The 122210-nt window shown below is 44.9% G+C and overlaps 4 protein-coding genes across 5 annotated transcripts in view; 2 read left to right on the forward strand and 2 right to left on the reverse strand.

Moving 5' to 3' along the window:
- Positions 1–16947: 16947 nt before the first annotated feature.
- Positions 16948–24832, forward strand: PPP1R1A (protein phosphatase 1 regulatory inhibitor subunit 1A). 2 transcript variants are annotated; one of them, XM_019724387.2, is made up of 7 exons: positions 16948–17202; positions 20844–20904; positions 21945–21982; positions 22313–22376; positions 22979–23134; positions 24065–24171; positions 24699–24832. In XM_019724387.2, the coding sequence occupies exons 1-6, from the start codon at positions 17119–17121 to the stop codon at positions 24169–24171; spliced, it is 510 nt and encodes a 169-aa protein (XP_019579946.1). In that variant the 5' UTR covers positions 16948–17118; the 3' UTR covers positions 24699–24832. The 2 variants fall into 2 exon arrangements, with proteins under 2 accessions (XP_019579946.1, XP_074181701.1); XM_074325600.1 differs by lacking the exon at positions 22979–23134 and having other exon boundaries at positions 16981–17202.
- Positions 24833–25796: 964 nt separating this feature from the next.
- Positions 25797–52635, reverse strand: PDE1B (phosphodiesterase 1B). The gene is made up of 16 exons (XM_019724386.2): positions 52460–52635; positions 52251–52373; positions 36097–36210; positions 35003–35185; positions 34786–34852; positions 34325–34441; positions 31927–32067; positions 31436–31536; positions 31205–31330; positions 30980–31081; positions 29836–29956; positions 29432–29513; positions 28972–29080; positions 28349–28479; positions 27721–27840; positions 25797–27206 (listed from the first exon to the last, which is right to left on the reverse strand). Exons 2-15 carry the CDS (start codon positions 52358–52360, stop codon positions 27737–27739), a joined length of 1608 nt encoding a protein of 535 aa, XP_019579945.1. The 5' UTR covers positions 52361–52373; positions 52460–52635; the 3' UTR covers positions 25797–27206; positions 27721–27736.
- Positions 52636–58060: 5425 nt separating this feature from the next.
- Positions 58061–98545, reverse strand: NCKAP1L (NCK associated protein 1 like). Its single transcript, XM_019724390.2, has 31 exons — positions 98361–98545; positions 96817–96927; positions 96020–96112; positions 91501–91557; positions 90893–91035; positions 89880–89970; positions 89655–89792; positions 88785–88833; positions 88531–88687; positions 84667–84723; positions 84284–84380; positions 82751–82860; positions 82447–82579; positions 82028–82109; positions 81787–81845; positions 81401–81546; positions 80000–80132; positions 79596–79715; positions 77378–77523; positions 76940–77071; positions 73968–74186; positions 72010–72140; positions 69144–69241; positions 68920–69013; positions 68693–68775; positions 68320–68400; positions 65799–65892; positions 64796–64912; positions 64346–64455; positions 62462–62551; positions 58061–58584 (listed from the first exon to the last, which is right to left on the reverse strand). Exons 1-31 carry the CDS (start codon positions 98460–98462, stop codon positions 58453–58455), a joined length of 3405 nt encoding a protein of 1134 aa, XP_019579949.2. The 5' UTR covers positions 98463–98545; the 3' UTR covers positions 58061–58452.
- A 15945-nt stretch (positions 98546–114490) lies between these two features.
- GTSF1 (gametocyte specific factor 1) overlaps positions 114491–122210 on the forward strand; it is an 11105-nt gene continuing 3385 nt past the window's right edge. The window contains exons 1-6 of the mRNA XM_019724364.2: positions 114491–114560; positions 116444–116488; positions 117923–118023; positions 119894–120020; positions 120454–120537; positions 120989–121052. Coding sequence (XP_019579923.1) covers positions 116473–116488; positions 117923–118023; positions 119894–120020; positions 120454–120537; positions 120989–121052 — 392 coding nt within the window. The 5' untranslated portion in view covers positions 114491–114560; positions 116444–116472. The remainder of the gene's footprint in view (positions 114561–116443; positions 116489–117922; positions 118024–119893; positions 120021–120453; positions 120538–120988; positions 121053–122210) is intronic.

Consider the following 122210-nt stretch of genomic DNA (forward strand, 5'->3'; position numbering starts at 1 on the left):
GCAATTTCTGTCAAATAAAAACATTACAGTGTATCCTCATCCACTTTATTCACCAGATCTGGCATCGTGCAACTTCTGGCTCTTCCCTAAAGTCAAAATGACCATGAAAGGAAAACATTTTGAATCAATTCAGGTCATCAAGGCAATCACGACAGCACAACTAAAGACACTCACAAAAGAGGACTTCCAGAACTGCTTCAGAAAGTGGCAAGGACAATGGGATAAGTGTGTTCGAAGCATGGGGGAGCATTTTGAGGGGGATTAATGGCAATGTGTCTTTTACTGTAATAATTTTATTTTATTTAAACATTCATTGTATGTTTTGATTACACCTCGTAGAAATGAGTAAATATTCTGCTCTTTTCTAGTTCTATCCTTAAAAATATTTAGGTGTTGAAACATTTCCTTTGTCTTTTAATATATCTCAAGCATGACCTCTAAAAACTCAACATTTCTCCCAAGAAAATCTCTTTTCCCCCAGTTCAATCAACAGAACTTCCTTTTTTTTTGCTGATTTTTCTCGCTATAAAACTAAGACTTGTATCTCACATAGAGCCCATGTCTCCTTGATTCCCTCAACAAGTCTGGTTTCTAGAGACAGCATGTTCCAGGTACAAGACATATTCATTTCACTCTTATCCTTCAAGTTTGTAATAATTCCATTGAATGTTTCTCTGCTTTCACCACATTGGCATTTCCTCCATATAAGGCTCCTGGTCCTTTTGATCTTTATGAAGCCCACCACACCTCTGTGGTTAATTCTACAGTGGGTGTCCAAAATCCGCAGCTCTGGTAAGGGCTTAATAAATGTACAACCCAAAGCCAACTTGAGACTGTGTGGTAGGAAATAATTCTAGGAGCCTGTGGACATGCCATAAATAACACGCCTCCATCATTCCTTCTGTGGTTTTAAATGTAGTTCAAAACAAAGTAGACAGTCAGGATCTGGGACAGCCAACCTAGCATCACTTACTAGAAGTTAGCACAAATAATCTAAAGTCAAAATTTAGTATTCTTATGTTCTGTACACACATGGAATTGGGGTAATTTCATTCCAGCTTCAACTGCACCCATAAAGTTGCAGGTTAGAATTACCTTCTGAACCTCTGCCTGTTAAAATCCATGGTGCTGGAGTTCTCCCCAGACCAGTCCTTGAGTTTACCATCAAGACTCCAGGGAGGCCCACAAGCATGTCATCCCTCCACCCCTCTGAATCCAGCCAATAGAGAAGGTACCCCAAGAACAGAGGGCAAAAGGAGACCAAATGGCCATTTTATTAATGGTCAGACAAGTGTCAGCCAACCCACAGCACTCTGACCTCTCTGGCAAACTGAGCTGGAGAATGCAATTGAAATGTGAGTCTAAAAGGAGCCTCCTCTGCTTCCTCCCTGCCTGAGACACTAAAAGGAGGGAAACAGCCGACATCCCCCAGGGGAGGGGTGGGGTGGGAAACCCTGTCCAAGTTTGTGTGTGTTTGCATCAGGAGGGGGCAGCAGAGAAAGAGACAATGCTAGTTCCCGTTAATGCATTAATTCCAGTCCCTGATGAAACATGTCCAACGAATGTTTTGTCTCTCCAGCTGCCATAGCATCTCACCCTGCAGAGGGAACAGTCACCTGGAAAAGGAGATCCTTTCATCTTGTATTGTAGTTTTCTAATTATAAATTACCACAAATATACTAGCTTAAAACAACACAAATTTATTACCTTATAATCCTGGATGTCAGAAGTCCAAGATGGGTCTCCTTAAACTAAAAATCAAGGTGTCAGCAAAACCACAATCCTTTCCTGAGGTTCTAGGGGAGAATCCATTCCTAGATCCTTTCCAGCTTCTAGAGGCTGCCCACATTCATTGTCTTATAGACCCATTCTCTCGTTTTCAAAGCCAGCAAAATCTAGTCAAGTTCTTCTCCTTTTGCCATCAATCTGGTTCTCTCTTCTGAATTTGTCCTCCACATTTAAGGACCTCTGAGATTACATTGGACCCACCCAGATAATCTAGGATAGTCTCCCTATTTTAAAACCAGCTGATTAGCAATCTTAATCCCATCTGTAACCTTATTTCCCCTTTGCCAGATAACCTAACATATTCACAGGTTCTGAGGATTGGGACACGGACATCTTTGGGAGTCATTATGTATGCTACCACATTTCTCCTATTCCCATGGGATCAGCTACAACCAACATCGCCTTAGTCCTTAGTACCACAGGAATCAGTTGCCAGAGGCCCCAAACCGTCCAGCTAAGTACTGAGGTCTATACCCCATTTTGATTGCTTTTAGAGGAAGGTGGACAACCAAATGCCTCCTGTTACGCCTGTTCTGCTTTCCTCAATCATTGCCAAGGCCAAGCCAAAGACTCCAGGACTCTGTTAACCAGACACGTATCTCCATGCAGCTCTGTCCACCCCTAACCCAACGCAGTCCTCTGCCTGGCTTCTTTCTCCCAAGCCCTTTTTTTGGACCCTCTAGAATTCCTGATCTCTGATCAGCAAACTCCTTGATACTGCCAATGTCTTGTTTTGAATGTTCTCTCTATTGCCTATTCTTAAATGACATTTTCAAATTTCCTAAGAATCCCACAGCCACTACAAGGTTCTCTGTGGAAGTTGCTTTCTCCCTTGGCACCAATTACCTCAGAGCTGGAAAGTGGGAAGAGGAGTCCTCCTTGCTCCCCATTGCTGCTCCAACACCATGGCTCCTCCTTCCAACTTCAAAAACTCCACTACTTTGAAGCTCAGGACACAGGCTGCCCCTCTTTCCAGCCCCCTCCCTTATGCACTCATGACCTCAGTTCCTGCTCTTCTTTTCCCCACTTGCTCCTGTCATCATGCTTGATGATGTTCAACATTCACACAGGTGACCTTCTCAACACCCTCACTTCTCAGTTTTTGACATTTGTGCTTCAGCCTGTACTTTGCTATAATAACCTTCAAAATCTCCAATTCAGGAATCTCATCCTCTGTCTATAATGTCCTGTCCTTCCATCTCCTTTACTCTAGAAGTCCAGTTGTAACAACTCTGACCTTATCCAGACCTCCAATCTACTGACTCCTCCATTTTTCCCATCTAGCTAATGATTCTATTTCCCAGGCTTTCTTGCAGGTAGATGTGGCCATGTGACTAGATTCGCCAGTAGGATGTGAGCAAATTTGATAAGGGCAAATTATGGGTGGTGTCCTTGACAAAAAAAAAAAGAAGTATGTCTTCCCCTTGTCTTTTCTCCCCTTCCCACTGACTGGAATGAGATGAAGAGGTGGGAGCTGGAACAACCATCACAGGCCACTAAATGGAAGCCACATACTGAAAAAGAAAGAGTTACAAAATAAAAAGAGCCTGAGGGAGAATGTTTGGAAAGATTCAAGATGGCAAAGTAGATAAATGCTATACTTGCCTCATCCCATGAACATATCAAAATTACAGCTAAATTATAGAACAATCAACCTGGAGAATCGTCTGAAGTCTAGCTGAAAGAAGTTTTATAACTAAGGATATAAAGAAGAAGCCACATCAAGACTGGTAGGAGGGGCAGAGACACAAACCAGGCTAGTCCCAAAACTCCATGTGGTGGATGAAAATTGGGAGGGAACTCTCTGCCACAGAGGTTCCCCACAGAGGAGCAAGGGACCTCAGCCCCACACCATGCTCCCAGCCCAGAGTACTCGTGTCAGGAAGAGGAGCCCCAACCACATCTGGTTGTGAAAAATAGTGGGGATTCTGACCGTTTAGGTAGGATGGAAGGCTGCAGGAAACCCAGATGTCCTCTTAAAGAACCCACACTGGCTCACTCGCAGGCACTCACCCTGGGTTCCGGCAGAGAGAGTGACTCAGGAGGCATTGGAGACATATGGGGGGCAGAGATTGTGGCTTCAGGGTGTGAGCTGGAAGATAGTCGCCATTTTCCCTGTGTGGGGTCCTTCTCCCATGCATCCGGCAGGTGGGCACCATCTTTTCTGTGCTGAGCCCTCCCCCACAGGCCAAATCTGAATGTGAATTGGTCTAATGAGTTTGCTTGCTCCACCTGGTGACTCACTGAGACTCCACCACACCCAGTTCCTTACTGCAAGAGGCTTTATCAGCAGCTGAAACTTAGACAAGGTAGCAGAAAACACCCAATAGGAACAGCAAAAGGAAAAAAACATTTTTTTAATGAGGATAGTTTAAGAGATCTCTGGGACAACATCACGTGTAACAACATTCACACCATAGGGGTATCAGAAGGAGAAGAAAGAAAGCAAGGGATTAAGAACTTATTTGAAGAAATAATGACTGAAAACTTTCCTAAAGGAAATAGACATACAAGTCCAGGAAGCACAGAGAGTCTCAAACAAGATGAAGCTACACAGGTCCACGCCAAGACACATTATAATTAAAGTGGCAAAGGTTAAAGACAAAGAGAGAATCCTAAAAGCAGTGTTGTGCGGAGTATCAGGCGGGGTCTCAGCTCCCACTCCCCACACAAGAACACAGGACATGGTGAGGCCAAAAAGGAACACCCACGGAGTCACAGGTAGGGGAGTCATACCACTATAGTCTCACTGGAGGCTGAATTCACATGACATGCGACCTGCTGTCCACTTTTCTGCCAACCGACCAACGATTCTCCTCGACTCTCCTCAACTCGATTGACCAACGTACCTGCGGCAGTTATATTAGTGGCCAAGGGCTCAATGGTTACAGCTGTCGGCCAACTAGTCACAGCTGACGGTCATCTGCTACCCGAGCCAGCACCTTTCTACCTGAGGCCAAGAGCCTGGAAACTGTTCTCTGGGGCTCTGTCCCCACAGCAGCAAAAGAAAGGCAAGTATTATAGTAACTTATAAGGGAGTTCCCATAAGATTGTCAGCTGATTTCTCAACAAAAACTTTGCAGGCCAAAAGGGATTGGCAGGAAATATTCAAAGTAATGAAAAGAGAGGATCTGCAAACAAGACCACTTACCCAGCAAGGCTATAGTTTAAAATCAAAGGACAGATAAAGAGCTTTCCAGATAAGAAAAAACTAAAAGAGTTCATCGCCATCAAACCAGTATTACAAAGAATCTTAAAGGGACTTAAGACCCAAAACAAACAAACAAACAAACAAACAAACCAAAAAAAACCTAAAAGATCAAAAATAGGAATAATAAAATGGCAATAACTACAGAAATTACTTTCAATGTAAATGGATTAAATGCTCCAATCAGAAGATAGGGTAGTTGAATGGATAAGAAAACAAAACCTTACATATTCTGTCTACAAGAGACTCACTTCAGATTGAAAGACACATACAGAGTGAAAGTAAAGGGATGGAAAAAGTTATTTCACGAAAATGGAAATGGAAAAGGAAAAAAAAGCTGGGGTAGCAATACTTATACCAGACAAAATAGACTTTAAAACAAAGGCTATAACAAGAGACAAAGAAGAACTCAGTAATCCCACCTCTAGGAATTTATCCAAAGAAACCCTAAATGCAACTTCAAGGGGAAGTGTGTATCCATATGTTCATTGCAGTATTATTTACAATGGCCAAGATGTGGAGGCAGCCTGGGTGTCCATCGATGGATGAATGGATAAAGAGGGGGTAGTACATCTATACAGCGTAATATTGCTCAGCCATGGAAGAGGATGGGTTCTTGTCATCTGCAGTGGCATGGATGGACCTGAAGGGTATTGTGCTGAGTGGAGTATGTCAGACAGCGAAAGACAGATGCAGTGTGATTTCACTTATATGTGGAATCTAATGAACAAAATAAACAACCAAACAAAACAGAAACAGACTCACAGATACAGAGAACATTTTGATGGTTGCCAGATGGGAGAGGGGGTTGGAGGTGGGTGAAAAAGGGGAAGGGATTAAGAAGTACAAATTGGTAGTTACAAAATAGTCATGGGGATGTAAAGTAAAAAGTAGGGAATATAGTCAATAATATGGTAATAACTATGTATAGTGCCAGGTGAGTACTAGATTAGTCGGGGGATCACTTCTTAAATTATATAAATGTCTAAACACTATTCTGTACACAGGAAATTAATATAAAATAATATTGAATGTCAACTGTAATTGAAAAATTAAAAAGGGGGGAAGGTGAAGGGGAATAAGAGGTTCAAATTTCCAGATATAAAACAAATAAGTTATGCGGATGTAATGTACAGCATGGAGAATACAGTCAATAATATTGTGATAGCGTGGTACGGTGTCAGAGGGGTGCTGGACTTATGGTGGTCACTTCTTTAGGTATATATATGTTGCATAATTATGGTGTATACCTGAAACTAACATAATGTCATATGTTAGCTATATTTTTAAATAAAAACCTGAAATAAATAACATGTCTGAGTCTTGAATAATGCGGAGTCAGCGTATTACCCTTGTTTAACTTCTGTTTATGCCATGGTATTATGACCTTGTTACTGCACCTGAACTAGTATGTTAATATACTTGTCCATCTCATCTTCCTACCTCATTAAATATAACCTCCATATACTCGATTATTCAAGTAAAACACCTGGAAGTCAATCTTGATTTCTGCCTTTAGCTCAACCCTCACATCTACAGGGCTTTAAACTCTATCCAGATTATGTCCTGACTTCACCCCTGTCCCCATCTCCACTGCCACCACTCTAGTTCCACCACCATGATCTATCACTTAGACTTCTGCAATGGCTTTCTGATTAAACTCTCTGTTTCTACTCTTACCCCTTCTAAACCATCCTCCATTCAGCTTTTAGACAAGCATTCTTTTAAAAGTACGTATTAAATCATGGTGGTCAACCTACTACTTAAAACAATTAGGTGTTTTCCAACTGCACTTCAAATAAAATCCAAACTCTTTACCAGAGGCTACAGGCCCTGCATGGTCTGACTCCCACCTATCTACCCCCAACCTCATCTCATTCCACTCTCCTGTTCAATACATCATGGTCATGGTCATGCTGGCATTCTTCATGGGCCTGGGACTCACAGCATCTTTCCCAGTTCAAGACTTTCATACTTGCTGTTTTCTCTATTTAGAACCCTGTTCTTCTTGCTCTTGGCATAGCTGGCTCCTTGTCAACCTTCAAACGTCTCTTCTCAGAGAGAGCTTCCCTGGCCACCCCATCTACCCTCCCACCAGTTACTTCTGTCACCTCACCTGTTTATTCTTTCATTGCACTTACCATGCTTTGAAATTACTTTTTCATACACGTGTTTACTTGTTTATATACTTCCTGCCTCACAAAAATGTAAGCTTCATGGAACCTGGAAACTTAACCTATTATTATTATTCACTATTTTTTCTCTATTACTTTGAACAGTAATTACTGGGCAAACAGTTGGAGTTCAATGAATAAATCTGAATTGAATTCATGAGGAAATTGAATGAATGAATGAATGAATGAATGAATGAATGAATGAAGCGATTGGTGAAATTATCTACTTCTTTCCTAGGAAGGAGCAAGTAAGGAAAAAGAGAATAAAGGGGTTCACTCTGACACAGCCCCTGATGAAGAAGGGAGCAGAGTCCTCTCCTCTAATGGAAAGGGGCACAAGGTGGCAGATAAGGGTCTCCCTCCCACAAAGTGGTTGGAAAGAAAAGATTCTGGGAAGGACTGAGAAGTCTTTGCTCAAAGGCCCAGTGTTCCCTCCCCCAGCCTGTATAGGATTAATGCAGAGGTGAGGTGAAGACCACATTCCCAGAGAACGAGGTACAGTATCAGAGGCCCAGACACTACAGTAAGGAAGGCTGACGTTATGTCTCAGGAAGGGCTTCTCAAAGCATGTCCATGTAGGGGGACCCCAAAATGGGGACTTCCTTTTATTGGGTGTGAGGGAAGGGTCTTAAAGAAGACTATCTCCCCCCACTCCCAAAGTTCCTACACAAAAGATGGAGTTCTATCACGTGGAGGCAGGAGAAGGGACGGGACAACCTCCACAAAGCCTCCCACATGCCCTCCCCTCACCCAAGGAGAACAGATAGCTAAGGTGTCTGGTGATCTGGCCCTAGACCAGGAGAGGCACTGATTCTGTCCAGTGCTGCCTCCATCTTCCCTGTACCAGGGGCCCTTCTTCTCCAAGGGTAATCACAGTATCTTCCATTCATAGACGCTAATGCACAGTTTCAGAACACCTCAAAGGATCCCAAAGAATTGAGTTAGAAAGGGCCCTCATGGGTCCTATGTAAGGATCCCCTAGACAGCCTCTTGGGTACTTCCAGTGGCAGAGATCTCCTTACACACAATGCAGCCTCTTGCAGGCTTGGGTGGCTCTGATTATAAGAGCATTCCTCTTCCCAGCCAGGCAGAATCTGCCTCCCTCACACTTGCATTGCTATTGCAGCCTGGTGGAGCAGAGCAGATGAGCTGGTGGTTTCCATGTGACAACCTTTGAGACATCTGAAGGCAATTATCATTCTAATAATAAATGCTACCATTTAACAAATGCTTACCAGGCACTGGAATAAGCACTTTATGTATATTGTCTCATTCAATACTTGCAACATCCCTAGCATGTAGAAATTATTATTCCCATTCTGTAGATTAGGAAATAAACTCAAGAAGTAAAGCAATCAGACCATGGTCACTCAGGTACTGGAAGAATCAGGATTTGTTCCAAGGCCCATCTGACTGCATCCAAAGCCCATGCCCTCACCTGTCCTGCTAAACCAAGATCACCCCACCTTTAACTGAGTCTTCTTTAATTCCAGTTAAACAATGTCATATTCTTCAAGCATTTCTTCCCTAAGAAGCTCAAGGCTCCCATCTCCCCATTTGTTCTGATAACCTCTAAATTCAATAAAATGCTTACAGTAATCTAGCCTCAGATCCTCTTCCTGGAGACTAGGGAGTCAAAACAGAAGCTCTGCTTCTGCTAAGAGCAGAAAATGGAGTCTTCCCAAAGTTCCTCCACTGGGCCTCAGTCTCTCCATAGTCCTCAAACAAGTCCTGACTACCCACCACTTGCTGCTACCCCCCACCTTCCTTGTCACCTGTCAACTCTCTTGTCTCCCAGGAATTGTCAATCTACCTCCCCCTTACTCTCATTCTTCTTTTTCTCCAAAATCCTACTCATCCTTAAAACAAAAAACCCCTCTAATTCTCTCTCCTCCCTGAAGCCTTCTGCTCCTTCCTCAGTGCTTCCTAAGCCCTTATTTCTTTTTTTTTCCAGCTTTATTGAGATATAATTGTCACATAACACTGGATAAGTTTAAAGTGTACAACATAATGATTTCATGTATGTATATATTGTGAAATGACTACCACAATAAGTTTAGTCAGCATATCCATCACCTCACATAGTTCTAAATTTGTGTATGTGCTGAGAAATTTGAAGATCAACTCTCTTAGCAACTTTCAAATATACAATACAATACTAATTATACTCACCATGCCGTACATTACATCCCCAGGACTTACTTATCTTATAACTGCAGGTTTGTACCTTTTGACCACCTTCACCCATTTCTCCCAGTCTCCACCCCTGGCAACTGCCAGCCTGCTCTCTGTTTCTGTAGGTTCCATACAAATCCCTTATTTCTGCTCGACAAGAGCAGTTGCTATTTTGCATTCATTGTGTCTGTTCACAGGCCTCCCTTCTTTGCTGGGCTTGTCCAGGGAAGAGAGTGTAGCTTTAATCTCCAAGTCCTGCAATGTAGGTGTTTAGTAAATGGCCGGTACTGTCAAAAGCAGATTGACATTTTTGATACTTCAACTGGAAGAACGTTGGTTAGACTGCAGAAAGTCAGAAATCAGGGCCAACACTTGGGGGAGCCAGTTAAGATTCCAGGAGAGCTGAGGCCCTCCTCATGACCCAGCACCTGGGCTCCACCTGGTCTCTGGGAATTGAACCAAATATAATATAGTTCCAAAGAGTCCAAGGAGGGAAATAGAGTTTGAAGCAGGATCTGCTGCCCTCTGGTGGCCATTCTGCCACAGAGCCATTTGTTTGGTGTCCTCTCCCTTGAGAAGTCCAACTTACGGATTTAGAACCTGATACCCCTCTCTCCTGGCGCAATCTTAACTATCCCAGATACTTATGTAGCAGAATATTAGAATTAGAATTTCAACTAGGCACCAAGACACAATAGATGAGATTTCAAAGCAAAGTGCCCAATCATCCTATGAAGAATTTCAAAAGGAATTTGTTAAGAACTAGTTTCTGACCCCCACAGCCAGATTGAGGATATAAAAAGGCGTCATAGTGTGGAAAGAAAGGAGGATTTTGTGAGGAGGAAGTGTACGGAGAAAGTGCTGTGAGCCCTAGCCCCTCGCTCTCAAGGAAGGGGAGAAGGGCCCTACCCTTTACAGCAAACCTAATGGATGCTTGCATGGGTTACCTGTTAGAGTTGAGGGCAGAGTGTCCTGGAGCCTGGGTCCAACCCAGAAGTTCAGAAGGAGAGAGAAGGACCAAGGAACAGCCAAGCTGTGCAGGCTGGCAGAGATGGTGTTCTAGTATGCCCTGAGCTGCCAAAGTTTGCCTAGTAATGGAAAAACTGGTTATGGGTCCTGGGAGAGAAACAAGTGTATCCCCAAGCATCCATCTGGGGTGCTGTCCAATAGGGCAACCTCAGAAGACAAAGAGACCCCAGCAGCGGCAGGAGGATGCTCAGTTTCTGGGATAAGGGAACCCAGGTGAATGGGGCTGACAGCAAAGCTCTGAGAAGCCAAGAAAGCGCCCATGAGAGAATAATCACCAGAAAACATCAGCCGATGGAGGAGGAGGCTGAGTGCCAACTGCTTTAAAAACTCACCTACCCCTCCCTGTCCACTCCACCCCACCCCACCTCCTCACCAATACACCTCGCTCAGAAACAGCATCTAATAAGAAGAGGTGAAGGACAGGGCTGGGGGGAGGCGGGAGAAGGGAAGGAGAACATGACATAAGTAGAACAGAAGCCAGCCCCTCGCCTTTTTCCACAGCAGGACCGCACAGCCTGCAGAAGGGTGACATTAAATAGTTTCAGGTTTTGATTCTCCTTGGAGAGGGGGAGAAACACATGCCTCTGGCCTGCTATGCCAACTTCAGCACAGTCTCCTGGAGTACTCACCACCGCCCAGACCTCTCAGGCACTTTCATTATCAGTAGTTGGTGAAATAGTGTCTCCAAAACATTTGCATCTACCCAGAACCTCAAAATGTGACCCTGTTTGGAAACAGGGTCTTTGCCAATGTAATTAATTAAGGATCTTGAGATTAAATTATCCTTATTTAAGGTGGGCCCTAAATCTAATGACTGATGTCTTTATAAGAAGAGGAAATGACACAAGAGACACACAGGGAAGAAGGCCATGTGAACACAGAAGCAGAGATTGCAGTAATGCTGCCACAAACCAAAGAGCACCTGGGGCCACCAGGAGCTGGGAGAGGCAAGGAAGGATTCTTCCCTAGAGCCTTCAGAGGGACCATGGCCCTGCTGACAACTTAATTTCAGACTCCTGGCCTCTAGAACTGAGAGAGAATAAATTCCTGTTGTTCTAAGCCACCCAGTTCGTGGTACTTTGTTACAGCAGCCCTGGAAAACTAATACACCGTCTCACCCCAGTCCTTCCAGCCGCAGCAGCAATTGATGGCCAACCCTCGACAAGAGGAATGCCAAGGCTTGGGCTTGGGCCCAGTGTCCTCTGCCAAGCCTGGGGGAAGTAGGGGAGGAGGGTGGGCTGTAACTTTCAAATGACCCCCCTATATTCCCCTGCTGAGCAGCCGAGGGAGAAAACCTGGCATCTGCTCCCCCTGCCACCTACCATCAACAACACGTCCAGAGCCCAGGGGCCCTTCCTTCCTGCTCCTGGTAACCTACCCTCATCCTGTCCTGTGGCTGGGGAATTTTCCATCCCACCCCCAAGTCAAAGTCATTAGATTTAATCATTAACAGGGCGGGTGTTAATTAGCAGAGTGGGGTGATCATCCATGCTGATGAGGACACAGCTGGACATCAAGAACAGCTGCTCAGAATAGGATGGGGAGGAGCAGGATCTGGCTGGAAAGGGGCACGGGTGTCTGTCTTACAGATACCCACCCCTCAATTCTGATAGCTTTGAAATCTCCATTTCTTTATCCCTGATTTTACCAGTCAAAAGAAACCTTGGCTGATGGAAGGAGAACTGACTCTGGGTGGTGAACACACAATGGGATTTATAGATGATGTAATACAGAATTGTACACCTGAAATCTATGTAATTTTCCTAACAATTGTCACCCCAATAAATTAAAAAAAAAGAAGAAGAAGAAGAAACCTTGGCTAGGATGAATTCTTCACTATTCATGTCTATTTCTCAAGTGTTTAATGGGTTCTAGGCACAGACCTAGGTTCTTTATGGACATTACCTCATCCACCCCTCACTATAATAATAGAGATGACTATTATTTACAGGGGAGGAAACCAGGGCTCACAGAGGTTAAGCAACTTGCTCAAGGTCACAGAGCTACTAAGTGGCAGAGCTGGGATTTGAACCCAGGCAGACTGTTTCAGAGGCTGGGTGTTTAAACCATCATATTGGAAGGAGCTAGTAAGGGTGGGAAGAGCATCTGAGCAGTCAGAGGTCTTGTTGACCTTCCTCCTTCCTCTATGCACCTCATTCTTCTACTTCTGCTTGTGTGATACTCATCATTTATAATTACTTAGTCATCCTACTCCACACTGACCCCTGTTAGGCTATAAGATGCCAGTGGACAGAGACTGTACCTATTCTGTGCTCCACTGTATCCCCAGTGCTTAACACGATGGCTGGCATGTATGAATATCCAATAAGTACTAACTAGAAGACTATTTTCAACCTGATCGAGAGTTCGGGGTGGAAGAGGCTAGCTAGGGGTTGGGCCTTCTGGACTCGGGATGGTCATGGGGTAAAATGCATCTCAAGAAGCCATCTGGTCCATGCCCCTGCGTCAGGTTCAGCCTTCACCCTGCCAGAGCCACCAAATCTGGTCTATTGGGGAAAGCGTTGGCATGGGCTCCAGTCCTTGGGAGAGCTGCTTCCTCTCTCTAGGCCTCAGTTTCCCTTCTCTAGCTCGAGGGGGTTGGACTGACTGATTTTTAAGTCTCTTCCACCTGTACCAGTTCGTGGTTCAAGAAGAGGTAAAGCATTTCGGAAATGAGCATCCTCTCGGTTTGAATCACCAGCTCTGGCCGCATTCCCAAGAATGCCAGCTGCAGGGGGTACACACCCAAGCCTGGCAGGATTGCCACGATGGCCTTTCTCACAGGCAAACCAGGCCTTACACAGTCAGAGGAGGCTGGCCCTTCCAAGTCAGCCCCTGACAGGCCACACAAATACTTCACTGTGTTGCTGGGGCTCACAAAAAGTTCTGGAAACTTCTCTTACAGAGAGGCCTCCTCAGTGGGCTTTGGAGCCCCCGAACACAGATTTTCACTGCAGGGTACCCACACCTCCATTCCAGATCAAGTTGTGCTCCCCACTGTCCTCCCTTCTTCTTCACAAGACACCTAAAGACTCTCACTCAATTCCAAAAGAGCCAAGCCACCCCAAAGGACAAACAGTCACTTCCCATAAGGACTTTTAGAGCATATGCCACAAGCTCTGAGATGATTTCAAAAATTTCCAGAAATGTTGGAGAAACTGCAGGAAATTGATATGAGCACATGGCTTCCGAGGGGGACCACTTGGATGGCCACCGCTCCTTTGGGTGTATAAAGCCAGTCTCTAGCCTCATCTCCTCAGAGCTGTGTGTGTGGAAAGCTGTGTCTTGTATTCGACAAGCTGCAGTTTACCCCTGCCACACAGGCCAAGCAGGGAGAAATACTACGGTAGAGGTAAGGGCCCGGCCTCATGGGGTTCTCACCCTGCTTCTGAGACTTCCTGCCTGTGTGACTGGAGTAACCCAACTCTAATGACAGAATATTAAAACTGGAAGAAACCTGTGCAGTCACCCTTTTTTCACAGATGAGGAAACAGACCAGTGTGTGTGTTGAGAGTGGGGCTGGGGGTGGATGGGGGGTGGTGATTGCCCCAGAGTGACCCAGAGAGTTGGTAGCAGAGGGAGAAATCGAACTCTGACCTCCCAAATCCCAACCCAAGCAGCCCATCCCAGCATCACCTCCCTCCACGACCCTGACCTTGAAAAGTGAAATAAAGATCATACTCCCTGCCCTCCTTCCTGGTTGGTTGTGAGGATTAGTGATAATACATGAAAGTGTTAGTGGGGGTGAGGAGGATAGATAAATAAAAGCAGAAAGTGCTGAGAGCAATGAAGAGAAGCCCATTAACCCAGAGCCCATCGGGGCAGGTGGGAGCTGTTATGTGACGGCACCACTAAGTCACATCCCTGTAACCTTAAATATTTCATGGACCACGTGGAACAGCTGCTGCTCTTCCAGCAGGGGCTGTGACTGCAGCAGGGATGGGAATGCTTGCATACGGGAGCATACCTTGCACAGACATGTGCAAGCTGGGGGGAGGGGCTAGGACAGGCGACCTCCGACTCTTATTCTAGGATGGGCTCCAAGAGCAGGCATGGGGTGCTGTGCAACTCCTCAGCCCAGTGCATGAGCAACCCACACCTTTTTCCACCCACTCAGTCACTCACCCCTCTCTGGGCATTAAAAAGGTCACAATGACATACTCACACCTTCACAGACAGACCCATGCCAGCTCATGTAGAGACCTCAGCACCAAAGGCTGCAGCTAGTCTGTCTGCCCCCTACCCATAATGCTTAGCCACCCACCCCCAGCCTCCTCCCAAAGCCAGTACCAGGAGCTGTCTCTCTTCCCTCTCCTTCTCTCTCCTCCTCTGCTTCCATTCTAGCACCCTCTTCCCACACAGCCCCCCATCAGGCATCTCTCCAAAGCCTGAGCTCTCTGGGCTCCTCTTCTGACACACACAGCCTTTGGAGCAGAGTCTGAGACTCTGGAGCTTGAGAAAGCCACATGAAGTGTGGTGTGAGACTTGAGGAGGAATTTCCTTGACCAAACCAAATTTGAGGAGAAAGGGGGACTATGAAAGAGATCGAGGCAAACTGGGTAACTGGGGCAGAGGTTTGGGGGGCAGAGATTCCTCTTATGAGCCTGGAGAGGTCACTTCCCTGACTCTGCTATCCTGCTGGGAAATAACAGACAAGAAAAACAGCAGCTATCAATTCATTGAGGGCTCTATGAGTCAGGTACCTTACCTCATATGATACTAAAGCTATCAGGTAGGGACTCTTCTGCCCATGGCACAAATGAGGAAATCGAACCTCAGTGAGGGGAGTCTGAAGCCCCAGAGATAAGGGTGTGGGAATCCCAGCTTCAAGTTCCAGGGTCCTGATGGAAGGGGGTTGGGGATAGACAAGTCACCTATTTAAGGGATACTTTGGACCCTGCTCGGTGTATGTATGGTTAGGAAGTAGATGAGTGGAGAAGAAGCCAGAGCAAGCGCCTGGGCTCCACTGGGCCCCTGTGCCCTCCACCCCATCCTTATCCTCTTGGCTTCAGTGCCCTCACACACACTCCTCCCTCCATTGTCACTTCTGGGTGGTGGGAGCAATTGACATGGAGGGGCGCTAAGGATTCCAAACAGCTGTTTCCCAGGCTGGCCCTGCGACATCAAAGAGAGAGCAAGGGGATCCTGCAAGTGCAGGCTAGGTATAGGGAGTCCTGGAGTCCAAGTAACAGCAAAACAGGGGCCAGTTAACAGCAAATGGAGGTCTGTCTGGCCCACTGGATCCCAGCATTGCCTTGAGAAAACTGAGCTGGGCCTGGCATGTGTAAAGGGATATGGCTGGGGGGAGGGCACGGGAGGTTATTTTGGGAGGTAACAGGGGTAGGGACTGTGTGAAATCCAGGCCAAGGAAGGGCTGCCCGGGAGAGGAGGCAACTGAGGGTTGAAGCCGACCCCTTAGAGGAGAGGATAACCGTAGGGTTCCCAGAGAAGCAGGCATTGATCTGTATGGAACTTGACAGTTGCTTGGTTTAAGGCAAAAGAAACAGATCTCTGGTCCTGGCCCCTGTCGGCCCTTCCCCCACAGGTCCCTGTCCCTTCTCCACCCCACCCCCAGTCCTTCCCCTCCAGGTAGAATGTATCCAGCCCTGCCGTTCCTCAGTGCCCCAGTACCTCTCTTCCCTTTATCCAGAGGCCCCGCCCCTGGCCTAGGGCCCACAGCTCCCAGGAATAGCTTATCTCCCTCACTCTCTAGTATTGATTGACATCTTGGTCCTACACCAAACCAGTAAGTTCTTCACGTCTAACCTCCATCCCTTCAGTTACAGCAGATCATGTCATTATTCCACCAGTAGTGAAACTGGAAACCAACACCTTCTGGAAACAAGGAGTTTCCCTCTCCAGCCCCCAGCATCCTCCCCTTGCAGGCCTTTCTCCTGCTTTCCCATCCCCATCATTGAGCAAGCAGAAAGAGAAATCTATTTCACAAGCATTAGTGGCTCACCACCCCCATTACCCCTTCTGCTGAGTCCCAGATGGTCCTCTCTCCCTGGGCCCTCCACCTACCGCCATCAGCACTCCAAGAAGAGGCTCTGGCCTCTGGAGACCCTCTAAGGTCTTCAGTTCTCCTCTCTGCCCTGGAATGAGCACTGGACCAGTGTCCAGACCCCACACTTCCGCTCCAAGTTTCCACCTCCGCTCTAGTGGCTTCCCAAGGGAAAGTCCCTCTCTATGTCTAGCCTTAATCCCTCCTGCTGCAGATCTAAATCCCCTTTCCATCTTTTCTGTATGAGACAACTCCATTTCAGATCATAAATTAAATCTTCTTCTCTGCTGCCTCCTCTCTCGCATAGCCCCTCCACCTTCCCAGCCCCTAAAAGCTGCCCGGGCTTGGAGAAGTTCTTGGTAGCCGCTCCCTTACCCGCCTCCCTGCCCAAAACTCTGAGGACACCGGCATACCCTCCAGGGCTGTCCTCTACGACCGGGACCCCGCTCACCCGCCCACGGGGCGGGAACCCCGCAGCAGGCGGCGCAGCCATGACGGGGTTAAGGCTCCAGGCTGGGGGAGAAAGGGGGGCCTGGAAGGGGCGGGTGCGGAGCCAATAGGCGGCCGCAGAGTCCCCAGAGACGCGAGCTGAGAGAGCGGAGCCGAGAGCCCGAGCTCAGCGCGCTGGGCTGGGGCCGGGGCTGGAGCCGAGAGGAGCGGGAGTGAGCGCGCCCGCCCCAGCCCCGAGTCCCGCCGCCTTCCGGTCCACCGCAGCGCCGGCCAGCGGTCTCCGCCCAGCCATGGAGCCCGACAACAGCCCCCGGAAGATCCAGTTCACGGTCCCGCTGCTGGAGCCGCACCTTGACCCAGAGGCGGCGGAGCAGGTGCGGAGCAGGGCGGGGCGGCACGGGACTCGCCCAGCCAAGGACGAGGGACCCCTGGACTGTGGGATCCGAGATCCCTGCTTGGTCCTCCCTTAGCAGTGCACCTCTGAGGGCGGACGCGCTCAGTTTGGGGGTCTTCTGTCCCCTCCCCCACCGTCGGAGCCACATGTCCCTATCTGGGCTTCTTGGAGACGGACAGACGGACGAGGGCCTCCTCGCGAAGCTTGTCCCCGCGAGAGTCGCTGTCTGCCTCCCCAGCCCTGGGGGAGAAGGCTGCCTGAGGACACGACCCCTCCTGCCTTCGCCAATCTTGCATCCCCCACCCAGTCAATCCCCGCCAGAGTTTCTGAGCCCTGTGGGGCGCTGAAGGGTACGGCCAGCAGCGTGGGAGGGGTTAGGGGAGAGGGTAGGTAATGGAGGGAGCCTGATGCTGTAGGAGTGGGAAGAAGAGAAATGGCCCTCCCAGTCCTCTCCTAACTGGGGGCGACCTTACTGGACTCCAGAGAGCGAGAATAAGAAGGGGTTGGGGAACAGTGGGAGGGCTGAGGCTTTGGGGAGAGGGGTGGTGGTGGCTGCAAGCTGAGGCTTCCCTCTTCTGCAAGTCTAAACACGTGGGTCCTTTTTCCCAACTACTGCCCTTTCGAGTGGGGAGAGGGGTTAGGATAGAGAGAATGGCCACAGGCAGGGGCTTTCTAGGAGCTGGAGTCCAAGTTGAATGGTAGGCACGGTATAGGCAGGGGAGAAGCACTATGCTGGCCTCCGCTCAAGGAACGGTGGGAGTCCAGGGCCCGGCCCAGCCTCCTGGCCTAGCCTATTTTTAGCTCAGAGCAGCCTGGCAGAGGAGGCAGCAGCATATGAGAGTGTGTGAGCAAGTGTGTGTCTCAGGGAAAGTGAGCGTGTGTGGACAGGGTGACCACCCCTGGTCGCTACTACCGCCCTTTTGATAAATATTTGCTCATTTGCTCATTGCTCCATCTCCTTTGTGTTATCTGTCATTTGCCTGGACATCCCCCTTCCTAAGGAATATCCATTTCCACAAGGTCAGTTCTCTACTTCCCCCAACTGGCTGCCAGGGCTCTGCTGGGCCTCCCCACCTGAAAAAACACTGTGACCTCTCATGATTGGGCTGAGAGAGTATTCTTTCTGTTGATCGAGCTGTTGGATAGAATAAGGTCTGGATGGGAAGGGAAAAAAAGGTACACACTCTCTCCCTTAACTTCAGCTCCCCAAGAGTGGGTAGGGGTTAGGTACCTGAGTCTCCATCCTCTCCCTGGCCTGGGGGACCTGTATCTCCATATCTCTGAGGTGGGACAGGAGAGAGATTGTGGTGAGATCTCAAACCTCCTAAGGATGAGGAGGGTGGAGAGCCACTAGCGTGGGGAGTGTTCTTTGGGGTCACGGGGAAAGGCTGTTAAGCCTGCAGGCAGGGGACTGGCAAAAATAACCTCCGACCCAAGAGAAAGTGCCCAAGAGTGAGGTTAGGGGTGAGGTTTCAAGCAGAACTACCTTCCACTGGCACATGTAAGTGTCACTGCCTGACACCCGCATGTTTGGTGTTAGAGGAGGCAGGTGTAGGTGTATGTTGGTGGGGGAACAGTGGGCCAGCTGGTTCAGGAGTCTGGGGGGCGGGGGAGGAGGATGAAGCAGTACCAAGGATCCAGAGGGGGAGAGAGAGCTGGGACTTGAAACTCCTTTTCTCTAATCTTTAGAAATCTGTCTGCTAGGTCTGAAATTCTACCTGCAGTCTAACCCCAGCCCCCTCCTGCTGTGTTATCCAAGTATGTAGGCAAAATACTCCAGTCTTGGCAGGAGCTCCTTACCCAGATTGACAGGGGAGGACAAAAATGGTTAGAAGCTCTGAGTTATGGAGCGCAGAGTGGCAGGGAATGGGGGTGGGGGGGTGCCCACAACTACCAGGTCTTTGGTATGATTGGTTTGGAAGTAAATCAGAGGTGAAGGCACCAGGTGTCCTTGAGACCTAGGATTTGGGGTAAAAGCAAGAAAAAGAAAAGAGAGCATCTATTCATTTCCTAGTAGTTCAGGTGCCTGGGAGGTACTTTGGGAAGTCTAACTTTACTCTGTCACAATTCTCAAGGATGCCGAGTGCTTGGAAATCTCCAAGGCGAGGAGACTGGCTAAGGAAGGGTCCTGTGCAAGATCACAGAGCCCTGCTGCCCTTTCTGTCACACTTGCAGTCTCCTTCTCAGGCTCTCAGCAGCCACTAATCCCCACCCTGCTCTCTTTCTCCCTGTCTCTCCCACAGCCAGCCCCTCCCCCAGAGCAGGAAAGAAATAGAAAGGAGGATCCGCTTCTAGGAGGGTGGCCCCCACCCACATACATGAAGCACACATGCCCGCCTGCTGGCACCCAGCACATTTGCACCAAGAATAGCCAGAGACAGACTCATAGCTAACGTTTGTGCAGTGCATGCATATATGCGCACACACACAGGACTGCCAGGGACCTTGAAATGTCACCAAAAACGGATGTCACTGAATTCTCTAGAGAAAACAAAGCCCCACTTCAACATACCCCCATTCTGTGCATCCCATTTCTTCTTTGGGAAGAGCCCCTCTTGCTATGACTGGTACCCATTTTCCTGGCATAGAGAAGGGCAGGTGTCTTATCACCCTCACCCTCAATGGTAATGATATTAAGTAATGGACACACAAAGATAGCAATTTGATCATTCAGTGTCCTCATTCTGTTCTTCTCAGCCCTGGATTATTTTAGCTTTTTTCCCAGTCCTATTAGTCTTCCCTCCCCACTGCTGCCCTGGAGGGAGCTGCAGAGACTTCAACCCCACCTGTCCCCTCACTTCCAATCCTCTAAACCCACCAGAGAAAGGGAAAAAACTACATGTCCCAAGAGTCCTTGGACCAACTTCGACAACAATCAATTTTATTGGCAGCATGACAACATAACAGCAAGGGGAAAGGGGGCTCAGAAGCCCAGCAATCAGCTCTTATACATTTATTTCGTAGAATGGGACCAGGAGCCAAAGATACAATTTTCAGCTAAGCTTTAGGCCCTGACAGGGTTCCTGCCTAGGGATCCTCCTCATTTACATTTACCATGACAAGGATTTCCTAAGACCATATTTCCTGACAAATCAGAAAGGCAGTGTGTCCAAGAATAGGAGGACATTCAGGAGTGAGGGGCATGGGCTAGGGAATGCACACACATTCAGACCTACCTTCTCTGTGCTGTCCTCCTAGGCTGGGGGTGGGGGGCGGGGGATGGAGGGGGTGCTCTCTGCAGGTGCTGGCCCACAAAGGGTTAATATCTGTTTAGGAGGTGGGCTGGGAGACTGAGGGAAAAGCCTTGTGCCCTCTCAGTTTATTTCTGACCATTGATCCAGGATGGACGGAAGGACAGTGGGCCAGAGATCAATGCATTAGAGCAGATATAGCCGCTGAGATGGAGAGCTGGGGCCAGGACTGGGAAGATGCAGGAAATAGGAGAGGTCTTTTGGGTGCCCAGAGCAGAGTGATGGAACCAAGGAAGTCCAGCCTGGGACTGCAGGTTCAGTGTAACATGACATTTTTTGAGGTGTGTTAACTGGCTGACCTGGATTATGTTGCTGAGTGGTGTTGGGTAGGGCTTTGATGCTTCCACGTGTACTTGACCTCTTCCCTCAGATTCGGAGGCGCCGCCCCACCCCTGCCACCCTTGTGCTGACCAGTGACCAGTCATCCCCAGGTAACCCCAGGGATGGGTTGCTGAAGGGAGTGGGGGCTGCTGAAGACAGCTGGGTCTGGTGAGAGAAGGTGGTGCTAGATAGAAGGGCAGATCTGAGAAATCAGAGATCTCCTCAATCCTGGAGGCAGGAAAGTGGTGGCTGGATTACCAAGAGGGTTTCCGTTGCTTTGGGAAGATGGAGCCATGCTAGGAAGGGGAGGGTTCCTAAGCCCCCCAGGAATTGTGGTGGTCAACCAAGTGCTAGTTGCTACACAACAGCCTTCCAGGTTTCTCCAGCAACTGAGATGCTGCTGCCCCCACCCCCAGAGGCAGTGACAGCTGTGAGGGGGAGGGACCGCCTCCAGCAGCTATCTTCACCCCCTCCATCAGCTATCTTCACAGCCTCCAGAGGGGAAGGGAAAGGTTAGAAACAGCTCAGGGAGCAGCTGGCATTCTGGTCACCAGTGTCCCCATCAAGGTTTGGGGAGAGAACTAGGTCTCAGAGAAAGTCAGGGAAGCTTGACAGGAGCGTGGACTAGAGGTGATCATGCAAATAAGCTAGACGGGAATTCAGGATGCCTGAGTCTCTAGCTTTCCTCCAACAGCCAAAAGTGATTGTACCTTCCTGGCCCCTGCACAGGATAAATTTGCTGTTCTTTTTCTAATGTTCCCTCCTATACAGCGTTCAGTTCTGGACCTTGGGGCAGTGGGGGGAGAATGAATGGAAGGAGAAAGAAATATGGATACTTCACAGGGAGGAACAGAGCAAAGCAACCACAAATCCTGCCTTCAGGAACCTCCAGGTCTGAGGCAAGGACGTAGACACACATGGACCTGTACAGAGTCAAGGACAGGACTGGCTACAGGGGTAAAGCCATCCAGCAGAGCAAGGAGTTGGAGGGAGTAGGCCTGGGCAGCCACCGGGGCCACCCAGGGCCAGATGTGAGGGGCAGATCGGGAAGAAGGTGATTGCACAGGCTCCTCCCCTTGGGAAGTCAGCTTTTTGGGGACTCCCTGAGTTTCCCATCCTAATCACTTTCTCCTTTTCCTGTTCCTCTCAGAGGTAGATGAAGACCGGATCCCCAACCCACTTCTCAAGGTGAGCTGGCCCTTCCTGCTCAGCCCAGCCCAGGGTACCCACAGACTTGTTAGGGGATTATTCCTCAGAACCCTCCATCCATAGGACTTTTGACTCCCTCTGCCCTGCACCCCCCAAATGTGCATGAGTGGAAATACACACACATCCTCCCACATCCCCCACACACAGTCTCCTTGCTCACCATTATGGGGTGGGGGGTAGAGAAGCAGGAATTTTCTTGCCCCACTTTCTGAAGTCCACAGCTACCCCCGGTCTGCAATCCCAAAGCATGGCAAGGCAGAGGGGGCGGGAGAGAGGGCTGGCACCCACCTGCACTCTGTGTCCCTCCAGTCTACTTTGGCCATGTCTCCACGGCAACGGAAGAAGGTGACTCGGACCACACCCACAATGAAAGGTTTGAAAGATCCTTCCCACTCCTTTCTCCCCCTCTGGGCCCGCGGCTGCGCAGTAGACCTAATGACCCTTTTGGAAGGAATCCTTGGGAAATCATTAAGTCTGTCTTTATTATAGTAGAGTTGTTGCTGGACCAAGTGGCGCTAGATGCCAGCTCTGCCCCTGACTGGCTGGCTTTGAAAACCTGCTTTACCTACTGAGCCCCACCTACTCCCTCACTATGGCAGTTAAGTTACAGAAAATATGCGAACTCAGCGTAGTCATGGCACGTAGAAGGAACTCAAATATTGCTTGGCTCTAATATGAGTCTTTTCTCCTGCCCCCAAGGGAGACTAAGTAGCCCAGGAAGTTAGGAGGATCTTTTGTTCTTAAAGGCTCTTCTCTATACCTTTCTGACCTTTAAGGAAGTACATTTTATTGTCTAGTTTTCGGCCTTCCTTATTGCCTAGCAAATGTCCTTTGTTCGGATCTCAGGGGATGAGAAAGTCAAACCACACCAGCAGTGTGTGATGACCCTTTAATGGGGCTGTTGAAGTTGAGGGGCCACAGAGGAGGATCCGCGCAGTCCTGTCCAATGTTCCCGCCCTTTCTCTGTGCCCCCAGAGCTCCAGATGATGGTCGAACATCACCTGGGGCAACAGCAGCAGGGAGAAGAGCCTGAGGGAGCCGCTGAGAGCACAGGGGCCCAGGAGACCTGCCCACCTGGGATCACAGACACAGAAGCGGAGTCAAGGCCGGGCACCTCTGGGAAAGCACAAAGTACGGTTTAGGACGGAGGGCGGGGGACCAGCCCAGGAGGAGGCACACGCATCCATGGCGGGGGGCGGGGCCTAGGAGAGGCCAGAAACTGTCTTCAGAATATGGATATGTCTGCATGTATCTCATGTATTGGCATCTCTTCCCCTTTCCTCACTGAATGACCCCAGCCCCTTCTAACTAGACTTCAGAGCGCCCTGCTGTGGCTGCATGCGGGGAGCCCACAGTAACGGGAACGGCACTCACAGGCTAGAATCCTCTCTTGGCCCCTTTACCAGACCAGATGCCTTGAGCAACTGACTTAAACTGAGTCTGTGAAATGATAATGATGGTACCTATTTCACTGGGTTGTTTGTGAAAATTAAATGACACTGGTTCTTTGCCCAGTAGCTGACAAATACAAAGCATGCAACAGATGGAAGCTGCTGGGGGTGCTGTTAAGACATGCCCATAGTCCCTTATCCCAGTGTATTCCAGAAGTCAGGATTTCTGCCATTTTAGGGAAGTGATACAGTATATATGCTGTATATTACATAATACCCCTGTAATCAGAGCACCCTGTAACCAAACACATGGATACTTCTCCAGTGAAATGAATGGTCCCACTAAGTAGAATAAATAGACTATAAATAGCTTCAGTTCAGGTCAGGTTTAGCCACACATTGAAATTGTACTCAACTTTTTAAACTTTTTTTGAGAGGGTTTTTTTTTTTCAATTTCTGATTGCAGATATAGTTTTTAAAAGCATAGTGAACCTATAGTAGGAATTTTGATCAGAGAAAACTCTGTTGGTCTTGCCCAGTTGCCCCAGCTCGGTCTTGGCTCCTCTCAGGGGTCCCTGGGTTATAGGATGAGGTGAGGAAAAGCACCGTCCTCTCAACAAACCCTCATGAATACCACCTCTCCCTCCCACCTTCTATTTTCCCTCCTTAGAGCCTGCAGAATCCACTCCAAAAACTCAGGAAAGGGACAGTGAGAAACCCAGCACAAAGGAATCCTCCACCCATATACCACCATTGGATTCCCAGGGAGCCAACTAGGTAAGCCGCCAGGACTGGGCTGCTGGTCTGCAGGAGAGCAGGCTACGTGGGTGAGGGCGACAGCTAGGATCTGGGGTCAGGGAAAGGGGCATACAGCTCCAGCTGCAGTCACTGCAGAGCTATTCTCTATGAAAAGTGGACCTGCATGTCCTCTGATGGACAAACAAGAAGCTGTAGCAGGAAGGATTGAGGTTAGACTCTGTTAGGACTTCTGGCTCCTGGAATAGGTGATGGAAATAGACCATGGGTTTTCTGATAAAGGGCATCTGGAACCCAAAGGGAGACCCTCACCTGTCCAGGCTAGGTGAGCCGTGGTCCTGCCTGGAGTGGAGGCATTGATGAAATAACCTCATGAGCTTTGATTTTAGTCTTCCCTCTCCTGTGTAGACTGGACAGGGGACAGGGACTGGTTCAGACATCAGAAATTAGATGTGTGACAAATGGGATGGTTGGGCAGACCAGCAGGGGAGCAAAAGGCCCCCTGGCCTATCACTCACCCTCTCTTTCTGCCCCTTTCCCCACAACAGATCTGAGAGTGAAGGAGGTATCCTGGAATCAACACTGCAGTTGGGAGTGCGTGGACACTGGATTTGTTTCTTATTTCTTCACTTTTGGGGGGAAATCTCTTGTTTTTAAAAACTGATAAATTTGGTGTTAGGTCCTTGGCATTTTCCTTCTTTCCCAACTTTGAGAGTCTTTTCTCCATCCCCTCCTAACCTGCCCTCTCTAAAGCCCCCTACCCTTCTGCCCAGCTGCCTCTGGAAGAGAAGAACTACGGAACCTGGGCAAGAGCCTTGAGAAGGGGGTCTTCCCTAACCCTGCCCTTACTTGCTGTGGGAGGAGGAATAGGGTCAGATAGGTGGAAGGACTAACTTCCAGGGTACCAAGAATGAAGGATGGTCCAAGTTCTCTTTTGTTATTAAAGAAAAGACCACCACCTGGCAGGCCTGCCCTGCCCCTTTGAAGCTTGGAGCGTTCTAAGGACTGTCCAGCTGTGATGTGCTGTGGGTGCCATCTGCTGGAAGAATGGGAACTGCACCCTGGCTCTGGGCCCGTGGGAAAGACCGGGTGTGACGTGTGGATGCCTCTTTGCCTGCTCTCCAAGCCTCAGTGATTCCCCAGCTTCAGGACATGTTCATTCCTCCAGCTGTGAGGAGACCATCTCCCCTATTCCAACCCGTTAGTAAAGATTGATTGAGAACACAGTGGCTATTAACAGAGGCCCTTGCTGGGAACCTCTCCCCCTTGTCCTAGATATGGAGGGACCGGGGGGTAAAAGACAAAAGCTGAGCATAAGTGAAGAAATTTTCCTCAGACACCATAGCCAGGCCTCTCCTGCCCACTGCTTTTGATATTTCCAGGTGGTGGAGGGGAGCAGGGAGGAAGGAAGGCAAGATTCACCACTCCTTACTTTAGAAGCAGTGTGATGGAGAGAAAACAGAACCTCAGAAGTATAAGGTCCCACTTCTACCCTCCCTGCTGTGTGCCCTCTGGCAAGACCTCAGCTCTCTGGGCCTCAGCTTGCCCACTATATCTGTATAACAGGGAAAACACCAACCACACCAGGGTTTTATCGAACGTAACATGACACGTGGTGGACTTCCACTCAGTGAACCACACACAGCCAGGCGTGGTCTCCCGTCTTTATTGATGTCTGATTACAGCACGGTTCTGGGAGACCAAGGGCAGGGGTGAGTCACATGCGTCTCTGCCCCACTCAGGGTGGGGCAGGAGGAACAGGTGGCAGGTCTAGGAGACCATGGATACGGACTTCACATGAACAGGGCCCACTGTACAAATGCAAGGTTGGTATTTACAAGAAAGGAGGAGAGAAGTCACCTGAACTTGGGCCTTTCCTGGGACAAGGTGGGGTGAGAGGAGCCCGAGGAGAGGAAGGGGCAGGGAACCTGTCTGGGCTCTCTTCTTATGACATGACAGCAGCAGCCCTGAGCCCCTCCCCATCTGCCTTCCACCCACCACTCCCCGCTTGTCACAGCGGAGAGGCCTCTTGCGCCTGCAGCTGGGCCAGTGCTGGGAGGGGAAGTGAGGGGAAGGACTCTGCTAGCAACGCAGTCCTACTGGATTCTACTTCACCCCCACCCACTGTGCGCCCTTGACCCCAACCCAGCTGATCCCTCCTGCCTGTGCTCAAATGATGCATCCTGGAGGTGCTTTGCTGGCGACACCTCAAAGCACTTTACAGACATTGGTCGGATGGGGCCCCCCAGCCTCAGGGAGAGGAAGGAGGCAAAGGGCTCAGACCTCAGCCAGAGCAGGTAACAAGCCCCAGGGGCCGAGACCAGTCCCAAGCTCTCCAGGACTCCAGGAAAGGCCTCCTCTCAGCCCCCAGTCCCAATGGCTCCTCTGTACCCCAGTCGCCATTTCAGAATGGGAGAGAGGGAAGACTGCAGGGGCTGGGGCTGGGGACAGGGCTGAAGCAATGCAGGTCTGGGGTAAAGAGGCCGACCCCACCATTCCCAGACCCTAGAAAGATACCATGCCCTGAAGGAGCCGACTTCCCTCCCCACACATAGGGCTCTGAAACCCCCCAGCTTTCTATCCTATTCCAGCCCCTCCCAGGGGAGGAAAAGGGGGACCCAGACCTTCCAGCTAAGATCTGGGGTGGGGGGCTGAGGGAACCCCCAAAATGTATTGCTTAGAAACTTGGAGGCAAAAAGGATGGGGGAGGGTCCAGGGGGCTGGCATCTCTGACCCTCTCCCCAGGCCCTGGGAAGCCTCCGGGAAGCACCCCCTTCCCAGCCAGCCATCTGGCCATTGGGGGAGTCCAGGGGCAGGGGCATGGACACAGTGAGCACTGGGAGCCTGAAGTTCCCCAGTTTTGCTGCCGGGAGATTAAAGTGCACCCCAATGGGTGTTGGGTGGGGAGGACCCTTCCCCCAACCCCACAATCTCTGGCATTTGGCCTTTGGGTGGGTTGTCTGTTCCTCAACCTCCACGCTCCCTTGGAGCAAATGGGGGAGCCAGTCCCGATGGATGGTGTTGATGACATCAAACACTCTGAACTCAATGAGGACCTAGGGAAAGAGGGAGAAGCCTCAGTGCTCTGATCTTTGCCTTTATCTCCAACCTGACACCCTCTCCAAGCCCCACCCGGATCCCCACTCAGTCCCACACATAGTTGTGTAAAACATGCCGTGCAAAAGAGTGCGCCGCCACGGTGTGAGCAGGGGCTGCCAGCGAAGTCACACCAACTGACCACACAGAGACTTGTGCCCTGGCTGGTTCCTCTTCCCAAACCCTCACAAAGGTGCTATGCAGGCTGGCTGCAGCGGGGCTCAGGCCCCACCCTGCTCTGAGGAGCTACCTGCTTTCTTCCTACAAGGAGTAGGAAAGAAATGCTGAAAGAATTTCCCTGCTTCCCACTCACACCCTGGCTCAGTTCTGTGTGTTCACTTCCTCCACTTTCCTGCCTGGAAGGAGGGAGGGAGAGCCTCACATCCTTTGAATTTCAGAGCTGCGACGTTGGACACCCGCTGTCCCTACTCCCTGTACAACCTCAAGACCCGCCCCGCTCCACCACACACTCACCCAGGCCAGCCCCTGGCTAGTCCAGATTCCCATTCTGATTGTGTTCATCTTCGGCGGGGGACGGTGGGGCCTCCTCCTCACAGGGGGACAGCTCGTCAATGGACATCTGGTTGGTGATGCCTGCAGAGGGGCATGAAGGAAGTTGGGACCAGACCAAGAAGTAGTTTCCCCCAGAACCCTAGAAGCATATGGAGAAAAGTAAGGGATTCTCATGCATCTTCCTGCCTCCAAGCTGAGCTATATTGAAGCCCTGCTCACCTGGAGAGCGCGCTCCAGCCTTGCTAAAATTCACAACCCTCGGCTCCCACATAAAGGAAGAGCTTTCCCCGCCAGGGCCACCACGTTATGCTAACCTGCAGGAGCACCATTCATAGAACACAGTATGTATAGGGCCACTTGGGTTGTGGAATATGGCCGTCCCTATCCTCTCTCCAGTCCTCATTCTAGAACAGTCCAAGCCAATCAGCTAGCCAGTCCTTTCTCTGATATAACTTTAGTCTGATCAGCTCCATTCCCAACTCTAGGAGTCAAACAAAGGGTTTATCCAGAGGCTTAAGGAAAATGGATCTGCTCCTGCTCCACTAGCTGCCTTCCCCCCCAAGGCCTCATCCCCCACAATGGTACACACCACTTGCTGCCCGTTCCTTCCATTTCTGCTTGTTCTCCTGAATGTATTTGGTCCAAGTGGAACGGAAGCTGACCACGTCAGGGTTGGGGTCTCCCACTGCCACATCCAAAGAAGGCTGGCGCCACTGGAAGCTAGAAGCAGTCCCACCCCACGACTCCAGAGGTGAGACCCAGCCCACTGCAGAACTGCCTTCACAGCTCTCCGAGCGGAGGGGATGCAAGAGCAGGAGGAGGCTTGGGGAGGCTCATCCTCTCTTCCCTCTGCTGGTTACCTCCAAGTCCCTGTCCCTCTCCCCACAATTTCACCCCTCCCGCTCCACCCCTTCCCTCTTACGAGAAGGAAAAGAAAAACAAGATTAGCAGAAAGGCAATGAAGACAGAGCTAATGGAAGAGACCAAAATATGGTGGAGGGGAACACAGGTGCAGGTCACACCCTCCTGGTCCCATGGTCCCATCCTTCCACCCCTGTGTGTGACACGCAGCAAAGGGGCTCCCACCCTTGGAGTAGCCAGCTTTTCCACTGCTCCCACCATGGCTGTACCTCCTCCCTGCCAGTGAGTCCTCTGTGAGTCTAACTTCCCTCCCCCAGAACAAGGAGACCTGGCTACCCCAGCCCTCCTCACCTGGGCTGGTTTTTAGACTTGGAGTCCTCATCCCCCAGGGGCTGGACACTCTTCTCAGCCACATCAGTGAGCACAGAGAATGTGGGCTCCACAATGAAGTCGATGAAACCTGCAGTGAAGAGGGTAACACCGTGGCGATTTCTTCCTTGGAAGGCTGGGTAGTGCATATGGCTGGCATGGCTGTGACTCGGCTGCGTGTAAAACAGAGTCACCTGGGGTTGTAAAGTTCCCAGTGGGGGCAGCCTTTGGGTGATGTCTTGTGACCCCTGCAAACTCTCCACCATCACACTCCCCACGCCCCCGGCCTTCCACCTCAGGACCCCACACTCTAGCGTATCAGGCTTGCTTTTACAGGAAGAATGGTTTTGAGGCATGGAGACTTGGGGTAGTCCTGGCCCAGGCCCAGACAGCATCCTTTCCCCTTCCCAATCCTTTCCTCCCTGCAGGAAAGGACACTCACCAATCTGGGACTGTGCCACAAGAGTGGAAGTGCGATCACACAGTGGAGAAAAGGGCAGGCCCAGCTCTGCCTCCTTGTCACCCTGTGGGAGAAGACAGGGTGGGAAAGCTGGAGAGGATATCTTAGTCTCCAAGATCTGGGGTGCAGTTGGGGGTGGTAGGTGGTAGTGGGAGAAGAGGAATGTCTGTGCCTGTGACCTGGCAATGAGTGATAACGCAAATGGGATGCACCTGTCGTTAGCTATTGCTCAGCTTTTAGGACGATGACATTTTAACCCACAGGTGTTGGGTCAGGATAGAAGCTACAGGTAGCCGAATGAAGGTCAGGAGTAGGAGTAGGGAAGGCGGAGCACATAGGGGAGAGAGGGTCCCACGGGCAGGGGGTGGGCAAAAATGCCATGCTACCTGGCGGAAGAATTCCTCCATGAGAGCCTTGGTCCAGCGGCTATGAACCAACCACTGCTTGGTTGGGTGGCTGATGTCAGCAGCATGGAGCAGTAGAGACAGGGCCTTGGACTTGTCAATCCTGGTTGAGGCAGATGGAAATGTAAGGGAGACTGATCTTTTAGGAAAAGAAAGCCTGAACCATCCCTAACTTCCCATCTCATGTCCTCTCTCAGATCCTCTCAGGTAACTTCAATCACCTTCTGAGATTACACACACACACACACACACACACACACACACACTCATATATGACAGGAAGCAGCTCAGGCTCTTTGAATCAGAGGTCTAGGTTCAAATCCTCACCATACCTGTCACACACTTGCTGTATGACATAGAGCAAGTTACTTAAAATTTCCGTATTTCATTTTCCTCAATCCTAAGTGGAAGTAGTAACAGAATCTGCCACATAGAATTGTTCTGAGAATTAAATGTCGTACAATATATAAGTATTTAGAAGTGTCTGGCACATAAGCGCTCAGTAGATGTTATCTATAATTATTATTTTCAAGTAATGATATGCTCTAACGCTACACACCCTCCCACACGTGGACACCATCCAGTAACACACACCTTCAGGACACACACAGAACCTGTTCTCTCTTACACATAGTTAGATACTCCCACCCACTTTTAAGCAACATTAGATGTAATTATAGCATTTGTTCTGTGCTTTTTCTTTAACCTCACATGACTCTCTCAATGGCCTTATTAGAGCAGAAACTGGTAGCAAGCTCTTGAAGAGGGAGGCATATCATTTTCACATTTCACAGATAAGGGAACACGTCCAGAAGGATTGAAAGATTTCCCCAGCATTCCAGGGTAAGCCCGTCCTGAAGCTGAGATGAGGATGCCCATCTCAGACTTTTAGCCTAAAGTGCTCTCCCCTAGACCAGCTACCTGGGCTGTACATACACCCTGGGCCATATGCGCGCGCGCGCGCGCACACACACACACACACACACACAGATACGCTCGGCTATCTGGAACCAGAGAGCTTCTACATCCAGGCAGAGCCTCGGCATACCAACTACCCATGTGTATGCCCCCAACTCACACAGCCCTCACTCTGGCCTAGCCCTGGCCACACCCCACCATAGGCCACCTCTCCAGCTGCTGCAAGGCCGTCTTCATGGACTTCACTTGCTGGAAATGGCAGGACATGTCTGTGGCCAACACCGTCTCAATGACCAGGGCCCGCAGCTCTCTGAATGGACAGAACCAGTAAAGTGATAAGCCCACAACACCTCTAGGCAGGAGGCCCAGGAAGTGGGAAGAGTGGGTTGGGGTAACGTGGTGTTAGGGACGCCCACTTATGACATCTGCTCACACAAACTCATCCTTGGTGAGGTTGATGAAAATGTTCATCTCGTCGTCCTGCATCATTCGGAAAACAGAGCTGATGTGGTGATTCTCTAGCACTGAGCGATCATTGTATAGGATGGCACATTCTGACCTACAAAGCCAAAGGTCATCGTGTTCATCTCTCTGTAAATGAGGACTCTGGCAACCTGCCCACCTCCACTTGGCCCCCCCTGCCCTGCCATGTCCCACCCCTCACTTGGTCTGGATGTGGAAGCTGTTGGTAGTGCCTGTGTGCTCATAGTCGTGGATGGCTGCAGCAAAGATGATGGCCAAGATCTCGATCTCCGACAGGCAGTGCTGGGAGAAAGAGACGGAGGATGAGAGGCGTCTGACCCCCTTTCTTGTCACTGCCCACAGACCTCCACACACAAGCTAGACCACTCAGGCCATCCCTTTCTTCAAGGTCAGCTCTTGAGCTAATGCAGCCAGGCGTCCCAGTTCCTGGAATGGCCAAAGACCTTCCTCCATCCCAACCTGCAACATTCCCACTGCATCCCAGCATACATCACATAAAGTTTCTGGTCTACCCAGAAATTCTCTAGAGTAAGTCCAATTTGACTCTGAAGACTGTGGGATGCCAAAGGAGAAGAACCAAAGAGAGAAGGGAAATCGGAGTATAGTCTAGATGTCCCAGGTCGGCAGCCATGAAACCCTAAATCACACAAGAGTGATCTCCAGGGCACCTACCACCATCCCTGTGCGGAGCAAGAAGCAGTGGACTGTCTGGGTAACATCAGCGGCATGGATCTGGTTGTGGTAAGGGTTCTTGTACTTCCCATAGCCTGTCTCCAAAGCATCCAGGAAAGTCATCAAAAACACAGTGGGAATCTGCAGTCAGAGGGAGGTAATCGAGATACACATTGGGTCTGAAGGAATGGCAGGAGGCCCAAGACTGAGATCAGCAATGCCATCTTTCTTTAGAAGGCAGTGTGGCTTAGGGAGAGAGCACAGGCTCAGCAGTCAGGTGAACCTGGGCTCACATCCTGGCTCTACCACCTGCTGACTGTGTGACCTTGGGCAAGTCACGTGCCTCTCTATGCCTCAGCTACTTAATTACAGATGAAGATAACACCACCTACCTTGAATTTAATGAGATAAGTACAAGGCACTTAGTAAGTGCTCTCTATAAAGTAGCTATAATTATTATTATTTCCCTAGATATTTTTAAGAAAAAGAAAGCAAGCTCCCCTCCTACCTTCCAGCCACCCCACCCCACCCCAATCCAATACCATCGAGAAGGGCTCAGAAGCAGGGGGAAGGATAAGATGATGTAGAGAGGACCCTTCCAGCCAGATGTGGATTACCCCCTTCTCTGAGAAGCCACACACACACACACACACACGTACGCTCCAGGAGCCAGAGCTCTGTCCAGCTATTCTCCATTCTGTCCCTGTCCTGCGTAGGCCCTTGGAGTATGTCTGCCTCCTTTGAAGGCTTGGGCTGTCAGAGGACAAGGCTTGTGTCTGCACCTGTCCCTGGATCTCCTGAGGCTGGGAGAACGTAGTTCAGGACCTGGGGAAGCATCTGTAGCGATGAGCGATAGTGATGATATACAGAAGACACGCCACTCGTCAGTCAGACCCTAACATCGCCCACCCCCACCCCTGGAGGGCTGTGCCCCAAATTCAGGGAATTTTAAAGGACTGTTTCCAAGACAACTGCCATTGCTTTTGTGTTGCCATGGTGTCCCTGGAGGGAAGGGAAGGGAAGGGGAGGAGCAGGGGAGGGGCTGGGTGCTGGAAAGGAATGCGGAGCTTGAGAAGGACAACTCCAACTGGGGGCTCTACAATGAATGAACGAACACTAAAGCAGTAAGTGCCCCTCTCTCTCTAACTGCCTTGGAGGAAGGCAGACTGGGGCTGGGCCAAACCCAACCTGATGCAATTATTCTTAGGGTCTCCCCAAAACCGTCCTTCCAGGTAAGGAAGCAGAGTTTAAGAGAAGCTGGTGTCTAGAATATATCTGAAAACCAATTTGGAGAAACATGAGCTGGGAAAAATCTTATGAAAAAGAAGACCCTGCTGTTTTCTGTCCTGGAGAGGGCAGGATTGACGGGGGAGAAAAAGAAACTGCAGAAGGACAGGCCTCAGGATGGCACTGAAGAAAATCCCCACTAAGCATCTCAGGAAAGTTCTGGAAACCCTCTTGGGAGTTGTTAAAGCAGTCAGGGTGGAGGAAAGTCTTCCATGCTCCATGGGTCTGTTATAGTGAAGTGGAGGCAGAGGATGGCAGGATGATCTTCCAAAGACCTCTGGGAGGGGCCCCTCCAACTGGACTCCTTGACTCCCCCAAAATGGATCCCTCAGAACACACACATTTTCCTCCACTCTAACATTTGCCCGCCCCCGCCTAAGTGATAACCAAATATCCCTACTGCGACTCTTCAATCCCCCTCACCCTCCACTTCTAAGTGTGGAAGTGGTTTTTCCATGTGGAAGTGGTTTTTTCCAGCCTCTATCCCCAAAAGACGCTCCCTCCTGGCATAGGATCTGGAGGGGACTTTAATGCCATATTCTTCTTAGCCAAGCTGCAGAGCAAATGGAGATCACACACCCTCCATCTCCTCATATAGCCCTCCCCAGCCCTGCCAAGAGCCAATCCTCTCCATAAAATTCCTTGGACAGGGACTAGTGCTAGGGAGTGGGGGAAGAAAAATGGCCAACTTTGTTCCCTCCCCGCACCCCAGGAAACAAATGTAGAGACTCTGATCCCAAAGTGCTGACAGCATCTGGACTCTAGACCCCCAGTGTCCACAGGCAGGAGGCAGGACAGCTGAAACAGGGACGTGAACATCGAGTCAGCCTGGTGAGGTCAAGTTAGGGGGAAATGCAAAGGCGGAGAGAGCAGAATCCTAGGCTAGATGATTGCAGACCTAGAATCTTCCCCTAGCAGGCAATAAATGGAGTCAGAGGCTGGCACTGTAGCAAATGAAAGAATGGTTAGACTGGGGTGGGCATGAGCAGACTTCCCCGACAGGCAGACTACGTGAGGGAGCCTATGGAATCTACTTGATGGGACTCTTCTAGCACAGGAGTGACAGGAGTGGAGAATCATGCCCAGAGGCAGGGGTACAATGCTATCCAACCTTAAAGCGGCTGATGAGGTTATGCCGAGTCAGCAACTCAAAAACAATGGTCCTCAGAGCGTGGTCATCTGCTGTCCGGTTCAAGGAAAAGACATCAAAGCACCAGAGGTCCAGGTTCTGTGAAGAAACAACAAACTAAGCAGGGAGATTCCCGAGGGGAGCATCCCAGAAGCAGCAAGGGTTGCAATTAGACTTCAGGGAGGACTTCCCAATGACTGCAGAGTCTTGGGAAACAGGTAAACAAAGAAGTGGTGAAATGGGCCTTTCTTCCTGGATATGTCTCACTATGGGAGAGACAAGAACTGCAGGAGTTTGCCTCTGGAGTGGGCAAAATTTGTTTTGAGGAACATGAGAACAATCAAAAGAGAAGGCAAAAATCACCCCATAAACAGAGTCTGAAAGTCCAAAAGACCATTTCCATCCCCCAACCTTCTCCCCTTTCCCAAAAACCCAGGGATCACCTTGAGACAGTTGAGAACCGCAGTGGAATAGGTGGGGCCCACAGAGGTGTACGTTCTCCGGAACATCCTAGAGGAGGATAATGAGAAGAGGCCCGGGTATAAAGGTCTGATCAGGTGGGCGTGTGGCCCCATACTGCGGGGGGGTGGGGGGGTGGGGGGCTGGACAAAGAGGGACGCGACTAGAGGCAGACTGAGGGCGAGCGTGGGCGAGCCTCACCGCTCCACGAAGATCCCAGCCTGCACAGCGTGCACGATGCTGCGGAACTTAGGCTTCTCCTCGGCTCGGCGGCCTTTGGCCCGAGCCTGCTGGGTGAAGGTGGAGGCCAGCCAGTCCCGCACCTCCGAAGGCACCGCGTCTGACCGAAGCTCCTGCAGCTCATCTTCCGTGTCCAGGATTTGCCTGAGGCCCCAGAAGGGGCATCACAGAGGAAAGACAGCAAGTGCTTGCACCACCTAGAAAACCTTGGGCCCAGCCACACCCCACACCTCAGTAACTCTCAGACCAGCTCTCCCTTCTCCGGAGCTCCCTCGCCTTTCTCTCACTATGGCTTTTTATTTCTGTTTCTCTCTCTGATGACCCCAATAATGAAACAAGTCACTAAGTGACTTGTTTGTGAGGTAGTGAGCATCCCGACTCTGGAAGCGTTCAAGCAGACACGGGAATACCACTGTCAGGGATGCTATAGACCAGCAACCCTGTCCTGCAGAAATAAAATGCAAGCCACATATAAGTAACTTTAAATATTCCAGGAATAGGTAAAAAGAAACCCGTGAAATTCATTTCAATGATAAATTTTCTTTAACCTAACACACCCAAACTATCATCCTTTTAACATGGAATCGGTATAAAATATATTGATGAGATATTTTATTCTTTTTTCCAAAGCTTGGAAATCCAGCACATATTTTACAAATACATACCCATCTCACTTCACACTTGCCACATTTCAAACCCCAATAGCCACGTGTGACCAGTGGCTCCCCCATTGGGCAGCGCAGATCTGGAGAGATTCCACTGTGGGAAGCAGGTTGGGACTAGATGAGCTGTAAGGTAACCATCTTCTCTCCTTCTTCCCATTGTGTCTGTCTCTGTCTCTGTCTCTGCAACCCCGTGTCTGCTCACCTGCCTCTTCATCTCTGCCAATATTTCTACCTACAGCTCTTTCCACCTGCCCCTGCCCCTCTGCCTTCCTGCTCTGGCCCTACCACAGTGTCTGACTCCCAGTCCCTGGGTCTCTGTGTCTGGTATCTGCCTCCTCTGTGAGCAGGTCTCTCCCCAAAGCCCAGCCTCGCCGCTGTGACCACTCTCACCGAGTCTCGTCTATGTAGACGGCCTCCAACAGGGAAGCTGTGTACTCCAGATTTTTCTTCAGCTCCTCAATGTTGACCTCCCCATTCTCCAACTGCTTCACCATGTAGCGGAGCCTGGGGAACGGAGGGGGTGGGGGGACAGACATCCTGCTTAGGGGCCGCTACCTTGTCATAGGACTGGATACCTTTCATAGAGTTCATTTTACACACACAGCTTCAGTCTTCCATAAATCATTCATCATTCTAACAGTAAGAATAATGGCAGCTAATGTTTTTCATCTCAGGCTACTGCTTCTGCCTGTATTAAATTTATCTACCCCAAAGTTTAATCCCAGGATTTTCCTGACTCCACCTTCCCCATCCATCTCTGACCTCATAAAACCCGCCTTTAGTTTGTGTTTCCTGAACACTCTTGTTTAGATTGCCCGGGGCCCAGCAGAATTAGGCAGGTACAAGCCCCTGGTTGGGGGGGATGTTTGGGGGATGGTCTTTTCCACAGTCTAAGTAACCAAGAGATGAAGCTGCTTATTTCCCCCATGAAAGAGGGCTCTGGGATCGACAGCAATCAAGAGTAGCTAAGATTCTTTCATTGTCTCTTGGTCGTGGTGTGTATGTGTGTGTGTGTGGTGGTGGGGGGTACATGTCCATAGCCCCTCTGTCCCTGGCAGGGATGGCAAAGACACAGAACAAAGAGCAATCTGAATGCTTTCAGCTGGCCTCACTCCATCCAGGCAGAGCTAATGGATTATGATTTCCAGAATCCATCAACCAGGACAAAGCAGGATTAACCCCTGCCTGCCCAGTGTCAGAGAGAACCTCTGGCAAAGGGTGACTGTACCCATCCCCTACCTCAGCCCTGCAGCAGCTTCCCCCAGAGCCAAAGTGGTGGAGGTGGGGCCAGGGGTCTCACGGAGGGGATTCTTTGCCTGACGGGACAATCCCTCATAGTTTGCACTCATGAATTCTGGGGGTTTGTGACTAAGTGGGAGGCTTTTTAGAAGTCTGGTGAGTCCAGCCCAGGCAGTCACAAAGCAAACAATGCTCTCTGACTTTAGATGATTATAAAGAAAGCAATTAAATATTCCCCTCTTGCTTCTTCCCCCCGCCCCTCCCCACCCATCTAAAACCAAGATGGGGGTGAAATGGTAGCCATCACTATTCCCAGCTGAGAGGGGCTTCAGAAACCCAAGGTCACCCTCTGAGTCAGGGAGGAGAACAGAATGAGTCAGGGACCAGAGGCTGAAATTAGCATCGATTCCCAGGGCTGCTGAGGAGGGAGAACAATGGCATTCCTGAACAGAAGCAGCTCTAGAATCCCGGGGTCTCAGCAGCTTTGGAAGAGGGGTGCCCAAAATAGTCAGCCCCAGGAAGCATCACAGGCCAACTCTCACCTCAGGTGCCAGCAGTCCTGGCCAAGACAAGTCTGAATACAAATGGGGCAGAGGGAAAGGGGGGAAATGGGAGGGTGACGCTGCAGCCTCCTCAGTGGACTGTCTTCAAATGCCACTTCCAGGCTTCCTACTGAACACGCTCCATGTAGAAAGAGCGGGTCGTTTAACAAGAAAGAGGCAGGGTTCAGTAAACCTCAGACTCAGCTACATCTTCAGTAGGAATAGAGACTCGACAACAGAAAAGGCTTTCGAGCCAATGAGCTAGAAAGGGGGGCCTGAGCCAGCAGCTCCCAGACTGCCTGCCCAGAGATCACAGAACAAAGAGGTACACTCTGCCTTTGGGGCCCAGACTCAGCCGGGCTTCCCTCTCCTGGTGATTCCCTGGAGCCAGGAGCCCTCAAATCTGGGAATACACAATCCAGGAAGAAAGGCCTCTGGTCCCATCTCCCCACCACGCCCCTACGCCCCACAACCACCCCCACCCCACCACCCCGGCTCAGATTCCTATCCCAGGCCTGATCTTCGACTTTGGTCAGCCCTTTCCATAACTGAAAACTCTGTCCCTAGGGGTCAATGCTTTCTGTCAAAGTTTCTTCCTCGACTGCCCCCCCTCCTGAGACACACATCCCAGCAGACTCCCAAAGTGAACAGTCAAGCCCACGGGTGCTCATTTGCATGTATTCGTATAATCACTAACAATGCTGCCAGCTCTACATTTTAAACAGCAGTTTCTCTTGCTTTATCTCATTTTATCCTCACAATGGGCCAAGCGGGAGGGAGGGAGGCAGGAAGGAATTGCTATCCCTATTTCCAATGCAGAAACCAAGGCTCCAGGCAGGTCTGGGAGGCAGCAATCCTGGATTAAAACCTGTCAGTTCCTGGCTCTGAGCCCTTGGGCCAACCACTAATTCTCAAACACTACGTATCTATAAAAATGTGGCCGGTAGACCACTGGCATCAGAATCACCTGGGATACTTATTAAAAATTTAGATTCTAGGAGTCACTGCACACCTATTGAACCAGAATGTCTGAGGTATGGTCCAGGGATCTGCTTAACAAACATCTGATGATTCTCACGCACCCTAAAGTTTGAGAACCTTTATTTTAGAGCCTCGATTACCTTCATCTGTGAAATACGTAGTGAGGACGATAATAAATCACCTGTGAAGGGCTATTAATAAGAGGATTAAATGAAATAATATATGCAAAAGGCCTGGCATATACAATGGGTCTCTATAAATGTGATTTGAATTGGAATTAACTGACCAGTGTCATGCTGGCCCTAACCCGCTCACAGCTCGCTCCCTTCAAATTCAACAGTGCCTGCTTTGTCTATCCCACGTCCAGAAGAATGAGTCTAGTTTGGACGGAGGCTGGTAATTAGGAAGCCGTCTAACAGAGGAAATAGAAGAATGATAATGGCCATGAGCTCTCCTTTACAATTACAAACTTCATTTGAGCCTCACAATCACCTTACGAGTATAAGGGAGGTTGAGTGACTTGTCCGAGGTCACACAACTTGTCAATCTCAGTCAGATCAGCAAGCCTACAATTCACACCGCCAGAGTTTTAACTGTGCCCCAAACACCAAAGGTGTTGGGCAGAGGAAGCTCAATCATGTAATTAACTTGGAGAGAGGCTGAAACCCATTCCATCACAGCTTCTTCAGTCTTAGTCGTCCATCCTTCATGAGGTGTTGCTGTCTGTCACCCCATAGTAGACTGTGAGTATCTTGATGGCACTGACAGTGACTTATTTATCCTGGCTGCTATAAGCACACAATATGTGCTCAGTAAATGGTCATTAAATAAATAAAAGGGAAAGGAGGCAGATTAATTGAGGAGCTATCTGCCAGAGCTCACAATTGAGACCTCTGAGCCAGCGCTTCTCTCTAATGGAAACCCTGGGGAGAAAAGTGAGATCTAGGCTGGCTTTCAACACAGCCCTCCCTCCAAGTTCCTCCTTCCTCCACCTCTAGATCTTGTCCAGGAGCTCTTTTATAGCTCCTGTTGAAATCCGAACCCAACACAATCCAGACACCACAAGGAGGGAGGGAAAGAAAAATTAAAGAATATATTTGATAAATGGGGAGTCCAAAAGGGGAACCTAGACTCGGTCAGCTGGAAGGATCCAGGTGCTTAACTTCACCTTCCTGAAGTTATATAACTCCCCCGCAGTGCACTTTCTGACCTGGCAGCAGCCTCTCTGATTCTAAAGTCCTTCAGAATTAAGATCTCCCCTGACGCACCCAAAGTCCTCACCTCATCATTCTTCTGCAGGAAGTCCTACTCCCCCACCCCCACCTCAGTTTTAATCCAACCCCTCTGGTTCAGTCCTCAGAGAATCTGGCAGGGAATGGTCCCTTTCCCTGTGAAACAGAACGCTCTCCCCTGTCCAGTTCTCACCCAGCCCTAAGAAAACTGGAAGCTTCCCCAACATTCCTGCCACCTGCACCCCTAAACCTATTTCACCACCACCACTTCTTTCTCCTTTACCTTCAGTCCCTGCACCATGGGAAAAGCCTCAGATCCTGAACCCTGGAAGGCCCCGTGTCTCCTAGCTCTGGGCAGCCAGCTGGAAGAGAAGGTTCTGGGCAGTAATAATCCCAACACCACAGAGGAGCTCAGCTTCCCCAGCCCCAACCAATTCATTTCCTTTGATCACTACATGGCTGATGATCTGGCAGTTTCCAAATATCTCTGCCAGTTCTTCCAGAACTCACACCCCCAAAGAGATCACTGTCAGTAGGGGCTCAGCACAGGGCAGGCTCAAGCCAAGGGCTGGGAGCTGTGAGAAGAATCCGACCTCCCTTTTGGGTTCTTAAGACAAGATGAAGAGATTTCAGAGAAATGTGAGGTCCTAAGGAAAATGTGGGGTCAGGAAGGAGAGAAAAGGGGGAAATTCTGCTAAATCACCTGCCACAGTCAAGAGGAAGTGATAAAAAGGAAAGGGGATGGATAAGGGAAGAGAATACAGGGCAAGATGGATGAGGTACAAGGCAGAGAAGTACACACACACACACACACACACACACACACACACACAGAAGGCGCCAAAAAAACATATACACATTTTAAGAAAGGGAAAAACTGTATTAAAATTGTAATGGTCAATATATACCGATAACAAAAGATGAATGCAAGTCACATTTGACTTCTGCAATTACAAGAGGTGCTCAAAGTGGTTACCATCAGCATAATTTTAATATTTTTTTTTACTTTCTTAAAATGTAAGAAAGTATATATATATACTGCCAAGTTTTGATCCCTTCCCTCCACCAAATGACAACTGGTGGACACACATAACCTGGCCTCCTCCGCTCTCCCTTCCTCCTCTCTGACACCTACCTGAGGATGGGGCCCTGGAGGTGGCTCCTTTGCACAGCAACAGGGTTTGCCATAGGGAATCAAAGTTTCCAACTTCAGAGCATCAAAGTGCAGCCCCCAGGACCCAGCACCCCCTCGCCCCCAGGGGAATGACTCCCTTTTGGGCTGACTTCCTCCTCCAGGTCTCAGCAGAACTGAGTGACTGACCATACGGAATTTTGGGAAAGGGAACAGGAGGAGCCTGGCTGGAGGAAGAAGAGACTGATGAGGCAGAGACCCAGCCCTCAGCAACAGGGTGAGAGGCCACGGGAAAAGTTTCACATCTGAATCAGACTGAAAACAAGAATCCGTTCTCAGAAGAATCCCAGAAAGGACAGAAATAGCACAGGCCAGCCCCTGCTCTGAGGAGGTGGGGCTCCTCCTTGAGAAGTGGTTAGCAGGAGTCGCAAGGGCGCAGGGACAAGGAACCATCCTGAATCTGTTGTGGAGAGAAAGTCTGCAGTGGGAAGGGAAGAGGCTCTGCAAGCGCCCACCAGAGGGGCTAAGACAGCTTCAGCTCCCTTCCAGGGTCTTTTCCCCAGGGCAGTTCTTCAAAATGACCTTTAACCCACCTGAAAGAATGGAAGCAAGACAGGAAGAGAATTAGAAACTGCAGGGGACGGTTTGCTGAAGCTAGGGATCAGGGGATCCTTACCTAGAGACCCTCTCAACCAGGAGGGAAACCCTCATCCCCCATCCCGCATCCCAAGCAGTGAATGAAAGTCAGGAAGACTTGCTCACAGAAACCAAGAGATTAGGCAAGTTATGTTAGCACTCCCAGCCCCAGTTTTTTCATCTGTAAAACAAGAATTGTGGGATAATTATGAATTAACTGGAGAGAGGTCAATCCAGCCCAAAGGAAGAAGAGAAATGACAGGATGGCCAAGGAGAGGCCTGGGGTCCGAGACCCCCCCTTTCTCGTCTCCAGGCTTTGCTCTTGCTCAGGTAGAAGAAGCAAGAACCTAGCCTCTGCGGCGCGAACTGGACGTGCGCATACAGCCCCAGCCCACCTCCGGATTGGCTGAGAGATGACGTCACCAATACAAGTGCATTGGGGCTGCGATTGGTCAGCTGAGGAGTTGGGCGGGGCTAAGGAGGAGAGCCCCGGGTGAAGACAAATGCTGCGAGTTCCGCGACTAGAGTCTCCTAAATCTAGGGTCTCCGGCTGTGGGTAATATGAAAACGAGGACAGGGGATTAGTTGGAGTGAGTATGAAGGAAAAAGGGAAAAGAGAAGAAACAAGCCAAGAGCCAGGATTTTATGACAGGAAGTCTTTCCCCACCACCACCACCACCCCCCCAAACAGGGAGAAATTAAAATACCTTGTGACTGTGCCAAAGCCTTGAAGGATTATAAACAAATGAAGTTTAGGAACCGGCTGTTTCTCAGCTCCCCTGACTCTGGGACAAGTGGAAGTGGGCTTCAACAGCAATGCGAGGAATGGAGGTTAAGTATCTACAAGTTGTTTTCTAGTGAACTAGTAGCCATGAGGCAGGACTACTGCAGTTTGGAGGAAAGGAAACCTGCACTCTCTGTGTCTGTCTCATTCTCTGTGCCTCCAACACGCACACACACACTGGTTAGTGTTTTCAGAAAGAAAGGACTAGACCCAGATTCATAGAACCAGAACTGCCTCCCCAGAGGGATAAGTCATTTGGCCTACTCTGTAGACATGCTTGCTTGGAGGAAGGGATAGGTATGGAGGTGGGAGTGGAGGCAGGTGGTAGCCAGCTGTCCACAGCCTGATACAGCAACAAACAAGCCAGGCCAGCTCCCCTCCCTCCCCTAACTTCAGGCCCACTCTAGGCCCTGCCACCCTAGCCAAGTAGGCACTAACCTCAACCCTCTTACTGAAAAGTAGAGATTTCTTAGACTAGAAAAGCTTTGGAGAGGATATCAAGTCCATCCCTCTCCTCTCTTGCCCAGTAGAACCAAAGCTGGTTGGACAAATGACTGCTTACCACCTCACCCCCACATACATACAAGCCACACCACTCATCCCAACTTTTATTATTATTTATTATTATTATTAACTGTTCCTAATAAGGGAGGATAGTGGTCAACCACCATCCCTTCCTGGGGAAAAACATGTCACACATATCCACTCACCCGCACATACACACACACCCCACTACCTCTGTCCAAGCTAAGGAGACTGTCCCCTGGGTGAGAGGCAGGGCATAGATGTGATGACCCCTGCAAAGAGTCCAGCACGGATTTTCCTTTAGCTTTTAAATTTAGTTTTAAAGTAGCAAGGAGCCCGGTGACCATGCCTCCCTCCTGGCCCATCCCAGCTTTCCCCACCTGCACTGAAGGATGGGAGTTGGGATGGGATGAACACCGGTAGGAGACACTGCCTAGGTCAGAGGAGAGGGGTGTGAGGGAGGGGAGAGGCGAGGGGGAGGGGAGGGTGTTGGAGAAGGATTAACTGGCTGATCTCAAGGCTCTAAAATCTCAGAAGTTGAAAGAACCAAGGAAATCATCTAAATCCAACAAGAAAGAAGACATGGTGCCTTAAAACCAGGTGCCTTCTGCCTAGACTTTATCACTATGTGAGACTTTGGGCAAGACACTCTGAGCCCTAGCTTCCTTGTCTGTAAAATGGGTAAATAATCAAATGAACCCACGTGAGAGCACCTTGAGAACTATAAAATGATGCATAAATGCAAAAAAATTATTATTTAGTCCAAGCCTTTATTTAGTTAGTTCAACAAATGTTCATTAAGAGTCCGCCATGAACAAGACCCCTGATGTGGCAAAGCCCTGCCACCACCACTCTGGATGTCTGGGACTTGTTTCTGGCTCCTTATTCCACAGGGGCCGGGAGGCAGTGGAAGCAGGAGCTGGGGAACATGCAGAGCATGGAGCTCCAGAAGCCAAGAGCAATCGGCTCTCCACCCTACCCAAGCACTTGTGCTCCCCTCACTTCCCTGGCTTCCCATTGCTATACAGGCAGCCCCAGTTCTTGCAGCTGGCTGGGCACAGCGGCGGGGGTGGCTCCAGAGATAAAAATAGCCCCCCTGGTGGCAGAACTGGGGTGCCATCCTGGGAAACGGTAGGCTTCAGGTTGACATGGCAGCGGTCTCTAGGCACTGGTCAGAGGAGCTGGGTGGAGGGAGGGTGGGGAGAGAATGGGGCAAGGCCTATGGAAGACTAGGGGATAGTAGGGGAAGGAGAGAAACCAAGTGAGTGGAGGGAGATGAGGGAGAGGAGCAGGAGGTAGTAAGGGGGCAGGGAGGGAAGGAAGGGAGATTTCAAAGGTGATCTAGAAGAGGGTCTGAGAAACACTGAAGAAGAGGGAAAGGAGTCAGCTCTCACCTTGCCTGTGTCTAAAAGCAAGGCCTTCTTTGCCTCCTGACCAGAAGCCCTTTCTAAAAGGTGTTCCTAGCAACAGCCCAGCACAGCTCAGGTCAGATGAGGAAGAGGGTAATCTAAGCAGCTTGAGCCTAGCCCGGTCTAATAAGAACCCAATATCCAGGCTCCCAGCCCAGCACACAAATGAGTCACTTCTCCCTCAGGCTTCAGCACTTAAGGGGGGGGGGGGGGGGGGGGGGGGATGGGCAAGAAAGTCAGGTCAGGAGGAAGGCAAATCAGAGAGCAGGCTCCCAGGACCCAGTCCAGAACTCTTTCTCTGGTTCACTTGTCTGCCCCTCTTCTCCCTCCCTGCACTATTTAATTCTGCTCATTAACCACCTCCACATGGACCACCCCACCAGCCCTCCAAATTACATCCCAACAGATGTTTCCAGCAGATGCCCTGCTTCCAGGGGGCCTAACAGATGTTAAAGGCGGCCTAGGATGGAAGTGAGTTGGAAGCTTGACATGGGACTGACTGCAGGTGTGATAGGAACAACAGTAAATTGTGGATCAGTGGAATTTGGGTCTGGTCCCAGCCCTGCCCCCTATCTTACCAACTATCTCTGGGCATCAGTTTCCTCCTCTGTAACATTTTATAGTTCTCAGATTCAGTGCCTGGGTAGGATGCCTGGGTCTCAATTCATCCTGAGTTCAAGTTCATTCTGACTGGCTCACTGCTTCCCCAAACTCATCCCTAACCTGATGCGTAAAAGAGGAGAGTGGCTTTCTTCTTTATCATAGAAAGGTCACAGTCTAACCTCCATGAACTTTCCAGCAAGTTCGCCTGCATATCTCTCTTCAATCCATCTTGCTGCAATCAAAACAACAGCAAATTTTCTTGGCATTTCAAATAAAAACAGGAAGGAAGAGAACAGGCCAGACAAATAAGTCTTTGGGGTGAGTCTCTGGTGCAATTTGATTTATTTTATTTATTTCAGATTGGAATTTCTAAAGCTACTGCTTGGTAGAGAGATGGTCAGGGTTTAGGGAGCTTGGCAACACTGTTGGCAGGTGTGCTCACTCAGCCCAGGCCTCAAGAAGTTTCCAAACAAGGTGAGCATAGAGAAGTAGGAAGATGGTGCCAAGTTAGATATGCAAGAGCAGATAAACAGGGGAGCAGGGGAGCCAAGGACTAGGACTGAAAGGAGAAGCTTCTCTAGCCCAGGCCCTGCCTGCCAGAGAATCACTAAGTTCCCTGGAAGCCAAGCTCCCGTCTCAACCTAAATGGCGCCAGCACCAGCTGACAGCCTCATCATCCCACTGCAGCCACCGTAATTATTTGCAAACCTGACTGCTCATCGCAGCTGTGGAATCAACTGACCTGGGAGCCTGGCTGTATCCAACAGCGTCACCTGAAGCCCCCCTTCCTTTCTAGCTCTTCTCCTAGCCTGTGCCGCTATGCCTCCCCTGCATACGCCCTGGCCTTTTCCCACCAAGCCCGCTTCTCCACCAAAACCCCATTACTGCTCTCTCAGTGGACTTCTGCTAGGTCTGGGATGTTAAGCAGAATCCTAACCTGGTGTTTTCTCCCAAGACAGGGATAAGCTCCATAGATGCAGCAGGAGCTGAGGGGAGAGGAGCAGTTGCAGGACTTGGGGGGGGAGGGGGCAGGCAGGGCTATTAGGTGCAGAGGGGGAGGAGCACTGGCATTAGGGACCTCTGCATTGAATGGGCAACATCGCAGCAGACTTTCTTCCCCCTCAGTTCCCGTCTTTGCCCCACTCTGTTCCCAGGATTCTCTCTCTTTTCTCTCAGGCCATGAAGTCTTCCTCCCTTAGGAGACAATCTCATTATCTAACAAATTCCAGTCTCCCAGTTGTCTCACCTGCACCCCACCTGCTGCCCTGGTTTTGTCCCTCTTTCTCTGCTGCTGTCCTGAACAGGTTGGAAAATAGCTACTCAACTTCCATATGTGAGAAAAATCAGCCCCCAGAGATCCAAAGGCAATTATTTGTCTTCCTCCCGAGTCACTGGGAGGATGAGGTCACGGAGAAGGGGAAAGAAAGGACTGGCAGAATACAGGAGTTGAGGCCAGACTCCTAAGGCCACCCCAAAGGGTGCCTGCAGCAAACTTACCCTGCACCATCTCCACAATAACACCTGGGTGGGGAGAGCCCAGGAGTTTTCTGACTCTTAGCCAAGATGAGGGGAGGGTAGGAGCACTGAAGGCCAAGAGCGAGAGGCTAAGTCAGAGGGAATGGGGGGAGAGAGAGAGGAAGTGGAGGAAGTGGGATGTGAGAGCAAAATGGAGTCTAGCAGACAAAGAGGAACCAGAGAAAGATGGAAACAAAGGAGGGCAAGGACAGAGGAAAGGTTGTAGAAAGAATCAAAGAAGAGGAAAACAGAGGGAGCAGAAACATAGATGATTCCTTTAAAGATTCTAAAGAGAGGGAAGGTTCCAGACTCCTCCATCCCAGTCTGATGGGAGTGGCCAAAAAAAGAGGTGAAGGTGGGTAACAACCACTCACTTCACTGACTTCAGGAACTTCCCGGGCAGCAGGCAGGTGGAAAATATCTAGAGACATCCAGGCTTCTCTCCTACTGAGTTTCTCCCCTGGCCTTCCAGTCCCTAGCATCCCCAACCTACTTCACTCCCCTCCGGGCAAAGGTGATAAATGCAAGTTCAAATGTGGTCTCTCCACTCTCCATCTTTGCAACGGGCCTCCTTGGGCTCCTGAGCAAGCAGAGTGATATTTGGGTTCTAAGGGACTTAAGAGATTTCCTAAAATAGGATGTGGCATAGTAGTCATATTACCCCCAGGTCTGGGGGCTGCAGATAACATCTCAGTTTTTTCCTTTTCCCTTCTCAGGAGCCCTTCTTCCCCCTCAGTTCCCACCTGAGGATAAATGCCAGAGGGGAATTCCTCCAGTGCCTGCAGAGCTCGTCAGGGGCTGTCCCTGGGCTCCCCACACCCGCCATGTCTTAGACTGCAATTGCTCCACCCACTTCTAGTTTGACCACTGGGAAAAGAAATGATAAGAAATAAGACACTCTCTTTTTTTAACCTCAGTGGCCCACACTCTTTCTAGGACATCCCTTCTCTAGTCCCACCCAACTCTCTATTCTCTCAGCTCAGACACCTGCTTCACCAGTTCCTGACAAGCATTCATCAACAAGAATCTTCCAAATCATGTCCCAAACACCAGGACTCAAACGTACTAAGTAATTCATATTCCTGCCTCTTGGATCTTTATTTTCTTCCCATCCAAGCCAGTGGTGACCCTTGCATTCTCATTCCCCTGCCTCTTCACACAGCAAACTCTCCCATGCTGAAAGAACTCCAGATTTCATCATTTAAAAGCCACTTTCACATGGTTGATATAAAATGAAGAACTGAGATTCAGAGACACTGTGTGACTTCATGATCATGCAAAGTGGAAACATGAACTCAAACTCAAATCTCCCAATATTCCCAATGTTCTTCCACTCCCTCCCGGCCTCCCTCCCGGCCTCCCTCCCGGCCTCCCTGATTCCCTCCAGCCACCTATTCTGACCAGAAGTTTGTGAAGTTCTTCCTTTGGTTTGAACTTCATTTCCCCTATCTTTGCACTTTCCTTCCTCTTCCTGCAGGAATTTTCCATCCTCTACCTCCCAGAGATGCCTCAGGTAAGATAAAGCTGATGGAGGAAATAGAGACATGGAAGCCATCTGATGGGAGGAGTATAAAACTCAGGGAGGAGAGATTCCCTCTGCTGTGGTTGGAAATAAAGGAGGAAGGGCTAATCTGGGGAGGAGGGTACTAAAAATCATCCCACCAAGGCCTGGGAGAAATGATGCTCCTTTTTCTCCAGAGGTCAAGGGAGCCACTGTTTATCCTGCAGTCTTCACAGCAGCTCCATAGCCATATGCAGAGAAAGGAAGACAGCGTCATCGTTTTCAAAACTAGCAAGAGCCACCCACAGAAGATCACTCATGGGACATACACAACATGAGGACAAAAGGTGGGATAAGTCAGTGAGACACCCAGTCCAGTCCCTCAGCGTCCTCCTCCTGCCCATTTGATCTCCCAAGGATTGTCTGAAAATATGAATACGTTGCAAACACATACACAAGATCACATATACATATTATCCCATTACCTACACATATACTCACATACATCTCATTCATACATAGGCCATTTCAGGCATCCAGCACACCTGAATTCAGCATACCTACCTAACATATTTATTATCATGCATGCCATTTATAAACATAAAAACAAAGAGACATCGTCATAGAGCTCTGACTCCACAAACTGTCCCCGGCACGCACATTAACCTTTACCCAGACACACATGTATACATGTCAGGCATTCACAATCATTATGATACATCTCGTTCACACATCCAAATAACGTCGTTTCTATGTCCTCTGTAACTCCTTCAGTTCCAGGCTCTGTTCTGAGGTACTCAAACCCCACGCCTTCTAAACATCATAACAACAACATTTCTTCCACCCCCATTGCCTACTCCCCGGTCTGCACACAGGAGCACATGCCCCCTAGAATCAGTCAGAACTGGGCTCCTTGACATACACACGTATATTCATTAATTCATTTGTTCATTCTTTTATTTACTGAGTGCCTATTATGTTCCAGTACCACACTAGATGCTGACGAAACAAAGATAGGCAAAAATAATCCCCAAGTGAGTCCTTGCTCCAGCTCAGCTGTAATGACCTTGAACCACAGCTTAGGATACTGAGCCAAGACCTTGAGAATCCTGAGTGTGTACCATGTGGAGAAAGAAGAAAAAGGGATTGTGTCTATACTATCCCAAAGGAAGAGGGAAGTTCTGTCTGTAAAATTCCAGGAGAAACGGGAGCAAGGAAAAGAGAGTGGTGCTTGTACTGTCCTGGGAGGTAGAGAACTCATATATATGCTTTTCCTGTGTGTGTAACCCCCAAAGGAAAAGATTAAGCAGAAACCAGAGTGGTAGAATTTTACCACTTGGGTGGGTATAGCAAAATGAGGAACATCCACTCTCCACTCCACTTGATGGAGTTGAACCAAATCACAGGCTCCATAGGAGCAGGGACTGTGTCCATTTTGTCCATCACTATATCCCCAGCATCCAGACATCACCTGGCCCGCAGAAGACACTCAATTAATAGTTGTTGAATGAGCTAAGGGTGGCTAATCAATTCCTGCTGATAGTTTTTCTTGATTCCCAAAAGATACAGAAAACCCCTTCTACTCCCACTGACCTTTCCCCACACCCCCCTGGTCTCAGAGAAGGAGAGGCAGGCAAATCAAATCCTTCATTTTAGGGTGAGAGATACTGAAAATCATCCTCATCAGCACATCATCTCCAGACTGCCTGTCCCAGCCTTTCCTACCTCATTCTGAGTCCGCTTAGTTAGGAAAATTTTCCTGCTAGGTAGAGGTAAAATCCCACAGTTAAAGACTCTCTAGCTCATATGTTCCAGATTCTGAATTTATCTTTAGCAGAGTGCTAGTGTGAGAAACAGAATTCCTGGATGCCCTTCCCAAGAAGAAATTGCCCTGAGGAACTATATTATACAGGCATTTTCACCAGAGGCAAAAGCCCCACGCCTGAACTCCCCAAGACAGCCTAGATGTCCTACATTAGAAATTAAAAGAGTAGTTAGGAGGGGGTGGAGGGAGATATAGTATATGCTGAGTAGGGGAATCAAGGAATATATACTATATTCCGTCTGCTTTCATTTCTATTCAGTACCCAGTCCTGAGATAATCATGTCCACCATCCCCCCTATTTTCAGACTAAACAACCCCTTCCCACTCAGGCCCATTTGGAAACAGGTGGAGACTGGGGTTAGACAAAGAGGTGTTCTAATTCCATTTAAAAGAGAGAATGCCTTCTTCGTTCACCTCTTCAGAAACCACTGAACACTGAGAGTTAGGGAGTTTCCCGCTCCTACCCAGCAAAAGTCCTAAATCCTTTTATTTCCCTTCATCTGACTGGCAAAGCCTCCCCAATCCCCAAAAAGGGCCAAATCCCGTAAGCCATCAACTGGAGGTCTGTCTTGATACCGCGATCTTCCTCTGCTTTGAGAAAGTGAGATTGAGAATCTGTTCCTGGTGATACATAATAAGGAGATGGTACTTTTCTGGTCAGTTATTCCACAGGGTGCACTCTTACAGTCCCCAGTGCTGAGCTGAGTGAAGACCAGAATAACCTAATCCATACGACTAGTGGTCCCCGTCCACCATCATCTCGTGTAAGGTCATCTCAGCTAACACATGTCGTAGGGGCAGCTGCCTCTACTCCCATCTCTCCCCAGGTTTCAAGGCCTCCTCTGGGGATCCTCTTCTTTCACCATTGAGAACTTCTCACACTAAAGGAAGAAATAGCAATTTGTTTCCAGGAAAGCCTTTTGGTTAGAAAGGTGTGGGAGATAGTGAAACAGGTAAAAGCTGCTCTTTTGCAGGGCCTGCGACCTAGAATGGAGGCAAGGGAAGTATACGATAAGCCATTAGTGCTATGGGGAAGCCATCCCGGGACACTTTAAGTTCTCCCATTTATAGACCTTGAGTCCCTTTCTTTTCCTTCAACCACTTCCTTAACCTGTCCCTCTTCCCAGTTTAGTTACCATTAACAGAGCAGCATTTTCTATTAAGAATCACCCAGGGCTCCTCCCAAGAAAAATCAATTCAATTCGGTTTTCCATTTCTTCATCCCAGAACTCATTCCAAGGCTGCGCTTCAGAGAGCCCGCAAATTGCATTGGCTCGGGGCAGCAAAGGGGGTGAACTGTGAGGCACATTTGGATCCCAAGCCTTGTTGCCACTATGCTTCAGTTCTCCCTCAGGCCTCTCTCAGCAGCTAGTATATAAATCACACCCACCCACCCAGTAAAAAAGGCATCATTTTATCACCACAGGTGAAGTATTTTAAAAACAAAACAATCATAAGCATCTATCCATCTCCTACCCCCATCTCTCCCTCTGTCAGAGTCCAGAAATGGAAAGCTCCAGGGCTCACTATTGAGGATACTGGGTTAAGGGGCTCTGTTTCCTGTATTTCCTCACTAAACATTTACAGCCTCTTTCCTGGGGCCATAGGGAGTCATATCAGGGAGAGGAGCACCTTCCCTTGTTCTCTGCTTAAGAATCAACAGACTGCGGAGGTTACCCGCTGAGCTGACTGGGAGATAAACATGGTGCGTGGCTTGTCTTTGACCAGATCCTCTTCTTCTCTGAGGAGCAGGAAGAAAAGTTCCTTTCCTGCCTCGGGACTGGAGTATGGGATGCCTGAGTCCTTCCTGTCCCCATTTATTCCTCCCCACATACCCTGATCCTGCAATAAGAAAAGATGCCTAAATGTGCTTGGAGATCCTTGGGAGACCCTAAAGCAATAAAAAGGCTTTGACAGTCACCTTGCCCCTGTCAATCATTCTTCATCACCACCTCAGCAAACAGGTAGAGGCTCCACCCTTCACCCCCTCAGACCCCTTCTCCAGATCCCAGGTGGGTCCCCATCATTAATATGCAGAGTGGGTTTCCAGGCCCCAAGAGAGAGGAGCAGCTCAGGTGTGGGGCGCCCCCCACCCCCACCCCATGTAGAATGCAGGAGGCAGAAACGACCAATCCCAACAGAGCGATATATGCCCCACAGGTTGGCACAAGTGTCTGCATGCACCTCTGCATGTGTGCAATCACTACAAAGATCTCTGTGCCCCACAGACACTCCTGCACACACATATTATGTGTCTCCCATCTGCACAACCCCGCACATTGATACGTATGAGTCAGCCTGGCACCTCCTGAATGCTGCCCGGCTGCAGCCCTGCCACACCGCACCGCACATCCTGTGCCGCCTCTCTACGCTGCCTGTGTCACCCCGGGGGGTCCACAGGCACATCCCTAGCTTTGCAACTCCTAAACCTGCTCCAACCAGCCAGCTTGCTCCGCACATGCCTTGCACATGTGGCCTGGCCACTCGTGTCAGAGCAGCTTATTTCCTCGCACCTGCCAACATGTGTGCCAGAGCGAATCCACCAGCCCGGCTCCAGCCGCCACCCCCCACCCCCAGGCTCCCTAAAATCCCTTCCCCCCACTCGGGGCCGGGGACTCACAGCGACCGAAGCTTAATCCACATCTTCTTGCTGGGGGCTGACTTCAGCTCCAGTGCTGACGGGCAATCCGACTCCAGCATCTCGGGAGGGCTGCGAGGGGACAGCTCCATGCTCAGCTTCTGTCTGTGGAGCAGAAGGAGGAGAGAGCACCGCGGCTCAGCCTCAGCCCCCAGCCGGAAGACCCTCACCCCACACCAGCCCCTTCCCACCTGCGGCTGGCGCGGACCAGCCAGGCCGGTGTCTCTAGGCTCGGCCCAAGCCGGCAGAGCTGCAGTTCCTGCGGATCCTCCTCTCCCGCTGCCCAGCTGAGCTCTGGGTTCCCCAGTCCAAGCTCTCCGCGCCGCCGCCGCCGCCGCGCGCTGCCAGAGCCGCCTCCTCGCGTCTCTCCTCCTCCCCCGGCCGGTTCCCCCTCCTTCTGCTCCCCCACCCTTCTCTGCCTGCCGGCTCGTCTCTCACTCCTGGCAGCCACTCCTCCCTCTCCCAGAGGAAAGATTGGAAGCCGGGGGCACACACAGATAGAAGCGCCCCGGGGCGGGCACACGCACCCAGGCGCCCGGGACCGCGCGGGTGGATGTGAGTGCGTGTTTACAGAGTGCGGCGCAGGCGGCGGCAGGACTTCGGTGTGGATGCTGCGTGGTTTCCCTCGGTGTGTGTTTTGAGTTTCTGTGTATGTGCGTGAGGTTTCATGTATTCACATGTGCCTAGCGTTTCGTGTGTGAGAGACAGAGTCCACGTCTCTCTGCCTGGGGGCCTTGGCTGTCTGGCTCAGTGAAGCCCCCCACCATGAGAACCCAGCCCCAAACCAGACCCTCACACTTGCACTCCTGCCTATGAAGGGAAAAGTTCAGCGTCTGCTCTGAGTTGCGATGCTATCCCACTCCTCTTCTCAGTTTCCTTAGCTTGGTCTTCCTGACGTGTCTGCATCGCTGTGGCCTTTCCCCTGGTGTCTCTAACGTCCCTCCTGGTCATGGAAGTTTCTCCCAAGTTTAAAGCTTTCCAGAGAGAATCCACCAGAGCAGCAGCACCACATCTTCTTTTGATTAAATATAACTCCATGAGAGCCAGGAAATCATTCCCAATATCTCATCTCAACCCCTCCTGTAGCCTTTCCAGTTTATTTCCCTTATTGTCTTCAGTGAAAGAAATCTAATGGCTGAGGGCCCAGCTGGAAACAGCCTAACTGATTAAAACATTTGAGAATGAATGACCTGGAACATGAACTCAAGACCTTGTAACAGGGCAAAGCTTCTTCCAACAAACTAAGTCCTACTTTGGACTCTGGCAGGAAACACCTTAGCATTTCTTAGATTTGTTCTTAATGACCACCTACTTTAGCACGGGGGATATCCTATGTAAACTCAAAGTGGAGATGTATTCACTGACTAATCCAGGATCCCAGAATGTGAGTTTTAATTTGAAGAACTTCTGGAGGTTGGAAGGAGGTATCTGAAGAAGGTATTTACTCCATTCTAAATATCGGGTGGAAGTTCCCCCCTTGCCAGGCAATGGAGGAGAAGAAAACAAAAGTGAAGTGGCAGGGTGAAGATTCCCAACATCAAAGAATTGCCTCTTAGGCCATTAGGTTAGGTCAATCCTTCAGATCTAGCAGAACCAGCTCCCAGAAGTACCGAGGCCGAAGGAGATGGCGAGTCAGAGAAGGACAAAAAGAGGAAAGAAGACTGGGACTGCCCCCTCCCTGTCCATCTAACTTCAGCACACATCCCTCTTTCCCCGCCTTGCCAGGTACAGTCCCAGCCAAGACAAAGCTGCATCTGAGACCCCAGTCAGACTCCGACACAATCCAGTTCTCAAAACTTGAGAGCAATTGCCTTCTTTATCAATTGAAAAAGAATGGGCTAGAAACTGCGAAAGAATTGCAAATTAGGATTAGAGCTAAAGAGCTCTAATTAGGGAATTAGGATTAGAGCTAAGGAAATTCCCAAATTAGGCAGTATTTCAACTAGAAGCAGGAGATATACTTACAGAAGGATCTCCTAACATTTCTTGTCAATACAGTGGTATATGCCACCCCGCCCCTGCTCTCCCAGCACCCCATCTCCTAAACTATTGAAAGAAAACTTCACGCCCCCCCAAAAAAAATGTATCTGTAAAAGACACTTTAGACTCCATCTAGTCTAACTCCCTTCATTTAACAAATGGGAAAACTAAGCCCTGAAAAAAGTGCGTGGTCCGACAGAGAACAAGCGACAAAGCCAGGGCCGAGTCTCCCGTTCTTTTCCTAGTGCTTTTCCACGCTGTGCCTCTCTTTCTCTTTCCAGAGTCACCAGTCCTGGTGTTTAACCTCAGCCTCATTCCTCTTGTTGCAATTCAATCCCGTTTTTGTCTTACCCTCCCTCTAGCGGGATAAGAACAGGGTGTATCTGCTCCATTCATAGGCTCAAAAGAGCTGATATTCTTCTTTCCCAATCTTTTTCTCCTGTCCTCTGCCCCCACCTTTCCCAGCTCCTTCTACCCAACCTCATTCCTCTCCTTTTCAGCTTCCACACTGTCCCTGCCCCTTGGAGACCGTGCCTCCTCACTCCCTTAACCCCACAGTCCCTTCCAGCAAGCTTTGAGTTTGACAGACACCAAAAATGATATTTTGGCAGTGGTGACCGATGGATGTGATCTGCCTCCTACAAGAACGCTATTTAAAGGGGCGGCCTCACAATCCTCTACTTCCAAAGTGACAGGAGAAAAGCCTGCTCCTCATTCTCTCCAGAGCTGCAAACTCAGCTCAAGTTCACTTCTGACTGCCTCAACATTGCAGGCTGGTATAGCAACGTGGCCTGCCGCTCCTGCTTCCTATTCAGGTGGGAGGGAGAGTGCTTGACAACTCCTTGAGGTGTGGGGGCTGAGGGGGGATTCATCTTCCTCTCCTTTGATGACAGGTACTTAGGAGGAGCAGGAGGCCCTGTGGGGAGGAGGACTGGAAGAATACTCTTCCCCCCCAACCGCGTGAGTGCATTTCAACCATGTGCCAGCTTCTTCTCAAAGTCAGACTTTGTTGGAGAACTGATAATAGGCATGAGGACCTAAGGTTAAGGAAGTCTTGTCCCTAGCTGGGACCTCCCTCCCTCCCGGTTACAAGCACAAACCACAGTTGTTCTCTTCCTCCCAGGCCAAGTACCAAAGGGTTAAGACCCCCTAGTCCAGGCCCTAGCCCCACTGCGCATAGAGGCTGCCCTCATGTGCCCACTGGACTGACTGAACTGCCCAATGGAATGAGAGCACCTCTGCAACATCTCGCCCCAGGCCTGGTACAGGGATAATTCCATCTCATTGCTGCAAACAAGTTAATGGAGATTTTAATGAAAATAAATGCACTAATGAAAATGCTGAGGCTAGAACCAAGTCTGCCTGCAAGACAAAGCAATCAGGTCAGAATTTCTTCCTGATATTCATTCCTCGGTTCCTTTTAGGCCTGAATAAAAAGCAAGCTGGGGATCTGAGAGCAGAAAGCAGTTCATAGTTTTCATAGTTGTGTCCTAGGCTATAAGGAAGCAAACTGCCTAAAATGCTGATGGGTAGTGTGACCTCTAAACATTCACCTTTTGTTTCAGGTGGTACAGGCCATCAGGTCCTCACCTCCTATTTTTGCTCATTCTAGGGTCTCTGGATGCTAACAACTAAATCTGAGATGAAGAGGCAGTCTGGTCAGGGAGAAAAGGTCTAGGACTTGGGTCCCAGTTCTACATGTACTGCTAAACATGTGGCTTCATTAAGTCATTTAACATCTCTGAATCTGTTTACTGGCCTGAAATAAGGAAGTCTTCCCTGGCTACCTTGCAGAAATGTCATAAGGATGCAAGAACACATTGAAAATGTATATGTGATAGAGAAATGTATGTGTAATTATATGTTTATAAAGAGATATTATGTCAAATGACAAAATTTTAGAAAAGGAGAACAGATTTGTATTGCCAGGGGTTATGGAAGGGGTAGAGGGTTGCAGGAGGGAAGTGAGTGTGGTTATAAAAGAGCAACATGAGGGATCCTTGTGGTGACGAATCTGCTCTGTATCTTGACCAAGGTGGTAGATACACGAACCTACACGTAACATAGCTGTACTGAACTAAATACATACACGCAGAGAAAACAAGTATAAAACTGGGGAAATCTGAATCAGATCAGCAGATTGTACCAATGTCAATAGCCTGGTTATGATAGTATACTATCATTTTGCAAGATGTTACCATTGAGGGAAAACTGGTAAAGATACATAGGACCTCTCTGCATTCACTTATTGGATTAACTATCTCAATAAAAATTTTAATTAAAAAAATAAAAGGCATTATGTCTACCCTGTTCCCCTTCAGTAACTTGTCTTCTGTCCTCGGGGAGGCTCCTCTTAAGCAGTTCCACATAGAGATGGAAAAAGGGGTCTCCATCTCCTCAAGATGATGATCCCAGCAGAGATATGTGTTTAAAATTAGTTGTTCAGATACTTCTGAGCCTTCTCGTCCTCATCAACTTTGCCCTCAGTTTCAGTGGGCCTGACCTTGAATCATTCCTTAGAACAAAATGTCCTTTCCATACCAAGGAAGGACAATTTGCTGATTCAGGAAGCATGTTGCTTCTATCCTAAAGAGCAGACAATTGTTGCTAAGAAAAACTTGTTTTGATTATGGGTGCCAAGTTTAAAAAGTATTGACTAAGCTTGGGTCTCAAGAAATAAAAATCAAACACACATACCATGTTTCCCCAAAAATAAGACCTAGCCAGACCATCAGCTCTAATTGCAAAATTAATAATAAGACCAGAGGTCTTATATTGCATTATATTATATAAGACAGGGTCTTATATTAAAATAAGACTGTGTCTTATATTAATTTTTGCTCCAAAAGACACATCAGAGCTGATGGTCTGGCTAGGTCTTATTTTTTGGGAAACACCATACAAAATCCAAAAACAGCTATCAAATAGCTTTAATAAAGGCCAGATGGTTTTGCTGAAAGCCAACGATTGCTTCCCTTTTATCACGGAGCTATGGACGTGACCCTGATTAATCAACTAGTTAATCACATTTATCCATTCCATCCACTCTGAAACAGACATATATGATCTGTGGCTCCAGCCTTCCTGGCAGTGAGTGCACAGAAGTAATGGATGGAGGCCACTGTTTTCTGCCATGGAGTTAACTAAACCTAGTTTAGTGCTGTCTTGAACCCCCCAGGCTTTGTGACTCTTGAAATTCTAATTAGTGCAGAAAAGGGCTAAGTTGAAATAGCTTGTACTCCCTCAAGTATACCCACGCTCAGGGCCCTATAACCTAATGAGGTCTATGAAATTTAAGATCTAGAAAAGAAATCCCTGCCTGGAGCAACAGCTATACCCAGGATGACAAGGGGATTTGGGTTAAAGTAGTCTTTATAGATTGAAGGAAAAGGACCCCAAATGATCTGGAAGGGAAACCCACATGACTCTGGTCTAATTAGTTGTCGTGTGACCTAGAATTACCTAGACTAGCCCTCTGCTCTGGGTTGTGGTGATGTCAGAGAAAAAGCAGGAGGTGTGAAAGTTAAAGAGATGAGCGAACTTACTTGTTACCCACAAAATGTGGTAGGGCAGGTGAAAGGGTTTGGGGCAGAGAGAATTTCTCAAGAGCACGTCCTCATTGTCCCTAGAGGCAGCAGAGTTGGAGGCAGAGGATGAGACCCATGACTCCTAAAAGAGCCCCCACAAAGGAAAAACAGGTGTTCCTTTGCTAGAATTTTTCAGTAGGAGCAGGCTGAATGTTTGCAGAACACGTTTAGAAAAGGAAGAGAGGAGATAATCGTCCTAATGAATGTGCAGGGGACAATAGCAGCTCCAGTGGGAGGATTATAAGCTCATTATAGTTTAATATGATGATTGATCATCTCTGTCGGCCAGCATTATCCTAGAATAGTGATGAAGGTCGGAGAGATCCACGCCAGTCAGAGCTCAAGCTCCAGTCAACAGAAGATAGAAAACATATTTGTATGTCACTCAGTTTTCTCGTTGTAAAAATTCACACTCAGGGCCCCATTCGCCTAGCTTTTCCCATAGCCTGTCCTCTATCCCCCCAGCCTGCCCCACTTCTCTATGATTTCTCAGCCCTGGACTGTTCCTCCATATGCCTGTTCATCAGCTCTGGCTCCAGACACACCCCATTCCCACTCCTTAAGAAAATGCCACAGCTTCCAGTATGGCGTGGGTTTGGGTAGGTCCACAGGGCTCTTCAGTGAGTACTGGTTGGCACTCGGTTCAGGTGGAAGGTCCGGGATACCTCCCGATAGGCATTTCGAAGCAGGACATAAGGGAAACAGGACTCCAGCATGTCTAGGGTCAGGAAGGAGGACTCCTCTACCACCTGGAAGAGAAGGGGCCAAGCGATGAGAACCTCAGGTGGGGCATACCTCTGTGACACCCTGTTCCGCTTCATTCAGTCCCCTGGGCCAGGCCCTCTGAGGCCCTCAGATTTATAAGTGAACAGAGTTCCAAATCACACTCCCTCTTCCTCCCCCACTTGGTTTAGCTCTAGGAAAGCAATATGGCCTCTTCAGCTCCATTATAACGGCCCCTGTCCCCCTCCTCAGGGTTATATGAAGGGCTCAGAAGCAGAAGGCAGAAAAGAGTCACTTCCCTTGTGTCAGAAAAAAATCCCATTCTCTGTCATTCTGGATGCTAAATCATATGTGGGTGGGCAGCACAGATGCAGGTAAGAATGAATAAAAGTGCTAATGACAAAGCTTGGCAGAGAAAGAAACAATTGCCACTGCAGGCTGGAAAAGGGGCCCGGAATCCACCTGGGTCCTCTTGTGCGGGGCCTCAGTGTCCTCCCTTTCTCAGTACAGTGCTTATGGAACAGTAAGGATGCTGCAGAAAGGAGCGGGCATGATTAATTAGTTTAATTAGAAGCCTGTGTGCTGTGGTAATCCCAGCAGCCCCCACAGCCAAGCAGAAAGATAGATCAAGATGCCTGGATGAGACCTGGTGGCAGGAACACGTGAGCGAAAAGCAGCACCACCTAGCATTGGGCTGGAGAGGCCCCAGCCCGGAGGAAGGAGCAGGGTGTTTCCTACAGTACTCTTCTCATCAAGAGCTTTGGGACTAAGAGACACACTCTGGAGACGAGTGTCCCATATCCTCCAGCAATTCACACAGATGGGCCCTCCCCAGTATTGCTGGGGTTTCCAGTTCTAAAATTTCACTCAGAAAAGAGAACCTACCCTATCGACGCTAACATGCTCCTTGCTCTGAAGTCCTTTCAGGTTTTAAAATGTGTAAGATTCTGCTATTCTCAAATACATGTACACAATACACATAGCCTCAGAAGAACAGGTGCTACAGGCTGAAGGGATGGAAATCTGTCAATAAAACTGTAGCTCGGATCTTAGGTTGGATAACAGAAATAATTTTTTGCTGGGCAAGACTTTCAAACCTTAAGCCAGGAGAGGGATAGGCTCTCTTTTCCAGGATACAACCCTCAGGTGTAGGAAAACGAGTGACAGCTTCCAGAAGAATCCACTGGCCTAAGACTTCTTACTAGTCTTTGCTCCATTAAGCACAGAAAATAATTGGAGGAGATTCATATCGTGTGTACCCGAAAATAAGACCTCACCGGAAAATAAGCCGTAGCATGATTTTTCAGGATGACATCCCCTGAACATAAGCCCTGATGCATTTTTTTGTTGTTGTTATTTTTTTTTTTTGTTATTTTATTAAATTTATTGGGGTGACAATTGTTAGTAAAATTACATAGATTTCAGGTGTACAATTCTGTATCACATCATCTATAAATCCCACTGTGTGTTCATCACCCAGAGTCAGTTCTCCTTTCATCACCATATATTTGATCCCCCTTACCCTCATCTCCCACCCCCCACCCCCTACCCCCCTTACCCTCTGGTAACCACTAAACTATTGTCTGTGTCTATGAGTTTCTGTTTCTCATTTGTTTGAATCAAAAATTAATATAAGACCCAGTCTTATTTTCAGGGAAACACGGTAGTAGTAGAAATAGCCCTAGACTGAAGGCCAAGAAACTTGGGTTCTAATCCCAAATCTCCCCATATATTTTGGGGGAAACCTTGAATGTCATCTTTCCCTCCCTGTCCATGGTTTCCTCATCTATGAACTATAAGGACTGGACCAATTGCCAGGATCCGGCCTCGTTCTGACATCTAAGATTCCACGATTCTATGAGAGCATCATCTCTTTCCCCCTGAGAAACCCACCCATGCCAGGAACAGGCTGGCAATACTAGGGGTGGACAGTGCCCAGGCTTGACAGCTGAGAGAGAAAGACCCCAGGGAGAGGAGTGCCTGGCCAGAGTTTGGGGCTATATGAGTAGCCGCTTAACTCAGAATACAGCTCCTTCCCCTTCAGTCATTTCCAATTTCTCTGTGGAAACATTTGCATTTAAATTGCTTTGCAGCAGCAGAAAGCACCTGGTCCTAGCTCTGTTCCAGCCACTCTGCAGGCCTCACTGCGAATGCCACAAGGGCATATGCCTTCTCACAATTCTTTTTGGTGGGGGGAGCAAAGCAGAAGGAGGAGGCAGGGCTGTGTGGCAATACAGAATCACCTCCAACCTTCCAGAAGTGAAAACTGCCCAAGGCAATGAAGAGGCATACCTAACCATCCAGAAGCTAAAATAAACAGCAGAGGGAGGGAACTAACATTTGTTGAGCATCTATTATGTACTAGGCACTTTCACATATATTATCTCATGAATCTTAACCACTGTTATCACGAGGATTACTGCCCGCTTTTATGGATAAAGACTCAGCAAAGGTTAATTAACTTGCTGCTCCACAGACTGTGCTCTACCCAGCACACTACTGGCATTTGCCGTATATGCCATCTGCCTCCTCTGCCCTCTCACCCCTCACTACCCGCCCCCCGCCACACACACACCCTCATGTCCATTCTCTTCTCTTCTCCATCATAATCCTTAATCAGCCCAACCTACGCCTTTTTCTAGCAGGAGAAATTGAGACACAGATACCACTCAGTGCCCAAGTATTTAAAGGAGACCCAGGGGGCATCGCAGGCATCCCTGCCCCTAACATTTGTGGTCCTGGGCCAAGAGTCCAAATGGCAGCCCACATACCATATGACTAAATAAATCAAATAGACTATTATGTTCTAGCTTTAACTTTCACAATATACTTTTATAATTTCACAGAAGGCCAGGTTTGAATGAACAATTCTTAGACTCCTCAGAGCTCCGCACCAGAACAGGGAAGCGGGAACCAGCCTCAGTTGGAAGGGTTTTTCATGCACACTTAGACTTCCTATCCGCACAGCTAAGCTCCAGCCCTACATTCTTTGGGCACCAGAGGCAAATCCACCAGCAGCAGTCTACCTCAGTAGGACGGATGTGGGGAAGACACTCCGCCCTACAAGTCCCACAAGCGGGCTGGAGCTGCTTAGCAGAGAATTCTGAGGTCTCCGAAGTCCTTACTGGGGCTTCAAGGTGAGGCACAGGCTCCAGTGGATGTGTCCTCACCCCATAGGCCAGAGGAGGGCCTCTTAAACCCAGGGCCCAGGGCAGGAGCCCCTCCTGTCCATATCTAAATACTAACCTGGAGAATCAGACTTTTAGAGCAAAAGAGTGAGTAAGTGTGTTGGGAGGGAAACAGGGTCATGAGGAAAAGATTTTGTTTTTAATTAACTGAGTCAGAGTTCCCAGAACTTTCTGCCAAAGTAGAGAAAAGCCCACAGCTTGGGAAGAAAGGAGAAGAGATAGCAGGAGCTGCCTGATACAGGGCCCACCTGGCTCCCTGCCTCACAGCTTTTCATCTAAAATCCCTCCCCTCTCTGAGCCCTCCCCACCAGCCCCCATTTCAGCTCCCTGCTATTTGGCACCCTCTTCACAGTACTCTTAAGGACAAGAAAGCCCGTGATAGGAAGTGGCCAAGTAAAACCAAACATGTACTGGGCAGGTAGTTCTGGATGAGGGACTCAGCTGCCCCACCAGGTCAGAACATTGCAGGCAAAGGGGGCCGGTCAGCTAAAGGCCAGGAAGGCCCTGGCCTGCAGAGAAGGCCTTGAAGACTCTCCCTTGCAATTACAGGACAAGTGTAGAGTGTTGACTAGAACGTGAGGGCTAGACCCAGAGGGTCAGGCAGAATTAAGTTCTTTGGGTGATGACAACGGCAGGGACCCAAAGACCCTACAGAGGAGTCTCTCTCTGGCCCTCCCGCTCTCTTTCCCCAGACCAACTTAAACGAGATACATACCAAGCGCATGAGCAGAGAAATGGATTCCCGATTTCTGGTTTTAATCTTGTCAGTCTCCTGGCCCAGATGCAGGAGGCTGACAGAGGCCACCTGTAAGGGAAGAATTTGTAAGGGAAGCAGCTTTTTATGGAGGTCAGAGTAGGACAGCCTCGGGCTACAGAAGAAAAGATCAAGGAGGAATGTTGAGAAGTGCTGGGATGTTCCTGGAGACTCAGGGTGGAAAAGTGGCAAATTCCCTCTGTTTCAGATGCATATTGCCTGTCAACCAGCCAGTGCAGACAACAGGAGGCCGCCAGGGGTACTGGGGGAGAGGTGGCAAGGGCAAGGAAAGAACCCAGAACAAAGGCAGGTGATGCTGGGTGCCAGGAGATTAATCTCTTTTCCCAGGCAGCCTCCAAACACTGCTGTCATCATGTTTACAGCTGACTCCTCACCCAACTAGAGATAGGGCTGGGCCTCTGATTCAGACACAGTGCGCTTGGTGTTCTCCTCCTGTCAACTCCCAAATAGCTGTCCTCTCCATTCACCTCCAGGTCCCCAACAAATCAAAGAGGGAAGATTGTATCCCAGGCCCATTTAGCAAACAAAGAGGGTAAAAGGGAAAGCGGGGGGAGGGGGAATTCCCTTCTCACCCCATCTTAGAGCTATGCTGTGAGTCCTCTTTATATCTCCGATGCTCAGAGCCCATTCTGTCTGATGGGCTGGCCCAGTTTAAATAGAGACCCACTCAAGCCCCAAGCCCCCAAGCCCCAGACATGTACTTTTCAAGACAATGGTATGATTCCTGAGAGAATATAATCTACTGTGTTTCCTCCTGAAAGAAGACAGATGAGGCCCTACTTCTTAAATGAGACCATGTTTTGCCAAGGAATAAGCTCCCTCTTGCTGAGAATGCTCAAGCAGGCAATGGGGAATGGACCATGTATCAGAAGTGTATGGATGGGATTCCTCCATGGAGGATTTAGAGTGGAAAACTCTGGGCCTCTTTCAACGATGGAAAGAGATTACTTTGTGTTTCTCCAGAGGCAAAACTAAGATCAATGGTGGTAGTTACAGGGAGCCAAACTTTGGCTAAAATTTCTTTTAAAACAATTTTTTTCAAACAAATCAGACACAGCCTACAGTAGAATCAGCCACCTGGTTGTAAGCCCAAGTCCCTAGAAATCTAAACCAGCGGTTCTCAAAGTGAGATCCCAGGACGAGCAATATCAGGACTAACTTGGAAACTTGTTAGCAATGCAAATTTCCCAGCACATGTTGAATCCACTGACTCAGAAATTCTCTAAACTATTCTGATTTATGCTCAAGTTTGAGAATTCAAAAAAAGTTTTACTTTTTGTCAATATTAGAGTTAGAAATGGCCTTATAGATTGTAAAACTCCAGCTTTATTGTACATCAGGTCTCCTGGAGACCTTATTAAAAACAGGCCAGGACTCACCCTAGGATATTCTAATTCAGTAGATCTGGTATAAGGGTTGGGGCTCTGCATTTGAACAAGCTCCTTGGGATATTCTAATAACACCAAGGTAGTGAATCATGGGTTCAGTTTAATCACTATATTTAATAAATGGGAAGACTGAGGCCCCGAAAGTTTGGCTCTTCAGAGGTCACACAACTTAGTGATGGATCCAGAACTAGAACTCAGATTTTCTGACTCTTAGTCCAGTGCTCTTTCTAAGTATTCGAGCAGAGGCTGAAATACCAGCTGTTAGGGAATTTAGAAGAAATCCCTGCCTTTCACGAAGTGGCCTCTCCCTGCTTAATGAATTAGGTAGGATTTTAGACTCCAAGACCTGTTCAACAATAACTGTCTGTGGATTTAAGTCGAAACAATTCTCTCCAGACTTTGCAACCTTACATTCCTTTTCACCTAGCCCACTCACCACCAGAAATTCCTTGAGGTGAGTTTCAATGTTCTTGTTGTAGAGTGTGAAGAGGGCAGCAGACACCTGGATGACGGCTTTGGTCAAGCAGTGAATGTTGTTGCTGAAACCTAGGTTATTATTGATGGAGGGGGAAAGAAACAAAAGGAAATAAAGTGAGCCACTCCAGCCTGACCTCAGCTGCTAAGTTCGCATGTTTTCAGGCTGGACCACCCCTACTTAACACCAAAAGGACTAGGAGGCATTTGGGAATTAGGAGAAGGATGTTCTTACAAAATTTCACTAAATTGAATTTTTTGGATAGTTCCTTCTCAAGTGCTTTTTGAAACAGAACTTTGCACCTGAGTCAGAAGTCTGTATTTTCCAGGTAGATAAATGTCTCTTTTCATCTCCCCACCCCAGGACAGTAACCTCAATAGGGCGGTTTTCTCAGACCTACTCCTTACGTACCATCCATCTCAATGCTATAGAAGGAAGAAGGGTCTGTGGCAAGGAGTGGGAGGGAAACTGCAAGGAAGATCAAGAGCAGGCAGGCCACCTTATATTCCTCCTCAGGGGATGCAGTATCTGGTGAGAAGGAAGAGAGGACAAGTAAGGTCAGCAAACAGGAGTGTTCTTCTCTAGGGTCCTACTTCACAGAATTCCTGTGAGGATCACGGGAGAAAACCTCTATGAAGACACTTGATACAGCACTATGGGCAAACCATTATTGCTGACGGGGACAGGGTGAGCCTCCAGGTACCGTGAGGGGCCTGAGGTCTGGAGGCCTCCTCTGGTGACAGAGCAGAGCTCTTAGCGAAGGGCTCTGCTGACAAGCAGTCCAAGCACACTGTCTCTGCGATGGGGTGGAGAGGCCGGAAGGAGAGGAAAGAGTCTCACCAAAACTAAGAGAAGAGGGAGGGCCAGTCTGGAGATTTGAAAGGGCTTAATACCAACCCGTAGGTTCCATCCTGTTCTGAGTGTAAGTGTGAATGTGTAAGAGGAAATGTGTAACGGAAAATGTGAGAGACAAATGTGAGAGACCTGGGGAAGAAGGAAATAGTGTCAAGGTGGGAAGGGAGAGTACACGATCACTCTGGGGACTTACACACTTTACCACACAGCTCAGCGTGAAATCACACACTACCAGTGTATTGTTCCCTCATTGTTTCTTCTGCATTAATCTTATTTCCCCAACCAGACTGTAAATTCCTTTGAGCATTTGCTGAGCATCAAACAGACTCTCACTTAATACTTTTTAGCTGATTGATAGGTCAGCTGGTTGGAATGTGACTACAAGTCTAAATTACCTGTGTATTTTGTGGGGGTTAGGGACCATGCTTTTAGTTTTTCTTTAGCTCCCAGTTTATATCCCCTGAATTTACAACCCCAAACAAAAGGCTTCTTTGACATTGACATTTTTCCTCCCCAAAATATGGCCCCGGCCTTCCCTTGACCCCTTTCCCCAATTCACCAGTTTTCAGGTTAGCAATGGCAGCCACCAGAGCTGGGTCAATGTCACAGCCCACTCCTGCAGCAGATGCCAGCTCGAAGACACTCAGGGTCACCTGGTAGAGAAGAAAACAACATTCTGAAAATGATTCCCAGGAAAGAAGTGCTTGGCAGAAGCTACAGGTAGTCAGGATTCCTAAATCAGATTTTAAACTTTTGGTGTACCATCACCTTTTGCAGGAATTCCTTTCATAGCTTTCCCTAACCTACAGGGGAAAAAACCCAAATGCTTTAGCTTGGCAGTCACATACCGCATACTACAAATTTACTCTTTCAACTTTATTTCTCCAAACACTTCCTAAAGTAATTTATTCACTCTCCAAACTATACTTCCTTACTTCCATACTTTGGTTCATGTTCTTCCTTAGTTCAGGGTGTTCTTGCCTTTCCTCTACTCATATCTAGGTGACACCCATCCCTTGAGGCTTAACTTAAATCTCTGTGAAGCCCTCCATGATTACTTCAGCCCAAACCCGTGTCTGCCTCCTTAAACTGGTAGCACTGACTTAGCACTGATCACACACACAGTACCTGGAGACTTCAGTTATCTTTTCAGATAGGAGGTGAGGCATATGGCTTATCTCACCAACTAGATTATACTTTTTTTAACCTCATGGCGTGGAGAAGGGAGAAAAAGGCTTTGGAGTGAGAAGTTCTGGGTTCAAATCCTAGCACTACCACTTACTAAATATGTGACCTTGACTAAAAGTTACTTAACCTTTTTTGAGCCTTAGTTTTCTTATCTGTAAAACTGGGATAATAGTACTTACCTCACAGAGTTGTTGTGAAGATTGAATTAGACTACACGTGCAAAGCATCTACCGTAGGGATTAACAGTCACTACTAATAGACTAATAAACATTATCCCTTTCCCTCCTCTTCCTTTATCTCAAAGCTAGAAATGTTGCATTTCTTTTTATCCTCTCTAGTTTTTAATACAATGCTAAGCTCACAGAAGGGACTCAATATTTACTGACTGATACCCAAACCCCCTCGTTGTACTTAGAATCAGGTTCCCAGGATATAGCCTCAAACCCCCACTCCCACACCAAGGACTTAGACCCCTTTGAGGCTAAAAAAAAAAAAAAAAAAAGACTTTAACATGTTCTGAGAGAATAAGGATAACTGTTTTAATAGCAGACAATTAAGTAGAATATCATATGCAAAGAACCCCACAAACATAACAATATACACAAACTGACCTATGGGACTCGACACAGAAGGTAAACTTTAGCCACATTCTGCTCTGCCCTGGATTTAAATTCCCTACTAACTAGATGACCCTGCTCATGGCAACCATGGCCTCAGAGGTCAGAGCCCTGGTCCATGACCTGTGGTTTTCTGGAGGAAGAAAGGGATGATAATTGAAGGGGTCTTACTTTTCTTTTATCCTAAGCTTCTCACCCTCTGAGGCAGTAACAGAATCTCTGATGGACAGGACATCCCCCCTCCACCTCCACCTGTTCTTTTTCACAAGCGGGCAGAGCATAGAGCTCAGGGCTGCCTGGGAGATATCAACTAGACAAGCTCCTGACAGGCTAGAGCATTGGCGCCAGCATCAGCAGCTGCCAGAAACCCAGGCTCACTGTAAAATGATAACTGGTCCAAAGGGGCAGCCATCCCAGTGAAACATCACCCCTCACGGCCCCCATGACCACTTGACCCTCATCTGATTTTACACAAACAGAAGAGGATATTTCACAACTCTTTTGATCTCAAGGTAAGAACATTTTTCTTAACACCTAATTTTAATTCTTTCTGCTAACCAGTTTCCTCTTATCACAGACCGCCCTCTGTTAAGGGATGGTCAATAAGAGAAGCAACCTGCCCTGTGCGTTTGAAGGCCCCTGTTCCCAGCCTTCAGCTATATTTCCTGTGTAACATACTTGTTCGTTCCAGGTGATTCAAAAGACAAGATAATGGAAGGGGCGGGGAATGGATGTCTGACTTGGGGTGCCTACAGAAGCCCCTCTTTTTTCCTCCATCTCTGTAGTAAACGGGGCCTTGAGGCAGATGACACAGACAAAGGAACCAGAAAGTTTCACAACTGGTAGGAAGAAATGCCAGAAAAAGAAAGGAAACTCTAAAGGCAGGCAGGGTGGGTGGGAATGGAAGGAACAAATCTTTTTACAAAAAGTACCTAAATTCCTGACTAAAGAGGAGCTTGTGTGTACATCTTAGGTGAAAACCTACAGCTACTGTCCCAGAGCTTACCCTTCTCCCTCCAGTAATGTTTCCCCAGCCCCAACAGGGTCTCCCGGGCTCCCACTTTTCTCCATTCCCCCATGTCTCCCTCTCTCCCCAAGAATATTTGTCTGACCAATGCCCTCTCACTTCACAAAATTTCCCCCAGTGTTTTCCTATTCAAACCCTGGCTCTTCTCCCTACAGTATTCTTCAGAGCCTTCTCTCCCTTACAAGATCCTAACTATACCCTTTTTCAACATGCCTCCACATTGGATTCCACTTTGCACTCCCCCATACCTTGATGTCTGTGTCTGGAGTGACAAACTCCTTCAGGCACTCAATGGGACCCATAAGAAATGGGCAGTGGGAGGAGAAAACCTAGAGGAAAGAAGATGAATGAATCCACAGAACAGTGGCCAGCCAGTACCTTCAAAGACAGGTAAAAACAAACAAAACAAAGGGCCTCAGCTTAAATATGAACCTAGCTGGCTTCCCACCCCTCTCCCATGCCTCCAGCTTTCCTTAGTTCATTTAGCCCCAGATCTTCCAGGACCTCTACTAAATTAAGCTCCTTTCTCCTCAATGTTCTCCAACCCTTTCCACAACTTCTCATACAAGCCCTACCACGGAGGGGACTGTGATTCTGTGGCAGCCCCTCTCCCCAACTCACCTCCCGAAGTCCCTCTTGGGCCATGGCCCTGAAACTGAGGATAACCCCAATGATGGTCATGCGTTTGAGCACATTATCAGCCCCTGAGGAGAAAGACGAGTGTTAGAGAACTAGGAGGACAGTGATGGCGCTGCTTCTTCAGATCCGGCCCAGCCCCCAGGTCCCCCAAATCCAGATCCCGCAATGCTTTGCCCACAGTTCCTTCTCCCTTTTGGGGAGGTGCTCACCTATCAGCTGGGGCAGCAGAGATGCCATCAAGTCTGCCTTGCTAAAGTTAGAGCGGATCTGAACAAGCACATCCATGTTTTCCACCACCAGCTTCTGCAGCCGGGACACAGAGACGTTAGGCAGGAAACGCCGGAACCCACGGTGCCTCTTTCCCCCAGTCTCCTACTCTTAACCCTCTTCCCCTGAGGCTGAACATTTTGCCCGGGGCTTGCTTCCACGGTACCTTCAGCTCCACAATCTGAGAGGTCACATGCCACATCAGGTTTTCACTCAGGAACTTCATGCCATAGGGGCCCAAGAGTTCAGCCAAGGCCCGCATCTCTGGAATAGAGTTACAGAGATCCCAGCTGGACTCAGAGGGCACTGGAGCATTTGCACAACAGCTACAGGGTGATTTGACTCTTTAAAATGGGTTTCAGCAAGGAAAGGAAAGGGGAAGTTGGGGAGCAAAAGTGACCTGATATCCTGCATTCAGGTGATAGGTTTGGCCTGCCCATGGGACCGTTTACCCTCTCCCCACTGGTACTCACACCAATATGTATCACAAATGAGAACTATTTATTTTACATCCTTATAAGAATCTATACTTTCCCAGGTCCTTTGATGTGGTACCTCGGTTTTATTCTTACTGGACCAGCTGTAGTAACTTTAGTAGACATAAGACTTTAAACAAGTCACTGAGCCTCTATAAAGCTAAGTTTACTTCTCTGTAAAATGAAGAAATCAATATCTGCCCTGAATACCTCATGGAGTTGATATGAGAATAAATAACATACATTATAAAAACATTAGAACACTATACAGATATATATATATATATATATATATATATATATATATATATATATATGAATAAGGGATTATTATGATAATTATTAACAGCCCTCTGAGATATATGGCTTAACAGACAAGAGGGCAAGGGGTTAAGTGCTTGTCCAAGGTGCTTAACCAAGTTAAAAGCTGGTACCAGAAAGCTAGCGTAATGCCTTACTGCCCCTTCTGGTGTCCCAACAGATACCACAACTAGTTCCTTATCGAAGGCCTGGCTTTGTCTATGTTCCTCCCTCCCCTTCCCTTATTTAACGCCTCACTGTCCAACTTTTTCTCTCCTTAAGCTACCTTTTGTTTTTTCATAATCAACACACATCCGCAGAGTCGCAATTGTGTTTTCCTCTAAATACTCTTTCATCTCATCTGCCCCAATGCCTTATCCCTCCCTACCCAGTCTGCCTCTGGTCCTTTGTGAATCAAATAAAGCTGTCTCGGGAAACCCCATGTTAAGAACAGTAGTGACAAATTCAAACAGGGAGGAGCTCTAGCTATGATCTCTGGCTATGGGCCATCCCAGCAGAGAAAAACCATAAAAGACCAGAAGTGATAACAACAAGAGACCAGTCAAGAAAGGTGAGTTTAACATAGTGAATATGAGTTTAGAGGGAAATGAAAATCAAGGCTCCATGCTCAAGTCTTTGAGAGCAAGACTGGTTGGCCTCCACCTCCACCAATGGCAGAGGATGTAGAAGTGGTCACAGCAACTGACACAGAGCTTTGTCCAGAGTAAATACATTTTTAGAGTCACCTATTGACAGTAGGAAGATTGACCTGAGAACTAGAAAAGGATTTCCTAACCAGTCAACTTAGATAATGCTAAAATGGCCAACAACAGCGAAAGGGACTGAGACGCATCCTCTAGATTGGATGGAGAGGGGACCGCTGAACTGCAAGTCCATCTACAGGTCTGGATCTGCCAAACCTCCTTACTCTAGTCTTCTCTACTCCAGGCTAGTAACCCAAGGGCATCCTCCTCTTTCCATCTATTTTTGGAGTAGCTTTGCCCCATCACCATGGTAACCCAGGAAAATTGGGGTGGGGGTGGTAGAAGGGGGAATCAGCATTACCTCCTGCTGCTTGTCAGTTGTCAGCAAGACCTACAGCTGATTTTAGATGCTGCCTACAGTTTGTGGGTGGAGTTGATGAGAAGGGGACATCTGAAACCTCCAGCAGATAAAGAGTAGGGTCAGCTTACTGATGGAGTCAGAATGAGGGTAGGAAGAAGACAGAGCTGGAGAACAGAACTGCATACTCTGACTTTCATAACACCCCCAAGGAAGGAGAAGGATGGAGAGCGGAGGGTCACTGGAATGTCTCCTACCTGTCCCAAATACCACGCAGGATCCATGACTTACATGGAGTTGAAAGGAAGGAGGAAGCAGTAGGACAGTTCATAAATCAGTCAGTAAAACAAATCCATGAAAAAGGATCTGTATGGCTTAAAGCCCTCTTTAAAAAGAGAATGACTTCCCAACTCATTCACCACACACTCCTTACCTGGCCCCCCTTGAGACACAAAAGCACTTCCATACACTGGGAAGCAGCACTACACAGTGACTAAGCACCAGCTTCTGGAATTTGACTGCCTTGAGTTGAAATCCCATTTCTATCATTAATGAATGTGTGACCTTAGGCAAGCTCCTTAACGTGTCCATGTCTCAGTGTCCTCATCTGTAAAATCGGGGTAAGAGTATCTACCTCAAGGCTCTTGCGAGCATTAAATGAGTTAACACATGAGAACACTGAGAACTTAGCCCACAATAAGTGCCATCCATTATCTTATCATCATTATTAAACATCGGTAACCTAAGCACTGGTTAAAGGCTCTAAAATGTATCCCTAAGAAGGAATATGCCATGATATCAGACCACTATTTCATAATTCCAAGCATGAGAATGACCTTCTTCCATTTATGCTTTATTCTTCATTATATGTCCTATTCTTTTATTCTTCGTGGAGATGGAAAATAACTATTTACTACCCTTCGAAGAATAAATCCTTTCAGTGACTTGAGTGTCCCTAACTCCTAACTCCCCTCACTGTCCCTCTCCACCTTCAACCCTCAGGCCACTCCTCAATTCTGGGTCTCACTTAGAATCACTTTTTGTCCCTAAGGTGGAATCTAGCAGAGATGCTGAGGAGAGGGTAGAATGAGTCTCTGAGGAAGTAGGAGAATTGAGATGGAATCCATAGGCTGAGATACTGTATTGGGGGGAAAGGCTCAGCTCCTTGACAAGGAGACCGGGCCCTGGGCTCACCAGAGATGTCAGAGAACTCCTCTGCGCTGAAGTGTTGCTCGCCCTCTCGGGGGAGGCTGATGAAGGTCTGCATGGCTGGGGCGAGGAGGATGATCCCACTGCTCGCCTGTCTAAGCAGACTTTCTAGGTACCTACCGGGTTGGCCAAGAAAACACAGGAGATTAGTGTTCAATCTTTTCTCCCTACCATTGTTTTCCACCACTACTACTGGGCTCAGGAACAGAAACTCCACCAAAGGCTGGGGTGGGAACAAAGCGACTCAAAGAAGATACTGCAACACTCTAATTAACCCCAAGCTGTTGGCTCAACAACAACTGGCAGTAATGTAATCCTGCTTCACCTCTAATCTGCAGGGTATTCCGTTGGGCCATCAAATGTAATAGCATGCATTCTCCTCCCTCAGCTCCTGCTCTTTTCCGACTATTGTACTCCCCTCACCCTTGGCCTTTCTCTGTCATGTCAGACAAGCCCAAGATGACAAGAAAAAAGCTCCTACTAAATTGGGCTCCTCTGAAATATACTTAGCCTCAAACTCTCCAATGAAAATGTTGGACTGAAAACTTAGGATCCTGGAAGCAGATCTCAAGTCAAACATCCTGGACAGAGAAACCCCATGAACACTAATCATCCAGTCTCCAAACAGTCCCTTCTGACGTCTGGGCAAGCTGAGAAGGCCCCTAGACAATGTCAGCAGAGGATGGCTTGGCTAATCCATGCCATTCACCCAGGCAACTAGCTATTGGCTTAGGTCTTACAGAAGTCACAAGCTAACCACGGGTAGGTCAAACCCATTTGTCAAATGTGATGTATTTTTTCCTTTTAATTTGAATTAGTTGTCAAAATTTTGAAATTGAGAGATTTTACATTAAAAATAAGGATTTAGTGAGGCAGAGATCAGGTGGAGCTAAGTGGCAGCTGCCCCCTTTAAAAAGGCATGTCTTCCCCACCTACCTGAAGTTCCCACCTACCGTGTTTTCCCGAAAATAAGACCTAGCCTGACCATCAGCTCTAATGCGTCTTTTGGAACAAAAAGCAATATAAGACCCAGTCTTATTTTAACATAATATAAAACCAGGTATGATATGATATGAGGTATGATATGGTATGATATGATATATGATATGATATGATATGATATGATATGATATGATATGATATAAACTACCAGGTCTTATATAATATAAGACCAAGACTTATATTAATTTTTGCTCCAAAAGACGCAGTAGAGCTGATGGTCCAGCTAGGTCTTATTTTCGAGGAAACACGGTAGCCCACAACATCCATTTACCTTACCTCCCGGTCCTTTTTGGCATTTGTATTTGCAAAACCTTGTCTGTCTTTCCCCTATTGGGGGTTCTTTGCAGCCTCTCTCCTGATGAGCTCATACTGGATTAAGAGCGCCACCCAGTGGCTTGTGGGGAGGTAGGAATCCGGCTCCATTCCATCCTTAAATCTCAAAGGAAACACTGCTACATAATTCCTACGGTTTGGGGAGGAGGCCCCCATCCCCATTAAGAACAATCTATTAGAAACACGGTCATGGCTGGGGGTGAAGAGACAATATTCCCGAGAGATGATGTCAGAATGGTTTTCAGAGGAAGAAGCTGGGTGAAAAGAGAAACAAGGGAACTTCAGAAAGAAGAAGACAGATCATCTGAAATTAAAACAGTTAGAATCCAGAAAAGGAAGGTTAGGAATTGACGACTAAGAGAGAAAAGGTCAAATTGCTACAGAGGAGATCAATGGACGTTCCACGGGAGATTAGAAAGGGACCTCATGCTGGACAGAAGGGTAGCTGGCTTGCCCCAGCTTATTGCTCCAGTCTTCAAGCCGAAACAAGCCTGTTTGGGGCTCTGTGGCCCTGGGAGTTAAAATGCCTGGACCCGCCAAGGTCCTGCTGTGTAAAGGAAAAAGTGCTAACAAAGAGGTAAGGCAGAGTGAGGACAAGCAACACTGACCAATTTGTGTAGAAAGTGGTGATAGTCTGCTCCCCACAGGAGTCCAGAGGCTGTGTCTGCTGCAGAAGGGCATTGCGGATGACCCTGGAAACATCCGCACCCAAAAACTGGGCCAGTGACTGGATGAAACCGATGTACGCTTTGACTCCTGCCAATAGCTCAGAAGGCCTTGCAATCTCCTGGGTCGTGGCATTGTAGCCAGCCAGCCACACAATGGCTCTGGGTGACAAAAATCATAATCACAACCATACTGATAAACATAGTAACAATTATCACATTTCACTGTGTTCCAGGTGCTGTGCTATGATTTTACTACATGCAGTATCTCATGTAAACCTCATAGCAACCCAGTAAGGTAGGTATAATTATCCCCATTTTACAGATGAAGAAACTGAGACACAGAAATAGTAAGTCACTTGCTATCTGTGAAGACCACATCGCTGGCAAGTGGCAGAGCTGGGACTTGAATCCAATGACATTTGATTCCTCACCATTATGCTCTTCTGCCTCCTCTGGAAAGATTAGTTCAGGTGGTAAAAGACCTGGGCTCCCAAATCCCACCTAACTCTACCTGAAGGCTCACACCACCTGCATTCTCAGGACCAGTATTTGTCTTTTCTCCTAGAAAATAATTAGTTCAACCCCTGTCAGAAATGCAAAACCATACCTAGAAATCCTTGGAAGTGCAGTGCAATCCTTACTGGCCATGGGATGCCAGAGCTGGATGGAGAGAACACTTGGCTTACATGCAGCTATACCCAACACTAGACAAGGTGAGATAACTCTTCACACTGAACATCAGGTCCTCGAATAATATCATTTTGTTATAACGTTGATGAGATACTATAGAAACTTAACTCATGTTTATATGGTAAAATTGGTTTTGTTATATGTTGTTTCACTTAAAGTCACAGAACCTGTCAACTACATTAAGTGAGGACTTATTGTATTATTTTAGGGGCACACAAGAATACTTCTCCCCATTTCCTTCTGAAATACCTTCCCTAGGAACCTAAGAATTCATAATCAGAGTCAGTCCTTTGCCCTAAGGCTATTTTCCTTGTTAAAAGGTAAAGAGTAGGGAAAAGAACATCCCACTTTGTCAAAGCCTCTGTCAGTTATTTGTACCTCAGTATGAATGAGTTAATCAGACTCTTCCTAAAGCCTCAGATGTTTGGGGAGTTCTTTGTTTGTTTTGTGTTTTTTGGTAAAATGCTTATGGCAGGGGAAAGAAAGGAACTGGAGAGTCTGCTCCCCAGAGGAAAAGGAAAAGAGAGGAGGTACCACTTGAGGGAAAACAATACAGAAGGGACACACTGGGGCAAGCCTAGTGTATTTTAGAATTTTCATTGAGGCCAAACCTCTAGGCCAACCTTGGGGCTTTAGGAACAATGTCAGTGACGAAAGTATTAGAGATATTCAGGGGAAACTAGAAGATCACACCCATGCCACTCCAGGGCCTAGGAGCCACTGCCAGCTTCTGAAGGTTTATCCATGGACAATTATCAACTTGTCATCCTCTTGATGTGTGTATGTACCTGCGATACTTCCTTCCTTACAGCTAATGTGTATGGAATGGAAACAAACTAATTTTATCATCACCCAATCAAAAACCTAATTGAAAAATAAATCTGAAACTCCTACAATCAAAACACAGACTCCTCAGTGTTCTCCCTACGTCTGTCCTTGTCCCCCTAGTGTAGCCAGAATGATCTAATTGAACTACTGAGTGAAATCTTGCACTGCTCTGCTCAAAACCTGCCGAGGCTCCCCTTGTCACTCAGAATAAAAGCCGAAATCCTTACAACGACACAGACGCATCTGGACAGTATACCACTTCTCTGACCTCTCTAATCTCACCTCCTCCCAGTCTCCCCAGGGCTCACTGTGTTCCAGCCGCACTACTGGTCTCCTCCGTGTGCCCTGCACGTACCAGGCATGCTCCTACCTCAGAGTCTTGGCACTTGCTGTTTCCTCTGCTCAGAATGTTCTTTCCCCAATCACATGCTTGGCCTCCTTACTTCCTTCAAGAGTTTACTCACATGTCACTTTCTCAAGCAGCCCTTCCATGGCCACCCTATGCAAAAGCAACACACACACCACCACCACCACTACACACACACACACACACACACTTCCTGTGTCCCTTTCCTGTTTTATTCTTCTGCTTAGCAGTAATCAATAGCTAATCTACTATATATTCTACTTTATTTTGTTCCTCTATCCCCCCCACCCACCAGAAGGTAAACTTTATTGGGGCAGGGGTTTTTATCTCTTTTGTATTCTGCGATAGTAACAGCTTCTAGAACACTGCCGACACACACAGTAGCTGTTCAATAAACAATTGTTGAATGAATGAGTGACTATACTACATATTCCAAAGAAAACATCGAAGACTAGGGGATTATTCACAATAATTCTTCCTCTCTTCCCCCTAAGTGCTGCCTATAGTGCCCAATTCCAATATAAGGAATGTTCCTCCTCTGTAAGCAATGCAATGAGAGGCAAAGTGGAGGGAAGAGAATCTATCTTATCAAGACATAATACGTCAGGAACTTTGTACTCATTACAATCTTTAATTCTCTGCTAATTCTCAATTAGAGGTAATTCTCAATTATGTATCTATAAGGTAAGTGTCATTATCCTTATTTCACAGGGCAGGACAGTAAGGCCTAAGCAAGTTGAACAACCTGCTCCAATGTCTCAGCTAACGGCCAGGATCTCCACACAGTTCTGCTCACTGCAAAGGCTCTGCTCAGTCTACTAAACCAGTGGTGACCACTCTGGTTGTTCATCGAAACCACCTGTAGAGCTTTGGGGTTCTTTCTGTTTATTTGCTTTTCACAGAGAACTTATGCCAGACTGACTGCATCAAAATCTCCAGGGTGTCACATGACCACCAAGATGAATCTAATGGAACCCAACTTGATAATGACAATACTATCCAAACATAGACAAGGAAAGAGTGATACCTGTTGAGTCTGGCCTCCAGATGGCTGCTGAGATACTCCGAGGGGAAGATAGTGTGTTCAAATACAGAGAAGCTGTATACGTGATTCATTGTCAGTGCCAATTCTGTCAAGTTTATGTGCAGCTTGTCCATGCTGGGTAAAATTGAGAAAGTGAAATGCACCTTGATTATGGGTCTGGCACTGCCCGCTATTATCTGGGAAGGATTTGTCAGGCCCATGACCCTCAGATCCCTTTCATCTTCTAGGAACACTCAGCCTAGAACAGTGCACATTGAGGCTGACTGCAAAGGCAAAGTGGAAAACTTACATTTAAGTGCTTTTCCATATCTGTCATTCCCCACCACTGCTCTGCATTCTTTTGCCGTATCACCTTCCCCTTCCCTCTTCTCCCTTCTTTGATGCAGTGCCCAGCTCGCCCTCTCAGGCCCAGATCCTCACTTGGTAACAACGCCGCGGTTCTTCCGGTGACTCTCGGCTCCTGGCTTTTCTCTCTCAGGTTCTCCTTTTTTGGGAGTCTGCCTCTGCTTCATGGTTTTCTTGTTCTTGGCCTTGCTGATGGTAGTGGCACTGTGCTTAGGGAGAAGCTTTAGAAACAAACAAGTGACCGGAGAAAGGAGATTCATTCGTTCCTAAAATTGCCAAGTAGCCCACCTAACAGTTATAAAAAGGTCCCTCCATTATTTTCTGTTCTTTTATCTTTTTGCCTTTCTCTCTCTTCCCTTCCAGCATCTCTTTCTCTAACGAGGGCCTATTTGCAAACTGCTCACCTCTTACAGTTTTTATTAAATATCTCCCCATGTTTAGACTCAAAGTCTCCAGATGGCAGTGTCTTTCATAGATCAGATCATCAGTCCCCCAACCACAGCCTGAAAAGGAGCCTTTCCTAATGGAAAAATTCAAGGGAAAAGAATAAGATCTAAGAGCTCCACTCAATTGTACTCTCCAGGGGCTTCCAACCTGGGAAGACAGTTGTTTGTTGCTGGTATGGAACACCATCTCACCTGCTGTCCTGTGGAGACAGACACCCACAGCCTTCTGAAGACTCAGTTCATAGGTGGCCTGCACTCTTTCCATCTCTCTCTCTCTCTCTCTCTCTCTCTCTCTCTCTGTCTCTCTTTGAAATAAGACATCACGTTTCTCGCTAGTTAGTGGAAACATCAATCCTACCTCTCTTCTCTTCACTGAGATACCCCAGTTAGCCGTACAGAAAATGTCAGACAGACAGCATATTCAGGTATCTCCTTCAAGGTAATCACCTCGGAATGCTCCCCTTTTACCCAAATGCTGCTGAGCATGTGCAGAGCATGTCTGGAAACTCCTCACTTGGAATTACTCTTAGAGCAGCACAGGAGCCATGAGAAAACTGATTTTGTTACTTTATAGTTACACTTTGCTTTTTATTAAAGTCCAAACTCTGTTTCAAAAAAGTCAAGTCCACCTAGATGGACAAAGATGGTCCACCGTGAAATTATGCAAAAGTGTATGTGACAGACTCTGAAAGCAGAGCCCAAATGTGTAGCTCCGTTAGTAATGGGAGTATCACTAATTATCTAGTCAAAATGATAACTTCGGAGGAGCCAATACTCATTTGGTTACAGAAGCGCTGGTGTGCGTGAAAATCATTCCTCACATCATGGCTTGTCATCCCTGATTCAGCACTGGGCCAATCTCCGTGTCCCTTGCATACAGGAGATAGTCAAGTTGAGTGATGAATATACCCATCATTGCATTTTTTTGCATATCTTCTTTGAATTAATTATTGAAATGTCTTTCATAAATGTGTCTATACTCCTTTTTCCCTTAATCTAGGACATTCCCCTAGGACAGGGACTGTTACCTTCCTTCTGGGACCCCATCCCCAAAACCCAGCTTAGCCCCCAGTAAGTACCAAATAAAGACCACCTAACATCTATTGAGAGTTGTATACCAAATATGTAACATACTTTATTTCATTTAATCTTTATGATCCCTCTATAAAGAAACTATTTTTATCTCCATTTTACATATCAACCTGGCTCCCGTCTAGCAAAGTTGCTTCAAAGCCTGACTCAAATCCAGGAAGGGGTGGGTAGTCTGGGGCAACGACAGAACAAGTTCCTCATTTTCAAATTTTCTGAAATTGAGGTTGTGCGAATCGTGACCAGGTGCTGTGAGTCAGTCAAGGGAGGAGAGGGGAGGGGAAAACAAGCAGATAACAACAGGAAAGCAGCCCTGCAGATAAACACAGAGGAGGGGCCTACAAATGTTCAGGCAGCCACAGATTAAGGTGCAGATGGACAGCAAGGTGAGACAAGACAGGTGATCTAGGGGCCACTGTCCTAAGTACGTGGACCCAGGGCAGCGAGAAGAGGGGAAATAAATTAGAAAGTTAACTCATCTCTCAGAACTCTTTAAATGAGAGCACAGATTTCGTTGGAGTGCAGCTGTTCAAATAAGTATTTTTAGACACCCTATCTCATCCCCAGGGAGTAAAGACTTAAGGGACTACACGAAGAAAAGCATCCTGCCATAAACTCAAGTACACAAAAGCTCTAGCCTTATTTGAGTGAAACAGTTTAGATAACTTGGCATTTGAGAGGAAGACAAAGGTAGGAAGAGGGGAAGGCACCAAATGATAGCAAAGGGGCAACTTAAGCAGACAGAGGACTCAGCCTACCTGCTCGCTCAAGTTTCGCTGCTCAGCACAGATGTCCAGGATGCAGTTACTGGTCTGCTTGGCCAACTCTTCCAGGAAGGAATTGCAGTGATGAAGGCCGTGGCTTTTCAGGTGAGGGTACTTTGGGAAAGAAGAACCATGGAAGAAATTATCACCAAGACAGTCACTTCCTCCTAATATTGCTCTGCCCCCCTGGCCTGCGCTACCCATCCCTTCTACAGAAGAACCTGAAACCCAGAGAGAGAACACCGCCTACATAAAGTTGAGACAGTTAGGGACTCATATGACATACCTATGTTTGTGCCCTTCTTGGGACCAAAATCAACCCTTGGAATTGTGTTTTGAGGGAATATGGATGAGATGTGATGAGACAGATGACAGGGTTTGGAGTTCACGGTACCCACCTCCTCTGGGCACATCTCATGAGTGCAGTGGACAAAATGAGCACAAATCATGGGGAAGGCAATGGCATAACGCAACATGGTGGGTTCCTCCAGAGTCATAGCAAACATCTTCTCAAAGGTACGGAGATGAAAGCTGCAGAAAAAAAGGAAGGAGACTTAAAACCAGGGTTTAGGAGCTGGTCCCTTTGAAGTGGAGAGAATATTCATTCTTTCAACAAATATTTGTTGATATTCACCACTCTTCTCCTTAATTTTCCTATTTTTAAGGTAGACAGGAACTCAAGGACCTTAACTCTTTCAGACTTCTATACTGGACCCCAGGGCAGTTTAGTGACAATTTTCTTCCCTTTCCCTGTACAAAATTTACTATTCCTCCATTAGAACTTCTGCATGATTTGGGCCATTCCCAATTAGAAGTCCTTCAGTAGTACAAATTCACATGCTCCCAAAACTGGACACTCAGGCTCCAGAAAGCATTCTCAGATTAATTCCATGAGACTGATCTTCCCTAAACCCTACATCCTCTCAATTTCACGCACTCTATTTGCACTTTTTTACATTTGCAAGTATTATGTTGGTGTCCCTTTCACATGTGGGTGTTATATCTCCCCACCTATATTCAAGCAGAGAGCAGAGACAACATACTGTGTTGTTTGGTCCCTCAAAGTGTAGAGTTATGCACAACCGCAGCCACTTAATAAACGCTGAATGATACTACCGTGTTTCCCCGAAAATAAGACCTAGCCAGACAATCAGCTCTAATGTGTCTTTTGGAGCAAAAATTAATATAAGACCTGGTATTATATTATATTATATTACATTACATTACATTACATTACATTACATTACATTATATTATATTATATTATGTTATATTACATAAGACCCAGTCTTATAGCAAAATAAGACTGGGTCTTATATTAATTTCTGCTCCAAAAGACACATTAGAGCTGATTGTCTCGCTAGGTCTTATTTTTGGGGAAACAGGGTAAGGAAGACAAACTAATTTTCATTCTCCAAAGGCCCTATCTTCCAGCTCTCAATTATTTTCAGTTCTCCCCACTAAACCCCAAATTTTGCACATCTCTTCTAAATCACAATGTCCCAAGAATAAAAAAAGTTCCCAAAGATAACAGTGAGGAAAAAGATGTATTGACGGGTTATCCCAGAGAAGGGAAAGTGGGTAAACTCCAAATGTCAGAACAAAAGGATATCAACTTCAAATTCCTATCACTTGGTAGAAGCTGCAATGAATGAGCTGTGGAGTTTGAGTATCCACCTTTAAGGAATCATGAAAAAAAAAAAAAAAACCTTCCCATCCATCTGGGAGAATCACAGTCCTCCACAGAGACCATACAAAAGATCAGGTGAGTTGATAAAGAGCTTCTTATCAGGACGTACCAGAAAGTAGACAAGTCAGAAGTTTCCACCAGCATTTTCTCTACTGAGTCCAGCATTCGGGAGTGAAACACAATGAGGTTCATCACCTTGGCTAAGTCAGGGTTCTCGTGCAGGTGCAGGGGAGCCTTGGCCACACTGGTGTATGCCTGTGGTTGGAGTTGGGGAAGGGGTGGAGAAAAACAAGATGACAAACAAAACAAAAAAACAAAAAAAAAAGTCTTGGGGCTACAGTTTGGCTGGGGTTTTTCCTGTCCAATCAGCAGTTTTCAATGTTGAATCACTCCATATAGCAGAGTTAGGAGATAAAAAGAGATGGGATTGTGGGGGAGCAGGGGAGAGGTGGCTAGAACCTGAGAATGGGGAACTGTTAACAGGAACAGACCTACCTGTAGGCGGAACCAGTCCAGCCTCAATCCAGAAAATTCAAACTTCTCTCCACTATCAACTGCATAGAAAAATAGAAGTTAAAAGGCAATAATAAAGGAGCACCCTGTATCCAACTGCATAGAATGGTAGGTCCTCGTCAAAGCCATATTGCTCCATTCCCTGTTCAAGAGATCAATATTTCTAGAAAATAAAGCTGTTCCCCCTCACACATGTCCTGCCTCTTCCACTTCCTCCAGTTACCTTGTTTCAGATTCAGAGAGGAGAGAGTACTGACGAATGAAGACATGATGATGGACTCCTCCTCAGGACATACAGACAGGTTCTAAAAGAGAAGTTGGAGTTACCGTCAAGTGGGCAAGGTTCGATCAGTGTCTGAAGGTAGAAATGCTAAGTGCCACAGAAAGAGTCAAGCAAGAGATGGAGGAAACCTCCTGGGTTCCCTACGACGCTAACACCTAATTTCACTTTTTCTCTGCTATTTCTATGTAGCTTCACCTTGGGGTAGAGGGGGAAACTGCTGAGATTATTAGTCTTTTTTTTTTCTTTTGACAAATGTAGAGGGGGAAATAAGGCTTTTTGAGATTCAGCTAGGGTGTTCTCCAGGGGGAAATGACCAGGGATTGCCCTTTAATTTCCAAAGAATAATCAAGTTAACATACTTGAATGATGTCACTGAGCACAAGAGCATCAAATCTGGCCAGGTACTGAAGGTGGTATTGCTGTATCACTTTGACATGTCTTCGGACGAGAGCCCTAATCTCCTCCAACAAGAAAAGCAGTTCTGCAATGCTCCTACAAAGTCAAGGATGAGAACAGAGAGATGTATGAGATTAGAAATATGAGCAGAGACAAAAACAGTGATAACAGGGCAGAAACTGAAACTTCCTGAGGTCATTTGATGCCTCCCTGTCCCTTTTTCCAGTCCATCTAAGGTCAAGATTCTTAACCATGTCAAGTACTAACGAGTCAGCGTAGTCCTCCGGTGTCTTTGTCTTGGTGACGTTTTCTGAGTGGCGAACCAGCCAGGTAACCTCATCACGAATGAAGGACAGGGCCATGAAAGCATAAAGGGCCTAAGGGGAGGACAGAGACTATGAGAATTTTCAACTTTAAAAATGGATTTCAAAGCACAGAGAAAACTACCATAATAATATGTACGAGGTATGATCAAACACTATGGTGAATGTTTAAATAAATAAAAATTATAGTAAAAGACACATTGCCATTAATCCCCCTCAAAATACTCCTCTCACTTCGAGCACACTTATCCCCACTGTTCTTGCCACTTGCTGAAGTGGTTTTGGAAGTCCTCTTTTGTGAGTGTCTTTAGATGCACTGTCGTAGATGCCTCGATGTCCTGAATCATTTTGACTTTGGGGAAGAGCCAGAAGTCACGTGGTGCCAGATTCAGTGAATAAGGTGGATGATGTTTTTATTTGACAGAAATTGCCAAATACCAGAAGCGATGTATGACGTGGAGCGTTGTCATGATGGAGGATGATTTATGGCATGCTTTAAAACACACCTTCTCTCAACTGTAGCGCACACCCAACTGACTGCACCAAACAAGTTGAAACTTGTCACACACTGTTATTAAGGTTCAACATGCCACTTCCTGTATTGAAGATCACTGCCTTTCCATTGGATGGCACTCAGCAGCAGCATTCACCATATCTTTTTTATTACAACAGAAAGGCTCCGTGTCATCGCTTCCAGTACAGCAATTTCTGTCAAAAATATTATGGTGTGTCCTCATCCACCTTATTCACTGGATCTGGCACCGTGTGACTTCTGGCTCTTCCCCAAAGTCAAAATGATCCTGAAAGGTAAACATTTTGAAATCGGTTCAGGACATCGAGGCAGCCACTATAGCACAACTAAAGACACTCATGAAAGAGGACTTCCAGAACTGTTTCAGAAAGTGGCAAGAATGATGGGATAAGTGTGGGGGAGTATTTTAAGCGGGATTAATGGCAATGTATCTTTTACTCTAATAAAATTTTTTTAATTTAAACATTCTCTGTATTTTTTATCACACTCATATATGGGTACAATTGTTAGCTACACCAACAATAGTATCCAATAAACACAGAGACCCACAAAAAACTATGTGACACAGAATCAGACAGGTATATATGTTGACATTAGCTCACAGTCAATACTCTTTCCTCCCTATCAAACTAAATTTTAGAAATATTTACTAGGCATTTATGTGATTTAAAAAAAAAAAAAAGCAAGGTCTGTCTTTAATTAGTTCATACTCAAATAGAGGATAAGACAAGTACACAAATAGCTAAAATACATAATATGCTACATTAATGCCCCGAAAAAGATACAAAACATTTGTTGTACTCCAAGAAGACTCAAGGGAATTAGCATGTACATATACAAACAGACATCAGAAGACTCAGAAATGCAAAAACTCATGAATGCCAAAGTCAGTCCCCACACAGAGTCTTTTATCATCATCACCCTCCCAACATTCCTTTCTCTTGCCTTGGGACCTAGTAGTCCTGGTTCATCAGTTAACACAGTCACCAGCTCCTTCACTGCAATCCGCAAAAATTCACGTCGTTGACAATGAAACTGGCCACTGAGAAAAGAAAGTGGAAACTAGAGAACATGGCCCCTCCCACCCTTAAAAACCCTCTAAAGGCAGCACAGACGAGAGCTGCATTTAGGAAGCGGTGTCAGGCAGAGGATGTTTCCATGCTACAGTTAGCCTTTGTAAGAAAACACGAGGATCTGAGAAGCAGCAGCCAGTTCTTCTTGGGTTGAGGCAATAAGCCTGTACAGAAACTTGGGCTGCCTTAGGTGACAACAAAGGCTAGGAGAGATTCCTCCTCCCTCCCCCCAGGAGAACCCGTTTCCCCCTTTACCTGTTTGCAATGACATGTTCCTTGCTTTCCTTGATGTCTGCCACTCGCTTGCCATACCTGAGGGTTGACACAAGCACAGAGACATTGGCTATACCACTGGTCAGAGGCCTTGTCCCACCTTCCCACTCCTCAGAGATTCCAAGCGACAGCCTGGGCGAGCACGGGCAGCCCTCACTATCAAGATCTTCCCAAACCCCACTTTTCACCCTGGCCTATTTAATAAGAGACTAATAGAGCTTAGAGACTGTTCAGTTCTCTTCATTATTTTGCAGATAAAGAAAATAATATTAATACCTAGGGGAAAAAATGACTTGCCCAAATTCACATAGGGTTTTAATGGCAACGCTGGGACCAGATTTCTAGTCCTGTGCTCCTGCCTTGACACCTCCAAGCCAAAGTGCTCTTTCTGGTTTAAGGGAGATTAAAAAAGCAGTGCATAAATATGACACAGGCCCTGCTCTCAAGTAAAATAGTTCTTCCTGCTCTGCCTTACGTCCTATTTCTACCCCACCTCTTAGAATTTAACAGTTATCAGCTATCTATCCTTTTGTCACTTTAATCTCTCCCTCTCCACTAGTTTGTTCTCTTCTCCCAACAAGTAAGTTCAAAGCCTCCCTTACTCTAGGAAGACCATTTCTTGACCATGACAATCTATTAAACTTTGCCCACTCTCCCACTCCACCAAATTCCTCCAAGGAGATACTTATGCTCTTTTTACTTCTTCACCTTTCACTAACCCTTGAATCCCACAGGCCTTTGACACTACACACCTTGCTCTCTGTAAGGTCAATGTGAACTTTTAAATCACCATAGTAAATGGCCTTGTCATTGTTCTTGGTTTGTCTGTAATACTTGACTTTCCTCACAATATCTCTTTTTTGCTATTAATAACCCATGCTCAAAAATCCCACATTACCTTAGGCTCTTTGCTCTCTATGTTCCTTATATCTGTCTTCTCTTGTTCTATATCACTATTGCCACATTAGTTAGACTTCAAAACCTTCCATTTCCCTTCTCCAACCCACTCTCGTATAGAACTTAGCACAGAATCAAAGAAATGTCGAGTCGGACAGTGTCTTAATTAAATCAGGATTCAACTCCACTGGCAGGTAATTATTTCATGGTACGATGGAAAGAGACAGCATTAAGAGTTGAAAAATCTGGAATTATTTCCTCCTAATTCCACCTCTTAACTAAGTGACATTGAGACTGAGCCTCCATTTTCTCATTTATAAAAAATATATTAATACTTACAACTGCGTGTAAGTATCGTAAAGATCAAATTAGATCATTTATGTCAAAGATTCCCTAAACTATAAAGCTGATGTTACTTGTTCTTAGTGATGGGGAACTGAACATTCTTCAAACATCCCTTCCGTTTCTTAGAAGGAGTAATCATTAGAAAGGTTTTCTATATATCTACCAAGATATGCAGATATATATTGATCCAAATCCACTTCCTATATCTTCAAATTATTAATCTTAAATTATGCTCTCTTAATTTTGGCAATGATTTCTTGTATGATAATACCCACTTTTTGAGAATATGAAGAATAAGTATTCTCATAGACTGTAGATAATATATCTATTTAGAGGGCAATTTGGTAAGCTATTAAAATTAGAAATAGGCATGTCCTTTACCTAAGCAATTCCATTTCTGAGAATTTACCCTATAAAAATGTTCACAAAGATATATATATATAACTAAGGGTGTTCATTATAGCATTGTTTGTAATTATTTTTTTAAAGACTGGAAACAGTTTAAATGTCTATCAATAGGGGATTGGGTAAATAAATTATGTTACACCCACAAAAAGAAATACGATTTGACTGTTAAAAATAAGTCTTTATAGACTGACATACAAAGCTATCCAAAATACAGTAAGTGAAAAAAAGCAAACTGCAGAACATACTGTAGAATGTGGATCCACTGCTTTTTAAAAATTGCTTATATAAGGTTGAAAATATATGCATACCTTTACATGTTTATATATAAACACAAGCATCTGGAGGACATACACCAAACTATTCTGGGATGTGAGATTATAGTCAACTTCTACTTTGTATTTTTTACATTTCTGGTTGTTAGTTTTGTAACTACAAAAAATGATAAAGGTATTTGACCCCTTCCTTAATCCCATACCGCCTTCTCATTATAGCTCTCTCTCTATTCTTCCTTTCATTGTCAAACTCCTTGAAAGAGTTATCTATTAAATTCCTTATTTCCCATTTGCTCCTAAACCCACTGCTACCCAGCTTTCAACCTCACCACTCAACTGAAGTTGTTCACAAGAAGGACACCAAGACCATCTTTATATCCAAATCCAATAAGCGTTTTTCAGTCCTCATTTTCTTTGAACCCTCACATCATCTAACATAGATAAGCAGTCCCTTCTTGGAGTGTTGTCTTCCCTTGACTTCTGCTTTCCCTCTTCTTAACACCCCTCATGAATTTATCTGCCTCTGCTGGCCCTTAAATATCAATATTCCCAGAGGTTCTGGCCAAGTCTCTTCTCACTGTAAATGTTCTCCTTGCGCAATCTCACCTACTCCTGTGGTTTTGATTACCATTTCACTCATCTCTATCTGAATTCAGATCTAACTCCTAAATTCCAGAACCACTAAGTAAAAGGTCTAACATGCATCTGTCTTCAGTATCCTACAGACGTTTCAAATTCAACCTGCTCAAAACTGAGTTCATGATCTTTCCCCTACACACTAGGTCTTCAGGAATACCAAGAATCCAAAATGCCAAGCATCCATACCAGGAACCTTGACTTCATCCTCAATTCCCCCTAATTTACTTAATTAATCTCTGCCTCTACTTTTGTCCATCTAATCTCTTTTCTTCCCTGCAACCAGAGTGATTTTTCTAAAATGCAAATGTGATCATGTCATTCCCGTTTGAAATCACTCAGTAACTCCCTATCCTTTTTAGGACAGGTTCAAACTCAATGAGAGGACATACAAGGCTCCAATTACCTCTTTAAATCTCTCTCTGACATCCCCACCTTTGTAACCCAGCTGCCCATGCACTAAGCTACTTGCATTTCCTAGAACTTGACATGCTCCCTCTTGCCTCGAAATCTTGATAGTTTCTCTACCTGGAATATCTTTCTCTGCCTTAAGCAACTCTCCTGCCTTTCCACATCTACACACACACACACACACACACACACACACACACACGTACACACACACACAGAGTTCACCGTTTTAACTCTTTAGGTCTATCTGTCCAGGATTTTCTGGATCCTCCTAGACCAGTTTAAGTATTCTTCTAAATGTTTTCATAGCACTTTATGTTTATATATCATAATCCCTTACGATATCACAAAAGTTTGTCTATTTTTCACCAATTTGTCAACTCCCTGAGAGCAGAGACTCTGTCTTTGTTTATCTAATAAGCACATATATAGCACTTACAATGTACCAGGCACTTTTCTATGTGCTAATTTATAAATAGTAATTCTTTCATTCCTCATAACAACCCTATTAGGTAGGTCGCAGGGTAGTAGTATTATTATCCCCATTTTATAGGTGACGAAATTGAGGTATGGCAGAGAGAAGTTAAGTAACATGCCCAAGATCACACAGCCAGTAAGGAAGTGGTAGAGGTGGAATTCAAACCCAGGAAGTCCGGTTCCAGAGTCCTTGCTCTTAGTCTATATGCTATCTTCTTAATTAATACATCCCTAAAATCCAGTGAAGTACCTCGTCAGTAGTAGGTATTCAATAAATATTTCTTCAATAATTAAAATTAATCCTTACCACCCATACTTGGGACACTCATGGAGACTGAAAAAGGATGTGAGGAGGGGCTAAAAATCCTAAAAGAAGATGAGTTTGGCTCTCCTGTCTCACCCTTTCAAACCGCTAAACAGGTCCTCGGTGACCTTGTGCACCTGGAGCACATCCTCCCGGATGAGGGTGATGTACAGGGAGCCTTGCAGGCACAGCTTCCATAGCTTCTGGCACTGGCTGTTGGAGTTGAGGCATCCATGACAAAGAAGAAACCCAACTGCAGATGGGTAAAACAGTGCAGAGGAAGATTTCAGAACTTGCTCTCCATGTAACACGCTGCTCTATCTCTTCCCACCTAGTCCCACAAAACTTACTGATAATCCAGCGCTCCATCACTTCCACAGGCAGATACTCACAGGCCATCTGCAGGAAGAAAGGCAGAGTGGGCAAGCAGTTGTTTAACTTGGTCTTCCCCTAAAGACTAATGCAGTCAAGCTAGAATGCAAATACCAAAACCAACTTTTATTTTACCGGACTGGATAACAGCACTTTGATAAGCCAATAGCTGGGAGACCTGCCATTAATGGAGGTGACGCACTGGAAGTGAAGTGAGGAAAAAAGAATACAGTTGAGGAAAGGAAAAGCAGCTTGGGTTGGAAGTCAGGACAAACAAAAGGTTTAACATAACTTCTCTTCAACAGTTCAGATACTTTCAATAACTGGAGAAAAAGATTCAAAACCTTCTCACAGTTTCTCCCTCCTTTGGATTCTTTTACCACTTAAAGGATAAATCACTCATTTGGTGCTTCTCATTCATCGTCTGCCATCAGTTGTATTTTTATGACTACGTGGCATATCTTCCCTGCTAGATTTTAAGTTCTTTGAAGCAAGGACAGTGGACCCATAGTCACTGAATAAAAAAACATTTGTTAATTAATTGATGCCAGGCTCAAGTCCCTACTGGACTGAATAGGCGCCTGATGATTCAGTTTCATCCATCCATTCATTCTGTGAATATTTACTAAATTCCTTCTATGGGCAGGAACAAAAGATCCAACCAACCATGATTTGGTCCAAACAAAAGATCCAACCAAACAAGATTTTTTCAGCGACAAGAGGTGATCAACTTAGAGGCACAGAGCTAAAGCATTCATAGGGCTGCTGTTCCCTGAAAGAAGCACCCTCTCCAGAGATGGCTTTGGCGAGGAGAACATCCCTACTGACAAGAGGAAAAGGGGACTCACTGTGTCTGAATGAGCAGGGTTAATCATGGCGGGGGGCGTACTGATGAGACTTAGAAGCTGGGCGCTGCGCCACTGATCAGCCCCCTGGTTCCTTCTGACAAAGAGGAAGTGCAAGGAAAGGAGGGCTCCACTCACAGCCTGCAGGGAAAGCAAATGTACCCCAATGTCAGCGATGGGGAAATATACTTGTGCCTGAGGAATTCCCTACTCTCTCAGGGAACTTGCCTTTGTGTGAGGTCCAAACTCTTCTGTCAGCTTCTTCAGGGGGTGGTCATACTCCAAGACCATCTGACTCAGACGAGCATAACTGGGGTCACTGGAAGAAAGCAGAGGAAAGAGCAGTTACAGGCCTCCTTTAACCACGATGTAAATGCTTATGTTTGCATATAGGATAAAGATGTGTGCATAGGCTGGCATTCTTCACCACCTCCACAGGTGTTCATACTAAACTGTAAATTACATATATGGATAACCCATTCCAGGCCCAGGTGTATTAAACTATGGTTAGATAGAACCAGATAATTTGGAGCAGGTAAATGAAAGTTTCTTTCTTATAAGCACCCAAAATAGGGTTGGACACATGATAGGTACTCTATAAATTCATGTTGATTAGTTATAAATCAAGTAATATGCCTGAAGCCAATTCTATGTACAATCAAAGGATATATACACATTCAAAGGTAATGGGTAAGGGAGGTGCCTAGGTATTCATGTAGACACATCATGCATAGAACAATATGCCACAGCTACTCTGATCCCTCTGGTCTTCATTCTTTCAACCCTTAAATATTTTTATTTGCACTAATGGAGGAGTACAGAATTGCAGATAATCCAAAATCTATTTATATTTGGCTTCAAATGTATCATACATCACTTTCTTCTAATGGTTTTACGTTGCTAATATTATTCCTACCAATACTTAAAACAAAACAAAAAAATATTTGCCTTTCACAATTAACCTGAAAAGCAGAGGGAAGCCAACCCAGGATTGAAAACTGATCAGAGACAATGCAAACTGGATAACCCACTAGCAGACACTGAAGAGTTAACTATATGTAAAAGTGCACTTGTTAGTATATGCCCTTATAAGTATTCTAACTTGTTTTATTTTCCCTGTATCATCAGGTTGATTATAGGTTCTCATGTGAGAAAGCACGGCATCTATTTCCTTTGTGTCCACCCCCTACCTCATAGCAACATGCATGAAATTCTTTATCTCCTATATCCCCTTAACTCACACATGCCCTTGCATCATCTCCTGGGCACAGTTGTACAAGCCAATTAGTACCCGTCGATCCTCAATCCGTGACAGAAGGAAAATAACTGAGGTGTAAGTCACGATCAAGTCCAGGTAACTCCGAGTGAAGTCAAAGTTGAGATTCTACAAGGAAAATACATAGGAACCCAAGAACATCAAGGCCAATTAATCCCTACTATCCCGAAAGGGTCTTTTTAGAAAGAAGAACTCACAGGATTGAAAATTCAGGAGAAAACTGGAACAGAAGTCAGGAGCCAAAAGTGAGCACAAGATAAAAGGAGGCCGAGAAATAAGGTAGCATTTAGGGGTTGAAGGGAGTGGAATAAGTACATTTTTGTGTAACTTTTGTATTAAATAAATCACATTGCTGATTCACTTCACATGTAAACACACTTTAACTTCAGCACATTTTAATGAAAGAATTATAGTCCTGGAATGAATAGCCATTCATTATTCACTATATTATATATATTATAATATATATCACATAGTCCTGAAGGAATTGTTATTCCTCCAGTCCCATCCCATCCCTCAGAGTCCCAACTGAGACATTTTCTGTGGATAGAAGAGAATTGCAAAGAATCTTACGATATCAAAATGGCACTGGCAGGCATCAATGGTGTTGAGAAGTTCATAAACATGATCCTGGGGGTAGAATTGGAGATGAGAGTGAATAAAGAGAAGATGACTTGTACAACCAGAATTTGAAGGGAAGGGTTCTCTCCCTTATAGGTCCTAGGGAGCCACTGAGTCACATAGGGAGGCATTGCTGAATAGAGAGTGTTCCTCCTCGGTACATCAGGGGACCCCTATCAGGCTTACCCTGTGCCAAGTTCCAATGTTTCCACAGGCACAAGTCATTACTATATTAGCACACTCTCCCTGATCTTATCAACCCAGTGCCCCTTTCCTCCACACACACACAGACCCCCCCCCAAAAAAAGTCACAAAATGCAGGTCATTTGATAGGCTGTTCCTAAAATGCCAAAAATCAGACCATTTTTATTGACAAATCCCAAAGTCAGTCTGTTCTTGGATGCTGTCTCCTGTTCTCAGAGGTTTATCATTAAAAAGTGGAAATACAACCGGATTTTCTATGTGTTTCTATTTAATGAACACTTATTGTGTGTTAAGTACTTACTAGGTAACTTACATATACTTTATTTAACCCTCATTTCAGTGTGATAGGGATTCTTTTTCTTTTCATACATAATTTTACCTAAATAAATATGCAGGTTTATTGTGGACACTTTCCTTCCCCCACATCAGCACCTACCCGCTATCCTGCCCCAACCCACACATAAACCAGTTTAACAACTTGGTATATCCTTTCTTAATTTTCTCGCTATTTATAAAAATCCTAAGTGAAGTGAAAAATATGTCCCCACAATTATTTGTACTCAAATGCTTGTGGCATCTTATGCATAATGGCCAAAAACTGGACACAACCCAAATGTCCATGAACAGGTAAACAGATAAATTGTATTCATGCAACGGAATACCACTCAGCAAAAATAGGAAATGAATTGCAGATACATGAAACAATATAGAGAAATCTCAAAATCTTTATGCTGATTAAAAAAAAGACAGACACAAAAGAATACATGCTATACAGATTCTAACTGAACCTCTATAAAAGAAAAATCTAATCTGGAAAGCAGATGAGTGGTTGCTTAGGGTGAAGAGTTGGGGAGGGAGGGATTGACGGGGGGAAAAGAGGAACAGAGATCATTCTAGGTAATGGAAATTTTCTATACTTTGATTGCGGTGGTAGTTGTTACACTGGTGTGTATACATTTGTCATACTTATTAAAAACGTATGGGAAGAAATGTTTCCAAATTATCTTCCCAAAAAGACTGTATGTAATCAACATATAGGGAAACCAAAACTAAGAGCAGTTAAAAAACTTGCCCAAGATCACAAAGCTAGTGAGGGATAGTATCAGAATTAGAACCCAGAGCCCATGATCTTCCCTCTATGCTACAGGACTTCCAGTCCTCCAACTAGATCTAGGCTGCCTCATTTGCTAGGAGGGTCTTTCTACAACTCCTTCCTGCAGCCCAGTTCCCATAGAATATAGCTGAGGTTCACTTTCAACCACTCACAACCAGTATCACTACATAGGTCTTATACTCTAAAGACAAGAATCAGAAATAAATGGAATTAATATTTGTTGGCCTATTTTTTTACTATATGCTAAACACTGAGCTAGATGTTTTCCATACGTCATATCATTTAATTCTCATAAATATGTCATGTAGTAAATCTTACTTCCCCATTTTATAGATAAAGAAACTGAAATTCAAAGAGTTTCTTGTCTAAAGTCATACATCTTGTAAGTGGTAAAGCTTAGATCTGAAACCAGGTCTGTCTGATTCAGAGCCTACCTACTTTAAATGCACAATATATCTCTACTGTTTCTATGTCCCTTCCTGCCCTAAATGAGCCATACCAACACCGTAAGCTCAGAACTTTAGCAATGCAGCAACCAGAAAGAGTCCTAAAATCTCCTTTGGACTCCAACTTTCCTAATAAGAGGCCTTTCTTATTTGCTTCCAGCATTCTTTCCACTACCTCTACCAGTGCCCACCTTTTTCCTAATTACTACTCTCAATTCTAAGATTAATACCTCTGACCTGACCCTACTGCAAACCTTACAATGTTCCATGTCCCCACTTCTCTCTTTATTGTGTGATCTGAAGAATGGCTGTTGTATCATCTGCAGAAATACTATAATACCCTCACAAACTTGGATTGTTCAGATGGCTGACATTTGTGTTATTTCGTGAATGCATTAATAATACATGTCCACTGCAGAAGATACAAACAAGCATAATTTTAATTCGTTTTTAAAATCCCACCAATCAGAAGTTCTAATCTTACCAATCAGAAGTTCTAATCTTCTGCATGTGCATGTTTATCTATGTAAATATACATTTTAGGGACACTTTACATCTTAAGCTGTATTGTACTTTGCCTTTACACTAAAGAACATGTGAAGAACATTTTTCCATGCCAATTAATATGAATATATATTATCATTTACAGCTGCATAACATTCATTTATAGACATATACTCTGAACTTTAAACAAACTTCTATTTATTGTCATGACAAAAATAATGCAACCGTTAGATTCTTAACTCTAGGCTAAAATTCAAATTGCTATTTAAAAATTCAAACTCACCCTCCAACTATTATGTCAAGGGCCTCTGGTTCCTAATAAAGGTCTTTTGTTATTAAAAAAAGTAATAATAATAATGCAACCGAGTACATTCTTGTACATACATCTTTGTGCTTCTATTTTATTGCTTCCTTAAGACAAATTTCAAGTAGAACTGCTACATTAAAAAGTATGTACTTTTAAGACTTTTGAAACACATTATCAATTTGCCCCTTCAAAAATAATTTTTTAGTTTGTTTACATTTACAAAAATAATATATGCTCATTGTTTATGTAATATTTCTACCAAACACTGTTAACAATCAGACAAACCCAAATAACTAATCTGGACTCTTCAAAAAGGTCAATGTGATGAAAAACAAAAAAAGGCTGGAAACTATTCTAAAGACTAAAGAGACATGACAACTAAATTCAGTGTATGATCCTTGAGACAACTAAAGGAATGTGAATATGGGCTATCTATTAATTCATAGTATTTTACAATTTCCTGAGTATGATAATTACATTAGGATTACGTAAGAAAATATTCTTGTTCTTAGTAGATGTATGATAAAAGTATTTAGGGAGGGAAATGTCATAATGTCTGCAACTAACTCAAATGGTTCCGACAGAAAAATAAAGGTAAGCAAACATGGCAAAATACTAACAATTAGGAAATCCACTAGAAGAGTAAAACAATATTCATTGTACTACTCTTGGAATTTTTCAGTAGATTTGTAATAAATTATTGAGGAATAATACTTTAAAATTTTAACTCAAATAATACAAAAATGTATAGCTAGGTAAATTAAGGCCAATCATAATACATTCCCACCAAAGGTAGTTATTTTTCAGTCTAATGTATAATATTCCAAATCTTTCCTATATATACACTAACACAATGTGTAGTAATATAGTGTTAAAAGCTTATGTATCTTTTAAAATAAAAATGTAATTGTATCCTATACTATTCTGCAACTTGCTTTCACTTAACAATACAACTTACCGTATTTTACCATGTATAATGTGCTCTCATGTATAATGTGCACCCACACTTTTGGCCCAAACTTTCAGGGGGGAAAAATCTTTGGTTTTAATTTTTTAATTCAAATTTTTATTTGTTTACATTTAGGTACTTGTTTTTTGTATTATAAAGGATTTTTAGCATTTATTTTTTAACATGTTATAATACGAGAAATTTTATGTCACAAATAATTACAAAACTCAAGAACAGATACAAGGTACAAGAAATTTTATGTACCGATAACAAATTTATGATATTTATGCATCATAGAAGGCCAACGATATTTACACATCATAGAAGGTCAAGAACTCTTAGTTGTTGCAAGTTCGTCGTAAATTCAACAAAACTGTTTATCATATGTCAGGGTATTATTTTGCATATGGATATTGTTATTGATTTCTAGAGTTACACTTTTAACTCATAAGCATAAACAAAAGAATTTAAAACATTTATATAGATACAGAATTAGTACTACCCATATACCGTGTTTCCCCCGAAAATAAGACTGAACCAGAAAATAAGCCCTAGCATGATTTTTCAGGATGCTCGTAATATAAAATAAGCCCTGTCGTATTTCCCCAAAAATAAGACTGGGTCTTACATTAATTTTTGCTCCAAAAAATGCATTATGGCTTATTTTATATTTCGAGCATCCTGAAAAATCATGCTACAGCTTATTTTCCAGTTAGGGCTTATTTTGGGGGGAAAGTGGTATAATGTGCACCCTTATTTTTCCCTTACAAATTTGGGCAAAAAAGTGCACATTATGCACAGCAAAATACAGTAGCTACCCTTCAATATCAGTACATCTTATTCTTTCAAGAAACAGTATTAAGCAACATAAATGAACATTTATTAAAGAAGGAATAACCTCAGAAGGACAATGCCTACATGGGGGACCTGGGCTAGAGAGGGCTCACCCGAAATTCCATGACATCCACAAATGACTGGTAGTAGTTGGTGAGAAATCTAATTATCTCAGTTTTTTCCCGATGTACTGGTCCTAAATGTTGCTGAGAGAAACACAAAACAAAATTTAAAAAAATAAGAAGACAAGTGATCAAAGTAACCCAAGAAGAAAATAAGTTATACCTAAAACGTTCTTAAAGACAGTTGAAGTACACTGACAAAGGAAGTTGGAAAATCTCCTTTGAAGGTCTTTAAACAGAGAAGATTCTCTATGTAGGAGGTAGGATGGTTATGTGATTCTGACTAGATATAGAATGCTAAATGAGAAGAAATTTCAAGGTCCCTAGAGGTTTACCAAAGCCAAAAAAAGCATAATAAGATACTGTAGGTAAGATGGTAAGAAATCTAATGCTGACATTTCATAAGGGATATCCCACCAGACACATAATTCTAAGATAATTAGCAAGGAAACTTTGAGTGGGAAACAGGAACAACAATAAAACATATGCACCCTGCTGGATTGTTGGGGTGTCTCTCTGTAAGAACAAAGTGTTCTCATGAAGTTTGCAATTGAAAAAGTGGCCATGCTTTGCTCAAGACCACCCTGGGAGAATTGCATCTTATCTCAGAATTCTCAGGACTCCAACAACCTGAAGCCCTGTGATTGAGCCTACGAAAACTAAAAGAAGGCTGTTCTATTTCCTGCAAAGTTTAAAGAAAGGCAGTCAAAGAGGAGAGTTTGAGACAGACATTCAAGCATAGAGTTAGAGTTATGTCAGAGAAGAGAAAAGAGGGACCACATCCTCACCGTGCTGTTTCGGACATCTATGTTGGGAAATTTCTTGTTGATGTACTTGAGAGATGATTCCATGGACTTTTCCAATAAGAAAGGTGGCTTGGATTTGGGGTCTGAACATGTCTGCACAGATAAACCACACTATATTTCAATACTTTCTTCTGCCATTCAGAAACATACCTCTCTTCCTGTATCATGCATTCTCATACAATCTCTCTTAGGGAAAGGGAGTCTGAAAATTCATTATAAAAGCATAAGAGTAGGTTCGGAACAAGTTCCAGGACATTAAGCAAACTATTAGAAGAGCTAAATAACTTGGGCATCTTGTCTTGCCATGTAAAGCTTAATGTCTGCTGGGCCCCAACACAAAGAGGAAGCTCTCCCCACCCCTCAGCTGAAGCCGGAAGGAGTGAGAAAAGCAGCTGCTCAGGAGTTAGACTTTGAGGGAGACACAGTGTCTTAATTATGTACGTTAAGTGAGTAAATCATCACAAAGGGCATTTATAGGAGACATGCGAACAAAGAAACCATGTTCTTGGTGATTTGTTTGATTTAAAAATGCACAAACTTGACCAGTAACATAATAGCTGACATTTCTAATTCCATTAATGAGATCTTGAAGTCTTTCATATTTTTAAAGATTGGAATCTTTTATAATGATTCATAATTATGTTAGATTAAGATGATTTTATTTTAACAATCTAAAACTTTATGGAAGAAGATTAATATGCTTTAGGGTAAACATCACACTAGACAGTTTTGCTTCATTTACTTTCTGGTTATTTATGATTTCTATCTTATTTTGCCCAAATTCTCTTTAAAAGCTATTATACCTACTACTGAGAAACTCATCATTTTTATAAAGGGAACTAACGGGAAGACCAAAATTAGTAATAAATTGATATGATTAAAATTAAAACCCATTTTTAAAAATGCACGGAAGTTTCTTCCCCAAGTCCACTATTTTCTCTTCCAGAAACTCCCCACTCCCACTCCTGTATTTATCTCTTTACTTCCCTTGCCACCAGCTTCTCTCAACTCCACAGTTCCTACCCTAAACATATACATACACAACCACAGCATAAACTGTCTCCGACTGTAAGTACCTCAGAAGGCACCTACCTTTTTTTTTTTAATGTAAATATCACACTTATTTTTTCCTCTTTGGAAAGCACTTCCACGGACGCTTTTGCTGAGACACAACTTTGAGTATCTTCAGTGCGTATGGGATCAGCAATAAACAATAAGACCCAGAATTCTAGATTCCAGACCATTATCCAAGTGATTCAGAACACAGCTAATTATTTACCACCCCACCCGTACCCCCATACCTAGCAGAAAGCAGATTCTCTCAGTGGGCTGAAAATAATACCTAGAAAGGGGAAGTCCTGAGAAAAAGCCTCCCTTCCTGCTTTGCCTATATAATCCAAGCTACTGGAGGCCAGTTAAACCAGAGGGAAAGAGGAAAAAGTCTAACTGCTGGACCTGCCGGCCTCAGGGTTCCCTGCCCCATTACCGCTGCAATAATTAGTAGTAGTCCCGTTGCTCATGCTTACCTTCTTGATGTTATACATACGGATGAGAACCCCCTGACCTCGATCATTCAGGATAGTGAGCTTCTCTGCAAATTTATGCTGGTAGGCAGAGGTCAAAGACATGATGGCCACTGAGAGAGCCGAGCATCCAGACAGCGATGCCTGATCTCCCCCAAACACTTTCAGCTTGGGTGGTGACACCTTCTGGGCGGAGGGACTCAGCCTGGTTGGTGCACTGGTCTTCCTGTTGCCTCCACAATTGGTTCATGGGTAAAAGCAGTCATTACAGCTCACAGGCCCTCGGAATCTTCTTGTGCTTCCTCTTGCACACTCAGCAGGGGAGACTTCCTCTTTCTAGCTATGTAGCTAATACTGTGAAATGGGTGGAGGCTGGTGAGAGGGACAAGCTTTCAAGGCTCTTCACAGTCTGGCACCAACCCTTTTGGCCTTACCTAACCTCCACTAGTGTCCTATATAAAGTTCTATACCAGACAAACAAGTATTGACCATCCCACTCCCATATACCTTTATACTTTCCCTCTTTTATATCCCCATCAAGGATGCCTATGTTATTAATTCCTGAACCTTAGGTACATCCATCCTTTAGGGCCCAGATTAAGTCCCAACTCCTAATTACCCCATCCAATGTCAATGATTCCTTTTATATCTTTTAAGTATATGTGTTATCTCCCCCACCTACATCATAAGCTCCTTAATGATAAGAATTGTATCTAATACTTCTTTATATATCCCTCACAATGCTCTAGTACAGTAATTCTCAAAATGTGATCAGATAAGCACCACGAGGAAAGTTATTAGACATACAAATTCTCAGGTCCTACCCCAGACCTAGTGAATACAAAACTCCAGAGTAGTGTCCCGTACTCTGTTGTAACAATGCACTCTCAAGTTTAAGAACCACTGCTCTATTACAATGGTTCTTAAAGGTGCTTGTGAAACTGAGACCAATCCCTGTCCCCTGAGATTCAGGATTGATGGGTCTGCAGTGGGGTCTAGAATCTGCATTTATAAGACTCCTAGGAAGTTTTGGTGCAAATGTTCCATCAAACACATGTTGAGGAACACTGGTCTAGAACACCACCTCCTGGACAGTGGCCACTCAATAAACATGCTGGTTTATTTGTTGAATTATTAAGACTAACTAGGAAAATAGGCCTCATGAAGAAGAATCAAATTAATAGACTTTAAATCTTAGAAGACTGGGTGAATTTTAGCACTAAAATATTCTTGCCATTCTAACCAAGCTATAAACTCCTTTACTCGAGAAAACCAACTCACCTTCAAGTGTCTTTCAAGGCAGAAGATCCTTGGAAAAATTCTAAATGAAACAGAGTTGTCTTCATATCTACCTCCCTTCTAATACCTTTTCCCCACTTTTCAACCATTGCCACTTTCCATATCCAGGGCTCCCACATTGTCCCAATATACCCTGGGACAGAGGGAGGGGAAAGCTGATTAGCATTATTATTTAAGGAACTTAATATGTTTGCTCCCAAGAGAATCTATTTTTTAAAGAAACAAGATGGCTATGCTTAACACATGAAATTTCAAACATCTGTAAAGGAAATGTTGCATTTTTGGAAATGAATCTGCCTTCCAGTTTATATACTGGCTGTGTCCCTAGAAAGTTATGGGCCTGGCATTAGATGATACTGGCCCTGAAGATCTGAATCACCTGCTGTTTTCAAAGAAACCCAGGTTTTATTAAAGAGACGTGTGGGATTTATATTGGCCTTTTGCCTTGGAGAGGAGAATAAGGAGCAGGCAGTAAGACACCCACATCTAGGAAGCTGAGCAGCAGTCTTCATACAGATTAGTATAGTTCTGCTGGATCTTCCTCATTTGCATGTCTTACCTTTGTCCTGAAAATTATTTTAAAGACTCTCCATACCAAGACAGTCTTATCTTCTGCTGTCCCTTGATAACGTACTCCCCAACCTCCCGGACCATGTTCTCAGTCTACTGGGAATACAACTTCTGACAATTAAGTTCACAAACCTGTTGCAACGAGATTGCTAACCTTTTTTTGATATCAGAGGGATTATTCATTATAAATTTGTACCAACTGGACAAATAGTTCACCAAGTTTACTATTTGGAAGTGCTGAAAATGCTGCGTGAAAAAGTTAGACGACCTGAACTTTTTGCCAACAATTCATAGTTCACCCTCCCTACTCACCTGATCTGGACCCCAATTACTTCTTTCTTTACCCGAAGAAAGGAAATATTGAAAGGAAGACATTTTGATGACATTCAGGATATCAAGGGTAATACGACAACAGCTCTGATGGCCATTCCAGAAAAAGAGTTCCAAAATTGCTTTGAAGGGTGGACTAGGCACTGGTATTGGTGCATAGCTTTCCAAGGGGAGTACTTTGAAAGTGACTGTAGTGATATTCAGCAATGAGGTATGTAGCACTTTTGCCAGGATGAGTTCGCAAACTTAATTGTCTGACTTTGTATGCTATGTTCATTGCTGCCTTTCTCACTTAAGTATGCTTTCCCTTTTACTGACCCAAACTTAGTGGATCTTCTGGATCTAGCTCAAATAGTCCCAAGCCCAGCCCTTGCTGAATTCCTATACACTAGGTCTATACCACATACTTCACATTTAAATTAAGGTCCACCTTTAATTGTCCATTTCATATTATACTGCCACCCCAGCTGAACTGTAAGATTGATGGAGCTTGAAAACATTTATTTGCCTGTACTTGGTATATAGGAAAAGCCTACATTTTAACATCAGCCATAATTTGGGGTTCAAATATAGTTGAGTACAGTAGGCTAAGCCTTATGATTTAGAGTCTAAGAGCCCAGGTTCCGGAGCCAGATAGTTTGAATTCAGATCCCAACTCTATCACTTACCAGTTCAGTTTTGCAAACCAGTTTCTGAGTCTGTAAAACGAAGATAATATTGCTAATAGTTCTTATTTTATGGGGCTATTGTATGTATTAAATAAGTTACTACATGTAAAGTGATGGCCTAGCTATTTACTATGTACCAAGTACTTGAAGTGCTTTACATGTATTACCTCAAATAATAATAATGGTATTCAAACACATACTAGCTTTGTAACTTTAGGCCATCACCACTGAGTTGGTTTCCTAATCTATAAAATGGCAGTCATCACTCATACAACTGTGGGAGTGATTAAATTATAAGGTACATGTAAACATTTGGCTCAAGGCCTGTACATTGAATTAGGTATGCCAACAATAAAGTAATTTTTTTATTGTTGAGGATGTATGACCTTGTCACTTTACGTGGAATTCTATTTGGCGCTGCATAAAGAAAAAGACCAGGTTTAAAAATAGGATTAATCATGCCAACTGGTAGTCTTTAGAGAAACTTCATTGGAGGAATCATGCAGCAGTTCCACCTGGAACCAGAAGGCGCCCATCCAAGGACAGCTGAATTACTCCAGAGCAGGGCCTAGTAACCCTAGCTACAAATCAGAATCCCCTATGGAACTCTCTTAAAGCCAGTTAGCCAGATTCCATTCACGAAGATTCTACTGTGTTTCCCCGAAAATAAGACTGGGTCTTATATTAATTTTTGCTCCAAAAGACGCATTAGGACTTATGTTCAGGAGACGTCATCCTGAAAAATCATGCTAGGGTGTATTTTCTGGTTAGGTCTTATTTTCGGGGAAACACGGTAACCCAGTAGTTCTGGAGTGGGGCCAAAGGATCCGTCACTTCAAAACTACTCAGTGTTTCTCATACACAACCAGGATTGAGAATCACTTCTCCAAGACTTAACTATAATATCAGAAACTTCGAAACCTCTGAGAAACCACAGAACATATGGTGGGAGAAGAGGGTGCATAGCCTGTACAAAAAGTTGACTCATATCACTTGACTGAAAGGTACTGTGCGTTCCCTCTCCTCAAACTTCAGCTATTTGCCTTGTTTTGCCTTGCAGAAGAATTGTTTTCCTCTTCAAATGACACCACGCCTTGGGACTCCTGAGAGAAATACTTCAAAAATAAGGTAGGTCTTAAGATCCTTTAGTGTCAAGGCAGCATATCAAGGTCTTAACAAAACTAACATGTATTTAACCAAATGGCTTCCATTAGAGTCTTGGCCTCCCTATTTGGATATTTAGGTAGCAATAATTAGGTGAATGATCCAACGTTGCCAATTCTCACTAGCTGTTCTGAAGAACTTTTTGTTAATTAAGACCAGCCCTTATCAGTCTGGTCAAACTTCGTCCTTTTCTAGGCTGCTGACTAAAATAAGGGTTTGGGGTTATCTGAGGACTACATTTAGGTATTAAAGTTCTTTCCCCATTATCTTTAAGAATCTAAAGATAACCGCATACAATATTAGATTATACTCCAGCCTTTATTTTTCAGAAAGCCAACTCACTTCATAATAAGTGGTCATGACTATAATTTAATAATTAATATGCAGTGTAAGCTTTAAAGAACCACCATGACTTACATTCCTGAAAGGTACCTGAGTCTGGACTTTATCACCTAAACACCCTCAGGAAAATCTGACATATAACAGCCTAGTTCTGTGCCTTTTGTCTGTGCCCTAGGCATGATGCAAAGCAGAATTGAAATGGTCAATTCTAGGCACTTTTCTAACACTGCTGCTCATGTGAGTCAGCCTTGATCTGTTTTCCCCCTTATCAGGCCATGCTATCCCTGCTTTACAGAAATCTCAGCTGTAGCTGTTGCCTGGAAACTTGGGAGTCCTTGAAGTAAATGTCTGCTAGGATAGCTAAACACAGATAGAGAAAGGAGGCCTCCTATTGGCAATAAAATGCAGCAGATTTGAAATGGTGTATTTTTAGTTCACTTCAGGGAGTCTTCATATGTTAATATCTACAATTTTAGAAACTTCAGACTGACATTCTCAGATAATTATAAAGTAGCCTGAACTTGAACATGGTACTTACTGTTCATTCTTCCAATCCCCTCTCCCCAAAAGTAGCTATGCTGACCTATCTGCCAAGTAGCATCCTTGTCTGGCAAACAGCTTAATAGACAAATTTGGAGAAGTGATGGAAGGGGGCAATGCTGAAGAGTAAAGGAACCAGCTGCCCCAGACTTGCCTTCTCCAGCATTCAAGCTTATGGTGTTAAATTTCATCTCACCCAGTACTGTGAGTTTTCCAAGGAATCCTGCCTGTTCAATACTCTATTTGGGGGCAGACTATTTGAAACAGACTATAAGACTACAAATATGTACAAATGTTAGGTTTTGGTCTTTCAAGGCATATAGGCAGTTAATATCTCCTATTATCTATCAGGCTAAGCTATTGACTTACTTATCCAAAACTTTCATAGGTAAGACTTGAGATACCCACATCTTTCACACCACTCTTCTTTTGAGAACAGAAAATAGATCTATGTCAAGATGACCTGATGTTGAATGTCAATATTTTCTCTGCCAACCCATGGTTGCTGCTATTTAGGCCTCATGGAGCCAGAAGCCTTAGAAATATGTCCTTGGGTCATACCTAAACCGCAGGATGCCAGTCAGCAGGTTACAGTACCACCTGGCCTTATGTAGAAAGGTAAGTTTCCCTCATAAGAAATATTAAGTCACTGGGGGGAGAATACAAAAGGTTAAAGACTTTTTTTAAAAAAAGAACAAGCTTCTGACCATACACAGCACCTAGCAGTTCTTATTCTTTTCATGTTGTGACTGTCACATTCCACACTTGGCTTCCCAAGTTGCCACAAAAGAGAATGCAGAAGGTACAGCTGACTCTTAACCACCTCACCCCAGAAGAGAATACTTCACTGACTTTTCATTAGCAAAAACTAGTCACAGGACCATCCCTAAATGTAAAGGAGGTAGAAATATAGTCCCTGGTAGAGCAGCCACTTCCCAGAAACAATGATGGAAGGGAGACTCAAGTCTCTGCTGCCAGCTAGCCTACTCTGCAACAATATGTAAATGCTTAGTACATGTGTTACTTCTTCCTCCTTTCCTTCTTTCTACATAACACACATCAGGAGTAGCCGGGTAGCTCGGTTGGTTGGAGTGCGGTGCTCTTAACAACAAGGTTGCCAGTTCAATCCCCACATGGGCCACTGTGAGCTGCCCTCCATATTTCATAGCTATGGAAGTCTAAGCCAAATGGGAGGAATAAAAAACAAAAGAAAGTTTCTATTCTGCTTCTATAACTTCTGATCTGCTTCATTTCAGAGCCATTTAATCTTCCAAAGGTTATTTCTCCAAGTTTAGAACCAAATGAAAAACTTTCTAATGCTGCCAATCAGATTCCTGATGTCTGGAATATAGAGGAGCAAGGGTGAAACAGTGAACACAGTCATAAATGAAGTCTTGGACCCTAAGTCCTTCATAGCTAATAAGTATTGCAGCTCTGAGTAATTGTTTTACTCTTCCTCCCACAAAATTCTTCACTGCAACAATCAAAATAGTAAATTGAGAATTCATCTGTCTCTGGAGAGGCAGATGAAAGGTGTCTAATTAAAATCTCAATTAACTTACAACAGTTAAAAGAGCTTTCTATCTTACCAATACTTGGTCATTGTCCATAGAAAAAAAAAATACTGGTATAAACTGAAACTTGTAACCTGAAATGTTGGGATTTATCCTGTCTCAACTAATATCCTTGCTGTAAGATGCAACACGCTATAATGGAGAACAAACTAGCTTTTCAATCAGATCTAGGTTCAACTATCTGTTTTGGCCTAAAGGGAAGTTACTTCTCAAACACAGTATTCCTCACCTATAAAAGAAATAACATCTACTTCATAGGTAGATTAATATTAAATTAAGATGTATGTGTGTTAGAGCAATGCAGCTCCTTTAACAGATAAAATCCAAATTGTGTTAATATCATGGTTTAATACAACAGAAGTTTCCTCGTATACAATCTCAGTGCTAGTTATCTAGTGGGGGTGGTGATTTGAGAACATAAGTTCTTTTCATCTTGTGACTGTCACCTTCCACACTTGGCTTCCCAAGTTGCCACAAAAGAGAACGCAGAAGGTACAGCTGACTCTTAACCACCTCACCCCAGAAGAGAATACTTCACTCACTTTTCATTAGCAAAAACTAGTCACAGGACCATCCCTAAATGTAAAGGAGGTAGAAATATAGTCCCTGGTAGAGCAGCCACTTCCCAGAAACAACGATGGAAGGGAGACTCAAGTCTCTGCTGCCAGCTAGCCTACTCTGCAACAATATGTAAATGCTTAGTACATGTGTTACTTCTTCCTCCTTTCCTTCTTTCTACATAACACACATCAGGAGTAGCCGGGTAGCTCAGTTGGTTAGAGCGCGGTGCTCTTAACAACAAGGTTGCCGGTTCGATCCCCACATGGGCCACTGTGAGCTGCACCCTCCACAACTAAATTGAAACAACTACTTGACTTGGAGCTGATGGGTCCTGGAAAAACACACTTAAATAAATAGAAGTTTAAAAAAAAAAAACTGCACTAAACTTAAATAAATAAATAACACACATCATTCTCCTTCATTTGTTCTTAAGACACTTGCTCCCAAAATGCTGATTTGTGAAAGGTAAATCATCTTATAGAAGTTATTGAAATAAAGAACAGAATACCTTTAAGATGGACACTCAAAGTGAGATGGTCACTAAAGTCATAGACATGACAGATGCCTAAGCTTCAATTACAAATTTTAAGAGATCTGTATTCGTAGGCTCTGAGTACTTCCATTCCTTCTTCTAAGGCTCCACTTAGGACTTTAATCCATTAAGGACTTCATTACATAAGGTTCTCAATTCTGTATAAGATTTTCAAGAAATAAAAAACCAATTCCTAAAACAATGAAGGGAAAAGAATTAGTTATATTATACAAGGTCTGACAATTAAGTTCACAAACTTGTTGCAATGATGTTGCTAACCTTTTTTTATATCAGAGGGATTATTCATTATGAATTTATACCAACTGGACAGACACTTAACCAAGTTTACTATTTGGAAATGCTGAAAAGGCTGCTTGAAAAAATTAGATGACCCGAACTTTTTGCCAACAATTCATGGCTCTGCATTACGACAATGCACCAGCTCACACAGCACTGTGAGGGAGTTTTTAGCCAGTAAACAAATAACTGTATTGGAACACCCTCCCTACTCACCTGATTTGGACCCCAATGCCTTCTTTCTTTACTCAAAGATAAAGGAAATACTGAAAGTAAGACATTGTGATGACATTCAGGACATCAAGGGTAACACGATGACAGCTCTGATGGCCATTCCAGAAAAAGAGTTCCAAAATTGCTTTGATGAGTGGGCTAGGCACTGGTATCGGTACAGAGCTTCCCAAGGGGAGTACTTCAAAGGTGACCATAGTGATATTCAGCCATGAGGTATGTAGCACTTTTTCTAGGATGAGTTCACGAACTTAATTGTCTGACCTCGTATGTGAACCAAGTCAGGATTCCCACCCAAACAAGCTTGAAGGTCACATCCAAGAGTTAGAGGGGCCCAGGATGGAGTTACCCACCACATATAGGGGGAAGGGAAGGTGCAGAGGAACTATTTGAAACAGAAGCCAGCACAAAATCAGGAGATCCTATTCTGACATTTAGTAATATCAACTATTTTTTATAAAGTAACTTTAATTTCCTAGCACTGGTTATCTAGACTAATTCTTTAGGTCATTTTTCAACTAACTTTCCCCTTTTGGTCATCTCCTACAGTGACTCAAGAGACATAAAAGAGACTATGGATAATAAACATCCTAACAACTACAGTCTAAGTCCTGAAGAAAAAGTAGAGTAACTTTTTAAATTAATATCATAGTTTTAACACATATGAATATAATGCTTAACATATTAACATAGCTTTAACTAATAACACTAATGTTATATTCTAAATCTTCAAAGATTCTTAGACAAGCTTTTCTTTTTAAAAACTAAATCATATTTTCTATTCTAAATCCTCCTCCCCCCACAATAGAATGCAGGAAAAGTCCTGATAGCTTTAAATCAGACTTTGAAGAAAGAGCTGTCCAGGAATCTATTTGAAATGCTAACACACATCAAGATTAGGTCTTCCATAAAAACACTCACTATCAAAACGGCATTACTTCAATGTTCTCTTTCTATCCACAGGTCAGAAAAAGTGATAGAGAAGTTGTGGATTAAAAAGACAGCAGACAGAAGACATATTATTAAGCCTTTTAAAAAACTGTGGGGAAATCTTAACTGTCAGGTTTTAGGTAACAACTCTTGTCATTGTTGCCATCTTAACACGTTTTGGTGTTTTTTTTAATTTAAGTAAAGAATATTTTTCCTACGACAAGCTTCATTTGGTTTTCTATTCTTCCTTATTTTCATATCCTCATTTGTCAACCAGAAAGCTAGAGTGTTTATTTGCCTATTTCCTTTAGTAGGAGAAATACAGTCACCATGTGGGCTATGATGCTATTCCTTAATTAGGTTCTTTATCCTCCAACTTTTTCTCCTACCTCCATGTCATTTACTATATGACCATCAGATCAACATACTTCAATCAATTCTCTGTACAAACCTTTCATGCTTAAAGGATATAGTTTTTATGGCAAGCTGAGTTTGGAACACGGCTCCAAACCTACCTTCCTCACTCTGTAGAAATCAGTTTACTCCCATCGTAAGTCTGCCTTATTCTTTTTCACTCTGTTCATTTTAAAATGTCACCCCTTTGTCCTTCAACCATTCAAATCCCTGTTCTAGCTTTTTCAAAGTCCAATTCTTAATCCTCACCTCATTTAGCACACACAGAATCATCTCCAACCTCAACCATAGCACAAGCAGAATGACATGCTGACTTGTATTTACTACACCACTAGCCTGCTGTGCTTCTGGTAGATATTCAAATACTTGCTGTTAAACTGAACCAATTTACAACAGGCCAAAAATTGGTTCCTCTTAAGCTGCAATTTTTTATTGCAGCTAGCTAATTTTAAAAAAAGGACTTGGTTTTTGCTAGTTTACTGATTAGTTCAGGTATATTTAGATTTCCAATTAAAAGTAGAAGTTGTAGTCAAATAAATATTTTCTGCCCTTAGAAGTGTTAGCCCTATCTAAGTATTTTCTAGATCCTTTTCAAATGATCTTTTTCTTCAGTTAAAGCAGAAAATAGAAGGTAAAAAACTAGATACTTTTAGCATCTACTGCATTCCAGTATACTTTGTACAAAAATGGGCCAATGACTTTCTCCCTTAAATTTACATAACATAAACAAGATTTACTTTATCTCTTGACTAAGGCTTTACACACATTTTTAATTTCTTTAATTTCACTTTGGCATATTAACAGCAGACTACATAAAAACAAAAGAATGTAAGAAGAGATGGCCCAAAAAGATAAAGATGCCTTCCTTTGTCATTTATTTTATATATGTGGCATCTTTCCCTAAAAGGCCACGCAGTGTCCATTGGGGTACCACATAAATTTTCCTCCAAATCAGAGTACTCCTGAGCATGAAAGGGGGAGCAATAATTATCCTGAACAACCAGACAACCCAGGTCAGCCACCCACCTCTTAAGGCATAAAACATCACTTATTAGGCATTTGTGTCATTCAAAATGCCAGTGCCGGTTCTACTCAAATCTCACTTTAAGAACTTTTAAGCTCCTCGGAGGAAGGCACAATAGAAACTGAAATATCAGTTTTTGGCTTCTAACATAACATTCTGTCAAAGCTTCAAGAAAGACCAAACAAACTTATGGAAAAATACTTTTTAAAAAATGCAAAGTTTAAAAATCAATGTATGTCTCAAAGCCTGCCTAGATTACCCAAGTCCTAACTATTCCCCCACGCTCCCATAACAGGTGGCTTATGTCTCCATTTAACCTCCTTTCATTCTGATTTTTTGTAATTAAACTATAAGATGCTTTAAGAGTGGCAGGATCTTTATTATGCACTAGTCCTGTAACCACAAAAAAATCAAAGTTGCTCATTGTGGAGAAACTATACTTTATAGATATGATAGTGGGGTAAAAAGAAACTCTATGCTCTGGGCTAAATATTTATACTGAATAAATCAATCTTTCAAAAACCTTGGTAACCAGGCTCACTCATCTTCACCAAAAAGCCCTATCAAGGCAATTTAAATTATATTTATGTAACAGTAAAGACTTTCCAGTTGTAAAGTTTCTTCCCTAAAATCAGGTTTTAGAGTTTCCACCCTTACATTCACAGTATAAACTGTAGGGAAAAAATTGCTAAGGCCCATTACTCATGTCCTAGATACATACCAAAACATATCCCATCAGTTCCACATCTTTATCCGATTGTTGGTCCATACTTTATAGGCCTTTTCGTGCAGGCTTTCCAAGCAGCTGTGGTATGAAACAGGGAAAGGAAAAAACTCAAATATTTTAGTCTCTTCTTCCCACATATTCTCTTATAAGATAGATGATGTCTTATAGGTGCTGACAAAATATACCTGTCCTCTCAAGTCAAATAAATAATCAAGTATCTACTATGTTTGTGGCACGATGTTAAGAACTGTAGTGGGCATGGTCTATTATGAGGGAACAATGTTGACAACTATAGTATAAGGCAATAGTTCTCCAACTTTAGTGGGTATCAAAATCACTTGGAGGGCTTGTTAAAACACAAATTGTCAGGCATCTCACCCCTAGGTTTTGGATTGAGTAGGCCTGTTGTGAGGTCCAAGAATTTGCTTTTTCTCAAATTCTCACGTGATGCAGATAATGCTGGCCTGGGGAACACACTTTGAGAACCACTGGTATGACACACAGTGTAAGTTGTGTGAGGGAAAGAGAGGAAGAGGAGGCCACAAGAAAATGTAAGAGTCCTTTACACAATTTGGGGGAGGTAAAATTTCTTTAGCATAATTGTGCCATTCTACTAGCTTTCCACAAACCTAACTTTTAAGAAGTTCCCATTTCCTTACCTATCTGTTCATTAAGCCTTGCCAAGTGATTTTATCAATGGTTTACAAACTTTGACTTATAATTTACATATTAGATGCCAACACTAGAAAGGGTGTGAGGGGTTATTTGTTGCTGAGTCCAGGGAAAAGGAACTACCTAGATATCAAGGAAAAACACAGAGAACTGATTTCTCAAGTACCCTGGTAACAAGTACAAGCAATGTGTATTACACAGATATATAATGTTTCATATTAGGACACAGAGTGAATTTAAAGTATAAACAAAAACAAAAAAATCACTACTGGTTTTCTCATTCGTCCTGTATCATCCTGTATTTCTAGAGCTGGATGTTGGCTGTTCTTGGCAAACTCCCATTAATAACACTTTTTTAAACATCAATTTATTTTCATTGGCTCCCTAGAGGGAGCAATTCTCCCTGCTACTTTGCCTAAAAAATTGTAACCAGCCTCAACATTTCAGGCTCCTCTAAAGCAATACTTCCCAATCTATCCTCATCAATAAGAACATTTATTATGTTCCCCTATAGATCTCCCATTTTGAAATATTTTGCAACTACATTTATTCAATAAGTTTCATATTTTTAATTATACCCTTAACTACCAATCAGAAACCATAATTAGATGAGAGAACCAGGAATTAGTTTACAACACTCATACCAAAAACAAAGAAATTTAATATTTTAATCTTCTGATGGGCTAAAATTTAAATTTTTGGGGGCTTTCTGAAACACTGAAAGCCTCTAAAGAATTTCAAGGACTACTGAAATTCCTTTAATCCTAAAAGCTGAAAAAACTGATTTTCTAACAAAGATTTTTTTTTTGCAATCACTAGAGTACAGATCTCTTTTACTCATTAGTGCAAAGTCTTTGTCTTTAACTAATAATTTTTTACTCCAAAATATAATCTATAATTTAGGGATAAATGTTAGCATGTCACCAGATAGAACCAACGAGGATTAGATTCAGTTTAGGATATTAATCCCAGCTAGCTTCTACAATGATCCTGTGTAAATGCCTTGGTCTCTCATTGTTTTTTTCCTTTTCAAATATATTCAACCTGGCTGAAAAACCAGTCTGAAAGAAAGCTCAGCAGGACTCTCAGATAAAGCAGGAACTTTCTGGGTTGGAAAGAAATAAACAAAGCATTTAAGAATAGAAAGAATAGATGTGTGGTCCATTTTTATTTTAAAATTCACTGAAAGGCAATTTGGATTTTTGGGGTTTGGGTTTTGTTTTTGTTTTGTTTTGTTTTTTCTTGAAAGTTGGTGGGCTTGTTCCCTGGTGCTACTAAATAAAACAGCTTTATCAGTTGAGGATCCTGTCACCCTGACAAGGCATTACTGAACGCAGTGAAGCCTTACTTCGGATTCTCCTTTGGTACCTACTCCTCATCCTCTCAAGCCCTCAGCTCTTTCTTTCTCAGAAATTTCTATCAGCAGGTATCTGAAAGAAAATACTTATGGGTCACAGCAACAGTGTCAACAATTTCACCAGATTACTGCAATCTAAAGCCTGAAAAAAAAAAATCACATCTCACTTCAAATCACATTGGCCCCACCAATCTGCATGAATGATGTCATAAATTTAGAGGTTTAGGCTTTCATAAAGATTACTTTAAGATATTCCTAACAATCTGAAACCGATTTGCCAAAACAGCAGCTTTTTCTGAAATGCTTTGCACTAAGCTTGCAATAAAGGTTTCATTCTTAGCAATTATCTCTCAAGAAGCACTTTAACAGCTTGCTCCCCCTTCACAGGAAATCATCCTAGGCACCCAGGTGAAAGAAGAGCTTTTGTAAACTCAGAACAGTGCCTAGGTCAGTGGTTCTTGTTAGAGAACCACTGCACATTAGAATCATCTGAGTAGCTTTTTAAAAATAGCTATGCCCAGACCTTTCTGATTAATTGGCCGGGAATGGGAAATTGGCATAGTACGAGGTCTGACAAGTAAGTTCACAAACTTATCCTAGAAAACGTGCTACATACCTCATTGCTGAATGTCACTACAGTTACCTTCAAAGTACTCCCCTTGGGAAGCTATGCACCGACACCAGTGCCTAGTCCACCCTTCAAAGCAATTTTGGGACTCTTTTTCTGGAATGGCCCTCAGAGCTGTAGTCATATTACCCTTGATGTCCTGAATGTCATCAAAATGCCTTCCTTTCAATATTTCCTTTCTTCAGGTAAAGAAAGAAGTCATTGGGTACCAGATCAGATGAGTAGGGAGGGTGTTCCAATACAGTTATTTGTTTACTGGCTAAAAACTCCCTCACAGACAGTGCCCTGTGAGCTGGTGCATTGTCATGATGCAAGAGCTCCTTCAGGACCATTTTTGCACACACCTTTCTCATGCCAAAATTTTCAGTTAAGATTTTCCTAACCGTTTCACTATCGATGTTTACTTGGTCTGCTATGTTTCTCACAGTCGAGGATTTTGATGCACAATTCGACAAATTTTTGCAACATTTTCATCAATTCTGCTCATTACTGGCCGCCCTGACCTCTCTTCATCAGTGACGCGTTCTCTCCCCTCAGAAAAATGTTTAATCCATTTGTACACTGCCGTTTTCTTCATGGCATAATCCCCATAAACTTGGACTAACATGTCCCTGATTTCATTTCCTCTTGCTAAGTTTAACAAGAAATTTAATGTTTGTTGGCTGTATCTAATTCAAGCTCAGACATTCTCACGACGGCACACAAAAACACGCAATAATGAATGCCACTCTGCAAGACACCGCCACACATCGACACGAACACAGCTGTGAGACACTGATATACCAAGGTTATGAAACCTTACCAAGCTGTTTGTACAGTGCTGCCAACGTAAGCACACGGTGGCAAGTTTGTAAACTTAATTGTCAGACCACGTATGTATGTCTTAAAAGCTCCCCAGATGAGTCTTACATACAGACAAGATTAAGAACCATTAGCCTACAAGAATGGCTTGGGCCCAGCTTCCATCAATACATGTCTTTTAAGGATCTTAATATGAACCAAAGGCTGTAAAGCACGCTCTCCTCAGCGGGAGGGCTGATAATAAAATAAAATTAAAAACTTGAAAATTATATTTACAAATTACTTATGTAAAAATAAAATGCCTTCCTTCCATGATCCTTTTCACTAAAGCCACATTCAGTTCTGCTGTCTGGATAGATTCTCCTAAGTCACATCTAGGCTCTCTATAAACCACAGAAATATTCCCAAAATCCCCAATATTTCAGCATCCAAACTGACTGCTTCCTATACCTTGGGCAGTACAAAAATTTGTCATGTCACATTTTCACTTCTTGGTTTATAAAAATAGTACCACCAGATCTACCTGTAGTGTCAACATCTTCTACCCCCTCCAAGTCCCTTTTCTCCATAAAGTCTTCCCAGGTCACCTTGGGCTCCAGTGATTTCTGCCTAATATGAATTTACAGTCCCGACCACTTCTTTGGCATCTGTTATACTTACTGCCACTTAACCTTTCATCCACTTTGGGACCTGTTTGCCTAACCACTTTAGGCAAAGAACTACTGCCTATACCTTTTATTTGTATCACGGTTTCCAGAACAAAGGCTCTCACACTATGTTTGGGTTTTCACTACCAAGTTATAACTCTCCGGCCCTCTTGACCTCTCCAACTCCTTCCATTGCGCTCTCGCCTTAACTCTGAAACTCCCTTTTAAGACCGACTATGGCATCCATCCGACCAAGCATTCTCACATACTATTATTGAGTTTTGAATTTTGAGATTTTACCACGTGTGCTAAACAAAAACAACCAGATTCCTGTCATTGGTGATCCAGGGTTTTGTCTGTTTCTGGCTTTGTTGTTTTTCGCTGTTGTGCCTGCTTATCTCCTTTCCAGTTTTCTTCTTCCCTTCCCTCAGCATCTCAATTACCTTTCTATGTGGACAACTGCCACAAACCAGGCTTCTTTCCAACCATCATCTGACTTCTAACCAGTCCCATTCCCTCCCCCAGTGCCCATTTCTAAGCACTTGTTCTCTTTTCTAAGATGGCCGCCACGATGCCCAAGGAAGGCAGGGCGAGTTCCACCCACGCAAGGGCACTATCACGATGGGAGCCAGAGGCCGATGAGCTAAAAGAGGATGCGTGCTGCGGAGAGGAATGAACTGAAAATGGATGGGTGGGAGATGTGGCCTAAACAATGCGAGACCACAGGAGGGAGTGTCCTGGGCGCTCTGCTCAGCCCCCAGGGAACGCCCAGGGCCCAGAGCTCCGTCACAGGAAGTGGGGGCCCCACCCACTAACGTCCAGAGCCGGAAGTGAGCGTTGCTAGAGCGCGGCTGTGAAGCGGAGGCGACTGTGCCGAGAGCGTGTGGTGACCGAGGTAGGAAAGGCGTCCGGCCGTGGCTTGGGGCCTTCAAACAACTCACCTTTAGTGTGCTGGGATACCTCCACCATTTAGTATCTTCTCTTTTCCGCCCGTAGCCTTTGGCCGAGTGGGTTCTCACTGCAGCTGTTTGGCTACTGGGTGGTTCCGTCACCGCTTCGTCCCCTCGAGGGCCTCCCTAGCTCTTTTGTCTACATTCACGTTAACCACCTTCCCACCTTCACCTGTTTAGACCCATTGCTTAAATCTACGTCCTCAGAATGTTACGTTTAAAGAAAGACAAACTATTTTACTGAGGCCCAGCTGTTTCTAACCAGTTGCTTCAGATTTCATCAGCCCCCAAACTCGACTTCTTTGTGTAATTTGTCCCATTTCACCATGTCTAGCACTAGGGGAAAGGTAAAAATCACCTGTTAACAGCTGATGTGAAAAATAGTTAAGTAGACAAGACTGGATAATGAGGCTATCGATTCCATTGCCCTTTGTCAACTGAAATTGGTCTTTTTGCCCCCAAAGGATAGGGTGGCATCCTACAAGTTGCTGAATTTAGTGCTGATCACTCCTTTCAATGCCTTAAAATCAAGGAACATAATACTTGGTTCTTCCTTGCAAACCTCTTTTATTTTTATTGAAAAAGTGTAAAGTAACGATATATAAGTAAAACATATCAAAAGGAAGGTCAGAATTTCTTAATCCAGACATGGAAAGTATTTTTTAGGACAGTTTCACTTATGATTGTAATGAACAAATAGGCTCTACAGCAAATTACTAAACTGGAGTTCCAGCTGATCACTTTATTTCCTATCATAGATTCCATGGCTGCTTATGTCATAGAATGGTGGGGAAGGGGTGTGGAATTGTGTGAGAGGCCAAAGGACAGCTTGCTCTAGAGACAGCAGCTGTAAATCTAGCCAATTTGCAGAAATTTCTTATGGGTCTGGTTTTATATAAATTTAGTTTTTTCTTGTAATGATAAGTTTATTTAATCACAGTACTCAATAGGGGGGATCCCCGGTAGAAGAGGATTCAAACTACAGAACCATTTCTTGTCTTTTAATCTTCCACATTTCTGTTACAGATTTGTTCTTTTATGCTGTGTTATCCATAATAAAATGGGCAGTTCTTAAGTCCTAACATTCAGTAGTTTTCCCTCAATACATAGAAGGAATGTTAACTGAAGGGGTTAAGTAACCAAGTCTGTCCAGTTTAGCATAGGAGATTGGGGGGCCAGAAGGGAGGTGAAGCATCACTGGAAAAAGTGAAGCACTTCCTGACCATGTTTAAGAAAAGTCATAGAAATAGTAAACTAAAATATATTTGGGCATACTGGATGGATTAAGTGTATATAGTTTCTGACGTAGGCTTCCAGCATTCCCAGGTCCCAGAGGGGAGCAAGACAGTCAACCCGCCCATCCTGTTTTTTTAAGAACTTGAGAGGAGAGCTTTACAATGGTACCCTATTTCTATGTTTATCTTGGAGTTTAAATAACAGTATTTTTGTGGTCTTGCCCTCGCTAATATTAAATAGCATCAAACCCTAATACGTAGTAAATAGCGACTGGTCGTTATAATGGCACTTAAAGTAGACTGAGATCTTACCACTTTAGTACAGTTTAAATTAGAAGTCTTATTTGGTTTTTCTTAACTATTTGTGAGCCCTAGAATTTATTCCAACAGTGTGAATTAGGCAATGATTTGAAATGCTTCAAAGTAGTAAGGAATCTTTTAAAGAGGAAAATATGTCTGGGGGAGGGGAGTACTCAGGAGTTCTTATATTGAACTTGGTTGGCTTCAATTCCAGTTTGACTCTTATCTTTTAGGGCCACCCTTTGGTACATTTCATTTCCAATTCCCTGAACCACTGCTTTTTTTCTCCCCAGCACGTGGATTTAGCTCCTTCATTTCCAACATGGAAGAAACTTACCGTATGTACTACTTATTGCTTTTAGAATATAAGTTGAATTACGTACATATAGTTTTATGTCTGACACGATTTTTAATGTGTGGGAAAAATGTCACCTGGGAGTGTGTTAGAAATGCACAATTTCAGGCCCTACCCCAAACCTACTGTATGAGAATCTGCATTTTAACATAATCCCCAAGTGATTTAACACCTGGGGATCATTTTACAGTTTGAAAAACTCTGCTTTAGAATATACTTGACCTTTTTTCCAAATTGACCTAAAACTCTAACCTTAATCTGGTAGATTCCTGAAGATCTCCAGCTTCTGTCTTTGGGCTGTACCTCTTAGTTGATGATACTTTCATCAGGTCTAGTTCCTTATTTTCATAAAGTTTCCCCCATTTCTCATCATGAGTTCTAGGCCCTATCCAAGTGTGAGGAACATCTGAGTCTATGCTCTGGGAGGAAGCTTGTCCACAGGGCCTATCTTTTGTTTTCTAAATTAAGTTATATTCCCAGAAAGCCAGGAAAAATTTTTGCCAGTTTGATAATGTGTATTGTAACATTAAATGCACAGATACTTCAATGTAGCATTCTTAGGTATCTGCCAAAGACAAATATTCATATAATGCACAAGAAGTATATACTAGATTGTTAGTCACAGCATTGTATACCATAGTAAAAAACCAGGTGTCCATTAGTAAGGGAAATGATTAAGAATCTATGGTACATCCATTTGCAGCAATGAAATATTCTTTATATGTACTGATATAGAAGGAGAACCAGGACATACTAAGTAAAGAAAAGAAAAGCAATAGCAAAATAGGTAAAGAAATCATCTGTCAATTAATATTTCTCAAGCTTCCATAGAACATATAACGAATAGAGAGCAGGGCTTACATCTTTTTTCATGTCATGGCATACTAGTAAATAGACAGGGATGCTGGGAAGATTAACTACCCTCAACTTGCCTGAGGACTGGTAGGGGATAGGGGGAACATGTGCAGTGGACCCCTGCATCAATATGTTGGCACACCAGCCATTCCAATCTTCAGCGTACTGGTTGGGAAGCTCTGGTTGGGCTAGCTGGAATAGGAGTTACCCTGAATTAGCATTTTTAGAAAAGGAAAAAAGGATGTGATTTCATTGAACTTTTTGTTTTATAGTAAGAGTAACCAACAATGAAAACAACAATATTTAAGTACAACCAAATACAAACAAAGTCCTCATCTCATGATTGATGGTTTTAGATTTGGTGATAACACAGTTGTATCTTCCCAGGGTTACATTTTCATTTTCAAATGTTTAGTCACCATTTTTTTTAAATTTCAAACTGTTGTCAAACTGTCTTGTTCTGTTCTTATAGATTCTGTTGGAAAATACAGTGTGCCTAGAATGCTGCAGTTTTACAAGGGCCTGTTCAGCTTTATATTTATCCTGTTTCCCTCTTTTTCAGTTGATTCCCTGGACCCTGAAAAGCTAATACAATGCCCCTATGATAAAAACCACCAGATCAGGGCCTGCAGGTTTCCTTATCATCTTATCAAGTGCAGAAAGGTAAGGTATTATTTTCATAAGATGCCCTGTAATGCTGTTCTGAATTCTCTTAAAAGGCCAGATTTTATAACTATCAAATAATTTTAGCATAAATGTTTTGATTAAATGCCAGAATTGTTTTAGGACTCTACCTTTTACTATACCAACTTCTACAGAAAGGAGTTTATTTCTTGGGTACGTAAGTTTTTCCTTGTTTTGGCTTTTTCCCCTAACTAGTGACAAAGCACCCTTTATAAACAACCTCTCTGGAGTCTTCTCACCCTTTGTAAAACAGAGGAAACACTAATTTTTGCTAGCAATGAGAAATCCCTCTTGCCTTGTGAATTTGATGTGTTCATTGTCCTGTTAAGGATTGAGTGCTATATATAATACATCGATTTTTGATTTTTTTGTTTAGAAATTTTAGAGAAGTTGAACAGCTAGAGGTTAGCCCAAGAAAATATTATTCCTAAAAATAACTGTTTCTCCAAATTTCAACAGTAAGCATCTTTGGGGGAAAAGAAAACAACTCATCAGAGTTTTTTCTCTGGCACTCATTTGTAGACTTAGCTGATATAAACTGCTTTAATGCTGGTATATTAACTGAGGCACTTTGAAAAGATTATTAGAGTACAGATGTCAGATACAGAGGCCAAAGTTCTGCCAGGATTTATGCTGGGAAACAATTTTAGTATTTAATCCAAACTACATACGATTTATGTATGCATTAACATCCTTCAAATGATGTTTCTCTTACAATCCTGGAGACATGATTATAATGTCGTTTTTTATTATTTCTCCAGTTCTTTTTAATCTTTTGAGCAAAAAATCACTTAAGGTTGAACTTGGAACAATATGGGTCAGAAGAAACCACCACAACTTCCTCCCCTAGGCTCTCAAATATGTCAGCAATAAAGGTTGGGAAAGGGAGCCAAGCAGCTAAAAGACACTGGCATAACTCTGCTCTTGTAATGCTCTTAATCTTTGCGTTGGAATGCCTCATATCCTGTATGAAAATCGCGATAAATGCCCACAGACTTTTCCCCGTTTTCTATTTTTTTCAAACCTTCTCCCCATTTCACATTATTTTTTCTTTTTTGAATATCATTTGTGATATATCTCTTGCTTCTCCTACTAAATAAATTTCTTAATTGCTGGTATATTGTCCATAGGATTTGGGCGATATTGAACACTGTTTTGTTCTAAAATAAGGAACTTGGTCAGCAGAGTAGACTTATCATCTATGCTTTTCCTTAGTGAAAGAGATGAAATAAAGGTCAAATTGTTCAGAGTCTCACTTCAGGCATCATTACTTTCAATAAGTGTTCCTCTGTTAATCTGATAAATCATTGGTTTGCCTCTTCTGGAGCTCCCTTCCAAAAGCTATTTTCCCGCCCTATTATATTTCAATAGCAGGGGAACTACTGCAGTGCAGACTAAGATTGTGTTTTAGTGTTACTGTTCATCCTGAATATCAGCTTTCAAAGCCATCCAGAGAGCTCTATCTACCGTTACATGCTGTGCTACCTGAATCTTGTGACCTGAAGAACACGGAAAGAAAAGACAGTTCAAATACCCAATCCTAAATTTGCTGTTTACCTCCGTGTAAGGCACTTTAACCCCCAATACCTGTGTGTCAATCTCTATAATCATAACAAAGAGACTTATGTTATGATGATTGTGAGGTTCTGTATGGTCTGTATGAGTGACAAATAATTCCCTCTTAATTTTCTACTATGAGTTTACCTATCATAATTAAGGCACAAGTTTTTTGAGAGGGAGCCACTTATAAAATAAAGGGGAGCCGTTTATAGAATAAAGTTGAGCCACACTCCCCTTGAACTTTTAAGAGATCCAAAGATTGACAGACCCCTTAATTTTTGTTCCACAGAATCATCCTGATGTCGCAAACAAATTGGCTACTTGTCCCTTCAATGCTCGCCACCAGGTTCCTCGGGCCGAAATCAGTCATCATATCTCAAGTTGTGATGACAAAAGTTGTATAGAGCAAGACGTTGGTAAGACTGACTAGCTGAAATGTTTCAGTGCTAGAAGTTAGGCCCTTTAAAGTCGTATTATGTTACATTGTCACCTTGATTTTTGTCTTTCATCATTTAAGAAGAGCAGCACTTTTCAGCAGCGAAAGGTTGTCAGGTTGTGTTTGTCAGACTGCTTTCTCTTCTGAATAACCTGATTCATTTTACTAATAATTCATCGAAATATAAAAATCCTTTTATTACCATAAATATGGGAAACATCTTTGTTTCTGCTTCTCTTTCTTGTCCTCTGTCAGCAAGGGGATAAGACCATTCTGTTTATCTTTCATACCATCCATTGTTCAGAAATAAAGACCCGTTAGGCTACCCTGCAACCTCTTTAGCCACTAACCCCTTTAAATATTCTAACTTGGCAATGTCCCGTTTTGATGTTGGAATCTCTGTTGTCTTGCAGTCAACCAAACCAAGAACCTTGGACAAGAGACTCTGGCTGAGAGCACGTGGCAGTGCCCTCCTTGCGATGAAGACTGGGATAAAGGTGAAGTGCCTCTACATCTTTTTCTTCACAATGTCAAAATCTCAAGTCGTTTGCTTTAGATAGAAGGAAGATTTTCCTTTTTTATGAACATACCATGTTGTTTGGAATGCTTTATTATTTTTATTGGGCCCCAAAACGAGCACATTTGTATCACTGTGCAGACACGTGGAACAGCCTATCCCTCTTGATTGGAAAAAGCACTTCTTTACATCTGTTTTTTTCCATAAATTGTGTTGCACCATCTGTGTTTGGCTGTTACTAGGCACGTTTATTATTATTTATGTCGCTCGTGTTTATATTCTTCAATTAAATTCCTGCTACTGTGTCACTTAGGCAGGGCACTTGCTCAATTTTCACTCGCTTCTCTAAACTTAGGTGTATTATTTCCCATCTTACAAATTCAACTAGCATGAACTTGTACCACAGAACTATACTTTACTTCCTTTGGCAGATTTGTGGGAACAGACCAGCACCCCATTTGTCTGGGGCACAGCCAACTACTGTGGCAAAAACAGGTAAGTGCAATGGTCTCATTCCCAGCACTGCCTACCAAAATCAATATGGTTTGTTACCAAAAGAAGCCACCAAAGCATTTTTCTTTGATGATATAACTTGCTGGTAACTTGTCTAGATATTGTTTTGGTCGATCTTATTTCTCATTTTTCCCTTGATTCATATATGAGGTTGCATGCTTTGTGTTAATCACTGTAAGAACACAAAAATACTAGCTTCTAAAAGTACAGAATAGAGTATATGGTCAATGGTATTGTAATGGCTATGTATGATGTCAGAGGGGTAGTAGACTTGGGGGCGGTTATCACCTTGTGAGGGGTGTAATTGTCTAATCATGTTGTTTTGTACACCTGAAACTAATTTTTAAAAACCTACTAGCTTATAGTTTAGCAAGGGAGACAGTGGTGCCAGACATTCTTATGTCTTAGTTGGGTTTTTTACTAGGTTCACATTATTTTGATGCTTTGAAAAAAATTCTCCTGCTATACTACGTGGATCATTTTCACTCTCAGTAAATAGTGTCTAAGGAAAAAGTAACCTTAGAAGTTTTTGATTTGAGGTTGGGGAATCCAGAATACCTATCTGGTAGGGAAGAAAATGTATCTCTTCTCCCCACTGATTTTGTATCTAATTTTTAAATCTATAAGATTTCTCATTGTTAATTGATCTTCAGACCTTATAAGATCAAGTTTCAAACCTAAATTAGAAAATGAAAGACTGAGATGCTGGACTTCATTTTTTTCCCCCAAATAGAATGCTTATCAATTTTTGTTTCTTAGCTCCTGAAGTCCGTTAGTAATTGGGAATGTACCTTATTGTGTGTGTGCACTAGGATAGAAAAACTTAAAGATGAATTCCATTTGGTACAATTTAAATTTTGCCTCAACTCTGTGCAATTTGTTGCCTTTGGTTTGATTGTCTTGGCATTTTATTTTATCTCTCATGTTCATTGCGTGAGTTGATGAGCCTGTCATACAACTGAACAGTAGATGGCATTGGTGTTTATCTCAATTTCTGGAAAATGAAAATGCTTAGACCCATCTTAATGCCTGCACAGAACAGTGAGCTTTCCAGATAAATGGTAATCATTCTAATTGCAAGAATGTTTTGATGGAAATGTGTTTACATTTCAGAATGTAGGTTTTTGTTTTCCTCCAAAT

The sequence above is a fragment of the Rhinolophus sinicus genome, linkage group LG02, assembly GCF_036562045.2.
Source record: "Rhinolophus sinicus isolate RSC01 linkage group LG02, ASM3656204v1, whole genome shotgun sequence".
Lineage (NCBI taxonomy): Eukaryota > Metazoa > Chordata > Mammalia > Chiroptera > Rhinolophidae > Rhinolophus > Rhinolophus sinicus.

Coding starts and splice junctions, on each gene's coding strand:
- PPP1R1A (XM_019724387.2), top strand. CDS start 17,119: ATGGAGCCCGACAACAGCCCCCGGAAGATCCAGTTCACGGTCCCGCTG. Junction 20,905..21,944: donor CAGTGACCAGTCATCCCCAG/GTAACCCCAGGG, acceptor TGTTCCTCTCAG/AGGTAGATGAAGACCGGATC. Junction 21,983..22,312: donor TCCCCAACCCACTTCTCAAG/GTGAGCTGGCCC, acceptor GTGTCCCTCCAG/TCTACTTTGGCCATGTCTCC.
- PDE1B (XM_019724386.2), bottom strand. CDS start 52,360: ATGGAGCTGTCCCCTCGCAGCCCTCCCGAGATGCTGGAGTCGGATTGC. Junction 31,331..31,435: donor AGCTTCCACATCCAGACCAA/GTGAGGGGTGGG, acceptor TTGGCTTTGTAG/GTCAGAATGTGCCATCCTAT. Junction 29,081..29,431: donor TGTGGCACAGTCCCAGATTG/GTGAGTGTCCTT, acceptor TCTTCACTGCAG/GTTTCATCGACTTCATTGTG.
- NCKAP1L (XM_019724390.2), bottom strand. CDS start 98,462: ATGTCTTTGACCTCTGCCTACCAGCATAAATTTGCAGAGAAGCTCACT. Junction 88,688..88,784: donor GATGGAGCGCTGGATTATCA/GTAAGTTTTGTG, acceptor ACCCATCTGCAG/TTGGGTTTCTTCTTTGTCAT. Junction 74,187..76,939: donor CTGGAGGCCAGACTCAACAG/GTATCACTCTTT, acceptor TTTGTCACCCAG/AGCCATTGTGTGGCTGGCTG.